General features: G+C 40.3%; 6 protein-coding genes across 6 annotated transcripts; 3 read left to right on the top strand and 3 right to left on the bottom strand.

Moving 5' to 3' along the window:
- The first annotated feature begins 18 nt into the window (after nucleotides 1–18).
- Nucleotides 19–13845, top strand: LOC117487185. The gene is made up of 17 exons (XM_034135842.1): nucleotides 19–177; nucleotides 679–847; nucleotides 1205–1371; nucleotides 1783–1913; nucleotides 2292–2458; nucleotides 3617–3702; nucleotides 4009–4089; nucleotides 5038–5152; nucleotides 7869–8044; nucleotides 8700–8921; nucleotides 9784–9986; nucleotides 10417–10539; nucleotides 10855–10992; nucleotides 11183–11417; nucleotides 11817–12018; nucleotides 12908–13146; nucleotides 13724–13845. The coding sequence occupies exons 1-17, from the start codon at nucleotides 19–21 to the stop codon at nucleotides 13763–13765; spliced, it is 2655 nt and encodes an 884-aa protein (XP_033991733.1). The 3' UTR covers nucleotides 13766–13845.
- A 3722-nt stretch (nucleotides 13846–17567) lies between these two features.
- wdr92 (WD repeat domain 92) lies at nucleotides 17568–24046 on the bottom strand. Its single transcript, XM_034135865.1, has 8 exons — nucleotides 23763–24046; nucleotides 22774–22874; nucleotides 22402–22532; nucleotides 21925–22026; nucleotides 21684–21799; nucleotides 20240–20374; nucleotides 18533–18630; nucleotides 17568–18120 (listed from the first exon to the last, which is right to left on the bottom strand). Exons 1-8 carry the CDS (start codon nucleotides 23946–23948, stop codon nucleotides 17913–17915), a joined length of 1077 nt encoding a protein of 358 aa, XP_033991756.1. The 5' UTR covers nucleotides 23949–24046; the 3' UTR covers nucleotides 17568–17912.
- A 221-nt stretch (nucleotides 24047–24267) lies between these two features.
- Nucleotides 24268–27538, top strand: pno1 (partner of NOB1 homolog). Its single transcript, XM_034135864.1, has 7 exons — nucleotides 24268–24562; nucleotides 25328–25474; nucleotides 25591–25674; nucleotides 25824–25884; nucleotides 26005–26122; nucleotides 27050–27120; nucleotides 27249–27538. Exons 1-7 carry the CDS (start codon nucleotides 24365–24367, stop codon nucleotides 27314–27316), a joined length of 747 nt encoding a protein of 248 aa, XP_033991755.1. The 5' UTR covers nucleotides 24268–24364; the 3' UTR covers nucleotides 27317–27538.
- A 396-nt stretch (nucleotides 27539–27934) lies between these two features.
- Nucleotides 27935–59213, bottom strand: LOC117487201 (calcineurin subunit B type 1-like). The gene is made up of 6 exons (XM_034135863.1): nucleotides 58982–59213; nucleotides 48277–48316; nucleotides 37138–37314; nucleotides 33736–33795; nucleotides 32099–32283; nucleotides 27935–30575 (listed from the first exon to the last, which is right to left on the bottom strand). Exons 1-6 carry the CDS (start codon nucleotides 58982–58984, stop codon nucleotides 30528–30530), a joined length of 513 nt encoding a protein of 170 aa, XP_033991754.1. The 5' UTR covers nucleotides 58985–59213; the 3' UTR covers nucleotides 27935–30527.
- Nucleotides 59214–62141: 2928 nt separating this feature from the next.
- cnrip1b (cannabinoid receptor interacting protein 1b) lies at nucleotides 62142–65393 on the bottom strand. Its single transcript, XM_034135931.1, has 3 exons — nucleotides 65215–65393; nucleotides 63554–63698; nucleotides 62142–62555 (listed from the first exon to the last, which is right to left on the bottom strand). Exons 1-3 carry the CDS (start codon nucleotides 65391–65393, stop codon nucleotides 62391–62393), a joined length of 489 nt encoding a protein of 162 aa, XP_033991822.1. The 3' UTR covers nucleotides 62142–62390.
- Nucleotides 65394–67626: 2233 nt separating this feature from the next.
- On the top strand, nucleotides 67627–142960 carry LOC117487191 (potassium voltage-gated channel subfamily KQT member 5-like; the record flags this gene model as incomplete). The annotated part of the gene is given in 6 exon segments (XM_034135850.1): nucleotides 67627–68364; nucleotides 137594–137684; nucleotides 138941–139067; nucleotides 140059–140231; nucleotides 141341–141466; nucleotides 142850–142960. Coding segments are annotated over 6 exon segments (969 nt in total), but the record flags the coding sequence as incomplete, so codon positions are not given.
- Between the last annotated feature and the right edge of the window lie 1219 nt (nucleotides 142961–144179).

Here is a 144179-nt window from a genome sequence, read left to right as displayed (position 1 = left end):
AAAAAAGAGGCTTGAGACATGGACAACTGTGATTTGGAGAAGTTATCTGTGTCTGTTGGGAAGCTCCTTCCTGCTTTCACACCACAAGTCACAGACTACAGAGTGACGGTGGAGAGCAATGTGAACAAAGTGAGTCTGAAGCTGATCACCAGTGACTGTGGAGCTTCATACAATATTGTGAGTACTGTCCTGTCAATATGTTTTTATACTTATAATATTGTATGATTGAAAATACAATATAGTACCAATACATTACTGTAAAAATACTTAATTACAAGTAAAGAACCTACATTAAAAAAGTAAAAGTACAGGTGTTATCTGCAAAATGCAGCTTATTTAAAGTTTAAAAAGTAATAACTGTGCAGAAAAATTGCCATTATGTGTGTATATAATTATATTTATGTGACATTTCTAGATGATATTGTTGCATCAAGTAGCATTTTATTTTACGATAAAGTTCTGATTGACTTATTAGCTGGCTCTAATTTGACTCTTTTGTCACTTAAGAGTTAGTCCACTTGTTTAATTTATAAGAAGGGATAGGGTTAGGGTTAGTTATTTCATTATTTCTCTTTTAAATAGACGTATACAGTAGCATAATCACCTCAAAATTGTAATTAAGTGTAGTACTTGACTAAAAGTAACTTCCCACCTCTGAATATAACCAATTTTGTACAGCTTTGTGGAGATGGTTCCAGCACCATTAACCTGAATGATGGGTTAACCAGAGTGGACATCGAGGTGATAGCAGAGGATGGCACCGTTAAGAAATACTGTGTGGAAATCACCAAGCTGTCTGCAAAGATCGCAGCACTCAGTGATCTGGCTGTGGATGGAGATATTCCACGTAATCCTGCATTCTGTACCAAAATCTATGGATACAACAGTGAGTACAGCCTTCATGTGAAACTATGAAAAAGCCAGTTAAAGTACCAGAATGTTGGGACATTATTACATATTTTTATTAAGAAATACATATTATTTGCAACAAAAACATATTTGGAAAAAGTCAAACATGTACAGTAATAGCATGTACTGTATATGAATAATGATACAAAAATAATGAAATATAGTATTTGAGGTGTATATACATTATATTGTCTTTGTTATAAGTATCTGGTGGTAACATGTCCATATAAGATACCTTTGTATCTTGGTATTTTTTGTCTCTTTCGCCATCAACTTTAACCTCTTTTTCCTGCAGGTCTTGTTCCATTTCATTGTAACGCGGTGACCCTGCTTCCCAAGGTGCCGGACCGAAACATAAAAGTTGCAGTGAATCGGGGAGAGAGCTCACAGCCAGTCCCTCTGAATTATGGAGACTCTGTGGTGGAGATCTCAGTCCGTTCAGCAGATGGCAGCAATTCACAGGTACGAGACATAAGAGAGGAGGGCTGTGTGTTTCAGCACACTGACTTGTTGACATTATATTTAAAAAATGACGATCATCTTCATGGGTTCACCACCTCATCCTCACCTACAGTACAAAATGGTAACCTGTAGATTTTGGAGCACCACCCACACTGTTAGTTGCTCCATGTTCCGATATCACAGAATGTGAGAAGGCGTTCAAGAGGACAGTTTTCTGGGGTCATTTTAGGTTACATAATGATTACAACATTTTTAAGATTCAAGGCTTTATTGTCATGTGCACATTAGCTACAGTGTAGATATGGCAATGAAAAACTTAAGTCACAGGCTCCTCCAACAGTGCAACATGAATATATATAGGACATAAAACAGATAAAAATAGTGCTGTTTCCCTGTGTTGTTGTCCCTCAGGTGTACACACTGCTGGTGACTCGAGAGCTGATTCCCATGGCTGTGACCTTCACTGATGGGAAGCAGCAGCTGGACTACGAATGTCCAGTATCTCTGACTGCCTTTTATAGACCCATATCTATCAAGCACAGGTAAAACCTGAATAGAAAGACACTTAATAAGAGAAAATATTAGCAGTTCTAACTGCACCTACCCACTTCATCATATTGCTAAACCAAGTGTTTTAGAGTTAATGCAATAGTCAAATCATAATTATAAAAATAAATCAAGTAAAATAAATTGAACCAGTGATCACATCTCAGTTTGCCAATTGGAAAACACATTTGTAATTCCCTAATTTGAAACTTGTAATTGTTTAAGTTTGAATAATCATAGCCATTGTGCTTGATCATTTTCATATTTGTTATCATTTGAAATATAAACAAAAATAACTACATTTATATGCACATACTAATTTCTGTATTGGTTAAAGAAATGCAGCCAATGTTGGTTCTCCTGTTGATTTGCAGTGACCCAAAGCACATCTTCTCAAGGCCTTATATTGAGATGCTGGCACGCAGATCAAAAGTCGACCCACTTAGCGACAGTCCGCTGGGAGACGGCTGGAAGGTTGTTGAAATGGACCTCGACAAGAAGATGTCGGATGCTCTGGTCAAGTGCTTTTTTAATTACAGAGGTGAATATTGGAGTCTTAGATCCTTTAATAGATTTTTCCAAAGCAGAGCTGCTGTGGAGGCAAAGCTATTACTCAGTGGGTTAAAGGTCAGTGGAGTGAAGCATCAAACCACCATTATTCAGGCAAACAAATAAAATTGTATTGTAAAGAAGGAAGGTAACAGCTTGCCAACTTCCTACCTTGTATCATTCATCAAATAATAAAAAATGGTACGAAATTGACCTACAATCAGAATAACAGATTATTTGACTTAATTGAGATTTTAGATCAGTTTAATTATTTCTGTCTCCATAGCAGATTTACCTACAGACCTACTTCCGTAATGTGCCAGGCACGCTCTTGTCTTACCTTTTGACAGTCCTGATTACACTCCCTGAACTATCATGTAACATGCTGTCACTGTAGACAACTATTTAGTTACTGTAATGAGGCGGATACTATTACTTAACTAAGACCTTGTGATCTATCTGTTTCAGATCCAAGGCTGCATTTTGTATCAGGCCTCATTTGAGCTTTCCCCTGCCTAGTTAGTCACATGAGTGATTGGTCTCTGGACAACTAAGACCTCTTTCTAATTGACTTATTTGAGGTTCTGGATAATTACACAGTGCAGAAAATGCCACCATGACAACATCTAATAGACTACAGTAGTTAGACACATGTGTTATGACTCAATTTAAAAGACTAAAATGCTATCAGTAGCTCCTCTTATTCTGTACAAAAAAGAGGCAATCCTTGATAATAATAATAATAATAGCTTGGATTTATATAGCGCCTTTCATGAGACCCAAGGTCGCTTAAAGTTGATTAAAGAGTTAATTGAAGTGTTTTCTGTTACACTTTTCAGTAGTTTAGGTCAACACTATCCATTCTAGTGTGTGATACACATGGTTGGGAGGGTTACTTTAAGAATGTATTCCATTACAATGACTAGTTACCCTATGAAGAATATATATTTAGTTGGAAAAATGTGTCTTCTTAAATTGTAGTAAATGCCGACAGAATTGTATCATTTAAAATGCTGATAACACATTTCTTTATGTAACGGTATAGGAGTAAAAGATGTTTGTCTCCTGAAAACGTAATCCCATAACTTGTGATCTGTTACTCCCCAAGCCTGGTGACATATTGTGGCTCTGATGTGTTTTTCTAACAAAGGATGTATCAGTGAGATGAAGCTGAGTGAGCTGGGGTCACACTCCCTGGACTGTCCACACAGGCCCACAGGGGAGCTGGATGCAAAGGTCAGAGTGAAAGATTAAACATCGCTCTGCAGAGCCAGAATCACTGCCATCGACCTCTGCTCATCCTTTATTTACCAGTCAGCGCTCACTTCACAGTGACTAAGTGCTGGTTTGAGTTCCACAGTAAAAGTATCTCATGTGTTTGTGTGCAGTGCATGTGAGGATATGATGCAGAGGTGTGCCAGTCTTTTCACATTTCAGTATGTTGTTATTCAACCTTGAATAGGAATGCCAAGCTCTTTATATTAAATAGTTTGCTGGATCAGTTTTTATCTAAAATCTGGTTTACACATCTCTCATTTTCAGGATGTCACAGAGACTGATTGGTACAAGAAGCATTTTGCATCATCCAGTTGTTTGGAGATCGACACTATACACACTTTGGAGGTAATAAATGTATTTTACTATGCTCACCATTTAATTAGATTTCTAAAGGGCTATTTCCCTTAATGTTTATTCATTCTTGTTTGTTAAACCTTATATTTTACAAGTTTTGCCATTTTGAAGAGTAGAGATCAAATTGAGGGCCGTGTGCAGACTCAAAGTTCCTGTAATTATTTTTTGGTTCATGATTTTTGTTAGTGATTATGATATTGTTACATTGACACATCCACAGTTCTATTGGTAAATAAAAGTTGATGAACTATGATTTCAGTTATGAATAATTTGTCTTTAGTTCCTTTGTCTTTTTTAGACAAAGGAACTATGTCTAAACATAGTTCCTTTTAAAAGCCACAATCCTTATATACAGGGTGTCCGCGGGGTCTTAAAAAGTATTAAAAGTTGATAAATCAATTTAGCGAAAATGAAGGCTATTAAAAAGTATTAAATGGCATTTTCCAAGGTATTACATTTTGTAGCTTGTTTTCAATAAGTATATAAATTGTCCAAAGAGGTTGTATTCTACAGTGTGCCTGAATGTAATCATTGCGTAGGTGTGTAGTGTGATTCTGTGTAGTTTATTTATGGCATCCCGTTGGATTTGACGTCATCTGAACAGGACATCGCACGCTCACAGCTTGATAGCGCGCGAAGGTCCGTTTACGCCGGTTGTTAAACAACATCGTTATGGGGAAATGCAAGTCTGCGTCCAAATGGTTGGAAGATAAGGAGGAAGGACAATCAATACTGTATATAGTAAATGTGAGGTAAAGTGTGTCGCCAATGCAACCGGTTAAAACTCAAAGTGGCGATGAGGTCTTAAAATGTATGGAAAGGGTCTTAAAAAAGGTCTTAAAAGGTATTACATTTGACTTCAGGATTCCTGCATATACCCTGTATATAACTCACAAATAGATGATGGATGAACAGATGATTGTATTCTGTGTACTGCAGGTGCGTAACTGGGAGAAAAGACTACAAATTACAGAAGGAGAAGACAGTGTGGAGGAACTGTGTGCCTCGGCCCAGGATCACCTGAAACTCTACCGCCAACGCCTGCCTAAACCCGGTATGAACTGAAGCACTTTCCAAACCAAGAGTTAAGGATCAGAAATGAAAGGGAAGACAAGTGATCTACCAAAGTCTGTTTAAGCAACGAGTATCAATTACAGTGAGGGCTTAAGTCGCCCAAGCAACGGCCAGTTTGCCCTCTTTGGCAAATAAGCAGTTGCTACAACAAAAAGTACAGGTAACCCATATACCAAATGAATTTACCCTACCATCCAAACCTTTAATACTATTTAAAATAGAAAAAGCAATGCCAATGTTATTTGTTAAACACTTGACAGAGTATTTTCTTTTTACGTTTGTTGGATTAAAATGCTTGATTGAAGCCTAAAAAAATCCTCCACCTAAAATCTGATACGTATCCAGATACAAATAGTTATATGCCTGTACATTTTTTTAATTTAATCACAAGTATATACAACTTATCTGTATATATCTTACTCCATACCATATCTGCACTAAAACCCACTCTTGATGTACTTTGAACTTATCGTTTTTTCTAAATGACAAACCCTTCAACAGAGAGTTTCTGTTATATCATTTCCCTTGCCACTCCTTGGCACAGCTCAGCCATTAAAAAAACATTGAAATGAGTTGGCAGTTGAAGCTTCCTCCTCTTTCTAGCGTGCCAGTTACTCATGTTACTGCTCGTCTTTTCTCAGCTACTTGTACCGCGCTAATTGTTTGATGACTCTGAGAAGAGACATTCGAGACAGATCCCAGAGGACTGAATGAAAGTCATTGGACCCGAACAGAGACATAACACCAGAGGGAGAGAGAGAGAGAGTTGGAATGATAAAGGAAGCAATAGAAACAGCTAATCTTCACCTCTTAACAAATATAAAAGTGTTTTCTGTTGTACGAGATCAGGCTCAATCTGACCTCAAAACACAAAGATCATGTTGTATCAATTATGTAGAATTGTATCAAGGCTGAGGGACCCTTCAATAATTTATTTTTAATATTAAGAGACTATATACTATAATATGTAACATTTCAACATTAGCTGCATGCTATCCTATATGTGCATGGCCCACAGAACATTTACTTTAGTGGACTTTTTAAAAATCTGATTATATATATTGGTTAATATTGTATTATTTGCATCAGCGGCAGATTGGGTTTGATGGATATGTTTTGTAATATTCTCTGGTAATATAAAAACTGTGACATCAGTGCAGTGTGACAGATAAGAGATCATGCCAAGGGAAGCTGCACTCTCTGAATATTTCATGCAAAGGACGCATGCAATCATTCTTAAGGGAAATAGAGAAGGCGGCCAAACGGGAGATCCTTTTATTACTCATTATCCGGTGTACTGTGAAGTGTTTGTGTTCCAACATTAGTGGAAGAGTTTCATTTCAGAATGAGACTGTAAGACTTATCTTCCACAACATCAGTCATTTGGCATCTGTAACTTAATTGAGTTAGTCATATTTTTCTTTATTATTTTTGTATTCAATCTTTGTGTCTTAAAGGTGGGGTAGGTAATTTTGGAGAAACCAGCTCGAGTGCGGTAGAATTTGAAAATGCACTGCCGGAAAAAATCTGCCACTTCCTTACAGAGCCCCTCCTCCAACACACACAAACGCACACATGACCAATGAGGGCACGAGATAAGTTTGTGCACAGATGGAAGGCTGACAGGCAGGTAGGCCATCCAGTTATTTTAGCCGGGCCGGCTCAGATGATTGGTTGTGCTTTTTACAGCGCCACAGCTTCCACAGATGACATTTTTTTATGGATTTTTTGTCAAAGCACTTAAGATATTCATTGCTATCGGGATGTTAAGAGCATTCCATGGAATATAACAAAAAGTGTATCTCGAGCCGGTTTCTCAAACGTACCTACCCCACCTTTAAAGGTAGGGTAGGTAAGAATGGAGAAACCAGCTCGAGTGCGCTAGAATTTGAAAGTACGCAACCGAAAAAAATCTGCCCCTTCCTTCAGACTTTGTTACAGAGCCCCTCCTCCAACACACACAAACGCACACATGACCAATGAGGGCACGAGATAAGTGTGTGCACAAGATGGAAGGCTGACAGGCAGGTAGGCCATCCAGTTATTTTAGCCGGGCCGGCTCAGATGATTGGTCGTGCTTTTTACAGCGCCACGGCTTCCACAGATGATATTTTTTACATCTATTTATTGTCAAAGCATTTAATGTATTCATTGCTATCGGGATGTTAAGAGCATTCCATGGAATATAACAAAAAGTGTTTCTGAAGTGAATTACCTACCCCACCTTTAAGTTACTCTTATCCTTTTGTAGCACATAGTAGCACAGTATCAAGATTTGAAACAGTTATACTGTAAAATGAATACACTTAGAAAACACTCAATAAGTAGTTTGTTGCCAGCTTCTTAGTCGGTGTGTTTTTGAGCAAAACCTCCCCTTACGCTCTCCACAGTGTTTCACAGTGGTTTCACAATCACCATTAATACGTGTTGTAACAGTTATACAAAACATTATGGCTCTTGATTTTTACGTATACATTTAATTAATTACAGGCATGATAACTATATAAAAGGTTTTAATCATTTAAAGTATACTGAAACCTTTACTGTAATACACAGCAGGTAATACTGTTACTGTGAAATGATATTTTTCAGGTCTGTATTAATGCAAATGATCTCACAAATAGATGCAAATACTTATGGGCCCTTTTGTCTGATGTGTGCATATACTACAGTGTTTGTTCCTGATATTTCAACAGGGGATGTGTTGCAGTATGAGGATGGACAGTCTCCTCTGTACAGCCTGGAGCAGGCGGCTGTCCTCCATGCATCAGCCATCAGACTCAGCTCCAGAGAGGCCAGACTCCACTTCCTGCTGGGCCTCTCTCTGGAGGAGCAGCACTATGCCACCGAGATGTACGGCCTCCGCAGGAAGGTAGTTCTAGGCAAAAATAAGTGATGAAATGTGAGCTTTTAATAACTAGATGTACCAACACAAGAGGACATTTTGTAAATTACAATTCTCCTTTAGCACTGACACTGGTACACACATTCACACAGGGCATTTGCTCAAGAACAAGTTTCCCCTAAAGGTGGCCTTCAAGCACCCTGCAATGTTTTGTTATGTACTTAGCTCAAGGGCATTCCCACATTTTTCCAGTTACTCTTTGCTGTGTACCACCATGAAAGGGATCATGTGGCGCAGTGGGTTGTGCATTGGTGTTCGGATCAGGGGGTCACAGGTTCAAACCCCACTGCAGTCAGCATGTCGTTGTGTCCCTGGGCAAGACACTTCACCCCAAATTGCTCCTGTGGTGATTATCCACAGTATTGAGTATATAAGTCACTTTGGATAAAAGCGTCTAACAAGTAACATGTAATGAAATGTCCTGAAAAAACCCATTAAAATGTATAAATGTGACGCATGTGGAGGTTAAGGAATTTATAAAGTATGAAAAAGTTTTAAAGAAATACTTGAATAGTTTATTTTGAAAGTTTATAACTAATCATATTATAGGTGAAAATGTTTCTCCTATTTGAGAACATCCAAAATCAGCCCACCTCTCACCTTTGAATCCATTCTTCTCCAGGCTGAAAGAGGCAGAGATGAACTGAGCGATGCCAAGTCGACGGCCCGTCAGGACGACATCCTGGCGGTGTGTAAGCTCCATGGATTCCTCGGCAGGCCCACGGTGGAGAACCAGCTGCAGGCCCTGGATAAAGAGTATCAGCAGCTCAGAGACCAGGGCCAGTCTGGCAGAGCAGACTACGTTCAGACGCTCTATATCTGGCTCTCTAAGAAATCTGGCAAGGTAACTGTGTCATAAGCAGTTTACTTCACTTGCTGTATGACTTACAACATGACTGACTTGATAGGATGAGCAGCCATGTTAACCTTTTTATTATTTGCTTATCCTGTTCAGGGTCTAAGGTAGATTTACAGTCGCTGTTTACAGAGTAATACAGTAATAATAATCTACTTCTCTGACATCATGGTATACAGCCAATACTATTTAGTCACTTTCAGAATCAGAATCAGAATACCTTTATTAGTCCCACAGAAGGGAAATGTACAGTGTTACAGCAGAAAAGAGCAAAAGACAGCTTAATGTTACCTAAGAAGCATGCATACACAATTTATTAAAGATAAGAAAATACACATTTGTATCATCTTACTTTTGTTTTTTAAAGCGTATAATGGGATTTCCTTTTGGTAGATTAAGAAAAGTATCCTCTTTCATTATTACAGACCAGAAGCAAGCAATACGGAATTGATTCTGGCGTTATGCATTTGTATGTATGTTTTGTAGTGATACAGACTGAAATAACACATACTTATTCATCTATAAATCTGGTTAGATAAAGGCACCCAGATGAAGTTGATCTATATATTCTTTGCCGAATGATTTAAAGGGCTGTAAGAAAATGTGTATGTTTAAGAAAATGTATAAAGAAAGCGTAATTAGACAGCATGAAGTTGACTTTTGATTGTGTTCTGGTTTTATGTTTCAGTATTTGTAAGCAACTGTGAGGGGCAGGCAAAATAAGATTTTCTTGTCCCTGCTCCTTTCCACCATGCGCTATAAAAAAAAGTGTACATGTTTTGTTTTAAAATAACTGCCATGTGTGGAATAAACAAATAAATAAATAATTCTCTCTCCCCTCTTGTTGCAGGACAGCAGTGCAGCGGTGCGGGATGAAGGGAGTGGTCTGCACCGCGCCCTGATGAAGTACCTGGACGCCTGGTCTCTGAGTCCTGACAGCTGGGAGTTCAGCCTCCACACAGGGAGGCTGCTGCTGCTGCAGGGGAGGGGGGGCGAGGCCCTGCAGCACCTCCAGAGCGGCCTGGCCCTGCGCCCGCTGCACCCTGCTCTCAGGTCAGGACATACAGGAAGCACAACATCGTATTTACCTGACATGTTTATTCAAAGCAACTTACATAAACTTCAATACCGTTGACGGTGATAAGAGTAACACAGATTAAGTGATCATCATTCATGTATTTCAACTCCTAAAAGCAACCCTTTGTTCAAACTGGAGCTTGGGTATTGACTTGTTGCTTTAGCTGGAATTAAGTATAAAGAGGTGAATGCATGCAGATCCTTTCCTTTCACTGTTACACAAGAGCAGCTTTGACTAACCTGTCAACCTGCTTTACAAATGATCATACAGATGGTTGAGTAAGAAAAACAGAAGTAGTGTAGTCACACGTGTGAGACGAAGCCCCACAGTTCAACAGGGTCCTGCCTAATGTTCAACAGTTAGTTTTATTTTCAACATTTGTTTTGTGTTGCCTTCTGTTCTCAGATTCTTCACCGGGCTGGCTCTGCTGCACCAGGAGCAGAAAGCCTCTGAGGACACAGAGAAGGAGGCTGCTCTGCTCTTACACCAGGGACTGGAGCACTTTGTCCGACAGCGCTGCAGCAAGAGGTTTGCATTATTTTGTGTGTGGTTTGGAGGGAGATAGTGTGAGGGCAGGACAGTTATAGTAATGTGAACAAGGATGCTGGACATCATCATAATAACCCACTATCGTTGTCAGTTACTGGAACCAGAAAGTCATACCTGTGCAAAACACAATTAAATGTTATGTGTAGAAAGTTTGGGTGGCTAGTTAGTATTTTGAAAATGTGCCGGTTAATTTGGATAAACCACCAAGTATCTTCTGCTGTCGTATTTTATTTTATGTTGTAAGGTTGTCTTGGTCATCATGGTTGTTTTTCATGCCTAATGTTCTGTCTACAGCAGGGTGGAGCAGGACCCATCGGACCCTCTCTCTAGCCGCAGCACTCAGTTCCTGCGAGGCCTTCTCACTCTGGGTCAGCTGCAGCAGAAACACACTCTGTCTTTGCAGGCCATGAGCGCGGAGCAGGTCTATCACATGTATGTTACAAATCAGAAGTTTCCTAAAGTAAAACATTGCCCAATATTGGCTTTTTACCCAGTGCTTGTGGTGGATCTCAGCTCATATTAGAGCATGTGATTCAAGGGAAAACTCCCATCGTTTACATCTGTTTAAAACGTGTTTAAGCACTGAATGAAATCCCTGTCTCTGTGCTGGAATGCCTCTCAGTGTAGCAGTGCTGTCTGCCCAGAGTGTGAGTCAGTGTGTGTGTCGTGGCGAGGCGGTGGTGCAGCTGGAGTGGGTGCTGCTGGATGCTCATTTCGCCCTGCTGCAGAGGCTGATCCAGGATCAGGCTGGCATGGAGAGGCAGTCCCTGGTGGCCAAGAGATGCCAGGCCCTCACTGCACTCATACGCCTCGCCTCCATCGCCCCCTGTCAGGAGCTGCTGGACATGCAGGAGAGGGTAAGCTAGGCGAGCAAACGTATTTTATTCGTCTGTTTTAGTTTATGAAGTTGACACATCCTCAGAAATCTGTCAGTGTTTTGAGTTACGATGCGTTCATTCACTATAGTTGGTCCACTGCCTTTGACTATAACAACTATACCACTACTTATGTGCAATAAACACTTCATTTATATGGCATTACTTGTTTCTTCAATACTTTTATATGTTCACTTACTTTGTATAATGCTGCTATTACTATTTTTTACCAAGGACCTTTGCAGTTGTGACCCTATACTGTATGTCCCGCTGTAGGATGAATAAAAGATTTCTGATTCATAATAATTGACTTTGTTTCCAGTACCGAATATGGCAGATAAATAAAAACTCTTCTGCTAACCTCCATGGCTCTGTGCACAGGTATGTCAGCTGGCAGTGTTGACGACCCCGAGGGACAGCCCCGCCCTCTGTCTCCTGGGCCGGGCACAGCTGGCTCAATACGACAACAACCCAAATTCAGAAAGGTCAAAGGAAGCCTTACGTGACGCCTGCCTCAGCTTCCAGGCCAGCATTGAGCTGGAACACAAGACGCTGAGCGGAGAGCCACTGGAGCAGCTGACCAGTGAGTCTACATGGTCTCAGTCTAGCAGATACATATACTAATAATAATAATACATTTCATTTTTATAGCGCTTTTCCTGGTGCTCAAAGACGCTTAAAATATGTAAAGATGCACCTAACCTTACGTTAATGGAAAATGAAATGCTGGGCCCTTATGACAAAACAGACTACAAATGATCAAAAAGTTGAGAGGAGACAAGGAGACAAGGGGAGACAAAAGGAGATGGGGGAGTTGAGAGGAAACTGGGAAACAAGGGGAGATTATAGGAGACAAGGGGAGATGGGGGAGTTGAGAGGAAACAAGGAGACAAGGGGAGATTATAGGGGAGATGGGGGAGTTGAGAGGAAACAAGGAGACATTATAGGAGACAAGGGGAGATGGGGGAGTTGAGAGGAAACAAGGGGAGATGGGGGAGTCAAGAGGAGACTGGGGGAGTTGAGAGGAAACAAGGAGAGACTATCGGAGACAAAAGAAGATGGGGGAGTTGAGAGGAAACAAGGAGACAAGGGGAGATGGGGGAGTTGAGAGGAAACAAGGAGAGATTATAGGAGACAAAGGGAGATGGGGGAGTTGAGAGGAAACAAGGAGAGATTATAGGGAACAAAAGGAGATGGGGGTGTTGAGAGGAAACAAGGAGACAAGGGGAGATGGGGGGGGAGTTGAGAGGAAACAAGGAGACTGGGGGAGTTGAGAGGAAACAAGGAGAGATGATAGGAGACAAAAGGAGATGGGGGGGAGTTGAGAGGAAACAAGGAGACTGGGGGAGTTGAGAGGAAACAAGGAGAGATTATAGGAGATTAACTGCTGCGCAATAAACACTTTAAATTAAAGTTATGAAATCCTTTTGCCACATCCTCCTCTCCCATATTAACCGAGCCTGTTTGTTCAGAACAAAAGTGGTGGCAGGAGCGGCAGGAAGCTGCGAAGCCCTCGATCAGCCAACCAGGGGGGGTGAAGGGACCCTCTGACACCGGGGGGGCCAGGAGAGGAGCAAAGCAGAGCAGGGGGGGGCCCGGTCAGAGGCGGGGGGCAGGAGCTGGGACCAAAGCTCCTGCCCCCCCCGGCCCCCCCAGCCCCCATCAGGGGAGGGAGAGCCGCCCAGCCTGCAGCCAGAGCCCCTGCAGCCAGGTGAGGCTCGCTAGCAGGGTTTCACTGACCTTTAATGTGGCTGTCTGCAGATGTTTGTTAGCATTTAGAACCAAAGAACGAACAAAAGAACATCCATAACATTCATCTGTTTGCAACTTATATATATATATCAATATTCCAATTACTCTGCACTATTTTTATTCTATTTTATTTTATTTACTTGCACTATTATCTGTGTTATTGTGTTGCACTGTTGGAGGAGCCTGTGACCTAAGCTTTTCATTGTCATAACTACACTGTAGCTGCTGCACACGTGACAATAAAAGCCTTGAATCTTGAATTTAGGAATGTGGCTATATATGTATTTTCTCACACTTCTTATTCATGTCAACCACAATCTTTTACTTTTTGTCAGATTGGGAAGTGTCACTGGATTTTCTGTGTGTTATATATACACAAAAAAGTAAAACAAATCCTGACCACATGGCATCAACATTAAGAGAAATGTGTTACTTTGAATACAATACGTCATGTATGAACACAAAGTAAATGTATGGTGTGTCTTTCATTTTGAAATCCACTTCAAAGCTGATGTATTTGACTGTCCCTCCTGTAGGGGGAGAGCTGGAGCAGCAGCCAAGCCAGACAGATCAGCTAAACCCTCCACCAGCATCACTAAACCTCAGCTCCCCACCAGCAGCTCTCAGCAGGAAGGTCAATCAAATAGTGTTAAAGCAGCAGAGGGTAAGGCATGACAAATATATTAAGAGTGACATCCATACACATGTGAAAGCCTTCTTCTCCAAAGTATATTACAAGTGTATATATAGTTACATATGGTACAAATTAAGAAATACTCCAGTTGTTATTGGAACAACAATTGAATTATTGTAAAACCTCATACCTGGGATATGAAATCAGCAACATCAGTATCAGACGTCTTTCAGCATCTTTTTCCTGCTGAGTTTGTTAAAAGAGTTATATTTCCTGAGTTTGTCAAAAGAGTTATATTTTCTGAGTTTGTCAAAAGAGTTATATTTCCTGTGTGTTCAGAGCCTGCTGTGGACGACACAGTGATCGCGTCCGGTCCGATGAACCGCAGCTCTCATGTCTCGCGGCTGGGTTTAGCCCGCGCTCTGACCCGCTCTGCAGACACACAGGAACGGGCCAGGCAGCTCTACCAGGAGGTCATCGCCATGGCACCAGGGGTCAGTTTGGTTCTGCTACATTTATATTATCTGTTCTTATTTGTTCTATGTCCTATATATATGTTGCACTGTTGGAGGAGCCTGTGACCTACGATTTTCATTGCCATATCTACACTGTAGCTAATGTGCAAATGACAATAAAACCTTGAGTTATTATGCTCCAAATATCTGGAACAAACTCCCAGAAACCTGCAGGTTCGCTGCAACTCTGACTACTTTAAAATCCAGGCTGAAGACTTTGCTTTTTGCCGCTGCTTTTAATTGAACTATTCATATCTTGCACTACATTCATGTATTTTGTCTTTTAATGTTTATTTTATTATCTTTGCTTTTAAATGCCATTTTCTTAATGTCTTTCATTTTTGTAAAGCACTTTGAATTGCCTTGTGTTGAAAGGTGCTATATAAATAAACTTGCCTTGCCTTGAAACTTGAAATATTTTGTTTGCATGCATGTTTGTAGCACGTACAGTTCTGTTATTTTCTTTTACCTCAATTGATGTTATTCAAGTAAGACGTAATTCATGAATCCACTTTTCTGTGTAGGTCCATGATGCCTACATTGAGCTGGTGCAGCTGCTGGAGGAGTGCGACCCTCAGGCTGCGGTGGAGGTGTACTGCAGGTTCCCTCTGAAGCCTGTAGCAGAGCAGAGCTTCGAGGACGCCTTCATCACAGGAGAGATCGTCCGCTTGCTGATGGCGCTGGAGCTGTACGACCACCTGCTGCTGGGCCCCAGCCTGGTGGCGTACGGCAAAGTCATGGGCCTAAGTAATCTCCTTTACCATTATGAAAATCTTATTGTTAGAACCAGTCAAAAATAATCATAGTAGTGAAGTGAATGCAAACAGATAGTTACTTTAAAGCTCACCTATTATGCAAAATCCACTTGTTCATGTCTTTTATACATCAACATGTGTCCCCTCTGTGTAAAGAGATTCTGAAAGTTTCAGGAAAAAAGATTCGCTCACTTTTTGTCCTGATCCATTTATATAATAACCTGTGTGAAAATGAGCTGATCAGATTTTGGCCACTTTATGATGTCATAACGATTTTTTGGCTTGTGTAACCATTAGCCAATCAGCAACCAAGGTATTATAGCAGCTATCGGATGGAATCAATACATGGGCTGCACAGGTTGTCATGTCCGACTATCACAAGTAGAATCATAATGAAAAATACGCCGGTAAAAAGTGCCTGTAGAAAACGGCTTAGCAAGTAGTCAGTTTAGCTTCGGTTGCTATGCTAACATCACCCATGTTATACCAGAGAAACTTTCATAACAGCGTTGTGATGCCAAACAGCGTCAATTCAGACTGACACACATTCACTTAAGGGGAACTGGGGATATGTGGACGCAGTCCCCCGTTGTTGTTGTTGTGAGCGCCGTTGGGGAGCAAATCAGCGATGTAAACGGTGACGTCATGAGGCAGCAGCGGCAGCACCATCCCGGCTCTGAGTGGTGTGAACAAAGCGGGAGCAGAAAAGGGAAACCGGAGCTGAACCAGAAAAGCTCTAGCTCGGAGCTAGAAAGGGAAAAGCGCTGGTGTGAAAGCCGCACTAGAGCACCATTGTGTTCTTTTTAACCAAATATCTCTCAGAGGGGTGTGGGGAGGGGCTCCTTATTTTCATCTAAAGTAACAGACAGAGAATCAGCACTTTTGAAACAGGGCTGAAACAGAGGGGATTATGGGATGCTGCAATGATCTGTTTGGTATTTCAGCCAATCAGAGACAGGTTCTGTATATATCTGAGACCTGTAATATATTGATGAAAAACAGTATAATAGGGGACCTTTAAAGGGCTGTTTACTTTGAATAAATACACTTTTAAATTATAATCTGTCATGACATGCAGCATCATGTCAGATAGTAACTGACTATGCATAATGCAAATCAGGTTAGTGATTATTTTAGTATGTTAACATATATAAAGAATTTAAATATGAATTTGGTTATGTGTGTTTGTAGGTTGCCTAGAGAAATACATTGACATCTTGGATGATAAGTCCATGACCAAGCTGCTGATGAGTGTGTACGCCAAGATCAACGACCGACCGGAGGACGATCAGGAAATGCTGGACTTCTTCAAGTTCAAATGCTGGATATGATGATGCTTATAACACTGTAACAGATACCTGTATTTATCTGTTTGCTTCCTGAAGTGACCTACATACAACTGATGTTATTAATAAACGGTTCTTATTAGACAGAGGATACTGAGAAATGTTTTATCCTTTTCTGTTTATTTTGAAAACTCAGAGTTCTCCACAAAAAGAGCAAAGACTTAAATAGACAAAACAGGAGAAAACTTTTGCCAATAGTGCAACAAAATAACGGGGATTTCAGTGAGCATACTACAAAAATGGAAACAAAAATGAAAGCTTGATATCCAAATTCTTTCAAATCAAACCTATATTACCTATAGGCTTTTAATAACAGGGTCATTCCTAGCATTCGGTGCCATTTAGGTCCCCAACACATTATATCATATATTTTGAATTTAAAAGGTCTAATGCTTATTTTTTAAAAGCTTGGTTTTAAATGTTTATCCTCCTCTACCATAAAACAATAATGTTATTTACCCAGGATATTCAAAATTCTAAATAATTACTCTGATTTTAGCACAAGTAGGCCAAATTGCTGTGTCCCAAATCATGTTTGCTCAACTTCTGTAACAGATATAAAAAAAGAAATCAAAGAAATACAAACTGTTGCATAACCCTTTTGCTAATATTCCTCACCAAATTTGTTGTCAATACATTTTTTAAACCCCCCTACTCTGATTTGAATCCCTCTGGACACGCCCCTTTACTATTCTACTATTTGTATGACTCAAGGATACATTTTGAGTGGGAAAATCATCTTCAAGAAGCAGAGTGTATGCATTCTTCCTTCAACATTTTTCTAACGTTTTTTAAAGAACTTAACTGTTGCGGTAAAGCATAAATGTTATGCTCATTTTTAGTGGAAACTGATAATTTGTTTTACATTTAGAAAATATGGCAAATATATCTATCAAATATATGTTTCTGTTGTCACCAAGTGCTAGCTTGATTATCATCACACATGTAGCAATAGCCAAGTTTCGCATAAAATGTCCACCCTGTTACTATTTTTCACAGTAACAGGGTGGACACACAGTAACTGGGGATGTTACAAAAAAAAACGTTTAAAGCATAATATCCTGAGCTTGACCAAAATATGTTTCTTATACTTTAACAAGCCATCATTCAGATTAAATAAAAAAAACATGGAAAATTATGTTTTTTATTTTGGATTAACCTAGCTGAAATGGCACCGAATGCTAGGAATGACTCAACAAGGAAAGCAAAGCACTGCACATTTCTTTAGGGGATAGCATGAGACAGAGCAGCTGAACACAAACCAAGAAGTTAATTTGACTTAAATAGTTTTATGACAAGATGATTGTTAATTGTACAACATTGAGATTTACAGCTGACAGAACTCCCAGTAGAAAAAAAAAACCATTCATCCTCACAAACAGGCAGAGATGTATTGTAAAAGTATCTCTGCAGTTGTGTCTCATTTTGCATCCGGCTGCACAGATCTTCCCCTTCAGTCTCTGGTCTACTTCTTTTTACACCTGGCTGAGTTTGGTGACGATGAGCACGCGCACAGTCTGGTCGAAGCCGGAGCACACACACAGGCCCTTCTTGTCGGGGCTCCAGTCCAGGCTGGCGATTGGCTGCGTGGACAGCGTGGCGTTCTGTAACAGCGTGACGGAGCCAGCTACGCCCACGGCCAAGTCGTCTGAGTCTGTCTTGCTTCTCTGAGAGGGATACTCACTGGAAAAAACAAACATTTGATGGATTAGCTTATTTCATTTCATTTGTATTTGTCATGGTATGCACAACTTAATGTATAACAATTATTTACAAAACATGTCTCTATAAACACACCATAACCGGAAAGGAGCAGGGAGAAGAAAATAATCTTATATGACCTGCACCTTTCTAAAAAAAAACATGTTCTTATTCACAGCCAATCATAACAGTATCGTAGGAAAAGGAGAGAAACACAAAAACGTACAAACAAAAACACTTGGTTCCCACTTGACAGTTAACGGACAGAAACAAAACAAAAAAACACCAAGACATCACTTATAGTAAAGCATGGAAATTGTTTCTCATAAATAAAACAATCATGACGAGTCCTTTAAATTAGATATATTATAATAGTTAATGCTGGGTTACTTACTATTTCCAAAGATGTAGGTTGCCTGCCCCCCCGGTAGTCATGAAGATGTCTCTGTTTTGAGGCAAGTGCTTCACCTGCCAGATGGTCGACTTGTGAGCCTAAAACGAACAACAGGTATCATTTACTTCCCGAAACAATTCATTTAGTAAGGGCAACATTAATTCCCAGCCCCTTTCAAGGCCAATGCTTTTTTTAGAACAGCTGTAAATCACTTTAATCAGCTGAGGTTTAAATAATGTTGCATCGCTGACGTGTCATTCTGCCCAAAGTGTTTCCACTTTTCTTTCCGTATTGTCTTAAATTCTAAAGACTGTTTTTGACACAGTAGTTTTCATCCCTACTATAGTCTCTGCTATCAGGCCTCTTTCCTTTAACCACACTTTTCAACTGTCAACTGGCCAAACTGCTTTAAGATACGCGGAACAGTTATAATTAGTTATTTGACATCACTGAGTCTGGTTTCAACGTTCAATGTGGTTATTAATCACATAACTATGATGCCATGGAAAAGAGACAATAATAAAACAACTATATCCTACTTTAACTCAAACTTATAGCATACATCAGGGTATATGCAGGAATCCTGAAGTCAGATGTAATACCTTTTAAGACCTTTTTAAAGGCCCTTTCCATACATTTTAAGACCTCATCGCCACTTGGAGTTTTAACCGGTTACATTGGCGACACACTTTACCTCACATTTACTATATACAGTATTGATTGTCCTTCCTCCTTATCTTCCAACCATTTGGACGCAAACTTGCATTTCCCCATAACGATGTTGTTTAACAACCGGCGTAAACGGAGCATCGCACGCTATCAAGCAGTGAGCGTGCGATGTCCTGTTCAGATGACGTCAAACCCAACGGGATGCCATAAATAAACTACACAGAATCACACTACACACCTACGCAATGATTACATTCAGGCAGACTGTAGAATACAACCTCTTTGGACAATTTATATACTTATTGAAAACAAGCTACAAAATGTAATACCTTGGGAAATGCCGTTTAATACTTTTTAATAGCCTTCATTTTCGCTAAATTGATTTATCAACTTTTAATCATTTTTAAGACCCCGCGGACACCCTGTAATAATAAAACAACTATATCCTACTTTAACTCAAACTTATAGCATACATACCAGCTTCAGAATCCACTTGCCAGTTTATTCTACTGTTTTAAGGTGTTTCGCATAATGATAGAAACAATATCAGAGCTTTGTGTGACTGTAGACTAGAGCTACGCAGATATCTTTTTTTAGATCAAAATATCTGGTGGATGTATAGACTGTATATATAAAGGGTGGATGCTAATGACTCATGGTATTAATGTGCAGACTGCTGATCGCTTAAAAAAAAAACGGGACAAATATTTATAAAGCTGAGGCCTCTGATCTCTCAGACCTAGCAAACACTTGGCTGGGCTGTGAACTAATCCCAGTTTAAGTGTGTTTTTCTAACATTTTCTAACAAAAAGCCCCACTTCTCTCTGCTGACCGGCCCGGTGTCATTTTTGGCCGGTGTCACAAAGCCCCAGAGAATATTAGACAAACACAACCCCAAACACTTTCAGCTGTGAAAACGGCCAAAACGATTTTCCCCTCTGTACCACACAAATGTAAAAATAATAATAATTATAATAACCATTTGACATTTTTCCCATTCGGGTGAGCCAAACATCCGTCTGCGCCCGGGTCAATTACCTTTTCTGAGACGGAGCTGAAGCCCTTGGTGGGGTGTTGGGTCCTCATGTCAAAGACGTGGAATTTTCCCTCCAGTGACGTGGCAACCAGTTTATTCATGTTGATGTCTTTCCTGTCAAACTCCACGCAGCATACCTGGCCATGATGTAAGAAAACACAACAGTCACTCGCTGGACATTCACCAAAAACTATTATCCTTACAACAGAATGTGTGTTGAAATGGACGTAAAAAAAACCTGGTGAGTTCATGGAGGTGATGAATGAGAGAAGGCTTTCTGTCCCCAGAGTAAAAGCTAACATGGTGAAGCAGTGTTCAGTTATTATGCTCCATATATCTGGGAAAAACTCTCCAAATACTGCAGGTCCGCTTCATCTCTCACTTCTTTTGAATCAAGGCTGAAAAGATTCATTTTTGCTTCTGCGTTTTTTAAAGCAAATCATTATTAATATCTTTAACTGCACTGTAACTTTTATTCTTGTATTTTATACCTATCTTATTTTTATTTTAGCTTGCATTAAATGTAACTATCTTGATTTGTAAATGAATGTTTTTAAATGGATTGAAGTGTGAAGTTTATGATTTGTTTTTCTTGCACTTTTAATGTTTATTTTTGTAAAGCACTCTGATTGCTATATCAATGAACATGCCTTGCCTTAAAAGGTAGGGTAGGTAAGAATGGAGAAACCAGCTCGAGTGCGCTAGAATTTGAAAGTACACAACCGGAAAAAATCTGCCTCTTCCTTCAGACTTCCTTACAGAGCCCCTCCTCCAACACACACGAACGCACACATGACCAATGAGGGCACGAGATAAGTTTGTGCACGAGATGGAAGGCTGACAGGCAGGTAGGCCATCCAGTTATTTTAGCCGGGCCGGCTCAGATGATTGGTCGTGCTTTTTACAGCGCCACGGCTTCCACAGATGAATTTTTTTTATGTATTTATTGTCAAAGCATTTAATATATTCATTGCTATCGGGATGTTAAGAGCATTCCATGGAATATAACAAAAAGTGTTTCTGAAGTGAATTACCTACCCCACCTTTAACTTGCCTCATGAAATCAGTGCAGTGCTTTGTATACGGTGTGTGAGGGTAACATGCATACAGACTTCCTCTGTGGTTTTATGAGCAGGGAAGTCATTTTAAGCTCTGTCTCCAAATCTGTCTGTGTGTGTCTATGATTCAATCAGGTAGCAGTGCAAAAGAAAACATTTATGTTTACACGGTTTGTCCGAATAGAAACATGAGTATTCATACGAGGACTACTCTCAGCGCTCACTGAGTCACTTTGTTCCCCTTTTCTTCAGATGTGGTTGTAATTTTCTTGCCGTGGAGCCACGCTGTCTGACTTTAAGAAATCGAGAGGAAAATGTTCTCCTGAAGTGTTAAACATCAACACCCACACACCACTTATTAGAACATGTTTTCTTATGTTCACCTCACCCCGTTTTTAATGTTGGTTTCCCACCGTAGAGACATGTTTCTCAAGTCAAAGAGTTTGATGTCGCCGTTGTCGTAGCCAGCACACACACAGCGGTCCTGATCATTAAAGGCATGACCTGTGATGAAAGGGTCAAAGGAACAATTAACAGTGCTTTCGTTCATAATGGTTAAAGAACACTTAACCAGAAGTTTGAAACAGGACTGGTCTTTTGGAGAGCTGAAATGTTTTTATTTCACACACCTAATGCAACCGTCCAGCAGTCCCTCTTAGTTTCTCCTTCCCCGGGCTCCATGTTGGCTACAGGTGAATCCTTCTGTCGGGTATCCCACACCTTTACTGTCCCTGTAACACCATAGAGGGTTTTACATTAAGCTCTCTTTGTTCTTGATCCAAGATTCAAGGCTTTTATTGTCACGTGTGCATAGCTACAGTGTAGTTATGACAATGAAAATCTTAGGTCACAGGCTCCTCCAACAGTGTAACACAATAAAACAGATAATAGTGCAAATAAATAAAATAATATAATAGAAGTAGTGCAGAATAGTCTACAAGTAATTGGAATATTGATTTACATAAGTTGCAAACAGATGAATTTTATGGATGTTCTTTCAAAAGTTCAGGTGTTTAACAGTCTTATGAATGGGACGAAACTGTCTCTTGCGATTGCTTTGAAAAGTTGTATTCATAAACTACATTCAACTTTGTTATCGCTCTTACCGTCTCTGCTTCCAGTGACTATCTCGGGTGCGCCATCACCGATCCCCAGGCCGCCGACACCATCAATACTATTAATGATCTCTTTGTGGGCCTTAACACTGAACACCGGAGTACCAGACACCTCCAGGTTCCTGTGGACAACAGAAGCATCCACAGTGAAGGAAACAGTCAACTTAAAAACAGGGTCAGTGTGACCTCACTTTCAATTCAGTCAGACAGTGATGTATCTTTCACATATTCCATAACTAATTGTCCATTTGAACATCTTCAAATGGACAACCAGCTTTAGCACACAATGGTTTTCTTTCATCATATCACTTTAATACTGGCAATAAACAGATGGTGTGATAAAGGTGGATGTGGATTAAATACCATATATTGAGATTTCCACCAAAATCCCCAGTTGCTAAGTGTCTTTGTTGAAGAGATGTGGCCCCGAATGTCCCGCACTTGATTGGTTTAGGAAATTCTTGCTGAAACATATGAGAGGTGAAGTTTAAACTACACATATATATAATGTGACATTGAACCAATTGCCCAAAAAGCATTATTTCAAATGATTAAGAACAGAGTCTCATCCACCCTAACCCTGATACAGATACATAACATTATTAATCATTATTTTCACGCCTTCTCTACACTGTTGATGTTCTTATGTTGACACACACACACTGCTGTACATTGATGTCTGTTGTAGGGCTGGTATTTAGTACTTGAAGGACAGGTGCACTTCAGGTCAAATTGTCCTTCAACATTAAAGTAATGACAACATTTCACATACCAATTTATCCTTAAGTAATATGACATATAGTATTCTGAAATGGGCCATTCTGCATAGTGAGTACTTTCACTTTTGATACTTTAAGTGACTCTTAACACTTTACTTAACAAAAAAAGTGGTATGGCTTAAGTACTTCCTCTACCACACACACACACACACACACACACACACACACACACACACACACACACACACACACACACACACACACACACACCACACACACACACACACACACACACACACACACACACACACACACACACACACACACACACACACACACACACACACACACACACACACACACACACACACACACACACACACACACACACACAATGTATAAAAAGGTATATACATTTTATAAAGCCCACGAGGAAAAAGATGCCTGAACTATTACTACTAAATGTCCTTGGCTGTCTTTCTTAACATTGCCTGTTGCTATGGAGACAGTAACCTAGCAAGACTTTTCTGGCTAACTAAGCTAACCCCAACACAAGCGGGGTTCATAGCGCTTTTCCTGAGTAAAATATAGGACGAAGGCAAACAAAAAGTAAAAGGTTGACTTGTTCTGTACCTCCTTGATAAGCTGAGCCTCTCCTTGCTGTACTTCATATATCTGCATTACTCCAGTTCCTCTCGCATAGTTCCCCAGGCAGACGAACTTCGCGCTGCAAGGAATCCATTTACTGTCAAACACCGTGTAGTTCAAACTCTTCTGAAAATGCGAAATAATCTGAGGCTTATCTAGTGGCGATGACATCTTGGCTGTTTGGTTGATAATATGTTAAAAGTAGATTTTTCTTGTAAAAGTATCAAGAAACCCGACGTCAGATGCAGCTCGCTGCCAAAACAAATGACGTTGAGAATGTCCTACAGCTGAGCGTATGGGTGTCTAAATATATGCCTGACAAATATGTTAAATGTAAGTAAATATTGTACGTATTTTAAACACACAAAATATTTACCCATTCACTCAACTGCCTTACAATAAATAATAGGACTCAAACGTGAGATATTTGTCTGTTACTATTCGAACATTTACAATTTTCTATCTACAGGCGTCAATGTTGTATCTGTTTGGGTCCTTTTCGTTACACGAGGACATCCACATGCCTCTGTATCCACAGTCTGCCTGAATATTTGACTGTTTAATTGGATTTTATATCAGTTTAAGATATGGACACTGAAACAATTCCAACCCCAGACGCTGGCGTTGCCATGGAGAGTAAAGAAGACACAGAGGCTTTCACAATGGTGAAGTCGAAAAAGACTCAGAAGCGAAAACGTGAACAAGATGGAGCTGACATGGACACAGAGGCGCCCGTGGCGAGCAAGAGACCGCAGTTTCCACCTATTTCAAGCGACAAATTAAAGGTAAATAAAGAGTAAACTGTCTCTATACATGTGTTATGTATGTGTTCTTCAATATCAACAGAAATACGTGTTTTTTGAAGTTATTAGTCTCCTTCACAAAGTAGCAAGTAACTAGTTTTGCGCTTGCGCAGTATGGTCTTGTTACTGCACTAAATAAAGCCACTGTATGTTATAAATGGCACAACACTGGTGGAAGAAGTAATCCGATCACTTGATTAAATACAATCTATTTTACAACAACGTAAACTACTCTATTACTAGTACTGGTCAGTGGTCATGCATTGGAAATAATAAGTCATAGTATGTAGGTATTATTAGCAAAATGTACTTTAAGTATTATAAATAATGTATTGATTGTACAGTACAGTACAGTACAGTACAGTACAGTATCAGTGTTTAACTATAATCTATCTATGATGTTGTTGGCCATCAACCTGCTCTGATTTTTCCTATTTTTGCTGCATTGCTAAAGTGCTTTTTATGCCCAAATCTTTTGTTTCTGTAACAATTTTGTTTATTTACTTAAGTTTATCACAGGCATTCAAAATCACAACACACACAGCAGTAAAAGGCCTAATGAGAGCACCCACAATTTAAAAATGAGCATTGCACATTAATGGATCAGTAATGAAATGTAGAAAAAGCACAATCAAACACACAAGTGACAAGTGCGCTTTAATTGTTAATACCAAAGTACATGGTAATGGTAATACTTGTTGTTAATGTTGTGTCAGTAAGATGAGGATTGTTATGTGTGTGTTTCAGGGCGCAGATGAGATGCGCAAAGTCGCTGTCCCGGCTCACAGATACACCCCCCTGAAGGAAAACTGGATGAAGATATTCACCCCCATCGTAGAGAACCTACAGCTTCAAGTTAGATTCAACCTCAAGACTAGGCATGTTGAAATCAAAGTAAGTTTACCCTTTAAATATAGGCGAAGTTGACTTTACTGGCCCTTTTTACAATGATTCCTTTCTGGTACCCACACGTTTGTCCACATTCTAATAACATGCCTTCTTTCTTCCAGACGTGCAAAGACACAAAGGACATCGGCTCGCTCACAAAAGCTTCAGATTTTGTTAGAGCGTTTATTCTGGGATTCAATGTTGAAGTAAGTGAACTAATGGAAGGTTTTGATAAGATGTATATGTTTTCATGTCATGGCTCTGGCATGGCTAACATATTCAACATACAAAGCTGCCAGTGGTTAAGATCATTTTGGACTGAAATCAAGATTAAAACGTCCTCTTTTCTCCCCAGGACTCCCTCGCTCTCCTCAGATTAGATGAGCTTTTCCTTGAAAGCTTTGATGTTACAGACGGTAAGATGTCATGATACATATTTGCCTCTTTAAAACGTTATGTCCCCTGCTACGAAATGAACTGAATGTCTTAAATCGTGGTGAGTATTTAATTGTTCCTCATGGTGTCTTTCTTTGCAGTGAAACCTCTGAAGGGAGATCACTTATCCAGAGCCATCGGAAGGATAGCAGGGAAGGGAGGAAAAACCAAGTTCACCATTGAAAACGTCACGAAGACTCGCATTGTGCTCGCAGAGACGTGAGTACTCTTCATTATTTCAGATCATTTTACCAATACAATACATAATATGCAAAAGAGCAAGAGCAGCACACACAGATTTGCTGCCGATATTACGTAATTTCGGATGGCGGCCCCACAGAAAGTTGCTATCAGAAACAATGCCTGACGTGTTTTGGACGTAATCTCGTCTTTGTTTACATTAGCAAGCCTCGCTAACACTCAGAGCTAACCTGTACTGGAGAGCACATGTGTTTTAAAAAGCAGGAAATAAAAAAAGGAACTCACCTTGTGATAAACCCGCAAGAGATAAAACATTTGAGCTCCATACTGTTTCAGAAATAATCCTTGAAGTGGTTTAGAACAGGATGGCGTTTTATCACAGCAGAATTGAACTTTGTCTCCGGTAGAATTCTGATCAGGCATTAGCTCCGCCTCCTCTTATTTTTTCAAGCTAAAGACCCAAAATCAGCATTTCTCTAACAGGGCTGCAAAAGAGGGGTATGAGCAGTATGAGGCATGGCTACAATGGGTGATCTGTTTGGTATTTTAAGCAATATAGGTATGGCCCTACAATATATTTTCCCAATATAGCATAATAGGTCCACTTTAAGTTCTTTAAAAATAAATGTTTTGCTTTCCGTAACTGTGACAAATGTTACATTGTATTAACTATTTTTATTATATTATATATTTGTAAAATTCTAATTCAACACGTCACCTTTGCCGGGTTTTTTCCCCGGGTTTTTGTTAAATGCCGAAAAAAACATTTTGATATAATTATTTAATGGCAATTGTGAATTCTTAGCTTGTTTTTTCCTTGAATGCATGCATTATATATGAACTTTTTTAGCTTTCAAATTAACTTGTTGGTGTACAAAATATAGAGAAATGTCTATCTCTTGTTTCTCTTAACTGATGAACACTCCTTCTTCTGTGTCTCAACAGAAAAGTTCACATTTTAGGGTCTTTCCAGAACATCAAGATGGCCCGGACAGCGATTTGTAACTTAATCTTAGGTAAGAAAGATGTTTATATGTGGAAAAATCAGTACAAGATTTTGGTTGATGTCGTATTTGGTTAAGAGCTCTTTGTACCCACATGCAGTGCTGAGAAGTGACCTTTAAACCCCTTTTTGCCCCTACAGGAAGCCCACCTTCAAAGGTCTACGGTAACATCAGGGTGGTGGCTAGCCGGACTGCAGAGAGATTCTGATTGGCTGATGTGTGTGTTTCACTGTCCCCCATTGGCTGGTGTGATTCCCTCGTTGATCTGGGACTTTTTTTCTTGGACTGCCACCTCAGGCTTCTCTTTTATGGCCCCGTGAATTAAGCTGAAACCTTTTTGGATCAGTTGAACCAAAGCATGAGGATAAATGGATACACAGAGTTCAAGTATCGGTTGTTTGTGTAAATAAATAATTTCAATCCCCACTAACGAATGAGTCACTGAAGTGTATCAAATGTAGAAATCATCAGGGTTTCCACAGGTCTTTGAAACTTTGTACTTTAGGAAAAAGTATAAAATCCTTAAAGGGTTTTTGAAAATACACATAAAAAGACACGAGTCATTAAAAGTGCTTGAATGTGTTTAAAATTGAAGTTATTTAGATTTTTTTCAAATTAAAATACAACAAAGTCTGCATGCATTTCTCCCGCAGTTGTGTCAGTTTTACACACTTCCTGCTTAGAGAAATGTAATAACCTTAAAGTGTGTCTCCCACTATGCAATGTTTGGTCCTTGAATTTGAGGAAACTATGCCTGGAAAGTCCTTGAAATAAAATATTAGAGCATGAGGAAATCTGGTCAATAACATCCCAAAGGAAAAATCTAAAACTTTCAACATTTCAAAGTTTATTTAAATGTATTTAATTTCATACAGTATCAAGTTTCCAACAGTCCCACAGCATAAGATGCAGCATGCAGAAAAAAGGAAAAACTTCAGATATCCCCACACAAACTAAAAAGAACCCGAGTCCCTCTGAGAAAAACAGCACTTACAACCTAAAGCGCGGTCTGAACTATACAGAGAACAGAGAGCCAGAACTGCATTTAACAAATACTTATATACAAAAGAAAGAAAAACATAAAAATATCCCCTTTAAGCTGAGTACAGTGTGTGGCAGTTTGAGACAGGATCAGATATGCAACCTTTACTGGAATAGAAGCATCTGGCTGACCCGGTTAAATACAAAACATGTAGTTCAGTTCATTTGGATTACCTCTCATAGTATGTGTATATTTACCAACGTTTGGCAAAATCCATATTGTATACCATTACATTCTTAAATATATTAACATCACCATCCATGTGTAAACAAGAGGATTATTTAAAAAAAAAAAATGGATCTACATGCACAACCAAAAAATATATATTTCCATGTCATGCAAGCACAGGGAGACCCAGGCGATGCAGAGCTTTTGGAAAACTGCTGATCAAACCTGAAGCTGGCCTCAGAAGCAAAATTATGTTTATAATAGGAAGCATATTCCTATAATAAATACAAAATGTGGTTGAATTTCTCCATGTTTGTCTTACTGGGTGTGAGGGGAGAAAAAGACAGAACAAAGAAGTGGGAGAGGAAGCCATCTTTCCAAATGGACACGTTCCAAAAAAACAAAAGTATACAGCCCATCCCTTTACACACTGATGCCAACGTGGTAAGAATTGAAGTGTTGACCCGTCCACTGAGAACATATTCAGAAGAGCTCCAATTGCTGTAATAGATGAGCGCGCATTGATAATATACACATAATGGTTATAAAACGCTGCCTGCAGATAACGGTAGGGTAGGTAAGAATGGAGAAACCAGCTCGAGTGCGCTAGAATTTGAAAGTACACAACCGGAAAAAATCTGCCCCTTCCTTCAGACTTCCTTATAGAGCCCCTCCTCCAACACACACGAACGCGCACATGACCAATGAGGGCACGAGATAAGTTTGTGCACAGATGGAAGGCTGACAGGCAGGTAGGCCATCCAGTTATTTTAGCCGGGCCGGCTCAGATGATTGGTCGTGCTTTTTACAGTACTACGGCTTCCACAGATGAATTTTTTTAATGTATTTATTGTCAAAGCATTTAATATATTCATTGCTATCGGGATGTTAAGAGCATTCCATGGAATATAACAAAAAGTGTTTCTGAAGTGAATTACCTACCCACCTTTAACTTGCCTCATGAAATCAGTGCAGTGCTTTATGAATGGTGTGTGAGGGTAACATGCATACAGACTTCCTCTGTGGTTTTATGAGCAGGGAAGTCATTTTAAGCTGTCTCCAAATCTGTCTGTGTGTGTGTCTATGATTCAATCAGGTAGCAGTACAACATTTTATGTTTACACGGTTTGTCCGAATAGAAACATGAGTATTAATATGAGGACTACTCTCAGCGGAAAAAGTGTTTCAGAAGTGAATTACCTACCCCACCTTTAAGTTGTTATGTACTCACTCTATTCACACTATATCTTCCAGTTCTTAGCCAAGTCAATCCAGCCTCTTGTCATTAAATACAAATCTCAGTGTGAACGCAGAGCCTTTCTTTACTTTGGAGATTGTCTTATGGATGCACACTGCTAAATGAGAGAGTAAACCAGTTTGCAGCCACAAATAATTTTTCTGGAAAGACATTTTCTTGGCATTAATATATCTACCTATGATTTCATGACAGGAAAACAAGGATAACCTCCAACAATATAAACACATTCTTAAGTATGATTAAAACTAGCTTCTCGCAGACAAAGACAAACATGGATTGCTTTACTGGTCTAATCAAAACAGAGGAAGGAAAATCTGAAATGTAGTTTGCATGTAATATGACTGGAGGGAGTGCCGGTCTGCGGGACATGAATGATGAAAGGTAATAACTTGAACTGGTTTCTGGATATGTTCTGGTTGGCACTTCATACCCTACTTTATTGTTGTACTGTAAGTCAAGTGTTCATAATATGCTATACACTTCCCCTTCAAGAGACAACCGTAGATATACTTGTGTTTCTTTATAAAAGACAAGAACAAAAACATAAATATCAAAAATAACAATTAACAAAAAAGAAAAAGAAAGGATGAATTATGAACAAGCCAACGAGCCCCTTTCCTTTCTCCCCCCCCCATCCAAAAATGGAGTTGCTCTCCAAAAATGACAGTTATAAGTCCTTCAGTCTCTTAAAGTGCTACGACCTGGTTATTGAGAGGATTACAGTTCAATAACACTTCAGTGTGGCTTCACAAGGCCTGTGGTTTCTGACAGAATGAGTGGCTTCAGAGAGAGAGAGAGGGAGAGAGAGAGAGAGAGAGAGAGAGAGAGAGAATACTTCCATTGAGTTACACAGAGAGCGCTTTGCCGGACGTCTGGAGCACATCTTCAGAGATGGTGGAGAAAGCGAGTGTTGAGGAGGAGGGGGGGGGGGGGTCGACGAGCAGGGAGCGCTCACACGTCCACCACCATCTTTTTGTGTATATCGAGACCGCCGACCACCTGGAGGGAGGAGAGGGAGGGAGGCAAAAGATAATACATTTATTATTCTAGTCAGATCATCAGAATCCTGGTTCTCTGTCTACCTTGTGTTTTTTGTGGGTGAAGCAGGCTTCAAACGACACATGCGGAAAGTATTTTTAAACGTTTTCAGGTTTAAATTATATCTTATAGATGTCTACTTTAAAGGGGACCGATCATGCAAAATGCACTTTTTGATGTCTTTCATACATAAACATGTGTCCCCGGTGTGTCAGGGAACTCACGCAGCGTCAGAAAATAAAACCCTCTCTCTTTTCCTCCGTACCCAAATCTCTAAAAACGGGGCTACAACGGAGCTGATCCAGATTTGCGGCCGATATGACGTAATATCGGAAATGTAGGCTGGCTTTACACCCACGGCCCTATCAGAAACGTTGCTATCAGAAACAATGCCCGACTGTTTTGGACGTAATATGGTCGGTGCATGTTTACATTAGCATCGCTAACACTCAGAGCTAACCTGTACTGGAGAGCATGTGTGTGAAGAAGCAGGAAATAAAAAGGAACTCACCTTGTGGTATAACCGGCAAGAGAGAAAGCCTTTGAGCTCCATACTGTTTCAGAAATAATCCTTGATAATCCATGATATGGCGTTTCATCACGGCAGTATTTAGTTTAGACAGTAGCTGCCGGGTCCCGCATGAGCTCAGCCGCCTTTTTTTGTTTTTGTTATCAATCTTTAATTTTTTTAAAGCTTTATACCCCAAATCAGCACTTTTGAAACAGGAAGTGAAATAGAGGGATATGAGGCATGGCTAGAATGGGTGATCTGTTTGGTATTTTGAGCAAAACACTTCATAGACATATTTTTATATATCTGAGACCTATGCTATTGCCTAAAAATAACATGATAGGTGACCTTTAAAGTCCCTTTGGAAAGCATATCCTCATTTTATCTGAAATGAATTTATTAATGTTTTAATGTCTTGTTTACTATTTAAATGTTGCCCTTCATGTAATTCATCATTCATGAAGAATTAATACTTTTTAAAATATTTGATCTGTGATGCACTTTGTACTTAAAACTTATAAATACAGTTTAATATTATTATTATTATACCTTTTTTAATCAATATGTATTATTAGTTTGGACTACATCAATATACTGTGATTCTTTTTGCTATTAATCTTCAAAATGGTCCCGGTTTGGCTTTTGACAGGACTGTATGACTATGAATATAAATATACGTTTATCTTACAGTTGTAATCTTTGAAAATATTGTTACACTAGCTTCAACTGGATGCCCTAAATGTAGAATAGATAATATAATTGATTTGTGGCTTGTTAGTGCCAAATCGTATGTATCAGGCTATATTTTCAGCCTTTACACCATATTTCAAGTATGAGACTAAAAACCCAGAGCTGTTGAGCATAAGCAAAAAGCTGTTTTGGTTTCCAGAGTTTTTTGCCCACCATAACATGCTTCATCAGCAGAAATCCCACCGCCCCACTCCCATAAAACCCCACTCTGTCTCAGACTTACTAAACAGAACTCTTCGAAGGATATCTTGCCGTCTCCGTCTCTGTCTGCGTTGATGATGGTTTTGTCCACGATCTGCTGCAGCTGCGTGTCCTTCAGGTTGCTGCCCACCATCATCTTCAGCACCTGGAAGAGCTCGCCGTTGGAGATGTAGCCGTCCTTGTCCATGTCGTAGATCCTGAAAGCGACTGTGAGCGCGGGGTGTGGCGTGAGGGAGGGGAGGAACAGATGAAGAGGGAGAGAAAAGAGAGTAAATCATTAACACAGCAACAGCTACCAAGCACCAAATGTAAGGAGGTATTGTCTCATTGTTCATTTGTTCTTTGCTCCATAGCGTCTCTTGATAACTGGACTTAAACTCCCACTGTACATTTTACATATTCAATTTAATATTTATTACATTTTTTTAACTTCTTAATGCTATTTTATTTCTATTTCTGAAATATTTTGGACTGTTTATTTCTAGTGTCTCAATTTCTCTTATGTACATTGCCTTGTTTTTTATGCTGCTGCAACGCAAACATTTCCCAAATTGGGATCAATAAAGTACTATCTATCTATCTATCTATCTATCTATCTATCTGTCTGTCTGTCTATCCATCTATCTATCCATCTATCTATCCATCTATCTATCCATCTATCTATCCATCTATCCATGTATCTATCTATCTATCTATCTATCTATCTATCCATCCATCCATCTATCTATCTATCTATGTATCTATCTATCTATCCATGTATCTATCTATCTATCCATGTATCTATCTATCTATCTATCTATCTATCTATCTATCTATCTATCTATCTATGTATCTATCCATCTATCTATCCATCTATCCATGTATCTATCTATCTATCTATCTATCTATCCATCTATCCATCTATCTATCTATCTATCTATCCATCCATCCATCTATCTATCTATCTATGTATCTATCTATCTATCCATGTATCTATCTATCTATCCATGTATCTATCTATCTATCTATCTATCTATCTATCTATGTATCTATCTATCCATGTATCTATCTATCTATCCATGTATCTATCTATCTATCCATGTATCTATCTATCCATGTATCTATCCATGTATCTATCTATCCATGTATCTATCCATGTATCTATCTATCTATCTATCTATCTATCTATCTATCTATCTATCCATCTATCCATCTATCCATCTATCCATCTATCTCTCTTAATCTGTGAGAGTCAACTACCAGACTGACAGTGAGGGTTCAGACTCTGTTACAAGTTCAACTTATTACCCTTATTAAACATTGTCCCCCATGATAAACTTTTGAGCAAACCAAAACAACAATCCCTGGTTAAACAGGAGTCTAAAAGTTTTCCAAACCTGTTTGTTTTGAGAGGTTTGTCTAACTTTAAGCATGTTGAGACAGAACAGCAATGAAAAGCTAATAGAAACCCTCAGGTGGTGGACAGAAAAGTAATTTTCAAACACTGCTCAACATTTTTTCCCAGAGGAGTTTATTTGTAATAGCAGTGGTGAGACACACAGAACCGAGACACACTGGTTTTAGTCCCAAAGCAGCAAATCAGGCAGGTATATTTGGGGATAAGAGACTTTGAAACCGTAGTGCTACCATCAGTTTGAATGAAGAAACAGCTTTACTTACACCGGAGCTTCTGCTCTTTGTCCCCCTTGACGCTGAACTGTGAGACTCCCTCAATGAACTCTGGGAGAGGAAAGAACAATCAGAGATTTGGGTATTAACAGGCTGATGATAACATTATGGCAGTATTGTAATATATTGATAGTGGCTGTACAAGGCCTATGATAGAGCTAAGGCAGGGGTGTCCAAACTACGGCCTGGAGGCCAAACCCGGCCCCATTTTTCCCCCAGCTAATAAAAAAAGTATAATGAAATATGGCCCACAAATGAAACTTGTGCTTGTCATAGATCGTACTTCTGAAATATATGTGTACAAATATATGACACAGTATTCATGTGTTAATGAGCCCACTTTTCAAATAAATTCAGTCAATTAAAGTTGGAAACATTTTCAAACAAATCTTAGTTGATCAAAAAAAAGCCCAATAACTTAATTACATTACAAGCTTGAAATCTACCCTTTATATTTCTGCTTTTTAAAAGCAATCTGAGGCTTCTGTTTTAAGGAATGAGCTGCCAACAAAAGAAATGAAACCCTGTGGAAGCTGTGATGGAGGCTGTTGTGTTTCTTAACCAGTTCAGCCCTGAGCCTGTTTTTCAGGTCTCAGGCTCGAAAATGACATTCCCAGAACAAATGACTATAACTTCACTTCTAAAAGGGGTAAATTAATAATCTTTTTTCTCAAAGCAATGATAAACCTGTGAGTTGGATGTAGAAGAGTCAGAATCAATATAGATGTTTTTTATTTTAAAGTAAATTCAGATTGAACATAGTAAAAAAATGTAAATTATAGTGTCCGTCCAAAAAAAAACATTACTTATAGTGAAAACCACCCTTGAATGATGGGTTAGTAGACTAAAAGCTTTTGGAATCCAAACTATAACATATAATAAGTACCCTGTATCAAGATTGACTCAAAACAAGTGACATTTGACTTTTTTAGAGAGATTTAGAAAAAAAAAAACACTTCTGGGGTCATTTGGGTGGATTTTCCATATCTCTGGCCCCCCTCGGTCGATTTTGATGATTGACACCTCTTTTTAACCGTTAGAGCCAATAGAATCGAGGGGTAGTTCCTAAATCCATCTAAACATTACCCATTGGTAAATGAGTGATGCGTAGCATGCCCAAAACCGGAAGCTCTCATACACTCTCGTAGCTCTCATAGCAACTATATATGAAAACTCAGTTTTTGACATAAACGTTAATGATGGATTATCAGTAATAATTTTTAAGTGACAGACATATTGGATTAACCTATGGATTAACCTATGGATTAACCTATGGATTAACCTATGGATTAACCTTCAGCAGCGTTTTAATGCCATTGAACACAACTTTTGATCAGAAAACAGCAAAGGTAAGACGCATTTGCCGTTTTGGCCCCGTAAAGCTAAGTTGTGTGTTGTCTGGTTTCGCCTTCGCTGGTCGCACAGTGATGATACTTATACCATTGGAATCTGTGGAATCTCAGCTTTCATATGATATATTGTTTGTGCAGTCAATCAATGAAGTATAACATATTTCTACCATAAGTTATGTGCTAAGTGCGTTAGCCCTCTTTCGCTTAGTGCTAATTCAGAGGCTTGGCGTTAGACTTGTGTTTTGTTTCGGTAAAAATGGTTCATATTGTCTGAGTCACATTCATAGTTTGTTAAATGTTAAGAAGCCCTCAGACGCTGTTTCTTACAAGATGTTGCCGGTACCGGGGGCATGGGGCTTGCATTTTCTAGTATCAAGCATGATTTACCTACATTTGATTGATTTTGCTAACTTATAACTTAACTTATGAGGCGATATACCTCATCTCTAGTGAGTGGCCCAGCCCTTTGTATGTTTTTCTGTATGTGGCCCTCACTGAAAAAAGTTTGGGTACCCCTGAGCTAAGGAATATCACACAAAACAAACTTAACAATCCAAGAATATTGAATAATATATCAGTGTATTTGAACTCTTTCCCCAATCTTTATTCAATGATTAACATTATTTAATTAGCATATGATTCCCTGCTTTCCATTTTGGACCGATCACAAACCAGGTCTCTAGTGAAGGTAATTCTTGTTTGTTTGCTCTGGATGATGACTGTTGTCTTGCACACAGTCCTTTTACAGTATTCCTATGTGACTAACTTGCGTGATGGGAGACTCAACCGGACTTCTGTCAAATAATATATGTCAGGTAGTTACCATCACATTTCCTCCACACAGTTCACATTCAGCTGAAACATATTTGGTGTCTTCTGAATCTGAGGCAGCTGTTCTGTTATTTTAAGGACGTACTGAGCTTGATGTATGCTTGCAAGGCGTGACTCGATTAGAGCCTAGATGCCAAATACCAACTCAATTCACATAGTAAGTCCATTTATGGGAGAGAGCTGGCTGAATTTAAAATATGAATAGGCCTTCAGATCAAATTAAAGCAATTACTGAGGCCTAATTTGTTAAACCTCTTGGTGCTCTGCTAAAGTCACAACAACATATAGGGCTAAACTGGGAAAGTGGCACTTCAGAGTTTAAAACCTAAGATGAGTGTAGAGCAATTTAGAGTTTTTCTGAAATATGATTACATCTTGCAGTGTTTTTGTGTGTTTAAATCAGCTCACAAACATAACAGACATAGTGCAGAATAAAGCTGTAAAACTGTTGTTTCCAGAGTTTATATTTCAGGGTATATGCAGGAATCCTGAAGTCAAATGTAATACCTTTTAAGACCTTTTTTAAGACCCTTTCCACACATTTTAAGACCTCATCGCCACTTCGAGTTTTAACCGGTTACATTGGCGACACACTTTACCTCACATTTACTATATACAGTATTGATTGTCCTTCCTCCTTAGCTTCCAACCATTTGAACGCAAACTTGCATTTCCCCATAACGATGTTGTTTAACAACCGGCGTAAACGGACCTCCGCGCGCTATCAAGCAGTGAGCGTGCGATGTCCTGTTCAGATGACGTCTAATCCAACGGGATGCCATAAATAAACTACACAGAATCACACTACACACCTACGCAATGATTACATTCAGGCAGACTGTAGAATACAACCTCTTTGGACAATTTATATACTTATTGAAAACAAGCTACAAAATGTAATACCTTGGGAAATGCCGTTTAATATTTTTAATAGCCTTCATTTTCGCTAAATTGATTTATCAACTTGTAATACTTTTTAAGACCCCGCGGACACCCTGTATATACCTGGCTGCTAAATCCTCAGAACCGTTACAGGATGTGTATTTTGTAACTTTCTTTATTTTTTTTATTATAATTGTTTATCTTTATTACTTTTGTATGCATGCTTCTTAGGTAACATCGTCTTTGGCTCTTTTCTGCTGTAACAATGCACATTTCCCCTCTGTGGAACTAATAAAGGTATTGTGATTCTGATTCTGATATGGCCTACCTTTGAAGTCCACCTCTCCGTTCCCGTCCGTGTCGAAGATGTCGATGACCCTCTGCACCAGCGGGTTCTGCTGCAGCTCGGGCAGCGACATGAACTCCTCCACGCTCAGAGAGCCCGAGTTATCCAGGTCGAGTTTCTTAAACCTCTTCCCTAGCCTCTTAATCTCATCAGCATCGACTGCACAAAGACGCAAAGAGAGAGAGAGGGAAATAGATGAGACATTTTCCTTGCAGACATTTAAATAATGTTCTAAGCAATTGTCAGAATAAGAATTCAGTAAGTGTGCAGGGGTCAGACAGATGGTGCCCTGATAGCACTCAAAACTCAGCCTTAAAAGGAACGGAAAGAACATGGAATGAAAACAAGATTTAGGTCGAAATGACAGGAAAATGAGACACAGCACAATGCACCTGCAAATATGAATATCCTACTAACACCTGCATGAACAGTATACTCATACATTGAAGTAGCCAACACTTGCATCTAGGTCAAGGACACCACTTCCGGCCCGCACAGGACGGAGCTCCGAGCAGACCCACAGAAACCACAGTACATTTTGTTCTGCCTCCTCCACAGAGACCTCAACTGGGTACAACTATTGAAAAAGCTAGTACAGATGAACACATTTGACCTTAAACCAATCCCCGGTAGAAGTGATTAGAGTAAGAATGATCAGAAAGACAAACACATAGATCTTGCAAACTTACAGCCTTTGTTGTCTACTGGTGCTTTCTTAATATTGAATTTCAGTTGCCCTGCCATCAGAAACAGCTCCGCAGCCGGTGTAATGCACAATGGCAAGGAGTAATCCAGAAGCATTAATAGCGCCAGTTAATAATTACTATATAAGCTTATTCACACCTTGTCACCTGATCCTGTCGGCCAATCACAAACTACTAGAGCTGGGATCCTATATGACAGGAGCTATCTATTAATCTACAAGAGAGAAGGAAAGGTGCGACTTAACGAGGCAAAGACTTTATTCATATCAGATTTATTAACCTCCACAAGGACAGGGAAAGATAACAGTGAATGTTTGATGTTCACAAAAGCCAATATAAACCTGATTCAAAAGCAACTCTTACCCATGCTCTTTTAATCATACACTGCATTCAAGAGGATTATTGTGCTCATCTTCAGGTTATATTTTGTGTCTCTCCTGGGACATGTCTCCATGCTTTAATGTTCAAAAAGCTCTTTATTTTTCTCATACTGCCTGTGCTGCAGCACCTCTTTTCACCCTCTGTCTGAAACCAGAGCCCAGTCTGCTGATTGGTTAGCTGGCCGGCTCTGCACCTGGTCAATTGAATTAGTGATACAAAAGCCACTGCAGCCTGGTAATTAATACAGTTTGCCCTGTGAACCGATGCAAACAAACAGCCCTCAGTGTACAATGGATGCCTCTAATACTGTGTTTCATTTCCATAATTTTTGCACACATTAGGTGGATGTATTCTGAATGAGCAGCCGCTGGTTTACTGCTTTGTTTGAATGTATCTGAATACTACTGATACACGTTGAATCTGCACACAAACAGGTACAAGCAGATACAAGCAGCCATGTTTCTGTGTCCCACTGTGTGTGAGTTATCGGAGCAGAGCACGCGGCTGTCCTCTCACACAAAACACTTCCTTATCAGCAGCCTCCCATTTCCTGTTCACGGCAGATGACACCAGCTTAGTCACAGCTACAGATAATCATTAAAGGGTAGGACTTGTATCAAGGGAGCTGCCCTGAGGCAATACTTTTTTAATTTGCAGTGTGGTAATAAATGTATTTTTGCTTTAGGGTTCAGCCTTTTCCTGACACACACACCTCACATTCTGCATGTTGGTGCAAAACCAACGGCACAGAACAACTGAGATAGCATCTGTTACTTTAGTCCAGCAATAACTTTATAATTAAGTGTAAAGTGTGGACATTTCAACTTGAATTTAAACTGCTCTACGGTTCTGTGTATCTCAAAATGTTGAAAGTGGTATTATTTCTGTGTAAATCAACAGATTGAGACTTCCAGGGTTTAGGGTTTTATTCCCACTCTGGCCAAAGGTCTTAATGTGCAAACATTAAGACCTATAGTAACCCTATATTTGGGCTTATTGTGTACGAAATAATAGGATGATGTAACCTCAATAGTTGTATGTTGTTTTTTTATTTGTGTGTAGTGCTAAAAATCTATTTTTCATTTAAGTCATTTTTAAGCTATTTTTTACAAAAATAACAAGTCACCAGCCCCTTCAAAAAGCATGTATTTGCTGTTTTTAAATTGTAAACTTCAACATTTGTGGGTCTCTGATTATTGGTCAGACACATCATGACATCTGAACATATCCCACTAGGCTCTTGGAAGTTGTTATGGGAATAGTATAGCATGTTATAGACCAGATGATTCATCAAATAATAGGCAGATTCATCAACAATGACATTAATCAATCTTAAGTCCTATAGATATGTATACACCTGACACTCTGTGAAGTAGAACCATGTTGATGTTAACCTTTTAACCGGCCCCCTTTTGTTGCTTTACAGTCAGGTGAGTGGCATAAAAAGGATCCCAGATGAAAAAGCCCTCTGACATTTACTAAACGTGGTGCTGTGGCTGCGTGGGGAACATCTGAACACCGAGCACATGATCCCTTCCTGCCCCCAGCTGCACAGTGAGTAGCTGCGGCTATTATTCATGCTTTCACACAGTCTGAGTCCCCTTCCTGGTCTCGACCCAACAAGCTCCTCGTCTGCCAGAAACCCAGACAGACTCCCAGAGGAGCCAAAGAAAACTCATGACTAAGACCATGATGCAGCACTTTTACTACAGCATCCAGTTTCACTTACTTATTTGACATTTGTCTCCTTCTGAAAACTGTTAGCAAGTCCTGCAGCACAGTGGGAGGTTTACGGCTTTACAGAAGACACTGAATACTAATGGGGATCTCTGATTTAACTATTGCCTCATGCAAACGCTTTACAGTGAGTGCAGTGAAAAAGGCTTAAATGTCCTCGAGCTTCACAAGCACCGACTGCCAACATCTCCAAACCTGGTGCGATGACAGGTATCGAATAACTGTCCAACAAATGAACTGCTCGGCAGCCTTGGTTTGCTCACAGTAGGAAGAGCAGAACCAAATAAAACGCTGGAACAAAGGGTCGCAGGTGTGGGAACAAATAGGAGAGCCAGGGACGAAAAGGATGAGATGTTCTTCATTTTTTCAATCCAAACACCTGCACATGCAATTACAGACGGGAGGGGGAGTTGCTCTTGCAGAAAGAGTGATGGAGAACACATGGAATATTTAACATTCTGTGTGTAGTTCATCTCTTCATTACTATGTTTAACGAAACAGCTTGTTGTGAAGGGATTTGAAGTGAGTAGGTGGGATAAAACTGTAAAATGGACCCTGTTCTTGCTGATAAGTAGCCTCCTCTACAGAGGAGGAGGAGACGGATGTTTTTAAACCCAGCGCAGGCCTTACTTTGCATGTTTCAGCCTCTGGCGGGAGAGACAGCTGCGATGATGTGGGCGATGTTGAAAACTGACACTCGAATGCACATCTTTGTCCCGTGGGGATAGTTAGAATATGGATACAGGCTGCAGGTGGTACATGATGGTTAAATCACATTTAAACCTATGATCACATTTGGTGCAGGAAATTAGATTTTTGATATACCTTTTAGGGCAAAAGATTCATTTTTACATTCACCAAGAGGATGAAAAGATGATATGTTGATTTAATACGTAAGATATATGTCCATTCATTTGGTTTAAACAATAATATAGAGGCAAAATGGAAGATTTAGGAGAAAATGATAATGTTTTATGTGACAGGAGCAGCTCTCTCTGCGGGAGCTCCTCACACTGCGGTGCTAATGATCGTCTCTGAGGGAGACCCGATGTAACTGTGAGATGATTATGATAATCTCATATACTCCGACACAGAGGACACACACTTTCATAAGCGCTGTATGCACCCTCAACTGTGTTACTAGGCAACTGGAACCTGTTAGCCCCACGAAGACACACACACACACACACACACACACACACACACACACACACACACACACACACACACACACACACACACACACACACACACACACACACACACACACACACACACACACACACACACACACACACACACACACACACACACACACACACACACACACACACACACACACACACACACACACACACACACACACACACACACACACACACACACACACACACACACACACACACACACACATCATTTCAACAATTGCTCATGAGGTGAACGCTTGAAAACACATGCATATGTAGAAGTCATCAGCTTCAGGCTCACACTCTGTCTGTCACACACACACGAGCATCGATTCACATGAATAATACTGCAGTGTTTGTCCAAATGTCCTCGTTCTGCTGGATGTTGTCTTGCATGTCTTAATGTACTGCTTGTGCCGTTCTAGCTGTAGTTCTGTGTGTCGAATTAGGGCTGGGAAATTACTCAAAAACTCAAATCAAATTAGGATTTCGGCTACCAGGCATTATGAGACAAGATAATTGTTTTAAATACAGAACACCTGCGCCTTTTCTTTACAGCAGTTTTCACTGAGTTTCTCACTGGACTATGTTTAAAGGTGGGGTAGGTAATTTTGGAGAAACCAGCTCGAGTGTGCTAGAATTTGAAAATACACAGCCGGAAAAAATATGCCACTTCCTTACAGAGCCCCTCCTCCAACACACACGAACGCGCACATGACCAATGAGGGCACGAGATAAGTTTGTGCACAGATGGAAGGCTGACAGGCAGGTAGGCCATCCAGTTATGTTAGCAGGGCCGGCTCAGATGATTGGTCGTGCTTTTTACAGTACTACGGCTTCCACAGATGACATTTTTTTATGGATTTTTTGTCAAAGCACTTCAGATATTCATTGCTATCGGGATGTTAAGAGCATTCCATGGAATATAACAAAAAGTGTATCTCGAGCCGGTTTCTCAAACTTACCTACCCCACCTTTAAGGTAGTTTACCAAAATGTTGTAACAAATGTTTGTGTTAGTGTGTGCCACATTTTATCTAAAATATTTTGGCCTTTAATATATCTAGTGGTGTTCAGTAGATTCAAGTTGTATAAGTGCAATGACTTTACGACAAAGTTGACCTTTTTTTTGTATGGAAGGTATTTTATGTGTTGATCAGTATTCTTTTCTAATTTATGTAATTTCTTTAAATACATGTATTTTTGTCTGAGTTTTTTAAATTATATTTTATAAATTAAATCCACCGTTAAAAAAGGAAAATGTTTTATCTTAAAGTGGACCTATCATGCTATATTTGAATAATATAGTGTAGGACCATACCTATATAAGGCATATTTATACTTTTTTTTTCTTCAAAATACCAAACAGATCATGCATTTTAGCCATGCCTCATTTTGCTCAATTTGAAAAATGTTAGCTCTGTTTTTGCAAGGGCAGATTCTGTGAGAACAGCACCATCTACTGGCATGGCTTATGTACTACAGCGTCTCCAGCGCTTTCGAACGGCAATGGCCGTGGCTGTCTCCTCCTGATTGGTGGAGTTGGCCCAATAGCCGTAGCGCCACCGTCCTGACGTCAGGACAGTGTTCAGGGGCCTCATTTATAACGCCTTGCGTAGGATTGACGTAGGAAGGTTGCTTACGTAGTACAAAGCACAAAAATAGGTACATAAATTTTCCGCCATTTTCCAATTCACAAAACATTGCGTACCGGCGAGGGAAGTGCGTACGGCACTCCCTACGCCTGTTTCCCTTGATAAATCACAATCGACTCGTAACGCCCATATTTGCCTATACATAGTCAAAGAAACGCCCATTCATTCATTCATTTTGACTGACTGCATGAAGAAGATCGCAGGAAATGACGATAGAACAGCTAAAAAAGACATCTCACACCGTGTCAGATTTTGGTTATTGTGGGGAGGTCGAGATAAATCATATTGTTTGGTGGATGCAGTTTGAACCAGAGTAGCAGCATGGAGGTCGGATCGTCACCAAAATAAATAAATAAGTGGTCCGAAAAAAGTTAATGACAAAAAAAATACACATAACTTTCCTCAGGCAGTGTGTTTGTCCCGGGGACAGGAGACACCCCCTTGATGAGAAACTGTAAGAAATGATCGGGGAATCCCTCCGGAGTGGAGTCATGACGACTGGATCTGAATTATTTTTGTTGTATTTGGTGGTTTGTGTTCCAGCTGTCGATCAGCAACTATATATACATAATCCACCAGTTAAAGGAAATACAACTAATGGATTGTGTTATATTAGCTGTACAATTTACCACATATGGTGTTCTTAGTTTCCATACCTCCTGTGTTTTACGAGCTACTTATCAAGTCTTGGCAAACGGCATAAAACACGATTAAACGTGATAGTATATAAAACCATGCTCGTATCTACAACCTATAGAAATGCAAAACGGCGTCAGTTTAGACGTAATTCTGTCCTCCTGCTTACCGCATAATTTATGAGAAAACATTTCATAACATTAACACAACATATTCGAGGTGGTTTTAAATAGCATATCCGTATTTATTTATTTCTCCAAGTTATGTTTTTGTGTGCACTGAGGAGTCTCAAACAGGCGTTTGTTTAATCATTTAAAGATTGGCTTTAATCAATGTTTGAAAATGAATTCTTCATATTTGATAAATGAGAGGTAACATTTTATTTATGGTATTATTTCCACATATTTCTCTCCATTCTTCCTTCTGCCAACGGTGTCGCAGTTTCTCGTCTCTCCCGTTTGTGTGCTTAGTGCGTACGCATGGGTTAGAGTTTGCGTGGAGGACAGCACATTTTCTCGTCAAGTTAGTATTTTATAAATCGCAAACATTGCGTAGAAACTGGCGTACGCCATTTTTTGAGCGTATATCCCTTTATAAATGAGGCCCCAGATCTGGATCAGTTTTTATCAGATCCGTTGCAGCCCCTTTTTTAGAGATTTGGGTATGGAGGAAAATAGAGAGGGTTGTATTTTCTGACACTTGGTGAGTTCCCTGGAACACCGGGGACACATATTCATGTATAAAAGACGTACAAAAGTGCATTTTGCATGATAGGTCCCCTTTAATTTCAATAAATGCATGAAATTCTGAAATACAATAAGTAGTCATGTTTAGTAATGATTAGCCTAATATTGATCATGATGATGATTAAAGCAGCCCTATGTGAAAACTGAACTTCCATCAATAGGCTGCATATTATGAAGCACAAAGTGTATCAATATGTGTTTTCACGTTATTGCAATACAGATTATGATTCAACAAAAGACAATCATTGTTTATTAGATTTAGCATTTGCAAGTTCAATATCAAAATCAATACCAGTGTTTTCGTAATTGATGCAATCTTCTTTTTGGGAAGCCTCTCTGATGGCACATCACACGTTCTTCCCGCCCATCATTACTGCAACCACAGCTAACAGCTAGCTGAAGCTAAGCAATAAACAGAGTGCTTCTGGCATTCCCTCCCCATTTGTGTTCAATTATAAAACACAATGTTCCCAAAATGTCATTAATGAATTTGCTCTCATAAGCGCGCTGGAGTCATGTGACTGAATTAACTCTGAGAGGGAGGAAGTGATACACAGAGAGAGATTCAGCCGACATGTTACTGATAGTTACAGCGAGACCCTCCGCTCTATATAGCTCCCCCAACACACAAGATAAGGTGTGAAGGGGGGGAAACATGAGAAGGTTACATGCACAGCTCAGTAATTACACACACATGAGACACATGACACTGTGCATGTTACTATGGAGACAGATACAGACAGATACTATGATAAAGCCACAGATTGCCATCATCAAAGAGGAACTCCTAAATCAGTTTACCAGAACTGCTTTGCGTGAGACAACGTTTGCTTTCAATTTGACTTAATTTAAAGTTTTCAAATCAACTTTATCATCAAGGCTACAGCTTAGTTTGTGGCAATGAACATGTTAAGTCCCAGGCTCCTTCAGCAAATTAAAAAAAAATACAATTAAGGCAAAATAAAAGAAATAAAATAGTGCTTCTGCAGCCCTCAAGGGTTTGAAGAAAATAACCAGGTGAAGAATGAAAGGTCAGCATGGGTCTAGGGACAGAAATATGTTTTATGGAAGTACAATACTAAATGTGTCTCGTGGGAAAATTGGCATTTCATAATAGCTGAGTAAATATATGTAAGCAACACTTGTGTACATGGTTTTGCAAGAGTAGCACAAGTATGACAACAAGATATAATAGGGAATATTCTTTGCTTTTTTCATTCTAACAAACTGACTGATTTTCTGATTTCTATGAATCGTGTCAGTACTCTAAGCTGCACAAACGTTTCCCCTTGTGTATTTTCTTAGTTAAACAAATGCAGGAGCGTTACCATTTGGAAAAGTCATAGAATTTTTTTTTACTTCCTCTCTTTCAGTCCCTCATTCTCAGTTTCATTTAGGCGGCCGATAAGAGGCGTCCATAAAGTAGCCGCAGTGTGTGTGTGTGTAGCACAGAGTGTGTGTGCCACAGAGTGTGTAGCACAGAGTGTGTGTGCCACAGAGTGTGCGCCACAGAGTGTGTGTGTCACAGAGTGTGTGTGCCACAGAGTGTGTGTGCCACAGAGTGTGTGTGCCACAGAGTGGAGCTGCAGGACTCTGAGCATTAGCTGATTGCTCTGATAATGTACAGCTCGCCCGGCATGGACTCACTGAGGGCGAGGCGGGGCAGCACACTGACGCTGTGTATTTATAGCTGTGCTGTCATCAGAAAACCCCTAACTCACCCCGCCACCTCCACCAGCCGAGGCTCCCGCCCTCAGGGAAACCCCCACCAACAAGGAACTCCAGCGAGCCGCCCGCCGTTTATTTTGGGCGGCAGCGGACGAGCCTGAGAAGCTTTCAGGCTGCGATCCTCTCTGAGAGCATGAGGGGGTGAGGCATGTGTGTGAATAGAGTGGCAGAGCAGAGTGGGCGGGTGCATGCACTCGAGAAATATGTGTAGTTTATAAAAGTGTGTGTTTCAATGTGGTTTGTGTGCCAAATCCGACAAGTAGGCCATTACATTTTGCCTGATCTAAACTCGGGAGAGCCAACTGTTGTGAAACACTGAAGATACAGGCCTTTTAAAAATTGATTTTACTCCATCAACTCATATTTTTGGGAAGTTTTATATGTATTTGTCTAATGGCAAAATGGTTTGCATTACATTATATAATAGTTAAAGAGGCCCTATTGTGCTTTTTGGGGTTTCCCCTTACCTGTAGAGTGTTATATAGGTTTTGTGCATGTAAATGGTCTGCAAAGGCTAAAATCACCCCCCCTTAAATGCCTCCATTGTAGTCCTTTGTTTAGTTTTGTAACATAAGTGACATCACAATATAAGACTTGCGCTTCTATTGGCTAGCGCTCCAACACATTGTACATGATAGGCTAAGCGGGACACCTCTAAGCGGTTGACCAATCACAACAGAGAAGACAGGGCTCTAGTTTCAGACAGAGGGTGAAGAGAGACATAATCTGACAACACATTTTATTTGAAAGACTTTTTCTGAATTAGAAAATGTGTTTCAATACACTATAGTGCACAAAGTCATACATCGGTGTATGTGTTGTGTTCTTAATAATGAAAATGCAGCACTGCTCTATACCGTACTTTGTAATCCCTTTTATTGAGACAATCTCCTTGTGTTTATCTTCCGCACATCAACAAAGAGGTCATAATTGTGTGATGACAGGTACAGGTGAGCGGGTGTTGGACTGTCTTACTGAGGGCAGCGAGGTTGCAGCGGGTTAATCTTTCGGACATGAACGCCACAGCTAATTTCCTCACAGCCAATGAGAGACTGTCCGAGCGCTTGAGGAGCTGAACAGCTGCTCAGTGGGAGAAGGGAGAGAGAGATCGAGGGGGAGGGAGAGAGAGAGAGGAAAATACATCTAAGAAAGAGAAACTCAGAGACAGAGGAGCGCAAAAAGAATAGCATAATAACAAATATAAATGTTATGGTATAAAACATCTTATAATAATCCATGAGGAAGTAAGTCATCCTTGCATAAATGCTAATATGCCTGCAGTCAGGGTGGAGCAATAATCTGGTTTTCAGCATTGATATCAATATTCATATTATAATATATAGTTTATATGCATATTTCACTATTAGTATTTTTACTTCCTTGTTATTGTTATTATTATTATTTTTGTATTTTATTGTATTCATAAATAAAGCAACTGTTACTAAACGCAATGTTCCCATGGCATAAACAAAGTATTTACCTGTTGCACTATTAGTCTAGCATTTTGTCAGAAGTGTGTCTATTTAAATAGTTAATTATAAGGGATATTATAAAAAAATAAGTTTGTCTTAATCTGATTATAATAAAGTTATTTGATGTTGTTACATTTCTGATAAGAGCTTTTATGTGATGCTTGAATAGCAATTTTTTACTGAAAAGAAAGAAAGCAGGACAGTCAAGGAGAAGAGATAAACAGATAGACTTGAATATGGAAAGAGAGATGCTAGGAAAATCACAGACTGAAAGCAGAGGTCCTTGCAGGGTTCAGTTCAGGGTCACACATCACCCAAATCCTCCTCCCCTCACCAGGGTTGCACATCCTGGGGGAGGAACGCCCGAAAGGCAGACCGAGGTCCTCCATGACGTTACAGTAGAGCAAGCCAAGTACGTAGAGGCCACACTGTGCTCACAACTGTAACAGGAAGTCATTTTAAATATGTTTGTGTTTGTATGCATGTGTTGGTTGGACAGGCCTCAGATGATCCCAAAGTGACACATCATGCTTCAGAGTTTAAGCATTAAACAAGTACTGTAAGTCCTCTGTTGTTGCGCTCCAGCATGCATCAATTATTGAGAGAAACATTTAAATGTAAGTGCATGTTTTTTAGAGCATTTCATGCACTGCTTATAAAAAGATCAGAGTTGCAGAAAAAACAAATATAGTCATTAAGCAACCTTTCTCCAATCCTCTTCTACTCTGTCTTTTTATTTAAACTGCTGCACTTTTGGGTCAAGATTACAGCTTATAATATTCCTCGCTTTTGCAAAATAAATATATTTGACTGCCTGTCTCTTACAGAAGAGGATATGATACGAAAATTGAGCAGGACAATATTCAAAATACTTACAATGCGTGCACATCTCCAGGGGGAAACTGCCTTCATTTCCCTAAAGAAAACAGAGGAACAGAGGTGTCAAAAAAGCACAGGAACAACTTCATATTATGTTCAATATTTGGAGTTAAACACTCTGGGACGTTTCTGTTATAACTCAAATATAACAATAGGATACATTCTTGATATGATCTAAAATAGCATATTATTTGCATTTGTACACGTCATTATGTAAATTGTTTCCCCATGTTGAAATCTTTTTAATCATCACGCTTTTTTGCCGTTTTCTACAGAGCTCACGGTTGTTTCTTTGTTCTTCAAAAGAACAATGGCCCCTGCTGGAAACAATGAACGGGTGAGCGGGCGCTGAATTCATTTTCATACCACAGGTTTCTCAACAACAGAAACACTGCAGACAATGGAGCAATTCAGCTGTGTGCACCTGAACATTCAGATATGTGATCATGAGGCAGAGATGCCGGTTTAACGGCTAAGACTCTGGACCCTGTACTGTTAAATAAAAAGATGGATTGTAACTTCAGACAGTATTGTTTAGTACGATGGGTATTGATGTAGAATTGTGCATTCCTGTGGGTGCGAATGTGCAAAGAGTGAAGCTGTGTTGGTATTACTGAAACGCTCCGGCTGAATCGAGCATTAAGACTTTCTGAGATATTGTTTTTATCAGAACATCAATCTTTCAACGCGAGGCTTCAGTGCTTTCAAAGTGAAATGTCATTGTGTCTAGACGATGGATGTGCATTCCTCAGATAGCCTGTGTGCAAAGGTATTTACCGCAGATCACGAGGCAGGACAGATGAGAACTTTATGTTTAAATGATAATATTTTTGCACAGTTTTGTGCTTACATTGGTTACGAACAACCTTTTAGATTTTGGGATAGATTGTTGCATATTTTTAATGGTCACTCTAAATGATACGTTTAAAAACTGTGGATGACATTCTCTTTTTTCAAAATGATTGAAGTTAAAATGAGAAAGCGCTGAGTGTATTTTGGCATTAACCTGTAAAAGAACACTTTTTAAAAAGGCTGAAAAGACCCCAAAAAAACACAAATACACAGAGCAAGTTACCAATATTGATATATCGGTTTGAATTACACTTGTGTTGAAGTTGAGGGATGTTAAATCCTGATGTTTACTGAGATTAGGGTGAACTCTTGTCTGGTAAAGGAAGTAACTAAAGATCGCATGCAAGACTAACACAAGCCACTTACAGTAAAAAACTATTCTGGGAACATTAGCAAGTAACGTTTCCCTCAAACCCCTCGAGACAACTCCCCATTTGCATGTGTGTGTGTGTGTGTGTGTGTGTGTTCTGGCTCATGTCCAGCAGTCACATCCGCATCACAACACTGCAGTGTTCACTGAGTCTGATTGCTGGCAGAGAGGCTGAACGCTCAGAGAGCAGAGAGGAGTTCCTGTGTGGGCGAGGGGATCCTACAGGAGGGAGGGAGAGAGGGAGAGGGAGAGGGAGAGGGAGAGGGAGAGGGAGAGGGAGAGGGAGAGGGAGAGAGAGAGAGAGAGAGAGACTTCAAGCCAGCAAGCTATCAACCCCAACTGCAGCTCCATTGAGGAACACCAAACAGGATGTATTATCATTATTATTATTATTATTTTGTATATATTGATTGTTGTGCTTTTATTTAGGTCTTAATGTGTGCATATGTATAAATGTGTCTTTTGATTGTGTGTCTGTCTATATATATATATATATATATATATATATATATATATATATATATATATATATATATATATATACACATATATACATATTTGCATCCATATTTTTATATATATTTGTTTTTGTATTCGGGATTGTGTGAAACGGTATTTCGATCTCTCTGTCTGTACACACAAACTGAAAGATTGTCAATAAAGTTGACTTTGATAACTGGATATACATACAGAGTTCATGACCCCCCTACTGACTGTAGCTTCTGGTCAAGGAAGTTGGTTTGAAAAGCTCTTAAAGCGACACACAGCTCCACTATACACGCTGAACTTGTCACAAAAAGCCAGTGCTAGTTATGTCATGTAGCTTATCTCCGTGTTGCCGTACACAAGCAGACTTACCTCAGAGAGGTTGTGGTATTTTAAGAACAGTGAGGAGAAAGAGCTGACACAGGATTAGCCAGGATAGTGTCAGGAGAGCACAGTGATCAGATGTTGACATGTACATGGGTTTCCTGCGTGGAACCATTTGTTGGCTGTTGCTGGGCTTCTATTCCAGTGAACAGAGTATTACCCCAGCTTTACTGGGGCTGGGTCTCCCATTGCAGGTGTGGCTCTGAAGGTAATTCGGACAATGTGATACTTTATTGATCCCTGTAGGAAAAGGTCCCTTTGTTTGCTTCACTACACTGAGCTAGCTGAAGGACACTAGACCAGGATTTTGGATTGAAGGCCTTGAAGCAGTGTCCTCACATTCATGAGACTTAAGTCGTTGTTCACACCTTTATTTTTGTTTTCTGGGTCAAGAATCAGGATTAAAGAAACGATATTCATTGATGCCTTTAGAGCACAGGTCAGTGCTTCATATTCAGCACAGTTGCTATGTGTGAAGACTTTCTTTATCTTGGCTGGTGGCTAGGAGGAGGTCATGCAGAAATAGCAGGTGTTTCATGTCATGAGTCTAGACTGCACCTTTACTTCAGCTGTCATAAAATATGTAGCACGTATAGAAGTCGCCTAGATAAGCAAACAAACTGGGAACATCTGTTTGATCATGTGTGTCTAAGCTTGTCATAAATACACAGCACCAGAAATCGCCTCAGGGTAGACCTGTGCTGTCCAAAAAGAGTTGAAATTAAAGTGATTCCCAAATCAAAACATGGTTCCCTGACAAATAATGTCCACCAGATTATTTAAACACCAAACAAAGATTCACACAGCAAGTTTTTTGAAGTTTCATTCAAGTGCATTTCTGTTTTGGTGGTTTGAAGAACAAATCCATGGCCACACACACACACACACACACACACACACACACACACACACACACACACACACACACACATCACACACACACACACACACACACACACACACACACACACACACACACACACACACACACACACACACACACACACACACACACACACACACACACACACACCACACACACACACACACACACACACACACACACACACACACACACACACACACACACACACACACACACACACACACACACACACACAACACACACACACACACACACACACACACACACACACACACACACACACACACACACACACACACACACACACACACACACACACACACACACACACACACACACACACACACACACACACACACACACACACACACACACACACACACACACACACACACACACACACACACACACACACACACACACACACACACACACACACACACTTTTGACCGGTATTTTGGTTTTGTGTAAAGAAGAAAGGCCGGTGAGGGTGGAGCTTCTGAACAGGAGTTATGTGAACGTTCTTTATAAAAGGGGCTTAAGACAAATAACAAACTACTTGTTGTAATACGTTTACTTCAAAAGAACAAGTAATTTATTTGTTGAAGAATGCAAAGAAAGAGAAAGCAGATGTAGAAATCTATTTATGCATCCATGGGATTTAGGGTTAAGCATTTCAAAATGTTTGCTTTCGGTATTGACCTTTTAAATAATATCCTTTGATAAATATATCTACGGTGAATAAAGAAATACCTAAACAATATGATGGACAAGTGTTGGGTTTGCCTGTTCATTCATGCCCAGTAAGCGCCGTCTGTAGGCCCCTGGAGGTAAATAGGGTAACAGCAAAGCAGATTTGGTGTTGAGGATTACAGGTTTACTAAGCAGGGCCTTAGGTCACTGCTGTGGTCAACCCTGGGTCAGGAGTAACTCTCTCATGCTCTCTGTGGCAAACCACTTCATACCGTTCTTGCTTAGCTGGCCCTTTTACATAAATGCTAATGGCTCAAATCAGATGGGATTATTGTAAAAAAAAAACACACTGAATAGGAAGTGAACAAAGTGAAAAAGCATTTTGCATGCACTGACAGGAATAGAGAGCAGAAAGAGAGGCTCGTGTTGGCTCATCAATAATGCATGCTTCATTCAGAATCAATTAGGCCGTAGCACACAAAACACATTTTGCTTAATGAAGAGTCTGGCTGGTTCAGCAGCAACGCGACGGCCGACCCAAAAAGCCGGCTAATTTTAGACCCAGTCATAACATGAAAGACTAGAGGACATGGGGCAGCTGACTTGGAGGGCTTTTCTGAGCCATCTCTGACAGTCTCACAATAAGCTAAATCAAATGGCAGCGAATTAACATTTGGTTTGTAAGAGAGCCTTTTATCATGACTTGCTCACTGTACTCTAGTACAAACTTTAAATCCTTATATATTTTAATTTGCTGTCCTTCAAATATGAAGTTTAAGTTATAAATTATAGTTTATTATATGTTGCAATACAACTGAACACTGTTTGCAAAACTAGTTATTTCATATTCAATCCTTATTTATCCAAGGCACCAATACTGGAGGCTGCCTTATCTGCAGTTGGGTTGTTTAGTTCTTTATTTAGTCAAGGGTATATCAGTGGCATGAGGTAGTGGCAATCAGTCACTTCCTCAGCCATAAGTGTTGATCTAACACCAGCTTAATAAAAAGCCTGCTTTGCTAACTTCTCAGCTACTGCACACTTTACAGACACATATCAGAATGACATAAAACCTGACTTGTGGCACTCAAAATGTTGCATATAATATAGATATTTACACTGTGCAGCCCTCTGATTGTCGTCAGTGCATCCTAGAGCTTGCAGGAATTAAGCAATGACTTGCAAAGATCCTATAAAATGTATAATCGTGCATTATTACAATTAGCATAAAGTGAAAATGCTAAGCAGTGGTAGCATCATTTCCTGAAACCCATCTGTGTTGACTGACACATTGTGCATAATGGATGAAATGACAGAAACACTAAACTGCTCCGTATCATTTAAAAACCTGTGTGTACTGATATGTTTTGTTCTATGACCCAAGTTTGTTAGAAATGTGTCTCTGTACCATTGCCAACAAGTCAAGTCTGTATGTTTATGGTAAGAGAGCTTTAGGCCCCGGCTCCACGAGGACGAAAACGGGTTGAATCCGCATATTTCTCATGCGTATAGCCCTCTAAGCTCCACGAGGCCGTAAGGGAAACGTAGAAACAGACCCCGCAAACGACAACGGGTCCAAAGGCAGATAGATCTGGGAACGGAGCGCTCTGGGGGGTCCAACGGGGCCGTGGAGTCGCCTATACGGTCATTCGTTTTCATAGCCCCGCCTCTCCCCCGCAGGGTTGCTATCGTGCTCCAGTCGCTACTGACCATGCTACAGTTCTTTGTGCAACATCTACAGGAGCTCCTCCTTGAATTCAGATTATTTATCTTTATCTCGATATGGACATAAACGCGAGTGAAGTCTAATCTGACAGGACGGAGACACGCAGCTCCTCCCGCTGTGATGCAGCGGGAGCAAAACACACACTTCAAGTCAGATCATCACCCGTAGCTATTTTTAATTACCTCTCAAACTAAACTAGTTATAAATATGTTCATTTTTACTGTCGGGTCACTCATTACAGGATCAGCTGCTGCATGAGACAGACACTGACGCTGTGAGAAGAGAGGAAAAAGAGACAGGCTCTGTGTATTTGATGATTATATATCATGATATCGTCGTTATTCATTTGTTTTAAAGCTCAATAAATAACAATGAAGACCTTTGACCGGCACTTTTATAATTTTGTCCGGAAGATTTAAACTTTAACACACGCTGACCGGCGAAAAACTCTGCCCGGTTCTGTCGGCCCCCACCGCGGAGAATACACAGAAGTGCAGCCATGACAACCATTCTTCTTCGCTGCTTTTGTGGAGGAAGTTGCTGCTTTTGTGGAGGAAGTTACAGCGCCACGTACAGGTTCGGCATATGTACTGCAGCTTTTCCAGCGGTTGGATGTAAACGGAGCTGTCTCGTGGAGCTTGACACAATCCGGTGTATATTGCGTGGGGACGGAAGGTTTTTTGCGGTTGCATTTGCGTTACTCCGATGCGTTTTGCCGTATTTGTCCTCGTGGAGCCGGGGCCTAAAACTACATCTGTGTGTTTGACAGAAGTTTGCTGAACAAACACAGCAGAGGCTTTCAGTTTGCAATGCTGCTGTCCTATGAACATCCCTCAAAACAATTCTAACCTTAAATAGGTGACACATTATGGGCCACTTCAGACAAAATGCCTCATTCAGTATCCAAAATAGGACTTAAATCACCATCATGCCATTGAGTTCATTATTATAACAGATCTCAGCAATAACTACAGGAAATCTCAGAAAGTGTGTACAGTATGATCAGTACTAGCTGATCTACACATACAAGACACAAACTCAGTATTTTTCCTTAGGAATTCGGTTTGCATAATTTTCTGTTTCCAGCTTCTTAAATCTGAAGGTCGCTGCCTTTTCTCGTTTTGTTTTGTGTCATTGTGAATTGAATACGTTATATAATGGTCTGTTAAATGGATGAAAACATGCAAATTGATGTTGTGTTCTAGGAACTTGAGATAAGCAAATATGACTGGCCACAAAAAGACAATATTCCGGTAAATGTGGGGGATGTATTCAAAATGTCTGTCTAGCTTGGCATGTTTAAGTTAGCATGTTATTGACACATTATTTTTGAACTGAAAAGTGTGTTGCGTGTGCCTTTTCTTCCTACTTTGCTTGCTTGCATGATTCGTTCAGGGATCACCAGAGTCTCAGTCACACAGACGTGTCTGCAAGTATCAAGCTTATCATATGATAAACATTCTCAACCCTCCAGAGTCGCATTCACATGCATAGCTGAGCTTTCAGATTGGTCTTTAAATAGAGCTTTCATTTTTCACCCTAACTTTGTACAGCATACAAAGCCCAGGCCAATAACCAGCTGACGAAAGATCACAGATAACCACTGTATGACACAACTGAGAAGCCATGGACGATATGTGGAAGAATTTGGATGAGCAAGCTTATCTGTCGTCTTTCACACATATAGATTTTACTCTCCTTTGTTCCTCAAGGCATCATCTCTCACCTGCATTTCTTGTTTTGAAATATTGCATGTTGTGGAGGTGTTTTCTTTGTCTTCCCTTCTACTGTATGTGTGTGTTTTTCCTTTGTGAATAATACAAGAAGGTGAGATGTCAATGTGAGGCCAATGTTTCAACTCAGTAGCTGTTCACTTCAGATCATGTGTGGACATTTTGAGCTGTCAGACGTGTGTGTGAAGGATCTGTGCCAGATTTGGAAGTCAAGAGCAAATATGAAAATAATTACCAAAATCTTAGCTGCCTTAAGCCTTCACTAGGGCTAATCCTCCCAGCCATTTCTATCCCTGACTTAGGCTTACTTATAAAGGGTTTTGAAGGCCTCATGCTATGTAAACTAACAATGCCTAAATCTTCTTATGCATTTACCTAGTGGTGATTTCCTAAATGCTGAAAACATGAGAGAAAAAGTGTTTTTGTTAATGGTAATGGTGCAGGGCCGCAATCCAGTGACTTAAGGAGGAAGGAGCAAAGAGTCAAATTCCTTCATTAATTGTTTACTGGTTGGAGAACTTGGACAACTGTCTATCTCCTTGTTTTGTCTGTACTTATATTTCAACAGAAACCAACACTATTGTTATTTGGATTTATGCAAAACGTCACAGCTGCAGATGAATGTGTTGAAACAGCAGCTTCAATAACAGCATAACATCAACGCTTGTCTATTCCAGCAGAGGTGTCAAATTAGGGACACAATGATATTAAAAATCATGTTTCTTACATCACTAGATGCATCAGTATAATGACAATAAAAACCCTATTTTCAACTGTTTTTTACTCATACTTTTATATAAAAACTCATTAATTTTACTCTATAGGAAGTGGTTGTCTGATAGTAGACATTAAAGCTGTCAGTAAAGGAAAGCCCTGTGTTGTTGGTTCCAATTCTTCCACTGAAAGTTTGCAACATGTAGGGTCTCAACATGTAGGGTCTCAACATGTAGAGTCTCAAATATAGAGATTTTTAACAGTAAACAACAGATCTGTAATAGTTTTTCCAGACAGAATCATGCAAAATAACCTCTTTAAATCTAATAATAACGTGTTATTAGGTTTCTTGGAAATATGGATACAATACTAAAACAATTACTAATCGACAACAGAAATATTGGTCAACTAAGACAGAAATTACCACAACCTGACTTATCGAAGAGGTTATTTAGGCAGCACATTTGAGGTCTTAAATGCGGATAAGGCAGACATAGAAAGTGATTTTGTTATTTAAATCAGCCATATAATACCAATTAGTCAAAGATTCTGCTTCTAGCAAACAGGTGAAGTATTTAACCTATTGTTCAACCCTAGTAGGTGTATGTAACTTCCCCCCATCCTACATTATGTCAGTGGCATATTGTGGCGTATGTGTTGCATGTGTGTACTTCAATTTTTTTGTTTAACCTATGAGCACATCCAAACAGTCTCTAATGCCTTATTTCCCCCAATTACCTTGTTATAACGTGTCATTTTAACATTAAAAAATGAATGTTTTAACTTGTCAAAGATGCTAAAAACACCAGAAAAATAGATTTCAAATGACAATCCTGTGTCCTGTGCTGGTGACTGCTGGACACAGTGCAAGCGTAGCACTGCAGCAATGCCATAACAAATGAGGAGAATAAATCCAGATTGAGTGGGCTGCTGGGGAGTGCACTGTGGATCACGTCGTGTTGATCATCACTTGTGCTGGTGGTTCGCTGTGGCTTTTATCTCTTTTACATTAGCTCCGGCTCGATCCTTATGTGGGTGGCGCGTGATTGCTAGGCAGCATATGGTCTCCTTAGCATCAGATCATTCCACTACATGCTTAAGAGACTGAGAGTCCCTGCCCCCAACCCCCCCCTTTCAGCAGAGAAGAATACACTTCAACTGGACGTAAGTTACTATCTGTACAACATGCCTGCCCTGAGTCTCTACCCTCTGGCACAGAGTTAAGAGTGCTGCAGGGTAAATATAACAAGGTGTCCTGATCATTTTAAGCTCACCTATCTCTGGTTAATTCATTTAGTATAGGACAGAAAAGAAGCCACTGGTACTGTTCGTTCATTTGAATGCTGTCAAGAACAGAACATGCTGCTCTTTGGCCTTCACGTGTTAAAATAACCCTAATATTTGTATATTTTGTACTTACACTGTTCCTCATTGCATTTTTACCGGCAGTCTTGTATAATGAACATAATTTCCTTTGTTTATATTTTGCAAGTAGTAGGTTGGTCTAATATACATCTTACATTTTGATTTATTCGCCCAGCTCAAGTTTTTAAACTTAATGACAGCTTATTTGCTCAAGTCAATATTTACAGACATCTAAATCTAACAGTCACCAAAAGGTCAGAGCGACCCAGATCCAGAAAACCCCAAACAAATAAAGGCTTCTTAATATATAATAAAGCAAATACAGTGGAATAAGAAATACAATGAGGCTTTTTTTCCTGTCCACCCAGGACAATTTGTATCAGTGAACAACAGCCTGCTGCTGCCAATGTTGTGCTATAAGAACATCAATAACTGATCAGAAAATGGATGGATGGATCCATGTGTGTGATCATGTTTGGAAGGAGGAATTGGAGGGAAAGTGACAGCAGGTACAAAGGTGGTTTAAATCGTGTACAAATAACCCACAATTCCTGGACACCTCCTTGTCAAATGTAATCCTCTGCTAAGTTAAATATGGATCCAGCCCTGGTCAAACTCCTATTGGTCACGACATGGATGCCTTACGGTTACTAGGCAACTCAACATCATATCATGTAGATTATACATTGTATAGGCCCCTGACCAATTAAAAAAGGAACATAACACAGCTCTCCACTTTGAATATAGTATTTGTCATAGTTTCTATCATATTTATATTTGTGTAAATATCGTCTTTATTTTGTATTTGTTGTCTTTAAAATAGACTATAAAACGTATTCTTATTTCTGTGTCTTTGTATGCACCATTTACACTAAAGTAAATTCCTCGTTTGTGTAAAGCTACTACAGATTCTGATTCTGAAAGCACTGTGGCCTGCTATGCCAGTAGAACCGCTGTAAATACATACAAAGTGTAACCTCAGTCTATGTATTAAAGCTCACATGTAACACTGTTGCAACTATCAACACAGCGCCATGCTTCCCCGAAAACTCATTGAGATAAAAAACAGACATGCATTCACTTTTCATGCAGGCAGGGTGAGTGCGAAAGCAAAGCAAAACTTAGGTGACATTTTCCTGGCTGCGGTGCACACAACTGTGCCACAATTAGTCGCCAAGCAAAGGCCATTTACGAGTGTATTTTTTGCCACGAAAACTAATTTGCACGGGCCCTTGTTGCTAATAAGAGTGAAGGCTATACTGAGAGGAGATAAGACATACTGTATATGGGCCACAAGCTTTAGGCTACTGTCAGCCCCGGGGTGTTGCACAAAGTGGGCGAGGAAAGCGTTTCCTTCTCAACAGAGCTCTACGTTTTTTAACTTTACGCACAAAAACAACAACAACAACCTGTCAAAAAGCCACATTTATCGACACAGGCCTGCAAACTGGTGTGTTTACAAGTCGTCGGAGGGGTGGAAATTAAGTGCTTACCATCTTGCAGGTCGGATGATGAAATCCAGGCGGAAAAGAGGTCCAACAGGGGAGAGAGAGAGGGAGGGGGAGTTGGTAGGTCGCCGAGATGTGGCGAGAAGTACTACAAAATATTTATGGTTGTGGTACTATCTGAGGTCTCTCGTCCTGGCTTTAAAACCCAGCTTCAGGCTCCTTCACCAAGGCTTTCTGTGCTGTAGCAAAGGGAGGCAGACCCGCTGGGAGGGGACGGAGGAGGAGGCTCGGCTTGACAAGCAGGCGGTGGCGGAGGGGAGGAGAGAGGAGGGGGAGGTGCTGCTGGAGGCACCTCATAACTGTACATCCGGGAACTACAGGTTCACTACAGGCTGCTTGTGCTCGGGCTCTCTCCACTGGAGCTATGGCTGTACTGCAGGAATACCCGACACCTTAGGCCAGGGGTGTCAAACTAAATTTCATCCCGGGCCACATCAGCATTATGGTTGCACTCAAAGGGCCGGTTGTAATTTATATAAATATACATATGTAAATATATAATATATAGTAAATAATGTATTATATTACATTGTTGGCCCTGCATTGGATTATTATCAGATCTGGTAATATCTTCCTAAATAACTACGTCTGAAAGCAGAAGTCTAGGGCAAATAATTGAAAGTAAATATTCAACAATTACACCAATTGTATTGTATATTATATTCTTTGCAAGCTCTTGCGGGCCACATAAAATTAGGTCGCGGGCCGGATTTGGCCCCCGGGCCTTGAGTTTGACACCCCTGCCTTAGGCCATTATGCACTGTGTACAGTGGTGGAGAGTTACTAAGTACATTTAGTATAGTGCTGTACTAATGTACAATTTTGAGGTACTTATTTTGAGTATTTCTTTCAATTATGTTTTATAGCCAGACAGATTTTTTTTTAATATACAGCCCAAAATGTCCTACCAAAATGGGGATTTGAACCCATGTATCACAGAGATCAGAATATGGTGTGCCTGTATGAACCTCTGAGCTAGATAGCAGTTTGAACAGGCATGATTTATTTGAAATCACATGACCTTTTTTTTCGTCACTTGGAGTTGGGGGGTGTCCCCTTTAGGCTGGCAAGAACAAAAAGATCTCTCAAAACATGAAAACTCACAAAGATAATGATGGAAAGGAAAACATAAAAAGTCCTGCACCTTTGTGTGTGTTTCTTTCTTAAAGCAGGGAGGGGGGAGGCAGGAGCTCCAACAAGGCGTGTAGGACAGAGAGTGCATATACATATTATACAGAGATGCTGTATGAGAAACCAATGTGATTTTGAAACATTGAACAATGTAAATCTATTCTAGTAGACCTCAACAATGGAATTATGATCAGTAGAAATGGCCATGACATGGGACCTTTAAAACGATTTTGGTCGTTTTTGTGATATCTTACAGATTTGACTCGAGCATCGGCTACCCAAGTATACCTCTTTAATGTAGTCTAAACCGTATTCCTACTTTATCATGCTTTCAAGCTGAACCTTTTTATAAACAGTCTATGAGCTGAACAGTCAATACCATAGCACCAAACAATCATAATGTTCAATTTATGGTTTAGGTGTTTTTGCCTTCTCCTCCTCTCTCTCTCTCTCTCTCTCTCTCTCTCTCTCTCTCTCTCTCTCTCTCTCTCTCTCTCTCTCTCTCTCTCTCTCTCTCTCTCTCCTGTGCAGTGTGGTGATCGTTAGAAGGCGCAGCTGGTTCACACTGAGGAGCACCTGTTCTCATCTAATCAACTCCTCCATAAAACCCTGGTCATGTTCACACTCCAGTGCCAGATATTTCCGTCTCACTCGGTAGAGCTGAACGTTGTAGTATCCTAGCTTAGTGTGATTTTCTTTTGCTGTTTTTGTTGAAGAGTAACCTTTTCCTCTGTTCTTCCCAGTGTCTGCTCGAGCCAGCCTGAGTCCTGCCGCCGCCACCAGCGTGAACTGTCCACCTTCATTTTGTGGATTGTTTTTTAGTTGCTCCTTTTTTCCTTTATTAAACTTTGTTAAAAGACTGCATCCATCTGGTCTCTGCCATTGTAGGTCCTGAACTTTTGACCCAGCCCTAACAGTTCAGCTTCTGTTAGCTAAACTGCTCATTTAGTTGTTTTGAGTTTTCAGAACATGTCATGATAATAGTTTTGTCAGTGCGATTAACGTCTAATTGCTAACTATAACTGCTGTGATTGACCTTTATCAACATGCTTTATGGGACTTTTCCCCTCCTGTCAAGTTGCATTAACTAAGCCATTTACATAGTTTTCATTTGTTGTAGTGGTTTACAATACTTGTTTCTTGAGTTGTAAGTACCTGTGTTCCTGATCTAAATCTGATTTACAGTAGGTTTATGATGAATCAGTCCAAATAAATACATTTTCCACACAAAAGATTTTCAATTTTACTGATAACATTATAAACAACAATTTCACAAAAAGGTCAGAGTAACATTTAATTTTCACCACTATTGGACCATTTCATCATGTCTGTTGCTCTGGTTTCTTGCATAGGTCATTTCAATATTTTAAAGAAAATAATTTTGTTATTTTTTTACCAACTAGAAACAATAATATGAAAACACTTTTAAATATTTCACTGTACAAAATACTTTTTTCCAAAATATAAGTAACGACTAAAAATATATATTCTGAAATGTCATGTTACGTTTTGAGTATTCCAAATAAATTATTTAGCTTGAATAAACAATTCATTATTATGGCTAGGTCCTTCAGAAGAGGTAGAGAAAACAACACACTGTAAATAGGAGCACGACTTCACCCAAATACAACATTCCTACATCCGACACTGCATCATACAGTACACAAAATAGTACCACAAGAGAATACTCATACACACAGCTGCAGAGGGTTTCATTCCAAAACACTATGGTCCCTTTTTTGATTAATCCATGTGCAGTCAGTGGCAAAGGTGAACACTTCTGGATCTCTTTGGAAAGTGATTTTGGAATGAATCTCTTACACGTAAAAGTACATTAACCTGTACAAGCACCGTCTTGTTACACACACGTATTGTAGCTAAACACACAGGCACACGTGCACTGACCCACATACAGTTCTGCACATTTGAACACACCTCAGGATAACCACATGCCATAACTGGAACGGCATATACAAATATTTTTCTTAAAATATAATTTAGTCTTCCAAAACGGAATTAAAAGTGTAGGTAGTTGAGAATTGCTACATGTTTCATTTTTAATAAGAGACTTAATGTGCCAAATTTGATTAACCAGCATAAACATACAAAAACACCTGTGGAAAGACTGCATTTGATATTTACGGCACAAAGGGAGAGTGGTTGCATTTATTTTTAAGGTAAGACAATACCTCATCATGACATTAAGGATAATAACGTTTTTGTTTTTGCAGAGTAACATTAAACATTTGAAGCTCTTCCTCCGTCAGACAAACATCTCCTTGTTGATCCACATGAGCGTGCGCGTGTCGTTGGGTTTGCATTCGTACTCGATGCTGTTGAAGCTGTTTCCCCACTGGCAGTGGTCCCTCTTGTTGTAGTTATAGTACTTCACCTGCCACACCGTCTCAAACAGACCCGCCTCTGTGAACTGGAGGAGAAACACATGCACAGATGAGTAAAGACACACACACACATATGCATATTTTCAGCATCTTAGTGGCCTCATTTGATGCTCTAATGACAAGACATACTGTACAGAGTGGACAGATGGGAACACACACACACATAAACAAACACACAGACTTGCAGTATATCATCATGTGAAGGGGAAATGAAGAGGAGACACACACACACACACACACACACACACACACACACACACACACACACACACACACACACACACACACACACACACACACACACACACACACACACACACACACACACACACACACACACACACACACACACACACACACACACACACACACACACACACACACACACAGTATTATCTCAGAGGCCCTAGGGTGTAAACTGGACATATGGAGTATACAGAAAGTCATGTAACTTTAAACAAGGTCAAGCAATAATTTGTTGTAACTAAGAATGATCCTGTCGTTATGCTACTAAGAAACATTACTGAAGCTTAAAGCATCTGTTAATTGCTGCATGCTAGCTGAGGAGACTTGAACACTAAAAACAAGAATATATTTGTTTTCTTTTTAGTGTGTACATCTCTAAAAGACGAGCGGATCTCAGGTTGAAATGTCCCCATACAGCATTGGTTTGTACTGAGTACTGATCCAACACCAGTGTTTCATTCCAGTAAATCTATCCGTATTTTTATTGTTAATTATTAGACTATTGAATTGTACACCAACAACTTGGTAAAAAAATTACTTCTATATATTTGTACTACTACTAGTGTTATCCTTTTCAATGCAGGAACACATTGGTTAAGCCTTTAACAGGAAGTACATTTCAGTGTACTGTATATTATATGCAATATACAAACATGAGTTTGAAATGAATAGGTAGGTCTCATTGTCGCCATAACCAATCCAGCTATTTGAGTGAGTATCGACCCGAATAAAGGTGCATCCCTAGTAGTTTGGTGCACTGTGTACAGTATATCCATACCTGTATGTTTATCTGAACTGGTTGCCTCTCTCCACTCTTAGTATGTGTCACCCCTTCTGTTTCGTACTGGCCGCTATAGACGACGGACTGCGGGTCTTTAGACTGTTGCTCTAGAGGGAAGGTCACCGCACCGATACTCATCGAGCTGCAGGTACACAACACATCAGACTAATCTTTAAATTAAAGGTTCATGTGAGGCCGTGCACAGAAGATGGATCCTCAAAACAAGTGAGTCAATGTTAATACATTCAAAAATACTGCACATATTTATTCTCAGAGTAACTTGTTATGTTCTTTTTGTACTTTTTTATTTGTGTGTATTTATATTTCTTGTAAACATTAATTTTTTTGGTTTTCACCCAATCAAATGTCTTGTATGTGAAAACCTACTTGGTTATAAAACCGGATTCTAATTTTAATAAAACAAAGACAAGATGTATTCAAAAATAATTTCATTGATTGGATGTATTAAGAAATTACACATGCAATTTTAAAGCACTAACTGATAAATACTTCAAGCTTCATACTTACTGATGCAATTTTGTTCCAGATTTAATACTGATAAATCCTTTTAGTGAGCTATGTCTGCAGCTGTGTTTTATGAGCATGCTCCAAATATTCTTGCATCATTGCACGTGTGACCTATTTTTACACCGTAGTGTTCAAGCAGTTTCACAGCATGTTAACAATAATCCTGCTTTGGAGATGGAAATACAACAACCATTACATAATCATGAACTGTAGTCAAATCACAAGAGGACGTTTTACACAATCAAAACCCAAACCCCGGAATCCTAATCTGTGTGGATTTGACGTGCAGCCAATTGGTTTTATGTTGCCTTCATGTGCACCGTGTAAAATCCTACTTTCGATCGCTACACATGGAAAAAGGACTTGTTGAGCGTTCAAGTGCATGGCTTTTAGTCAGACAATATATCGCAAAGATATTTTACTGTTATACGTACAAAATGTACAAGTGGTGTTTTGAGGGGTTTTGTGTTTTTTTTATGTAGCTTAAAAATCACGAAAACCTCTTTCTTACACTTTATATGTGGTAGAGAGGTAAGGGCTATATATCCCAATGTCCATGGTGCCTTTAACTTTACACTTGCGTTCTGTTAAAGTCACCACTGAGATTCCATGGAAGGAAATCCTCATTTTAAGCTTTTCTCGAAATTACCATTAACTAGTAGAATGTAAAATAGACTCTGTGTTATTAAGCAGAATACTTTAAGTGTTAATTGTCAGGAAATGAAGCAGACATATGCTTTCCTTTGTAAAGGAAATTATATGACAAAAACAGATACATGGTAGGAAACTCAAACGTTTTTAAAATACCCCCTTAGGCTATAATACCGTCATTTAATTCCATTCCACGCTATAATATTAAGGGGACAATAGGTGGCTGCAACATGCAACAACATTCTCTATTTTCGGAAGGTTCATGGGAAAACTGCAATCTCCTAATTGACTGTAAACGTTTCTTTGGCACTCCTAGGTGCCTTGAATAATCACTGTGGCTTTTTCTCAGAAGAGATTTGTAAAGTAAAAATACCATGATGTTTGTTCCCTTAAATGAATAGATGTAACATGGCAGTTTGGTCCATGCCCATGTCATGATGATCCACGCCTGAAACAGACAGAATAGGAGCGCTACCTACGTGGCCTGGACCGCTCCTGGTTTAACGACCACCTCGATTTTGTATTTGGATCCGGTTAGCAGCTTGATGGTCCGGGTCTGTCCGAACCGGGCACCGTCGGATTTGAAGTGCACCGCCGTGTTGTTAGGGAGCATCTTCATATTAATCCCAATTTTGACGAGTTGAGGGATGTCGGCCATGTTTCCATACAGCTTGTTTATCCCCAGAATCAGAAAGGTGTTCAGGCAGAGAAATGCCGTGCAGAGATTTCCATAGCAGAGCGAGCAACTCAGGGAAATACTCAGCGAGCCGTAATCCCGTGTAACCTGCACGAGCCTAATCCCACCCCTCTCTCTCGCTCTTTCTCTCCCTCTTTCTCTATCTCTCTCTCCCCCCCTCTCTCTCTTGCCATTAACTCCCCTTTCTAATTCTTAATTAAAGTGTTAGTTCGGATCACTTGAATTTAAATCTATTTAGCAGTGCTGAAATTCTGACAATTAAGGTTGTGGATTAGGCCTAAATTAATTGACACTGGGGAGGGGATTATAGTAAAGCAGGTGGTAGTACTAATATAAATAATAATAGGCAATAACAATTACAAGTTATGGTAATCCAAAAGGATTTGTGATAAAGAACCTTTGTGACCCTATTGTTTATACTATTTTTAATTTTATAATATAATTATAATAATGAAATGAAACAAGAGAATTATGATACTGTAGTAAAGTAAGCAGTATCATCAGTTTAAATTCAAATTATATATAAACAAATTATCTACCTAATTGCATCCGAAAAGGCGTGGGAAGGAGTTTTCACGTATTTAATCCCACCCCTTCTCCCAAAAACTAAATTAACATTTTTGTTTTCTTTAACAAAATATACATAAATGTATGTCTACATATATATATCTGAATATTGGGGGACACACATCCCCCCCAATATTCAGATAAACTCAAAATGTCCCCCCCAATATATAGCCTAACTGATATAATTTTTTTTAAATAAGATTGCTATTCTATGACTTTTTTATTTTGACTATTTGTATACTTGAAAATCTTTATTTTCTGTTATTGTGAACTTCACCAAAATGATATATTCTTTTCATATGTAAATTGGTTCCGCCTTTGTTTGTTTATGCATACCTTTATTTTGTACCCGGGGGTGTATTTCGCTGTCGCACGTCGGTCCGAGCAGCTTCAGTTAGCGTTGATGCTCCAAGCAGGTCAGTCATGTTTTAATTTGCCCTCCATCAGTTCTGGTATCTTCAAATTTTGATTTAATTTTTGGTCCCCCCCAATGTTGACTCCATGGTTACGGCCTTGCTTAATATACTGCTGGTAAATTATCACTTCAGATCGTTAGTGAATATTAAGTTTGTATTATTATTTTTGTTGTGCCATGTTTTAATTTATATTGCTGTTTTCTATGATCAAAGTTACAGTTTAGTTATCTACAAATTGAATCCAGATTGTTGTCCCATGGGCTCTTCGTGTAATGCCTATGTTTGCCCACTAGATGTCACGCTTTGATCACAGTTTTATTTACAGTCTTAAATTCCAACAGGGAGAAAAAAACATGTCTTGCTCATATTGGCCATGTGATGGGCTCATATTTACAAAAAGAAAACGGCATATGAGGGCTTCATATTGCTGACGCCATCTCGAGTGTTGGGTGGATAAAGTCGGAAAGTCCAAATAAAAAATGTAAAATTCTCTTCAACAAATTCTCTCAGTTGCACGACGCCAACACAATGGGAATATTTGCATAAAAACAAATCTGTTCTTAGGTATTTGATTGAAAAAGACTAAACTGAGCCTTAAGATCACAACTGTTTATATATATAACATATGTCTTAACTATTGTCAAAGAAATCAGTCATAGACATTGAAAAAAACAACTCATTAAAGCTTTAAGAATAGACATGCATCAAGCTGTACATTTTAGAGCAGGATATTTCGTGTGGTAGGCCTATTCAGTAACACCGTGAAAAGACATTGCCTCAGAAGACAAGTCAAAGTAGCCCGTGCTTTCCATGGGTCACATGATCGGTGGACAGTGACGCAGCAGTTAATATTTATAAAGCCGGTTCGGTTCCGTTTGATTCTCTGAATATATTCTCGAGTTGATGATGCATTTTCAACCGATTTAGAGATTAAGTTGAATTGACAGTTAAGTCTGACTTAATAAAATGCTAAAATAACACAGTTAGAAGTTTTTCAAAGTATGACAGATGAATGCGCCGTTGATGTTTTATAAAATAAATAAATCAATATCACGCTGGTTGTTTAGGACATAGGGAAATGTTGTCTGCGTAAAACCTGCGTCATCGGTGCACTTTTGTCTTTTGACGTTTTTTCAATTCATGTGTTATTCAAAAAGGACATTTATAGATAAAGCCGCAACTTTGGATGTGGAGATCACCTAACGTTGTGTTTCTGGTGGTGTTGTCTGAGCTGTGGCTTTCTCTGCCCGATGCGTAAAAGCGAGAATGGTCCGGGGCAGCACCGGCACCGGCAGCCTCAACACACTTTGACAGAAAGAAGCAAGACGGAGAGTGAGGGTAAGAAAGAGAGTGAGGGAGGGTGGGAGAGAGCCCTCCCCCAGCCAAGTGTTTCCAATGGATCCACTCCTTCATAACCCCACTCTTCTCCAGCTTTTCGCAGATGGCCAAAGTTCCCAAACAGCACGGTGGATCTGCTCACAGGATGACAGGATGAGAGCAGCTAGTTAACTCTTTAACCACTGCTTTGTTTTACTTGCTGTATAGTGAAAGTAGTCAAACACCCTCTGGCGCACGAGGCTACATGTGTTTGCGTGCGCTGGTGATGCCATGCCGCGCAGTCACACCGGAGACGAGAGCAGCGGCACTGGGCTCTGGCTGAAGACCTCGACTGGAAGCAGGGCGCAGGACAACGCACTGAAAGATGTGGAGTCTGGGCGCAGGGCAATGAATAACGCGGGGCGAGTAGGTGACGGTCTCCTGTCTCCCTCCACGGCAGGTGCGTTGGGGTCGGAGAGGAAGCAGGGAGCCCGGCTCAGCCTGCTCGGGAAGCCGCTGATCTACAGCGCGCAGAGCGGCCGCAGGAACGCGCGATACCGGCGGCTCCAGAATTACCTCTACAACGTGTTGGAGAGACCGAGGGAATGGGCGTTCGTCTACCATGCGTTTGTGTGAGTACTCGCACTTTAAATCCTTATATAGCAGTTTGCTTCAACACTTTATTCCCCCTGTTCATTCTTTCAAATTAATAGGTTTTTAGTTATTATTACCTGATTTTCCCTTGATGGTAATAACCAGCTTGGGCCACACACATGATGGTATACACTTTTTTGTGGACTCTCTTTTCACTCACACATGCATATCCATGTCTATCCACCCCAATACACAAACACATTCAGCATAAAACACATTTTCTGACTGGTTTACTTTTATCTTTCCTATACCATTATTTAGATGTTGCCGGTTAAGATGTCCTGGCTATGAGGATAATTGACCTTTCATATATATCTAATATCTGATATCTGATATCTGTGGATTGAAGTATTGGCTACACCTCTGCATGTCAGTGCGATTTATTTTGGATGTGATCATCTGTTGCTCCAGCTACAGTGCATAAAACACTGGAGACACAGACCTGAATTATTTAGAGTTGAATGACTATGAATGCACTACAGGTGTGTGTACTGGGCTCACATGTGAAGGTGTTCATTTGCAATGCACATACTGTATGTGTGTATTGCAGACTCAATTGCAACAATGGAGTCAGTAAATGAGACACTATATAATGGCCAATCTCTTCCAAATTGTTACGCAACACTAGAAGCTAAAACAGATTTGGGGTTCTTGGAGAAGGCCAACAAGCTGTCAACGAGGGTGAATGTACAGTAACATCCACTTCTGCATTATTTTGAGTCTTTCATCACTGGTTTAGACATTGGCTTTAAAAAGAGTGGCTCTGGGAAAAGCCCTGGAGGGACACTTTTAAAGCTATATTCAGTTTAAGTTACTGATTTAAAAACTGCCTTCAGTTTACCACAGCTAGGTTTCTCTGGTGTGAAATTGCCAACATTTGATTTTAATTCTCCTTTTTAGTTTCCTCTCTTTCATCCAGATTCATTAACTCATTTGCAGATTATTGCAAAAATGTGAGATGAGCTTTTCTGGTTCGTGTCCGTCTAAACAAACACCTTTTTGCTCTTCTGCCTGGTGCTGTTTTGGTCCCAAGGGGATTGTCAACATGACACACAAGCTTTCTGTAGACTATATTGATCCACAACTGTTTGTATCTTGGCTGTGCTCGAATCTTTAGAGATAGTGTCTTGTTCTTTGGAATACACTGGTCATCTGCAAGATCCTTTTCTGTTTTGCACTGTTTGCTGTGCTGTTTCTGCACTGCACATCCAAGAGATCACCTGTCAATCAAACGCAGTAGACAATGCTGAGATTTGATTGAGTCTGCTCAGTGTTGGAAGCAGTCGATGCTCATGTTAAGTTGTTTTTCAGTTTATTTGAAACACCTGGCAATATAAATCACATCATATCCTGTGTGACTTTGTTTTTATAATAACAATTATTTATATGAACATGTGGCAGATTGTTGGACAGGGAGTTGGTTCATGGGAAAGCAGGCTCTGTTCTTTTAACAGAATACACACTGTATGTCCTGTTTCTCGCTGTCTGCTTTTATATCACTGCATGTACAGTATATAGACAACAAATACATTATGCATGGGTCTATGTATCTGTTTCACACACTTGCTCCACAACGCCTACCCACCGCCACATGGTAAGGGTGGTGGAACCCCACATCCCTTCCCGTGAGAAGGAGGAAGTGGAACTGTCAGAGGAGGGGCTGCGAGGCCGGATGTTGACCTTTTATTTGCTCAGACGGGACAGCTGAGGTCGCAGGGGTTAAGTCGTTACATCTGCTCACAACCACGGCCTTAAATAAACCATTTAAGTGAGATAAAGAAACATCAGTGAGATTAGGAATATAATCCCAAATCGAGAGCACATTGGCAGGAGGCTTTGAGGAAAAGGCATTTAAGGATTCAGATGATAATCAAAGCTGTGTTTTGTTTTCAGTTTGATATGCAGACATATTCTTCTCTTTAGCTATTATGTATTGAATGATATTGACTTTATAATAGATGTTTTCTTGCATTAAATTAATCATTTGGATATGGTATACCAGCTCTAGTGTCGGTAGTGATAAATGCAACACCGTAATAAATTTGAACTCCCAAAAAATAATGTTTGCAAAGGGAGAGTTTTAATTGAGTTATTTTGGAGATGACTACAAATGACATCATTAGCCAAACATCGACTTCATGTAAGTAAAGCAGATGTAAAAGAAAGATTATTTTCAACAGTCACAGTGAATGTCTGGGATTTAGATTTGAAGAGCAGTTTGTGTTGTTGCAGTCATCTTCATGTACACTTACACTTTAGACCTGGTGATTCATAGATAAAGGAATTGTTTTTAAAGGAGTGCAGATTGTTTGCTAATCACAGAACATTTGTACTTGTTTTGCTGTGTTTGTTTTATGGGCATTGACATCTCAGATGTTACAATGCCAAAAATAATTTGCAAAAACAGTTTCAACAAGGGACAATTTTAGTGTCCAAGTGGACTGTTGTAATAGTATCTACTTACGTGAGTGAACATGTACGCTTTTAGTTTGTCGAAGGATAAATTACGTCCATTAAATGCAACAGGGGTTCTCTGCACTTCCTTTTGAGGGCAAATTCTATTGAGTGATGTCTGACCCGTGTGGTAGACGGACTCCAACATAAACTCACTGCAACAGAGCAATGATCGCTATGCATTCAACTAATTGTGTTTTAATAGTTTATGTCCAAGCAAACAATTTCTTTGTACACATTCAAAACAAGCAGAGAAATGTAAGCATCTCAATCAAATCTGCTAACTCGAAAAACATGGAGGTCTAAATGCGTTTTGGTGCCATTTCACACTGGACTCAATGTGTTGGGGGGAACAGTTTATATTCCTCTTGATTCAGTCAAATGAAATTCAGTCTCTTTTGTTGCGTGAAAAATGTATTTAGCAATCATTTCACCATCTGTTAAATCTTTAATTGATTTCTGGTGTGGGATTTATAGAGAAACTTTTCCTCATTTGTGGAGTTTCTTTGAAGTCGTCATTTCTGTTTGCTTGAAGTCAACTTTAAGACCTACGGGCAACTGGTATCTAAAGTCACTGATCCTAATACATTCTGCTGAACTCATTAAATACATTTAATGTGCTGCTTTAATGAAACTTTGAAGTTTGAATTTAATTGGTATAAATAACAAGTCACATCTCGTATGCAATCACTTTTAATGTGGATAGTTGTGGATATATCAGGTGAAAGCTAGTCAGTGAATGCAGCATTGCATTGCAATGTCTTCACAGTGAAAACACACTCGTTATGGCTGTTTTGTCCTGCATTGATTTACAGTCATTTCAGTCTGTCACATGTCATTTAACTGAATTGATGTCATAGTGGTCCCTCTCCTTCAGTCACTGCAGTGTGTGTTGTTGCTAGGTAGCAGCAGGGAGTAGTATGTAACCACACATATACACACATACTTGTACTGTTGCTTACACACAAGCACATGTAAGCCTGTGTATACAAAAGTCAAAGTCGATACAGAAACATGCAAAAAACAAAGATGTATGGGCAATAAATACAATCACTAATAGACATTTTAAAATGATTAGGGTTGTCCTTCAATAAAATATATTATTGTGATTAATATTATGATTCATAGGTAATGATGAATCTGTTTGAAATGTATCATAGAATAGACCCTCCAGAAAAACGCGGGCTAAAATCCTTGATTATGCGGGCTAAAATCCTTGATTATGCGGGCTAAAATCCTTGATTATGCGGGCTAAAATCCTTGATTATGCGATTAAACATGCGGGGTTTTTATGTGAAATATGCGGAGAAGTTGCGAAATATGCGGAAATATGCGAAAAGTTGCGAAATATGCGGGAGGCGGAAAAAAGGTGATTCTTTTCCCACACCCTGTTACTAGGCTACTACTGAATGAAAGGAAGCCCTTTTAAAGAGTTCCTATGATACACACACACACACACACACACACCTCCGCCTCATTCTGTTTTCATTTACCCGTTCGTTATCTGACCAGCTTCAATCTTGTATGTTCCAACACACAGTTGCACGGGGTGCAGAATAGTTTCCCCCCACTTTCGTGCAAGACATCTGCGTACTGCTTTGCCCGGTCTTTAGCAGAAATGTTCGTAGGCAAATGGGATGGATTCGATTTGTTCATCTTGGTCAGAGCCGTATAATAGTATAATTATAATAGTATATAATAATAATAGTATAATAGTAGGCTATATAATAATCTATGTGGCGCTGATCTTGTTGCTTTTCTCTCTCGTGTGAGTTCCACACATTCACTCTACGGTGTTGTTTACCTGCGCGAGCTGATGACATCACTACTTCACGTTAACTTTTTTTTCCCTCAATTTTGTGTGGAAAAATGCGGGGATTATGCGACCTTTTAAGAAATATGCGGCCTTTTAAAAATATGCGCTATTTTGTTGATTATGCGGTAGATTATGCGATCGCATAATCGCGTTTTTCTGGAGGGTCTAATAGAAGACGTTTATTTAAGTATTTAAAGGGGCCCCTTTATTATTTTTGGGGTTTTCCCTTATCTGTAGTCTGTGAGGTTTGTGTGCATATAAATGGTCTGCAGAGGCTAAAATCCCAAAGTTCCCTCTAACACTCTGTTGGCTCTGTGGAGGACTTTTCTGCAATGCTCCAGCTCCGTTTATGAGAGTTAAGTTGTTAAATCTATCCTTCCATGAGAAGATACATTAACAACAGCTAACAATACATATCTTCACTTCTGCGATTTGTGTCCACAATGTGCAATCTTTGCTTCCGGAGAAGAAATGGTGGTGTTAAATAGAATTTGGATAAGATGTTATTATCGTGTTAACCTTAATAGCCATAAAATAATACACACAAACTCACTTATATCAACAAATATACTGAGCATGTAAAAACACAATGCACATACAGTCACATTTATAAACCGAAACACTTCCACACGTGGTAGGAGACGAACAAACAGGAAGAAAAGTTTCCTTTGATGGTTTCATTAGTAAGCAGTTGTGTAGGAACAGATGCTGCTTTGTGTGTTTGTGTATTTAGATCCATGCTGTGAAAATGTGTGAAAAAGAACAGCTTGATGGTGCATGTGTATTACTCTGTGTACTCTCTAGGAATTTCTGATGGTCTGCAGTATTAACCGAGACATTGATAGGCATCTGGCCTTACTTCTGGCCAAATAGTGCTCCCACTGCTGGCATTCAAATTCATTCTCTTAATGAGATGGCGTGTGTTGGCCTCATTACATTTTCGGAAATGGGTTCCAGCCACAGTCCAATTTAGGTGCTAAACTGTGAAGATGACCCCCTTCTGTTTTTGTGTGTATAACAATATTTAATACAGTTTCTTTTAACTGTTTGCTCAATTGTTGAGGTTTTTCTGCACAAGATGTGGCACCTGACCGTGCCTTGATGTGTGTATGTGTTGGTCCATGATGTTTCTGTGTCTTGAAAGTGAGTAAGAGTGTGTATACAACACTCCTCTGAGAGATTGATTACGTTACACGGTGTGAGTGCGTCATTCATTAATCCCAGGGCGTTCTGGACCATCGACAGGTAACAGTTCAACCCAGCCTGAGGCAATGCCATGAGGAAAACACACACACTTTGTCCAGTGATCAACCTATATCCAGTTTATCCTTTAACCACAAAAAGCATTCAATGTAATTACTCTAAACTCCAGTTTACTCTTTAAAGGTCCCATGTCATGGCCATTTCTTCTGATCATAATTCCATTGTTGAGATATACTAAAATAGATTTATATTGTGCAATTTTACAAACTCAAATTGGTTTCTCATACAGCATCTCTGTATAGTATGTGTATTCACTCTCTGTCCTAAACGGCTTGTTGGAGCTCCTGCCCCCCCTTCCTGTGAGCCCAGTGGCCGTCTGCGAGACAGCGAGACACAGCGAAACCCAGCCCGAAACCCAGCCCGAAACCAGCCCGAAACCAGCCCGAGCACACACACACACCCGCAGCCTGGCCGGGAGTTTGTGTGTGTGCTCAGGCTGAGTTCCGCGGTGTCTCGCTGTCTCGCTGACCCCACACCAGTAAGCCAGCTCACACTGTCCGCTCCTCGCAGCAGCGAGCCTCGCAACGTCCCGCCAAGTGTGTGTGTGTTAGGGATGCCAGAAACTGACCATGATCAAAATCGAAAATCGGACAGCCCTGGCGAATATTAATCGATTATTCGACACCCCCCGTAACGTAACATCACTATACCCACTAAGGAGATACCACCCTGCAATGGCCTAAATACGTCACTATACCCAAATACGTCACTATACCCAAGAAGAAAACAATGGAAAAAGAGAAATCTCCAACGAGGCGTTCTGGGGCAGCATAGACTGGTCTTTTCTGTGTTAGAGTTTTACTCGCTACAGGGTGTACTTTGAGGGTTTGTGACTCTGCAGACCGTTTGCATGCAGAAAAAGCTACATAACACACAAGGGGACGGGTAATAACCGGAAAAGCATGACATGGGACCTTTAAAGGAAAAGACTACAGTATTTATTTCTATATGAACAGCCACATAGCAATAACACTGAGGATTGGTTATTACAAAACCTACCTAAAGTAACATCTTGTGGTTCACGGAATAATTTCCTCATAGAAGTAAAAAAGATGTGAATAGCCTGACAGTGTTGTAGCGCATCAAACATCTGAGGGCAGGGGAAAGGAGCAGCAGATATGCCTTTTGACAACTCCAATGGTTTATTTATGTTGTGTCTTTTTAGCTAGGTTGCAAAGAAACCAGTATCTCAGTAACAAGTCGACGACGTAACGACGTAACGGTACCAATTTTCCTACAGTATACTGCAGCTACCATAGGTACCAAGGATTAAGGATGAGACTAACGGCATGAACCTAGCACTTGATGAAGGGGGATTTTTTCTCTTCCATGATTAGAATGCACATTTAAAAATGAAATTACAGTCGCTGATTGTTTGAGTCTTACATTGTTTACACTCAGCGCAGCACTTTTGCTCTTTAAAATAAGTCAGTAATGAGAGTTTAAGCGTGCATAAGTTTATTAAATATAAAACCTTAGACAGGGCTGTTGCACAGAGGTTATTAAACTGCAGGTGCATTGATCCCTTCCCCTAAAAATGTGAAATGCACTCAGACCTGAAGGAGATAAAAGGCATCCTAAAGAGACTGCACTTTGTTTCCTGAGAACATGACATTTGAGACACCTGAGCACATAAAAGAGTCTCTGTGTTTAGGTTCAGAGGCTCTTCCAGGTAGAAAGGAGGATGTTGGCTAGCCCCCAATGGAAAATGCTGGAAAATGCTAAGGACCCATTAGATAGGATGAAAAGAAAGAGATGCGTGTGTGTGTATGCATGTATAAATACTGTCATAATGTGTTCCGGTGTTTGCATGAATGGGTACAGAGTAGGTACCTATTAAAGGTAATGTGTGTTTTATTTTCTGTCTTCACTGGAGCGTGTAACACAACACAGACGGTGTGTGTGTCCCAGGTCACCCGTTGGTACAAAGTCATTCAGGGCAAAACTGAGGGATGGATGGAGAGGAAGCAAGAGCAATGAAAACATTGAGAGATTCAAATGTGTTGAGAGAAACAGAATGTTAAAGTGTGTGTATTCCATGTGTTCTGGAAAAAAGGCAACATCTGCTTGTGTGATTTTAATTGAAGAAAAAGGCACTTTTAGTTGTCAAAAGTATTTCACAGACAGCTCTGCATGTAACATACTGTATACAAGCACGCACTGACAGGTGTATCAAAAATGCAAGAGCACGTCAACACCAGGACGTTTTATACTTTTTATCTTCTGCAATAATAAAGTTAAAGCACATACGGTATATATATATATATATATATATGTATTTATTTATAGAAGGACCATGCATACAAAAACATTAATCTCAGCAAAGAGAAGAGATGCAGTATGCCAGATTATAGCTAATAGCTAATTTCCATCTGTGGTCCTCAGGCAGGTTCATAACAATCAATTTCTTTTTAGGATTAACACCCAGAAGCAGCTTAAGGAAAGCTTCTTAATTTCTATTAAAATACATAGAGGTTCAGTAATTAGGAAAACCTTCCCTATAGGAATTATGATTCTAGCAAATTGTGGTTCTTACTTACTTAAACCTTTTTAAAGATAGGAACCCATCAGATTGGACTTTTAAGTTCTGTTATCATTATGTGGTTATACAGCGGAGAGTTGGTTTGTCTTTTTAATTTGCATTCAATGACACTCCAACATCATCCCAATGTGTCCTCCCACTAACGCCTCAGCAGTCAGTTGAGAAGCTTTTTGCGAGGAGGACGTTTTATTTATCAATCAAACTGATGATTAATGCATAAATCAGTGCATCACTCTGCAAACACCCTAGAGTGTACCAGGAATGCTTAGGATGGTTTCATGACACCCACTACATTATTCTCCTCAATACTGCTGTGTCAAGCGCACTTTCAAATGTGTAAAGCTAATTATCATGCATCAGTGGAGAGATTTGATCGCATCAACTTGTCGTTTCATCAGAGAACCAGTCGCCAGCATCAGTCAGAGCTCAGTGGTGAGGAGGTGCGAGATTGGAGAAGGGAGTGCAGTGACAAATGTACTGTGACTTCCTGTGCAGGTCACACAGGAAGTGTGTAGGTTGTAGGTCTGTGTGTCTCGAGTTGTTCGAGCAGATACTTGCATGTGAATGAGTGTGTAGTGAAAGTCTGAAGAGAAAGTAAGAATGCAAGGTGTGTGTGTGTGTGTGTGTGTGTGTGTGTGTGTGTGTGTGTGTGTGTGTGTGTGTGTGTGTGTGTGTGTGTGTGTGTGTGTGTGGTGTGTGTGTGTGTGTGTGTGTGTGTGTGTGTGTGTGTGTGTGTGTGTGTGTGTGTGTGTGTGTGTGTGTGTTTGTGTGTGTGTGTGTGTGTGTGTGTGTGCGCGCATCAGTCATCCGGCAGTCCTCGTGTATCAGCGGAGGTGCCAGTTTGTTGAGCAGTCCCGAGAGCTGATGGATGGAGACAGGCTGAGATCAACGGTCCTTCCGCCCACACTGAGTGCACCGCTGCTGGGTACACGTCACACCAGTGTCCCCTGCTCCACCATACATGTCACATAGTTCAAAAGACTCAAAGAAATCCCTTTTACACACACACACACACACACACACACACACACACACACACACACACACACACACACACACACACACACACACACACACAAACAGGGCAGAGATACACACATGCATTCTCAGGGACATTCTCTTCCCTATTGCCTCATTCCCTCTCACACACAAACATCAGTCGGTCCATTTTTGTACAAGCTCTGGTTGCTAGGGCCAACACGTATTTTCGGGGGAAAACATATTTTTTGGGCAGGCACACACACACACACACACACATACACACACGTGCGCGCACACGCACCCGCACACACACACACGCTTTGTATAGTTAGCTTTGCTCTATAGTTTTATCACCATTAAAACTCATTGTGTCTGGTTCACACATGGCATGCTTTTCCCTTATAGTTCATTTCCTGAGGGCTGTCTGCATGGATTTTAATCCTCGGAGCTTGTTAAAAGTTATTTCATAGAAACCTGGAAAGTCTTAGACCTTGCCAATAAGCTTTACTTCCATTTTGTTGAAGTACTTTACATAATTGAGGGGAGTAGAACGCAGCCATGTGCGTCTGTTTCACAGCGTCATCATAAAGGTTGCAACTGTTTGTTGGCAGGTCGTCGTTCTCACACGTCGCAGCACCTTGTACTTTCATTGGTTGCCTGGCAACAACGCTTCAGTGGTCCTAAAAGTCTTTTGACACCTTAAAATCCAAAAAGTAAGCATTTTCTGGAAGTTTCTCCCTGCTTCCTGTCTTTAGGTCTCTGTAATGAGCATATTTCACAGGGCAACAACTGTTTAGGGAAATCGACTAATTTTCCTTAAATATAATGTTTAACTATAGTGGAGTAAATTGGACAGTATTCACCTCTGACATGTTCTTGAATATTGTAACAGTATTAATCAGGAATATTTCTACACTGTCTATACTCAAGCATTTCCATTTTATCCTAAGTAGAAGATTACAATTTTAGCACAACATACTGTGGTATTAAAATTGAAGTTTTCATACCGTGTATATTTGCTTATACACAGTATTAAAGAAACTGACATAAGAGTAAACATACATTGTCAATAATCACAAGACATCATTTAAAAGCTCTTAGAGGCTATTTTTCATTCAGAATTTACCTTAACATGCTATAGTGCTGCTAACATGCTTTGTTTTAAAGTTTTGTAATTCTGGTTTACAATTGTGCTTTTTATAATCTGTCATTTCTTTAAGAGTCACGGCCCGTCCACACAGCGGCGTGCGTTGAAAGCTTCACCATTCACTTTGAATGGGGTGACGTCACTTTTCGCCGAACTGCATTGTGGGAAGCGAAGCGGAGCTTTGCTGGTGTGGCTCGCTGCAAAAGTTGAGCAATGTTCAACTTTTGAAGCCTCGGCAGAAGCGTCAGCCAATCGAATCATATGCCAGTACAAGCTCTAGCCAATCAAACCGCTGCTTGTGTGTCAGGGGCGGGAGATTCATGTGATTGGTTGTTGGTCGAGTTTCAGACACGCCCGCCGGCAAGCTTCAACGCACACCGCTGTGTGGACGGGCCGTCACTGCAACTGATAGGAATAAATAACTCTTTATAGGATCACACACACACACACACACACACACACACACACACACACACGCACACGCACACACACACACGTCCATGCATTCCTCTGACTCACTCTTTGCTCCAAACCCTTCAGAAATGAGATACAGATACATCAAGAATGCTGTACAGCTTTACAGTGTGAATATTTCACACATGCACATTGATATATCGTGGCAAAAACATACAATCCAGCTCAGCCCGACACATCTTGTGAATAATTTATTTGGGTATATCAATCACATTTTCCTGGGTGAAACACTGACTCATGCTGAACAACATCAGCTCACCCACGCTGGCACTTCCTCAGACGGAGTGAGACAGAGCACCGTGCGGCCAGGTGGCGGCTTCGTTTGACATGTTTTCTCCCACTGCTAGAATAATTGGAATAGGAGAAATGAAATGCAGAAGACAAGAGGTATTGAGAGGAAAAGAGACTGACAGGATGTGTGAGAAAAGAAGAGGTGACGAGAGAAGTGTTTACGAAGAAGGGCAATGTTCTTTTTTTGAAGTGATATCTCTGCACTGCTGTAAGATACCTGACAGTCCACCATGTGGTTGAATTACCCCTTCAACACACAATAAAGCCAAATTCAATCTTTCTGCATGTCCTCTAAGGTCCGCTTTGTTCCTTTTGAGGCACATTTCCTATATAGTGACATTCATTTTTAAAGGTCACCTATTATGCAAAATCCACTTGTTCACGTCTCTTCTACATCAACATGTGTCCCCTCTGTGTAAAGAGATTCTGAAAGTTTCAGGGAAAAAGATTCTCTCTCTTTTTGTCCTGATTCATTTATATAAAAACCTGTCTGAAAATGAGCTGATCAGATTTTGGCCACTTTATGTCATAACGATGTTTTGGCTTGGTAACCATTAGCCAATCACCAACCAAGGTAACCCCCCCCCCCCCCCCCCCCCCCCCACCTTATCACCTGAATCTCCTCCTAGAGCACCATTGAGTTCTTTTTAACCAAATATCTCTCAGAGGGGCGTGGGGAGGGGCTCCTTATTTTCATCTAAAGTAACAGACAGAGAATCAGCACTTTGGAAACAGGGCTGAAACAGAGGGGATTATGGGATGCTGCAATGATCTGTTTGGTGTTTCAGACAAACACTTCAGAGACAAGTTCTGTATATATCTGAGACCTGTAATATATTGATGAAAAACAGTATAATAGGGGACCTTTAAAGAGAATACAATAACAGGAAAATAAGGTTGAACTTCTTGCAAACAACGTAAATGGAACGGAGTGTGGATGGGTAACTGTATGCGTGGAACACCAGTGTGACGCAAATTCTTAATAACCCATCAATGGAACAGCGTGCACATCCACCCAATAACAACATTGACATTTTACCTGATGGGAAATGAGACCGTGAAGCATGGCTGCCTCCAACCTCAGGTTCTCCAGATTAGCAGGTCTCTCCTTTTGATTGAGGCAAAGCAAAAGTGATAAATATCGTCAGTGAATATGAAAAGTTTGCCATTCCTGAGTTGACAATATGATTTGGGATGTGTCACTTCAGCACAGAGTGGTCCAACATTGAAAACAATGTGCCAGATTAATGCTAAATATATCGGTACAACTTCCATTTCTCTGTGTCGCACTGTGATGAGGTACATGCATGAGTTTATGTCCTTACTTTCTTTATTCAGCCTCTGCTTTTGTGCAGTTCATGTTGAACAATATTGAGTGACGACCAGCTGCAGGTAAATGCACCCTACTCGGCAACCATTATCTAACGTGTAGGGGTCATGTGGTATTAATGACATGGAAAAATGGATGAATGTGATTAATTAACCTGCATGTAGGTCTCTATATTAAGACCGTTACACCTTTTTTTCCTACATCTGATTACAGTGTTTTGAAAGTAATATATGTATACATGCATGCGCTATGTAGCAGAACTGGGGACAAAAAAACATTTTAGTATTTATGACATCACGTCTCAGGAAAGTAGAGCTGTCATTGACAACGCTTCAGGCATCAACAGAGACGTACACACTATACTACAGCTTTTATGCAAATTCGACCAATTTAGTGTGTTTCTGGCCTGGAATATAAAGTAAGCGGCACACCCTCTATATCCAACCCAGCAGAGAGGACAATCGGAGAGGACAGTGTTTTAGTGTGTAACAGCAACATTTGTACAAGTTACTGCACGGTATCCTTCATTTACCATTTCATTTAATATTCTGATCCTGTTAATTAGGGCTGTGCAATTAATCGTATATTAATCTCGATTACGATTTTGGCTTGCAACGATTACGAAAACAACGTAATCGAAATAAAACGATTATTATTATTATTTTTTCAATAAATGGATGTTTTCAAAGTAAATGGATAATCGTTTTTAATAATCGTGATATCAATTATTGACCAAAAATAATCGTGATTATGATTTTTGCCATAATCGCACAGCCCTACTGTTAATGTGGGTAGGCGTTTCAGTCGGCCTTGTCTTACAGCGTGAACTCATTAAAAGGTAGAAACAGCAGGAGCTTTTCTCTGACGGCAGAAGTCAGTCTTGAACAATCTGTTTTTGGTGTTTTGTATCGAACATTTGGCGTATAGAGAAGATGCTTTTAAAGCGGCGAAGGAACACAACTGTTAACAACATTTTCACGTCAGTTTGATTTAAAGATGAACATTTCTCTCTCTGTGTTGTCAAATCTGTTGTGAGTCAATGTTTTTTTATTGCCCTTAAATTGTGTTTTTCGTGCAGGCGTTACACTGCTGTCATGCTTTGAAGTGCTCTGAGTGAAGAATCGTTGGCATATGTGTCAGAGTTTAATGAAACCGAATAACCTAGACAAGCTACGTCTTTCGATCTTTTATTAAAAGCTATCGGGAGCCAGAACATCTCGTTGTTGAGATAAAGTTCCCCGGAGAAGCATGAGTACTGTCCACCAGCTGATCCTCTTTGTTTACTGAGTGGGGTTATTTATTGTCTTGAGATCAAGGCTCCTCATTTAATTGTTGGACTGTCGGATGATTCAAACTGAGAGATGATGCATCACATTGCTAACATCTTTAAGGGACACAAGGCGGCAATTGCTGAGCAGCCACAGATTGCTTTCCCTCCAATACATTGCACAAAAGCACAAAATGGCCAGTTTTACACACGTCTTTTGTGTCAAAGCTCTATTAGAATAGAATAGAATAGAATGGGAGGGATGAGACCCCTCTGTAATGGTCCCACATGCAGAGCACACAGCACACACAGTGAAATGTGTTCTCTGCTTTTAACCCATCCTAGTACCATGAGTCTAGTAGTAGGAGCAGTGAGCAGCTATTGTACAGCACCCGGGGAGCAATGGGAGTGAGGGGGGAAGGGGGTTGTCCGGTGCCTTTCTCAAGGGCACCACAGCAGGGCAGGAGGTGAACTGGGACCTCACCAAGTAGCAGTCCACACTCCCTCTAGGTCTGTTCGGGGACTTGAACCGGCGACCCTACGGCTCACAGTCCAAGCCCCTACTGACTGAGCCACTGCCGGTGAAATTACCCTGCAATTATGTGAAAGCATCTTCCTATACATACAGCTCCTGAGTTCTTAGGTTTCTAAGTGACACTCAATAGAGCCAATTTGACTGAACCAATGTATTGGGAATTGATTATTGAATTGCAGAATATCTACAGAGTTTAAGCACTTTTATTTGTAAAGCTCCTTTCAAATAACATGTTTGAAATAAAAAGTATTTTCACATAACATATATTTGACCTAAACTACATTCCAGGCTAGTTAATGGTTACATTACATGTCACTTGTTAGACGCTTTTATCCAAAGCGACTTACATACTCAATACTGTGGGCAATCCCCACAGGAGCAATTTGGGGTGAAGTGTCTTGCCCAGGGACACAACGACATGCTGACTGCAGTGGGGTTTGAACCTGTGCTCCCTCGATCCGAACACCAACGCTCCCCCCACTGCGCCACACGCCTCCTGGTTACATCCGTTTAAACAAATGTATTTGACTTGGACTTTAGGAGGAAGTCAGATGTCTTTGGATTGATTTTGCTGCTCCTGCTGGGTGCCAGTAGAGATTGATTGAGGTCACGGGTTGACCTGTTTCCTAACATCAGACTCCATCAGATATGGGGTGTTTCTCAATGTCGAGGACGCTTGCTTGGTAGCACATGTCGTCCGAGTCACTTCCTTCAGAAGCGAGGCAAGAATACTTCCTGGCATTCGGAAAACGAAGAGTGGAACAGGCTAGCAAGTGTGCAGGTGTGCGTCATATGAGAGGCCCCGCCTTACATTTTCCGCCACAGATTTTGGGAAATTGGTCCGTGCGCAAAGCATTGTGGGGATTTTAGGACCGCGGAGTCTACACATCGAAATTTCTCGCTACGAAGTACGCCGGGCTCGGTTGAATTCCAAGTATGCTGGACATTGGAACAGTCCTTCGGCGGCACTCGATGACGTAGTATGCTTGAAATAGTGGCTCTGGAGCAGCCTTCCTCGACATTGAGAAACACCCAGTGTCTCATGGGGGTTGCTGTGAAGCGGAGGTGAACGAGATGATGATGTAATGAAGGAAAAGCTGGAAGATTATATTAATTTGTGCCAGAGGAAGAAGAGCAGGTTTTAGGCTGAAGTGTGTGTGTGTAATTGCCAAGTAGGCTTTGTTTCTGTTTCAACATGACCGCTCAAATGTCACTACTGTTTAGGATTTTTCTCCGCAGATATTCAACTATTTATAAAAACGGTTCGGCTCTCTGCGCATAGGAATTAGTTTGTGTACGTGTATGTACACTGAAATTGTGTGTTTCAAATATTTTCCACATACCTGCCCAAAAAATATGTGTTGGCCCTAGCAACCAGAGCTTGTACAAAAATCGACCGACTGATGTGTGTGTGTGAGAGGGAATGAGGCAATAGGGAAGAGAATGTCCCTGAGAATGCATGTGTGTATCTCTGCCCTGTAGAGAGGTGTGTGTGTGTGTGTGTGTGTGTGTGTGTGTGTGTGTGTGTGTGTGTGTGTGTGTGTGTGTGTGTGTGTGTGTGTGTGTGTGTGTGTGTGTGTGTGTGTGTGTGTGTGTGTGTGTGTGTGTGTGTGTGTGTGTGTGTGTGTGTGTGTGTGTGTGTGTGTGTGTGTGTGTGTGTGTGTGTGGGAGAATAGTGCCCAGTCCATTGACAGGAGTCGGTCTAATGTGGAGTGAGTCTCTGTGTTCTCTTAGTAAGCTTCACTAAGGCCAGCAGCCAGCAGAGCAACCAGCCTGACACAACAAAACAGCTGTTTGGATAACATCTCACCGTATGTTTGTGTTTGAGTAAAACAGAGAGAGAGCATTTTAACATTGGATCTTTTGTGATATAATCAGTCACAAAACTGTTATTAAAAGTCATGTATATCCTAAAACCTTTTAATTTTAGAGTTAAGAATGTAGATTCAAGTTTTTAGGGCCTAGTACTTAAATGTTCTCTATTCTTGAAATTCAGAGCAGGGATTGCCTCCACACAACTCTCAACATTGCGACAGCAGTTAGCGGATAGCGATGCTACCAACAAATAAAGCAAACAACTGCAATAGAGATGAAGGAATTTACATTATAATTAATTGGGAGAACTTGTGTGTGGGTTGTTAAACTTCAGTAACAGAGCTATCGGTTGGGACAGCGTTATCAGCGGTAACTGGCGTATGAGAGCAGTGCCAATCAGCGGCCATTAGCTAGCCACACACAGGAACTCAAATGCTTTAACGTGCACTCATGGCCGAATGGGTTTCGCATGCACAAAGGATCACAGCGTAACCGTTTGTAATTATATCTGTTTTGATATTGGTTTGTTCAGAACATGCAGACCAGGATCTTCTTCAAAAATGTATGTACCAAACAAGACAACATCGTTTTGCACATTTATTTATTTGCATATACATTTTGCAGGGTGTTGCAGATCAACAGAAAGCCGGCACACTGTGTTCTTTGCTGATGTGTGGAAAACTATTCAAGCTTTGTTCAGCATGAGATCAGATCACAGTATGGCATGATGGAAAAAAGCCAGCTATTGACTGACTTCTTTATTAAAACAATGTGGGTTTGTTTGGCTGTGCTGTAAACATATAAACCAGCTGCTCTCCTGTTGTATTTCGGACAAAATAGCTGCTCAAGGAGTGTTTGCTGTAGTGTTAAAGTGCACATGCTGATACCAACAGAAGTGGCCACAGGTGCAATAGTTTGGTCAGAGCAATTGACTGACAAAAAACCTGTTTAGGTTATTCAGTTAATCGCCAACAAAAGGCAGTAAAGCCTAACTCAGGGTTTCCCACACATAGACCATATTAACGTCCGCCAAAGTATATTTCGCGACCGCGATCCGTCCGAAAGCACGACGCCATCTGCGATCGATTAACTACCCCTCCTGTACCTGTTCGCTCTGCTATCGCGTGAAGGGTCTGCTTGAAGCGCTCCGCAGTAACTCCGCTGCGGCGAGGCTCCGGCGAAGAGTTCATGAGCGGGCTCCACTAGCACCCCCCCCCTCCCGTTGATGGCCGTGCTCCACTAACACCCCCACCGCCCCACCTCCGTTCTCGTTTACCACCACAAGTATATTTCAGATCTGTGGGAAACACTGTAACTGAAAATGCAGAAAACTGCAATTCATTGAATGGCCAAAAGTGAGTCAATCTCCTTTCACTTCCATGTTAAATTGCCCGAACTCACAGCAGAAATAAACAGACTTACACCCGAAACAAAAAACGGTTATGATCTTTAAATCTAATCACAGAGACTACATTCATATTTGATACAGTCTATCTATGGAGACAGTGTGTGAAGGCATACAGTAACGTTGATGTCTTTTTCATAGAATTTGCACATCACAGTTTCTGTTTGAGAGTTTGTTCACACAAATCTGAAAAGATATGTCCACTCTAAGACAAATAATGAACACACATTGAAAGCAAATTGCGCACATAAACTCAGTCAGGCACAGGTCTGGTTGGAAAGAGAGGGAGAGGGAAAAGGAGTGAGTGAGAGCAGAGATGGGAGATATTTCTTAGCCTGTGTTGTGCTAAATGTCAACCCATCCAATTCTACATTAGGCTGTTTAAAAGGAGAGTAAAGGTTAAAGATAATAGCCTTCACTTATTTCTTTCACTCTCCCTCTCCTCCCTCCTCCTCTTCCTTTGCTCTCTCACACAACAAACTATTTTGCACTGCTCCAAACGCAACTTCCTATAAATCACCACCATGTTGCACGACCTCGCCACCAGCCCTGCTCGATGAAACTGGAAATGTAAAAGACATTACAGTTGAGATAGATGAGTTGTGATACACGGATATGAACGGACAACAGGGCCGGAAACTAATGGATTCATGAATGCACTTTCCAGCTATTATGTTCCATTAGACACTTCCCCTTTTCTGCAGGAAATGTAGACCTCTGTGTCCTCAGTCTGTGCAGGTTAGGAAGCAAATACCATCATTGGAAAAGTGTCAAGCAATTATCCTGCGTCTGTCTGTGTAGGTGTTTTCTGTTACTTACCAGAAGTGGTGCTAATGCATCTCGGCTGTTTAGGCTAATTGATTTCCTGAGAAAATGTAGCTGGAGCAGAGTGGCTCAGACGGAGCGAATATGTGTCCAAAGCCGAGCCATGGTGCTTTGACAAACCTTAATAAAGGGTAGATTTGGTGGGAGTCATTGTAGGTGATATTTTGAGTTCTTCGACTTACGGTTTTAGGATGACAGGAGAGAAAAAGCTAAGTGTGCATCAACTTTTGCCCTAACGATATCTGAAACAACCGATACAGTACGAAAGCCAACAGTGGAGGGGTAAGAAATGGACTGTTCGGCGACAGTGAAAGGAAAATGACTCCATCTTTTTCTGCGAGACCCTCTGCCAGTTTCCAACTGTGGGAAGGGAGTTAAAACACATTTGATGTTTCAAATTGAATGTTTATCTTTCCAATAAACAAAAGCAATATATTATTTCAAAGATTTTCCCAAAAAGGCTTTTATGCCCCTAAAGACCAGAACAAGGGGGAAAGAAAAACAACCGAAAAACAGATTTCTTGAAAGATAATGTCAAAATCTAACCGTTAAGAACATTTAACCAAAACCAATAAAAGAAAAGAGGGACAGAGCTGTGGAAACTGGGCTAATATGCTCAGATAATTTATGTCATTGGACTCGGTTCTAGTTTTTGAAGAAGAGTTACTGTTCCTGGCACTTTGCTGCAGATGCAAAAACCCTCCGTTGTCAAGCCCTCTTTGGAAAGTAAGGGCTTCTATTCTGGTGCAATTTTGTATGAAACTATGATTGAATCACCCTTTACAGCTCGGGGATCCTCATATCTAATGCTAAAGCCTTCATCGAACCCAAGCTGCAGGGATGTTCGAGCAAACAAATATTCAGCTTGGAGAGGCTCATACAGTATCTCATTCACCTCGGAGCTCAATGTGTGAATATGTAAAATACCCAAGCGCACATGAATGCATCACACTGCTTCAAAGAGACACTCGCATATTTGCACTGCAACTGAACTGTGCGCATTCACACACTAGTAGACACACAAAGATTCCTGGCCCCAAATGAGCTCATCTCTAGCTCCCAACCACAATAGATTTTCCATACTTGCAGACCCAGAAACACACAGAAATACAAATACATGTGAACCGTGACTGCAGCTTATCCAACCAGGACAGCCAAGTGACAAACATCTTCTCCCCCCCCCCCCCGCTTCTGTCTCCTGACCTTGTTAAGTAAAGAAAGGAGGGGCGTAGGAGGGGGAACACGTCATGTTTTGTAGATGCCGGCAGATAACTTCTGTCAAGGGTTTCTGAGGTAAATGGTGCATTGAGTGCAGACAGACTCACATTAAAGAAATGAAGACATGCACTGCACACAAGACCTTCTCCAGACCTGGCTCTAATCCAACCAGAGGAGATATCCAAGTCATCTGTTCTGGGCCCTAAATTATCAAAGCATTTGTTGAACAAGTTCTAAATGTGGAACTGTTTGTAATAAAGTTGTTATTTATCAAACATCTCATGCCCACATTCATGCAATAAACAGTGATAACTCTCACTTGCTCTACATCCGTCTACTCATGCCTGAACTGGTTCATTTACATACAGAATGCCAAATATGGTCAACAAAAAAACAGCCTTCAAATGGACTTTAAGGTGAATCGCTTTCCTCAATAAGTCAAATGCAAGCTAATTTGTTTGGAGACATGATAGATAACTCTTAAAACACATCTGTCATTTTTTTATAATTTGTCATTGCCAGAATTTTAAAGGAGGAATCAAGTGTATCAAGTACACTGAGATGAAGGGAGGAGGGACAGGGTAGAGAAGAAAAGATTCAAGGCTTTTATTGTCATTTGTACATAGCTACAGTGTATATATATATATCAATGAAAATCTTAGGTCACAGGCTCCTCCAACAGTGCAACACAATGAAACAGATAAAATAGTTTGCATGTTGCGGACAAGGTTAAAAGCACACGATGAAAAGTAAACAAACACTGAAATAATACGAAAAAATGGCAGAGTTGGAGAGGAGCCAAAGACATCATCACCGGCGCCATCTGAAAAGTGAGCGTTAAACAGGACAACAGCAAAATCAAGTTGGTACACTGTATTTAGATCTTATTTTTCTGTCTTGTTTATAACGAGCAAATGGTGTGATTAGGGTTAGTCAGGATTCCAGTTTCCTCACCATTAAAGGTGTAACGTTCTGCCACGACAGATTTTGCAAAACTGTTGTAAAAGTGATACACAAACACATTCTGCACATGGGACATGACACAACGCCAGATGAACTACACCCACACACTAAACTCAGGAGAACAGCTGGTCCACCTTAATCAGCCCTCCATTAGTTTGAGTTGTTGACGCTGCTAGCTTCGAGGCTAACCAGAGCCCGCTAGTTCCTTTTGGTTTTTCTTCTTGACCGTACATCATTAATAAATTGCTTTCACACAATGTGGGTGTTTCTCAATGTCGAGGACGCTTCCTTGGTAACACTTGTACCTCCGAGTCAGGTCCTTCAGAAGCGAGGCAAGAATCCTTCCTAGCCTCGGAAAAACGAAGAATGGTGGAACAGGCTAACAAGTGTGCAGGTGTGCGTCATGTGCGAGGCCCCGCCTTAAATGGAGCGCGATTTCCGCCAAAGATTTGGAAATTGGTCCGTGCGCAAAGCATTGTGGGGATTTTAAGACCGCGGAGGATACACATGTGCAGCCTCGAAAATTCCCGCAACGAAGGACGCCGGCCTCAGTAGAATTCCAAGCATCCTGGACATTGGAACAGTCCTTCGGCGGGACTCGATGACGTAGCATCCTTGAAATAGTGGCTCTGGAGCATCCTTCCTCGACATTGAGAAACACCCTGTCTCTCCCTATCACTTTTAATTTTGTAAAACAGTGTTCACGTCTACGCAGTACTCCCCAAAATACAGTTAGATTAATCTTAGATCAGGGGTGTCCAAATATTTTTCCCCGAGGGCCACATACTGAAAAATAAACAAAGGGCTGGGCCAGAGGTATATTGCCTCATAAGTTAAATTATAGGTCAGCAAAATGTATCAAATTATGCTTGATACTTGAAAATGCCTAAAGAAAAAAACAGCCTATATCACAGCTCTCCATAGGGTTTCATTTATTTCGTTGGCAGCTCATCCCTCTGATTGGGATACTGGTTTGAATCTGTTGACCTAGGTCCAATTGTCCAAAATTAACTAAAAAGATTTCTACCCTGAATAGAGTTTCAAACTATTCCTCAGCTTCAACAGAGCTGACCTTAACTTCTTATGAAACAAAAACATAGAAATTCCAGTGTATGGGATTGTCACATATTCCGGTTTGTGGTGGAGGAACATTTTAACTGACAACATGCAATCTGCGTTTCAAATGTTTGTTTGAATTTGTATTTATGAGAGATCAAATTGGAAAATGATGGAAGAGGATGGACGATTCAGCATAACTTTCACCACATCAATGAGACGTGTGTGTGTGTGTGTGTGTGTGTGTGTGTGTGTGTGTGTGTGTGTGTGTGTGTGTGTGTGTGTGTGTGTGTGTGTGTGTGTGTGTGTGTGTGTGTGTGTGTGTGTGTGTGTGTGTGTGTGTGTGTGTGTGTGTGTGTGTGTGTGTGTGTGTGTGTGTGTGTGTGTGTGTGTGTGTGTGTGTGTGTGTGTGTGTGTGTGTGTGTGTGTCCTATAATAAGTGCCACAGATGCTGAAGAGCAAAACAATGACACAAGTGTTGGGAAGCAGAAATAAGACAAAACATATTTATCCCATCAATATTAAAATAGTTGCGGAAAAACAACATTTGGCGGCCAAAAAATCTCCTTTTAACTCTGCGTCTCTGGCAGCTCTGTACGTGTGATTGAGTCAGTTTGTCTGCGTGTGAAGTTGTAATGCTTTTTCCATTATGAATCACTTTTATTATTCATAATTAAGAAAAGCAGGGAGCCTAATGCTACAAAACTAAACAAAAACACCCGTTCAGTGATACAGCTGGCCCATAATCCCATTCTTTAATTGGAAGTAGATGACTGGCGGAGATCAAAACACCATATTGATCGGGGGGAGGAGGATGGGAAGGGCCAATACTTTTCGGTATTATAGTTTGTTTTAAACGCGTCCCACTTTTCTAAAATCACCCTGCTGACAATTACGCTATAAGTAGTATATGTTGGGAACGTAATGCTGTACAAGTTTTATATCTGCAACATGTCGCAGTCAATGTAAATATTTGTTTGTCACAAAGCTATTCCTGGCAGTAAAAGCATAAATAACCTTTTTTGTGATATATGTTTAGGCTAGGGCTGCTCGATTATGGTAAAAATCATAATCACGATTATTTTGGTCAATAATTGATATCACGATTATTAAATACGATTATTCATTGACTTTGGAACAAACTGCCTAAATCGTGCACGTCCGCCGAAACACTTCCTATTTTTAAATCCCGACTAAAAACGCACCTATTTGCCGCTGCTTTTAATTGAGCTTCCCATACTCACACTACAGTATGCCTTTTTAGTCATGTATTCTGTACCAGCTGTGTTTATTTATTTATTTTATTGTCATTATCTTTGCCTTTTTAATAATGTATTTATGCTGTATTTGTTCTTAAATGTCTTTTGCTTTTAAAGGTGGGGTAGGTAATTTTGGAGAAACCAGCTCGAGTGCGCTAGAATTTGAAAATACACAGCCGGAAAGAATCTGCCACTTCCTTATAGAGCCCTTCCTCCAACACACACGAACGCGCACATGACCAATGAGGGCACGAGATAAGTTTGTGCACAGATGGAAGGCTGACAGGCAGGTAGGCCATCCAGTTATTTTAGCCGGGCCGGCTCAAATGATTGGTCGTGCTTTTTACAGTACTACAGCTTCCACAGATGACATTTTTTTATGGATTTTTTGTCAAAGCACTTAAGATATTCATTGCTATCGGGATGTTAAGAGCATTCCATGGAATATAACAAAAAGTGTATCTCGAGCCGGTTTCTCAAACTTACCTACCCCACCTTTAATGTGTAAAGCACTTTGAATCGCCACGTGCTGAAAAGTGCTATATAAATCAAATTGCCTTGCCTTGCCTTTGAAAACATCCATTTATTGAACTTTAAAACAAATACAAATAATAATTTGAACAGTATCTTTTTAACTGTTGATTACCCTGAACGTATAATTCAACTGAAAAACCAATACAAAAATAAATGATACATTTATATTTAAATTTAAATAAATAATGTCAAAATAATAAATACCAATAAACAAGATCAACAAATATTTTGGAGTGCACTTCCACAAGCTACTAAACATATATAAATATGATAAATAAAAATAAATTAGACTATCTATCAAATATGTTGCAGTGCACTGTCAACCTAGCAAAGGTTTTTCGATGATGTTGTTTTCGTAATTGTGGCAGGCCAAAATCGTAATTGCGATTAAAATACGATTAATTGCAAAGCCCTAGTTTAGGCAAATCAAAGCGCTCTGATTAGGGAGAGATGGGATTTATTCACTTTTACAATATTTAAACAAAACTTGACTTTTTTCTTGATCTAGACACCATTCTCTCATGTCAAAGTCCTCATGGGATCAACTTTGTCCAACTTCCTGGATTGGAAACATTGACAGTAGGCGTAAAACAGGCAACAACTACATTTCTAAAGTATTGTATTTAACAATATACAAAATTATTTTGTTGAAAACAATTATGGTAATTGCAAGACATATACTTTTTTTTGTCTACAAGTGAAATGAAAATAATTTGATATTATTTGGACGCATAATCCTCAAACAGTTTCCTTACATTTTGTCACGAAATAATTTAAAACCAATGTTCTTGGTTATGCAAATGGTTGTATGATTCATCGTCCTGGCAAAATAACACATTTATCAAATGCACCTTTTGGCAAATAAATGTTTAGTCCCCATGAAAATGGCACCTTTTGTTATGGGAGAGCATTAGGGCCACATTTATTTATTTTTTTCCGATCTGACTGACAGTGAAATGTGAGAGTCAAGTCAGAATTCGGACTGACTAAAAAAAGAAAATGCACATGTGGCCCTAATCCTCTTCCCTACATTTGAGTCCAGAACAAGACCTGATCTGAAATGCACATTAAAACACTGTTTAGAAAATGGGTCGACACAAACACTACAGTATAATAGGCGTACTAGCCTCTGCCCTTAATGTTTTCATGCTGTATTAATCCTAATGATGGGGAGTGAACCTCCATCATGATCGCTGCTGTGGCTAATTACACATGCTGATTGCTCTCCTGTGAACAGTTATTGTAAATAATCCACTCGGGTGTCTGCTGAAGGCATTACTGACGCTTACTCACTCTCCTGTGCTTTGCCCGTTTCCAAAGCGACTCCAAGCCTTTTTTTAAAACACATACCCTCGCCCTTATTCAAGAAGGAGGAATTGATTACCGCTTGCTGGGTCAGGTCTGTGTGTTTGAAAACACAGCATGCAAATAAACAGATCAATGCACAACCATTTCGTTAGATTCCTGAAACCTGGCTATTTACAATGCACCAAACCTCATAGAGTTTTTCATTTATTAAGTTATAATTGAATATTTAAAGATGTTTAGAGTCTTTGGTTTGGACTCTGTTGTGACAATTGTTTTCCATTTGATAGGAAAACTTTCTGAAAGATCCCAAAACATCTTTTGTTGCTGGTGTGACATTAATGTTTGGTTTAATATGTCTAACATCCGGAAACCCTCTAGTCACACAGTCCAACTTTCCAGCAGTGCTGTTGACACCATCACATCGTCTCTATTTGTTCCTCCTGTATCCCGCTTATGGCAGATGCTTTTGCTCTGTAAGGCAACAAGGGTCGTCAGTTCAGAGCTGTAAAGTCAATAAAAGCAATTAGATATGAAATCACTTCGGAGAGCGGATGATTTCTATCGGAAATCTTCTGATCTGTGCCCTGTCTGAGCTGCCTGGACAAATACAACCACACTGCGGGAAGAGCTCGATTGATCCGAGGAAACGGTGTGAGACAAAGACAATTCTGTGGCAGAGGCAGGCTTATCATCGATTTATGAGGAAACATGAAAAAGATTGTATTTTGTTTCACTCATTTAGAGATTAAAGATGAGTTGAATGTTTGATTTAAATAGTTCTACTTAGTGTAAAATCCTCCTAATTACACTTAAAGGTGGGGTAGGTAAGTTTGAGAAACCGGCACTTTTTGTTATATTCCATGGAATGCTCTTAACATCCCGATAGCAATGAATATCTGAAGTGCTTTGACAAAAAATCCATAAATAAATGTCATCTGTGGAAGCCGTAATACTGTAAAAAGCACGACCAATCATCTGACCCGGCCGGGCTAAAATAACTGGATGGCCTACCTGCCTGTCAGCCTTCCATCTGCGCACAAACTTATCTCGTGCCCTCATTGGTCATGTGCGCGTTCGTGTGTGTTGGAGGAGGGGCTCTGTAAGGAAGTGGCAGATTTTCTCCGGTTGTGTATTTTCAAATTCTAGCGATCTTGAGCCGGTTTCTCAAACTTACCTACCCAACCTTTAAATGTACGTGCTTTAAATTGTGCCTTTTAGGTTTTTGGCTCTAAACAGCCAAAATGACCAAGAGGCATTTCAGTATAACAATCTAAACATTAGCATTATTACACATTACGGCCCGTCCACACAGCGGCGTGCGTTGAAGCTTCAACGCTTCTGCCCATTCACTTTGAATGGGGTGACGTCACGCTTCGCCAAACTGCATTGTGGGAGCGAAGCGTAGAGGTTCGCTGCAAAGGTTGAGCAATGTTCAACTTTTGAAGCTTCGGCGGAAGCGTCAGCCAATCGAATCCTATGCCAGTACAAGCTCTAGCCAATCAAACCGCGTGCTTGTGTGTCCGGGGCGGGAGATTCATGTGATTGGTTGTTGGTCGAGTTTCAGCCCCCCCCGCCGGCAAGCTTCAACGCACGCCGCTGTGTGGACGGGCCATTAGTCCTAGCGTCTGCATTCACGCTATTGTTTCTTTGAGGCTGCAATCAGACACATGCTGATTGTGTTTACCTTGTTGTGCTCTGAAACCATATTGTTTCTTATTTCTTTAGAAGAAAAAAAAGGCAGATCAACCCACCTGCTGAACTTCACCACACAGCTGTGTATTTTATGTTGGATATTTTTTTTTTTATTGTGTCAGATCATTACAGTATGTTGCTTGAACACACAGATAATGAGTCCTCTGTACTCCTCCACTTATTAGGATCTAATCATGTCAGTGTGTGGCCCTGAGGACCGAAGGGAGCTTTTGGTTTCTCGGTTCATAACATGGATTTCCTGCCCTCCGCTGGAAAAAGACTTTGTTACCTTGACACCTTGATCTCTTATGCTCTCGATATCTGAGTCACGCAGGATATGGATGAATAATGTATACTTTATTTCAATCTTGTTCACTTCTGTCAGTAGTGAACACTTTCATTATTAGTGGAAGCCAATTTGTTATTTTGTTTCATTTTAAATAACACATTTTGACCTTATAACAGATTATCTCAAAGTAATCATGTGACTTGCTGACACATTTCTTTTAGTTAATGTAACTTATTCATGTGTTATTGAAGAATTACAGATTTGTTTATATCTATTACATCACATTTAATCTAGTTTCTTGCCTGATAATTTCTGTGAGTCTCTTAGAGCCTTTTTTTATAACTACGCCAGGTTATGAACAATAAATCAAAACCCCTGCAGACCAAACCTAAGTGAAGAGTTTTTCATTGTGTGAAGTGCGGCTATCTGTGTCGTTTTCTTGATTAAAGAGGAACACTTACAACACTACTGTCTTAATGTTGTAAGTGATTTCCTTTTTTGTTCAAATGCATTAGACGGCTTACGGTGTAAAAAGGAAGAAATCAAAATACAGGTCAGGAGAAGGTGCAGACTGTGTTTCGCTTTGTGTCCAACGGCTCTGTTTATTGGATTGGTTTTAACTGACTGTGTGTCTGTTATATACTCACCTATACATCTAGATATACTGTTCATACACAGAGAAATATATCTTTCTCCTTTTCAGAGACACAGAGAGACAGACTCAGAACATTTGAGGTAACTGTGACAAAGACAAACAATACATAAATGACAGCATTTCAATATCTTTATCGTATGGATGTCAGTTGTTGAACTCACTTTTGAGTATAGAGAAATGTCTTCTTCAGTTTTTTCATCTTCTTGGTCATATTAGTTACATTTAAAGGTCCCATGTCATGCTTTTCTGGTTATTACCCGTCCCCTTGTGTGTTATGAAGGTTTTTCTGCATGTAAACGGTCTGCAGAGTCACAAACCCTCAAAGTACACCCTGTAGCGAGTAAAACTCTAACACAGAAAAGACCTGTCTATGCTGCCCCAGAACGCCTCGTTGGAGATTTCTCTTTTTCCATTTGTTTCTTCCGGGAACCGCATGACGTCATGCGGTTCCCGGAACCAAAATGGACCAATCCGCGGAGCTCCTCACACACCAGGACCTTTAGCGTAAATGTTCAACTAACAGGGAGTCCCATTGACTTGCATAGAGCTCCCTGGTTGGTAATACAGTAGACGAGTTGGGATCGCGGAGAAATGCTCTCCGCAGACCCATTCTCACAGCGTTTATAAACCTTTTTCTTACTCAATATCAAGCCACACTTATTGTTTTTACTTCGGCTGTGAGTGTTTGTGTGTGCTCAGGATTGTATCGCCGACCCGGAAACCACACCAGTAAGCCAGCTCACTGAGCAGCGAGCCTCGCAACTTCCCGACCAATCAGAGCACACTGGGCTCACAGGGAGGGGGGGGCAGGAGCTCCAACAAGCCGTTTAGGACAGAGAGTGAATACACATACTATACAGAGATGCTGTATGAGAAACCAATGTGAGTTTGGTAAATTGCACAATTTAAATCTATTCTAGTAGACCTCAACAATGGAATTATGATCAGTAGAAATGACCATGACATGGGACCTTTAAGGTGTAAAAAAAGTCTTAACTTGTTTTTAAGCAGCTCTGTAAGGCACCAACACTTCTTTGAGTTTTCCCTTGCGGCCTAAACGAAAGGTTAACATTTCAAATACATATTCATGAGATCCTAGATGACTGTGATGCACTATTGTAAGCAAAGAAAAAGGTTGAAGATACAATTTAGGTAATAATGAATTAGTGTTTTTGATAGAAGATCCTCACAAGTATAGTTTGACAAACATGTGCTCCTGTCGGTTATTAAATCATCCTCTTGAGGTTCTCTCTGACCTTCACAGTCCCATGATTAAATATTAATTACATATTTCATATCTGCTGCCCTGCTCTGCCTCGTAGCCTCACAGCATGCATAGAATAAACCACCGCCAAGGTATAGCGTCAAGTCTGCATTTATAATCAGACGATATCGGCACAAAGACTCTGGCGAATCAGTCTGAAACACACGCAGAGACCACTTCCTCTTCTCTGCATGTACTCTATAATGAGCCATAGCTGTGAAAATGGAAACTGTTTTTGTGGTCATACAGTACATTTCATCAGATGTTTTGAAATACGCAGCAAAACTTTGTTCAACAATTTTTTATGACAACCTAGACGTGCGGTTTCCCTCTTATTTTTCATTGTGGGGAAGTCACGACATTTCTGAGCTCAAGAGGAACACCATATCTTGTATAATTAAAGCCTGGTTATGAATTTAATCTGATCCAGACTAGGCAAGTATTTCTTGATTGTATTAACCATAGAAAAACACAGGGAAATTATCATTCTTAACTGGTTATAAAACACATGATCCCTTTACCCAGATACACAAATTAAGCCTAGCAGTTACATGTCCATATTCATTGGCATTTGCATCACTAAATTAAAGACAATGCCATGACTAGACTCCAGCACAATGCATCAAACATCGACCCAAAATGTTCCCTTTTTGTTTATTGTTGTCCATTTGTATGCTGATAGTATTGCAGTGTCCTCCTTACCAGAAAGGTTACACCACTACCTGCTGGATAGGTGCTTCAGAAGTAGGAATGTTGAAGTTTGGTTTATTCGAAGAAAATAATTGTTACATTAACGCCTTTCAGCTCTAAGACATTTTGTGTTCTCACTAGCTTTGTAATGATAGACTGGGAACTGTAAGCATGAAGTCACATGGTGTGACTCGCTGCTTAGTGATTGGACAGTTTTATTATCGGTCATCTTGATTATGAACACTACAAATTATATTCCATTTGCTGTCAGCAAGTCATGCAGAACTTTACACCAGCTTACGATGTTTATTTATCTTCAATGCTGTGTACAAAGAGCTACCAAAAAAATACAGATTATGAGTTGTATTAGTTCCACTGATAACTTCAATCATCTTTTTAATTATATATATATATGTATATGAAATACACACTTGTCTCAGCTGGCTTTACACCCTCTATCCTTAGACCCTTGCAGGGCACAAGAATAAACTCCCAAAGAAACTTAAGTCTGCATGACAACTCGCTGTAACAAGCAGATAAACATGAAGAATGTAAAATTGATGGTGCCTTGAGAACTTTAGTACAGCCTTCTGTGACAGTTTTAAATCGAAAAACAAACCATGTTGATTGTTGTACCAACATGTTTCGGGATTATCCAGCTGTGAGCAATAACCACACCATGATTACAAAAAATAACATAATCATTTGTTTGACTGCATCTCCCTCATAGCAGTGTGAGAAAAAGATTTTAGAGAGTACTTGTCCATGGACAAGTGAGTTTGGCAATTTACTTGTCCGAATACATTTTTCATTTGTCCAGAATGGACAAAAATTGGGGCCACTGGAATCTTCTTCTTCGCCAACGTATTTTACTTTTCCCCACGATTTTTACGTCACCGCTAACGTAAGTGAGCGGTAAGATTTTACTGCATCACACCTAGGGTTGGGTATAGTTTGGATTTTAACGATTCCGGTTCTGCTTTTCGATTCCGGTTATTTTCGGTTCTCGATTCCGGTTCTTTGAGAGGGTAAAAATAAGTCCCATGACAAACTGGGAGAAAAACATATTTATGAAAACATTAAGTCAAATCTGTATTCATATTTAGAAATCACTTCATACTGTTTAATTTCTTACGGTTATTGAATACAATTATATAAAAATAATCTCTGCATTGTTTAGTTAGTTCTATGTGGTGCAGTTTGAGAATGTACAATTGGCCCAGTCTCCTCTGATGTTACACTGCAACCTGCCTGTGAGACAGAGTCCAACCACACATGTCCAACACATAGGCCTAATAATAATAATACATTATATTTATAGCCTATAGGCCTAGCGCTTTTCTACAACTCAAAGACGCTTGCATGCTTACACATGTCCTGCAATACACATGCTGCAGCTGCCCAGCTGCTCACTGTTTGTAAAAGTAAATAAATACTATTTTCATTTCAATAATGTATTTTCTATACCCTGCTTCATAAACAATACTGACATCCCTGTGGTCCTCCGAGTCTGGGGGTCGGGGGATGTGAGGACAGCGCGAGGACACAGACAGGGAGGCTGCTTTACTTCATACAGGAAATGGCGTCAATATTAACAACGTAGGAGCTAAAACGCGTAATAACCTTCATTACGTGTTAAAGAAAGAACATAAGAAAGTTTGACAAAGATTAGGCTGTTAAACGGGCAGCGGGTCCGCTGTGTGTAGAAAGAGAGAGGGAGAGAGAGAGACGCTGAACTGCACCGTGCAGCGATCAGATGATCCGGAGCAGAGAGAGAGAGAGCTGCGGTCCGCGGGGCTCGGCCTCCTGTCCTCACAACTCTTATTAATCCCGGTACCGGACAATTGTTATTTGTTCCTACTCGGAACCGAGTTTTGCTTCCCAACCCTGCCACTGTGCTACACGTCCCGCACTGCCCCGACCCCGTCTAACCCCTAGATTCCACCGGGTCCGTCTGCGGCGCGTTACGGGCGCGTTACGGCTGCGCCGCGGTGCTCACGGCGATCGCGGCCACTCTAGTCAATGGGTGCTATTCCACCACACGCGTCGCGTTACGGCTCAGAAGCGTCCCAGAAGCGGCTCGGCGCAGGGCTCCTCTAAAATTAGGATCGAATCCTATTTTTGTCGCGGCGCAGCCGTAACGTAAGGTCGGGCAGGCAAGAAGTGGAACGTTCAGAGCTATATATACACACCTTTATATATATAGTCTATGATACACACACACAAACTAATTTTGTAGACCCTATCCCTCCGTAGTCTTTCAAGTAGGAGGAGAAATGCCAGCGTTCTCCTCCGGTTTACAGGCACTGTGTAAATTATATATATAGAATAATTATGATGATGAATGCATTTTTTTACCACTAAAATACAGCAACACATCTTTGATTCATGTCGTTTATAACTGGAATATTACAGTTATTATTAACTTTGTCTGTACAAAGCAGCCTGTCCAGGAAATATGCCCAAATCAACAAAAACTGCGAGCCGGCAGGCAAGACGCTGCGCTTCTGAAATGCTTCTGAAACGCGCCTGGTAGGGTATGACGCCGGAGGAGGCCGGACCAAAACCGCAACGCGGCGCAGACGGACGTACAGAAAGCGGCGAGATGCATTTCCTTAGGAATCGACAAGCAGAACCGAAACTAACATTTCTAAACGAACAATGGCGGACACGGACAATTTGCGAATGAGTTCTGCATTTTGTAAACTGAGTTTATCAATAATTTGTCAATAAATGAGGGCTAAAAACGTCACTTGTCCGCTGGACAAGTCAATTGAAAGATCTACTTGTCCGACATTGTAAATAACACGTCCCGGGCGGTGGGACGTGTGCTTTTTCGCACACTGGCCTCATAGTCCAGGGAGTCAGTATTACAATATAATCACAGGTCCTCCCCTCATTCTGGTATGACAGGGCGTTTGTGTTGGTGGATTTAGTGTTCTCCTATGTCTTTTATCTGCCTGACATTACAGCTGACCAGTACTGGCTGTGCTCGTACAAATGTCAATGCAGCCTGCGCTCTGTCACTGTGACACTAACAACACGTGGTCCTCCTCTGCTGCTGCCGAGGTGGCTGTGGTAGCAAGAAGATGGTGGAAAAAACAGCACATTTTACATGAAAAATCCCACTTTATTGGATTTGATTTCAAATATTTACAACCGGATAAGGTTGAACAGTTTCTCTGCATAAGATTTGGCTCATTGCTGCAGTCATTTTCTTCTACTCACTTTATATACTAGAACATCTTACAAGATAGCAAGTACTTATGAGTTATGTTCTTTTCGCTACCAACAGGAGTTCAATCAGGAGAGACTTCATTTTGTTTAAAGAACATTTATTGACACATGCCATATGATACATGTTAAGTCTTTGGGGATTAGACCCCGATCCTGAAATGGTATATCTAAAGGGGGAAATGCAGCCGTGAGCATATAGGGAACCCCCCGGGGATCTAGACACTGGTTATGATGCGGAAGATATTGATTTGATGAGGAGATGGGATGAAGAGGGGATGTGATGAGGTCTTTGGATTAACTCTCCTGGCACTGGATATGATGAAAGGAGGTGGATGGGGAGGAGGCGGGCGGCAGCATGAACACCTGAAATCACAGCTGACTGCAGGAGAGAGGAGAACCATTTCAAAATTTGGCTGCAGCACGATGATTGGCTGCTGGAGAATGAGGTGAATGTAATAGGTTAACAGAAAGCCTGTGATGAGCTGATTATATTCAGCTGCGGAGTGATTGTATACCAGTCTTCCTGAAAGAACTTGCGCTGAGCTTCATTAGTTTTAATGGCACTGTCTTGTCATGTTATTTTCAGTTTTCAGTTTTTTTTAAGTATTAATAGTGATGTGTGATAAGTGATTTTAAGTTTCTAGTGCCATATGTTTGCTGTCATTGCTGTGTTACATTACTGCTATTGCATTTAAAATATTTCTGCTGCTTCTGCTATAATTGTGAATAACAAATGCAATATTTAGACTATATTTCAGTTACAAAAGAACAAAATACACAGTAGTTTAGCAATTACACCTGAGAGGCAGCAGGATAACAGAGTGAGTAAAGGTGCCTTATTACCCTCCGTCTCCCTCTCTCCCTCCCCCCCCTTTCTGGGGACTCATTGGTCACTCCTAATGATGCTGTACATATTTCATGCCTCCAGTTGCCCCCTTAATATTGCGGTCGCCAGGGAGAAAGAGCTGACTGATGGAGTCCAGAAATAGTCTTATTGTCTCCATGGGTTTTCTCTCCACCAGCCCTTTTCAACTGCACCGTATGAAGCTCTCGGCCATTGATCAACGCAGTGTGTGTGTGTGTTATTTCCTGCCCCACATATCATTCATGTGCAGCACTCCTGTACCTGTAAATATCACTCCCTCTAGTTTGGTTGCAGTAAACATGATTTAATTTCATTCGCCTCTCGCCTCTTTCTTTCCCACCTGTGTGAGCATGACGCATGTGCGTGGCAGTGTGTGTGTGTTTGCACCCTGCCCATGCATAGGTATACGTAGGATGTTGCGTCATTTCCCTCTGTTTGAGCTTATTCACTTTATTTCATTTACAAGCTTTTTCTTTGTGTATGCTTTTTGTATTTTACATTTTGTACTTTGTCTTTGTTATTCTGTCCTCTGGCATTCCTCACAGTCTGTAAGAAATATTAGTCTTAAATCATTTAATAAATGCTCTTCCCCTTCCTATATTCTTTCCCCTTTTCACAGTCTTGTCTCCCTTTCTGTCTATTTTTGTCTTTTTTTGTCTCTTTCCTTTTTTAAAGTGGAAACTAAATCTGGTCGGAGGTATATTAAAATTCTTAGAGGCTTGTAAAAGTATTTTACGAGAGTTAGAGAGCTCTTCAAACTAACTGCCAACTGTCTAAATCTTGTCGTAACTTGGAATTGTGGGTATTGTAGTGATGATTATTTTAATATGGTGAAAGTAAATTAATGTTTGACAAAAACCCAACATAGACACAAAGTAAATCTGTCACACACAAAAGCTATAAGTAAAACATGTAATGAAAACAAAAGGGAGTATGGCAAAACAGAGGAAGACTGAATAGTGTGGATTGGAGAGACCCCCATTACAACACTTTGTTTGGTTGCAAAAATGAAGTCTAAAGCCACTGTATTGAAGCTAAGTAGCTAACATAATTCAGGGCTTTAATATGCTTATATTCAACAATGCTACCATGTTTATCGTCTTATATTTGTATGTCACCATGCTAACATTTGCTAGTTAGTATAAAACATACTCCTGAGCCTAATGAGGGATAGTGTACACCTTCTGGAGACTATGAATATCTGTACCAGTATCTGTGCCAATCCATGCGGTTGTAATTCAGGTATTTTAGTCTGGACTGACTGACATTGTCACCCCTAGAGCTATGCTGCAAGCTTACATAATATCTTGTAGACGGTTTAGTTAGAAAAGGACATACCTGAATACAATTTCATGTTGTATGTTTAAAAATACATTTGATGACATTGAAAACATAATCTAAGCTAATGTTATCCTTAAACCTATATTCCTTTCTCTGGAAAATGTGTCACTGATCCCCATTTATCACATTTCTCCACATCAAATGACACACACACACACACACACACACACACACACACACACACACACACACACACACACACACACACACACAGAGCAGGTCTCACGGACGGGATTAGTGTGTGTGAAAGGGCCGGGCTCAGTGGTCAGAGCACTGATGGTCAGAGGCTTGTGATTGCAGAGGGATGGACAGAGCTTAATCCCTCAGTAGCTGCATGACATTACCTGTCACATGGCATTACACACACACACACACACACACACACACACACACACACACACACACACACACACACACGCACACGCACACACACGTTTATCCATATCTCGTATAACAATCCCAAACATGCTCAACATTCTTTGGCAGAGGTGAATTGATAGTGGAAAGCAAGGTTTTTAAGTCTTGTATTTAAAACAAGTGCTGTAGTGAAGTCCCCTTTGACCCTGCAAAGACATATTGATGTATGGATGGAAATAATGAGCCGTGATTTACCCAGTTGTTTCAACATCAATGCTCTGAAGCTCAGTGTGGCAGTAAATGTTGAATTGTTGCGATGAGTATAGATCTGCTCGTGGAGGGGAAGTGAATTTCTTTTCCATCACAAAATTGCAGCATTGATCAACAGAAAGCCATCTTCACAGAGCTGACCTTTGAGGAAACACAGAAACAAAATAGACGATGCTATCATTGCCATCTGTTTTAACTGCTCCAGAAAAGTAACAGGTTTACAAACATTTATGAGAGTCAATGGTGGTCAATGTAAAGTTATTTTCCAGTCTGACAGTCATTAACTTGGGAAGCTTCGTTTCCCCTTTAATACATTTTATTTGCAATCTAAAGCCAGAGGGAGTAAACCGTGCAGTACAGAGGAAAGCTTTATTTTCACTTAGCTTTGAATGAAATACGTTGCTTTTTTATCCACTTATGCATTCTTAATATACATATAGTTTTGCTCGTGGAGACTCTGAATGATTCAAGTATGATATAACAAATGTTTTTATGTTTCCATCTTTGGCCCTGAGTTTTGACGCTGAAGTGTAAGACAGCGATACAGAGAAGTGGAGAGATGGATGATGGTGATGAGAGGATAGCGTCTAACAGAGAGGAGGTTGATGTCTATGTCCTGCCTCACTAAGCCTCTCCTAATCCCACCAGGATTACGGCTGTTTAGAGATAGTTCAGACACAAAAAGCCATGTCAGAGTTCAGCCGTTACCTTTGACTGATGTCATTCAGTTGTGTTGGGCAGGCATTGTTCTGATCCAGCAGTCAAACAATGGTCTATCTTTTACTGTGTGTATGTACAGTATGTGTGTAAATCTGTTTATATGCACGCTTGTATTTTTATCCCTCTGGATGTATTTTGAACTTGTTATGTGTGTGTGGTCCCCAGTGTCTGAAACTGGATCACGTAATTAGACTCCCTGCTTAATATATACATTACACCGGGAACCTGTCAGCACTTTATATATATCACAAACACAAAAAGAGATATGCCTAGATACAACACTCACATACAGTATTTATAGACACCATTTCAATTATTTGAAATCAATTAACCATTAATGTACGTAGTCTTGTTTTGGAAGTTTTCATTAGGAATGATCATTCAACAACCAGCCACCTTGACATTTTAGACAAGCTGTTGAGCATTTTCTGCTCAGTTAGAAAACTGATTGCAAAAACACGTCAATCAAAAGGTATAGAAGAGGCTGCTGTGTGTAACTCAATCAGATCTACTATGATTGTCACATCCTGAGCTCCACTCTGACAGGAGACCCGCACCGGTTAAGAATACATCCACGAGGGAAAATCCTCTGTGGGATGAAGAGCAGAGAGAGAGAGGAGGGAAAGCAGGGAAGAGGACAATGGAGAAATACCAGAAAAAGCTCTCTGGGTCCTGTATTCAAAAAGTCTACCCAGTCCAGGATTGTACAAACATTTGATCAGTGGTGACTGATATTGAAAGCTATTTGTAGCAAAAAATGTGGCTGTACAACCCCAAAGATTTTATAGGAAACACAATACAAAAAATTAAAATAAAAAAATCCCAATATTATGTATAACGGCAAGAATAAGGTGTTTTATGTGTATTATGTATATTGGTATAAGGTTCTTCAGCGTACACGTGTGCAGGGTTATTGATGTAATGTATATTTTGTTGTGTGTGTGTGCGCGTTCTAAATAAATAGCTGTTGAAATTCTGAATGGGATTAATGGAGGAAAAGCGGCTCTTTCAATTCACAAAGCATGTGTCGGAGAAAAAAAGGGAAATGACATGTTATTCTACAAATTGATTTACCAAGGGATCGTGTGTGTGTGCGTGTGTGTGTGTGTGTGTGTGTGTGTGTGTGTGTGTGTGTGTGTGTGTGTGTGTGTGTGTGTGTGTGTGTGTGGTGTGTGTGTGTGTGTGTGTGTGTGTGTGTGTGTGTGTGTGTGTGTGTGTGTGTGTGTGTGTGTGTGTGTGTGTGTGTGTGTGCGCGCGTGTGTGTGTGTGTGTGTGTGTGTGTGTGTGTGTGTGTGTGTGTGTGTGTGTATAATCCTACCTTTGTATGCCTTAAGCCTTCAACGTCTCTGAATGCATCTATGTATATTATTTATCTATCTTCGTGTGTGTGTGTGTGTGTCTCAGAGCAGCTGCTGCCATGAATCCTTCGTCATATGTCATGCAGTAGAGAAATGTTCATAGAAGACATATACTTGTGTATATATATATATACAAATGAGTATAAATGGTTGCTCACCATCGATGCTGGCAATAATTAAGTATAATTATCCTTAGTGTATTTGCAATGTCTTGAGATAATGTTTGTATATCTGCATCATTGGGTACAAACAGAGCAAGCTCCACTCACAGTAGGTCAAGATTTGTATTTAATGCTTCTGTAGCTAAGAGGGAAATGACTTTACATTGCAGAAGTACTGCATTACATCACACGGATCAATAAACCTTGGGCCATTCAGTTGTAGTACACTCACACTTAATGAGCATGGAGTAGGACACACTGAGTCATACAACCGCCGCTGTGCTTTTCTTTAAGTATAAATAGTTTTGTCACTTAACTCTTTTTGTACAATGCAAAAAATCTCAGGCCAATTGGTTTGTTTATTTGTTTCTTTAACTACCCAAATCTCTGTGTACAGACTCCTATCTTTCGCTGTTTCTTCCTGATATTCAAGACTTTGAAATTTAGACTGATGTTATTGTTCTTCAGGGAAGCCTTAGGCAATCGTCACATGATATTTTCTCTTCACGGGAGCCGTTAGTTTCCTGTAGAGAGAGCAAAACCTTGCGACAGTCCTACCTTCATGTTGAAGGCCAAATTCAATTAGATCGCCAATCATTTTCTTTTAAACATCAACGTCTTCGTATGTTTATTTTAACTTCTTTGTGTCAACCAGTCTGAGCTTTCTTGAAACACTCCCTTCCAAAGCGTTCATCAAACCTGTGAGCTATGCATTTAATTGGGCATTGCATTTATTGAACCCTTGACATTTCCATGGAAGCTTTTTCTACCATGAACGTGTGCTTGGTAGCAAGCATTGGCATAAGAACTTCCCGAACAGACACTGCACTTGTCAGGCTAATTTGGAAAAAGGTGTGATTGGCTGATCTTCCCCATGAATTTAACAGCTTGATATGAAGTGTCTGCTGGTTGCAGCTCACACACTTAGCATGTGTGAACAGACTGGGAAACGGACAGAACTTCAATTGCAACCCTTCTTGACTGAGAAAGGGAGCAGAACTCACTGCAAGAGGCCTGTGTCCTCTCTGTGTATCAGGATGTAAAGGATAGACGGATATTAATGAATTAATTCTACTATATCGACTCAAATGAGGCCTTAAAACCTGTATCATGACACACTTGCTGGGCAGTAAACTATTCACCACTCTTCTGAACACATGATATACTTATAAAACATTACAGGGATTTACAAAGTAGTTTTTTCCTAATGCCACTTAAGGTCATCATTCTATGTAGTGTCGTTCTGTGTTCAGTAACACACCTCCTGTCACAAAACAGGCACTAATAACAGACAGCAAAACGTTTTTTTTTTTAAAGAGCACCGTGAACAGTGACAAAAAAGCACTTCAATTCCTCTTGAACATTCTGCTAACCCCAGGGATCCCCTCGGCTGGTACCGTTTTGATAAGCTGTGGCACTGCAGGGTAGAACACGTCTTTTTTTTGTGTCGCAGCAGCATACAGTATAATACCAGCGAAAGCATTTGTCTCACAGGAACATCTGATATTTGCTGGCATAAAATGAGTCATTTTGGTTAGTGACTCATATCGCTCCATTAGTTCCAGAAGTTATGAATCGAAGTAGCTTCCCCAGCCATAATAATAATAATCCAGTTCTGAATTGAATATCCTATCCCCATAATCCAAGAGAGGGAATTAAGTTATCCTCAACTCAGATAGCTAATGGATCTCACTGATCAAGTTTGGCTCGTATGCCACAGTAGCCAGGTAACACCCTTGATATCCCAGAATATACCAGTGCTTTGTTGTACATTTTGTACAGGTACATTAGCTGTTATCCAACTCCTTTCAACCCACCTTTAAGCCATGTAGACTGAGTGGTTTTAATGATGATTGTGTCTGTCTCCCACTTTGGTGGAGACTGAAATATCTCAACACTTAATGGATGTATTGCCATGACATTTTGTTCAGACATTCATGGGTCCCAGAGGATAAAGCCTATTGACTTATCCTCTGGATGATATCAAGCTCCAATAGCACGTCAAAGTTGACCAGTAAAGTATTACTAAACCTTCATAAACTAACATTGTATCTACAGACATTCATGGCTCCCAGATATATCCTACTGAATAATTTTTTTTTTTTTCTCTCTGCCACCTTTTTTCACATTTTTGTCATATTTGGGGTGTCATTGATGTTCCCCTAAGGATGAATTCTTACTGAGTAACTGAAGTGATCCCCTGGCTTCTGATCTAGATCCATAACCAGGGAATGGTCTAGGATAATATACCAGAACAATCTAATAGCTCTAATGCTAAACTAGGATGGTTAATCTGATGGTTAATAATTTATTTTTTGCATATTAGCATGCTGATTAGGGCTGCACGATTTGGGGAAATAATCTAATTGCGATTTTTCTGACAGATATTGCGATTCGATTTGCGATATTTGTTTTTAAGCGACCCAACGGAAGTTTATTGTAAAATGCGGCCATATCTCCGGCTAGGAAGGTCGTATCAACGTGCTCCCGTCTCTAGCACCCCCGCAGCCCGAGCTACGAGTGAAAGAACTAAACTTACATGAAACTACGGTTGGGTTGCTTTAAAGTCAAGCTTCAGTTTAAGATTCACCCTGTAATAGATGTAGAACATGTGATGGAGCATTACTAACCTGACTCAGATGGTTTCACCAAACCATCTAGGAAAGCTCCATTGGAAGCCATTTGGAAAAGGGCAGGCACTTTCAAAAATACTTGGCAGGTGATTGGATCAATCTGTCTATCACCTTCTATCATGGACCACTTCTGATTGGTTAACAATGGCTGGTACATGTGGAGCACAGCACTTTTGATTGGTGTGGATGACTGACACACAAGAAGAACAAAAAAAGTTTAAAAAAAAAAAGTTTAAAAAAAAATCGCAGGCTTTGCGATTTGATAATCGCATCATTTCAAATTGCGATTTCGATTTAAAATCAATTAATCATTCAGTCCTAATGCTGATACAGGTTCAGCTGCTTGTTACTTTATTTGTTCATGTTGATGTGAACTCCATACTTGATGTTGGTGTTAATATTGCTAACATTGGCCTGATTTTGATGAATTCTGACAGAATGATGCATTGTGCTCGTTGTGCTACTGAATTAACAGACAGGAGCCAACAACATGTTTATTTGTTATTTCCTGTAATTGAGTAATGAAGACAAATAACAACTTCAACATGTTTTTCTATAAACACACTGCGACTTAAATGGGCTTATGGCATTATGTCATCTCTAGTTATTTCTGTTGGGTGAAAAAAAACGAGCTGTGATTTTTCAGTCTTCCAAAATCAATCATTAAGAACTTGCTCACATATCGTACAAGACGCAAAGGTCAGAACAGTGTGTACCAGAATGTGAAGAAGGCTTTTTTGTCAGATCAGTTACTCTTAAATAATTGACTGCAGCACGGCTTCCTTCCCTGGCAGAATCCCTTGTTCCCTCACTGCTGACGTTAAAGTTTAATGAGCCCAATCTCCAGAAACTGTCCAAACAAACAGCCTTGTTGACAAGACAAAGCTTTGCATTTAGCGCTCCACTTGCCAGAAGGGTTACCTCGAGTTCAGCGAAGACCGCAGCTAGAAATGGAGTGAGTAAAAGACTGGAAATAGAACCATAACAAAGCTCAAACCTCAGCGCTGTGCCCTGGATACAGGTTCAAAACATATTTTCATCAATTTACTACAGTAGAGTAACCTCAAGTGGTCTAGTTGTCTGTGTTTTACATAAACCCACAGTCACACCCTGATAGCTCTGAACGCCTGCTGTTTTCAGGCTTTTGAGACAAACAAATCCATGCTGTTATAAATAGTTTCTTGCGGTTGATCATTTTAACATCTCCGTCCATCCAGTCATAAACTCAACTGCTTCAAAGACTGTAAATTGGCATCTTTTAATAAGCTGTTTTTTTAATGTACTGTCAGCTCTATAAAGGTGATGTTATTTTCGGCAAACTTGCTCTCATTTTGTTGAGAGAAACACATTTCTAAATCAGATTACTGCAGGCTAAAAGTAGTTTTATGGCTTTTATATAGCTCTTTAGGAGAATTATGCCACTCAGATTCAGTGCCTGCCTAAAGATAACTCTCCCATCTTTCATCAGTAGTCAACATACTCCTGAGCCACAACCGTAATCTAACCCATCTTAGTATAAGGAGTGGGCAAACAGGCACCTCTCCAGATACCAGCCCTCAGTCCGCACTTGGTTCTTAAAGGGACTTGAACCAGCGACCCTTCAATTTCCTACGCCCAAGCCGCCCACAGTTGTACTAATCTGTTGTGGTTACAGTAGAGACACTATAAAATTAGCCCTAGATGTAAAATAGAAGTAGCTACTTTACTGATCCCACAGTGGAACATTCCTATCCTGCTGAAACCCCCTACAAGTGTTAAAACACACACTGCGAAACTGAGTCAGTCACACACACACCGAACAGAAGGGATCAGCAGCATGATGAAACATACGGCAAGCAGCAGTAAGTGTAGTCATATGCATGATTTCCCATTGTTGACGCTTGCTGTTTAACTAAACAAACTGATTTAGTGGCTGTGTATCGACTGCAGTCTGTTCCAGTGCATCAAGCCTTTTTCATTTCCCCATGGCAACCATTACCAAAGACTTATGATGTTTACACCACATTACAAGTGCCTTAAAAGTGCTTAACTGTGTGCTAACAAGTATATTGACTTGACTACAAACAGGGTTTGTGGCTTTTTCTGGAGGGATGTAGCTCCACGTCCATTTACATGAAGCTTTATTACCACTCTGTCAGGCCTCATTGGTTACACTAAGCCCCTCTTCTCCTGTGTACTGCTTGGTGGTAGTGTATACTGTAATCCCAGACAAAACATTGGGTACAAAAGATACATTTAAAGTGTATGCCTCATTGACAAAGAGACCTTGCTTTGCCTCGACTTTGCATCAGACTCTGAACACCTGCATATAGAAAACAGGGAGCTCAGTGACCGGCTTCTAACCTGGCTGCCCCTTAGCTCCATCGTGTCGTATTTCTCCCTAATGTATAGCCCCCCCCTCCAGACTTTCTAGCCATTAAGACTGGTAAATAGGGCCACGACCCCAGCCAGGGAGCCCGTTAATGGGTGAGTCTGTGGGGGCACGGCCTGGCCCGGCTGCTACCCCGACGGGGCCTCTCTTCCAGGGGCTCTTAAACGCAGAGAGCTGGGGGCCGTGAGCTCCATAGATGTCCGTGCATCCTGCCGGTGATGGCTCTACCATAAACGGTGGTGAAGTGGGAATATGTTCCAGATGCTGCAGGGAAAACCAGCACACACACACACACACACACACACACACACCAATGAACATGAACATTGAACCATATAGAAAGAAAGACCCCTCACACACACACAGACCTGCAGTGTGAAGTCTCGACCAGTGTGGGCCCCGCGGGGAAGAGGAGCTCTAAGCCTGCATGGAGACGAAAGTTCAAGGGGCAAAGACCACAAGAGATCGTCCGGTCATTACTCATATTCAGACAGCATTGTGCGTGTGTGTGTGTGTGTGTGTGTGTGTGTGTGTGTGTGTGTGTGTGTGTGTGTGTGTGTGTGTGTGTGTGTGTGTGTGTGTGTGTGTGTGTGTGTGTGTGTGTGTGTGTGTGTGTGTGTGTGTGTGTGTGTGTGTGTGTGTGTGTGTGTGTGTGTGTGTGTGTGTGTGTGTGTGTGTGTGTGTGTGCGTGTGTGGAGGGAATGTAGGCCAGTTAAAAAGGGAAGGTGTATCCTTTACACCACCACTCTCTGCCTGTTACACACACTGAGTGGGAAGAGACTGATACTCTACAGCCACGCTGATACAGTTCCTCCAAGTCTGTAGTCTGGGAATACAAGCAGGTGTTTATTACATTTTCCTAACAGGAAACTCACATACTATGGGAGCAAAGAAAGCCGTACACAGCAGTGTTTTTTATAGTTTGACATTTGTGATAAAGAGACCCTCATGTGATCTTTACACCGCGTGGACAGACAGATAAACAGACATCATACACACGCTCTCGTTCTATCTCTCACTCTCTATTTCTCTCACAGACACATTTAATGACTTACAGTGATCACTGAGGAATTCACAGCTGACCTGGATTCACACCACTGCCACCAGACACTGTTTATCGTCTACGTTTATTAACCTTCACTATCTATAGAAGTCACTTCCAGTATCCGTCTGTGTTCTTGGCCCCAAACTACCTCACCATTTATTCATACATGTGGGGTTCGGTTTCTCCTTGTACCTCAGCATGGTTTAAAACAAACTGGCACAAGCTATGGAAATAGTCACGGAAACATCCGTAACATTTGCTGTAATGCATATGCTAAAGAAAAAGTAGTCCAAAGAGTTGAATTAAGGCGGTTTCTTTTGCAAAACAAAACCAAAGACAACTAAAAACATTTCAACCAAAGCCCAATTTCGTTATTAAAAAAGACACAAATATTGCTACATAATGAGTCGTTGTTGATTATTAAGGCTGTAGTTCTGTAATGTAATGTTTACGTGTATGTTTTAGCTGTGCCTGCATGCACATGTGTGTTTGAAATTATGTGTGTGTGACAGAGTCCTCACGGATCATGTTTTAAGGCAAGGTCAGAAAGCTACATTTGACATGTTTTCAATTAGCTGTGTGCGAGCCAAAGAGTGCAGCTACCATGTTTTAACAGTGCTGGCTATAAATCACATTGTCAGTGGTGGAAGTACATTTACCCAAGGCTCGTACTTTAATTCCATTTTGAAGTACTTCTACTCTACTACACATCTAACAGCTGCAGTAACTCTTTTTTTGAAAACAAATGTTCATCTGAGTTTGATATAATACAACACATTGATGTAGATAAACCAGGGCTTTTTTATTTGTGACCATTTACAAAAACGATGATTCTACCTGAGGCTCCCTGCCATGTTTCCCATATAAGCCGCTCCAACAAAAACACATTTCCCCTTTTAAACTTCTCACATGGTTTCAATTCAATTAGGCAGTATAAAGGGAAAAGCGTCCACCAGAAGCCAACTTTCTAAAGATTCAAGATTCAAGGCTTTTATTGTCATTCTTACATAGCTACAGTGTAGTTATGTCGATGAAAATCTTAGGTCCCAGGCTCCTCCAAAAGTGCAACACAATTAAACAGATAAAATAGTGCAAGTAAATACAATGAAATTGAATAGAAAGACACAATTGTACAAATTAAATGAAGCTTTGGGTTTTAACCATGCTAAGATGTAGGAGGGTCTTGAATTGATACGTACATTTGAAATGCAGTATAAGGTTATAGTAGCGCACAGACACCTACTGTAAAAAACGTAATTCTTATTCACTAATATATACCTCGGCATTCACAAAAAAGTTGGACGTCAGCTTACTGTGGTTTGCGTCTGTGCTGTTTTTATTTGTTTACTATTGCTTGTCTTTTTTCTTTCTGCAAATTGACTTTTTTGAACAGTTTCTCCGTATCTGAGACAAGCGTAACAGATTTAACAGATTGTAAAGCCCTCTTGTAGCCAAATGGTAGATTTATATATGACTTTATATACGACTCTCTACTGTGAGGCTGTAAAACACACTTGTATACGGCCACAGTCTCCACTTGGTATCGGTGTGTATGTGTTTTTGTGTGTCTTTGAAGACAAGTGCAAATTGTGTGTAACCCAGACAGTGCAGTTTTGACCACAGCCTGTGATGCTGTCCAGACCACAGGCAACTCGCAGACATCACTACTGTGTGTGTGTGCATGTGGGTGTGTGTGCGCGTGTGTGTGTGTTCCAACGAGAGATGAAACACAGCTACAGTAGTAAGCCAGACACGAGACCCGCTAATATTCCATTACGTAGCGCTCTTTTCCGCAACAAGGCAGCAGGCTGCTCTCAGTCACATCATACAGCCGTGATTAAACATTACTCTGTAGATTAGTCGCCTTCAGGGAGACGGTGATTACATTTGCTTTACATTTTAGGAATTTGACTGACATTCTTTTCCAGAACGACCTGTAGTTACTCCAACAACTTGAAACATGGAGCTAGAGTCTTGGTCATTAACTGAAGTGGTTTATTCAGTGTGTTTTCTTTTGATTTGTTTCATTTGGCGAATAAAGTCGGAACTCAAGAGGCACAAACATTTATTTTCTGAACCCATAACCTCCTTTTTTTCTCATTCTTAAAATGTGGGGGCTTATGGGTAATTCGAGATGTTGACATCTGACATCGCCTCATTCCTGGAAAGCTAAACATAACAGCGGTAACTAAAACTCTTTCCAATAAACAAAGTATATGTAGGAATCCTGTGAGTTTGTTTACAAGCTGTAATTCAATTGTAGGCATGTGTCGAAAAACTGAGCTTCAGTCCGGCTCTCTTTGAGTTATCTGGCTTCAGTGAGCCTGACATCAGCATTTCTGGATAACCTCTGTTAACCCTGGTGATGCTCAACTGGGAAATGAGGTTGTAACAGGAATAAAAGTCACATCAACAATACAACAACAAGAGGAATCTGTTCATATAAGCAAACTCTAGCTTTAAAGAAATAAGGAAATTATGTTTGGTGCAAAAAACTGGAAAAAACGTTAAAATCTTTATTATTTCTCTCTCTCTATCTCTATCTCTATCATGGCTGTACTTTACGTATCCTATCAGTTTGCCTTTCCTTGCCATCATCTATCGGAAACTGAAAAATACGCTTATATTACCACATTTTTATTTGGGATTTTGTAAAAGCGCCTCGGTGACTTCGAGGTGTGAAGATGGCCGGGGTGGCGCAGTGCACTGTGCAATGATTATCAGATCAAGGGGGTCAAACCCGCCGCCGCTGCGTCTGTAAAGCCGTTGTGTCCTTGGGCAAGACACTTCACCTGAACTTGCTCCTGTGGGTATTGTCCACAGTAGACCATTACATGTATGTATGATCTGTATGTGTAATGTGTATCTGTAAAGCGCTTTGAGTCATTGATAAAGCGCTATAATAAATATAAGGATTATTATTATTATTATTATTATTTTAGTTGATGCATCTGAGCTTCAGTTAATGGACGGTGAATCAAACAAATAACCAGTAATGAGTACAGTTTGTAAAATGAGAGCAGTCATTTTCAGTAATAACTAATCATCCCGTTTTACTGAAAATGGTGTGGTAATAGGATGAAAAACATTAGATTTCTTTTGAAAAATACGAAAAACAAAAACACAGTCATGCATTAGTCATTATGAGTGAGAGCAGCTCTGAAATGCATTAACGGAGCTCATGATGCAAGGGCTTACAGTGTCATGCAACAGAAACAGTGTTACATATTTGAATGCTCTGCTAATGGTCATAATTAGTTGTGTAAATCAGCTCCAGAGAGTTTGTTTTGTGGGTTTTTTTATCTTGTGGAAACTCATTAAACCATGGATGTAGCAGTTAAGATGGAACTTTATTTATCCCCATGGGGAAATTCAGGGAAAGTTAGAACAGCAGAACCAGCAAAGTCCTAAATCTGACAGGAAAATGCCCTCAAACACAACTCTGTACCTGTATGAATGTGTAGGTGACATGTTGTGACTGCTGTTATGTTGAACTAATTCCTTCTGCTCTTCTGTTTTCTCGCTCTGTTGCTGTTCGTTCTCCATGTGGGTTCCCTGCTGTGCGATGAGTAGGTGAGTACCTTACAGTGCTTTGTGTGGTTGATCAATTCACAGACAGAACACCAGTCCAACGTGTGAACAAGTAGAGTTATCAGGCGGTCCTTACGCTTTCTCGAGTGTGTGTGTGTGTGTGTGTGTGTGTGTGTGTGTGTGTGTGTGTGTGTGTGTGTGTGTGTGTGTGGTGTGTGTGTGTGTGTGTGTGTGTGTGTGTGTGTGTGTGTGTGTGTGTGTGTGTGTGTGTGTGTGTGTGTGTGTGTGTGTGTGTGTGTGTGTGTGTGTGTGTGTGTGTGTGTGTGTGTGTGTGTGTGTCTGGGAGTGCGTCCACACTAATGGATGGAAAATCTCTTTACACACTTCAACACAAGATCAAATCATCCCTTACTCGCACTCCCATACACAAACACACACCGAGAAGATCTGCCCACGTGCGTAAACACACATCCCACATGGACACAGTGACAATGTTATTCTTCTTCTTCTTCTGATTGTCTTCATCAGCTCAACACACAGACAGACACACCACAGCAGTCTTTTTTCCTTCTCTGTTTCGTGCTTCTTTTGGCAATCAAAAAAAAAACACTGTTATGATCCAAGTCCTGCTATTAAGTTAATTCTAAGCCAAAAGTGCTTCATATTCAAAATGAACTCATGGAGCTGGTGTCGTGGACAATTAGCTTTCAAATTACTGAGCATAAAAGATAGAAGAGTAAAGGCTAGCTAATGTATGACTTGTACTTTATGTTACCATGACATAGCTCTGATGCTAGTCACGCAAGGTAAATGGCTCGTCTTCTCAGTTATTTAAAAATATCTGTATTTACCTTCATGCAGTGTTTCCGCCAGACCAGGGCTGAGAGGGCGTCCACCCCGAGAGCGGGGGGCGTCACGTCGTGTCACGTGACTTGAATTTTGAATTGAGCCGTCCCTTAAGTTATAGATACTATCTCTTTACGTATTAGTGATGGGAATTCCGGCTCTTTTTAGTGAGCCGGATCATTTGGCTCGGCTCACTAAGAAGAGCCGGCTCTTTTCGGCTCCTAAACGGCTCTTCATGTTACCACAGTTTACCACGGAGCCTCAGTTTCGCCGCTGCGAGGCTCCGGCGCTCGCAGTTCACGCGCGTGCTCCACTAGCACCCCCCGTCAAGGCTCGCCGGCAGTACACTTCCCGTCACAGGAACAAGCTTTGCTGGCAGCGAAAATAATCCCACCAGACTCCTTTGCCCCTCCAACAGAGGGATGCAGGGTGTCCGCGGGGTCTTAAAAAGTATTAAAAGTTGATAAATCAATTTAGCGAAAATGAAGGCTATTAAAAAGTATTAAAGGGCATTTTCCAAGGTATTACATTTTGTAGCTTGTTTTCAATAAGTATATAAATTGTCCAACGAGGTTGTATTCTACAGTGTGCCTGAATGTAATCATTGCGTAGGTGTGTAGTGTGATTCTGTGTAGTTTATTTATGGCATCCCGTTGGATTTGACGTCATCTGAACAGGACATCGCACGCTCACTGCTTGATAGTGCGCGAAGCTCCGTTTACGCCGGTTGTTAAACAACATCGTTATGGGGAAATGCAAGTCTGCGTCCAAATGGTTGGAAGATAAGGAGGAAGGACAATCCATACTGTATATAGTCAATGTGAGGTAAAGTGTGTCGCCAATGTAACCGGTTAAAACTCAAAGTGGCGATGAGGTCTTAAAATGTATGGAAAGGGTCTTAAAAAAGGTCTTAAAAGGTATTACATCTGACTTCAGGATTCCTGCATATACCCTGGGATGTCCTTGTCCTTTTTCTTAACTTAACTCACACCTTGCCAAACCTTAGTGTGTCATATTGTAGAGATATTGTACTGCAATAGATGCTTTGAAGATGGAAAATCAAATGAAACATTCTTAAGATTTCAATATCACTTTGAAGCTTTTATAACTCTTTTTTTATTCAATAGCTAAATGATTAAATGTACTTTTGACTGTGAGGCATTGCCCTCAGTTGTGCAATACTACACCATGATAATGTCTACTAGATAAGAGGGGATGGAGACCAACCCGTGTTCATCTGTGGTTACTGCACACGATCATATCAAATGTTTCTCACACACACAGAGAGACATTAGACATTGTACATTAGAGCAACACATAATCCCTTATTATCCCCAAATACATACACACACTCCAGAAAGCGTGTCTGCCACACAGGAGTCAGTATCTAAATGTCAGTCTTTTCTATTATACAGTATGGAAGCACGGAGAAGAGCAGCTGCACTTGCTATCACAACAGACAGCTCAGGAAATAGCTAGCAGTCCTGGACACACACACACACACACACACACACACACACACACACACACACACACACACACACACACACACACACACACACCACACACACACACACACACACACACACACACACACACACACACACACACACACACACAGCTGGCCTTAGTCTTGTCAATGTGCAACAGCTGGGCAAAGAGTGTAAAGGCATGTGGTCTCAAGCCTCTTCAAGGCTCCTGTGTGCGTGTTTCTGAAGACCGCCAGCAACAGTGTCTGGTGAAGATAAAGCAATATGGAGGGCGTGCGGTGCAGTGGGTTGTGCGGTGGTGTTCGGATCAGGGGGTCACAGGTTCAAACCCCACTGCAGTCAGCATGTCGTTGTGTCCCTGGGCAAGACACTTCACCCCAAATTGTTCCTGTGGGGATTGCCCACAGTATTGAGTATGTAAGTCGCTTTGGATAAAAGCGTCTAACAAGTGACATGTAATGTAATATATAGTACATAGGTTGTTTTTTTCATCTTTAAATAATACTCAAAAAGTATTGTAAAAGAGAAAGAGTCTGAACAGAGGCTTTAATGTTGAGACTTTGAGTTAGAGTTACGTTTGAATCAGATGAAATATAGAAAACTGAGACAATGCTGGATTTAAAACAGTGTACTTTTGACGCTACTTTGAGTCAAATAAGTCATCAAACCACATATGCTGAATCACATTAGCTGCAGGACTACAGTCTGTCTGATCGTTAACCTTGTATCCAGTTGATCTTTGGACTGATTGCCGTTTTCTGTCTCGAAACACTGAGCTCTTCCATGACGACTCGACTGACTAAACTGATTCTGTGAACTATTCATCAAACCATCAATGGCTTCTCTCTTCCTTTTTGTTTCCAACTGGTCTTGTTGTTTTAATTTAATGTAAAAACTGTGTACAAAGAAACCCTGCCAATCTCTATGTGGCTCTGTCTGACAGCCCTATTGGTGGATTCAATCTTTCCAAAGGAAAAAGAAAGAAGATTGACAGGAGATGTACTGTAACAATCAAAGAAGCAATGCAACGGAGAAGTTAAAAGGCAGATAAATAGAAACAGCCAGACAAGTAATTGATGGAAAAACATCCTGAAGGCATTGCAGTGTGTAGTTAGTGTTAATCAGGGCGAGGAAGAGCCTCGCAGGTTTCTCTTGATGAGAATTGGCGTTTAATCAGCTGGTATAATGTTTGGGCTTTGACAGAACCCTGTGGTCGTGGATGGGAGGCTTGTGCATCCATGTGTGTGTGTGGCAAGATATTGGGGGGTAGACACCAATCAAAGCAAAGCAGAACACCCAGCAGCCCTTTAAAGGGTCGTCACAAGCAGACAGCAGTGAGAAGTTCAGAGCCACAGTTCTCTCTGTGATCGAGAAAAAAAAGGGGATTTTGTCCGTCAATCTCCACAGTTTTCTAAAGCTTCATCGTCCCCGGCTTATCAGAGGCTTCTTGGCGAGAAACACCTGAAACAGTACAGGATTTTGGGCTCACTTTGAGCATCCTATAGGGGGGGAAAGGCAGGTTTGTCTTTGTACAGCCAGGGAAGTTTTGACATAATGACGAAGTATCTGCTAGTTTGAAAATCCCTTCAAGTTGTTTTCAGTCGGTCAATGTGTATTGTATCTATTCTTACTAAATTAGGGATACATGAATAATTCAATTTATACCTCAGGGCCCTGATCAGGTGCACCATACTGATTTGTTTTGTTGGAGACAGACAGTTTGCTGCATTTATTTTGTGGTGGCAATAACCAAATGAGTGTTAATGTTAGCTTACCACCAACTATAAACTGTACACTACCAATTAGTTGGTTATATTACAACTGTATAAATGAATGGAAACAAATAAACCAAAACTTCAAGTAGCCCACAATATAAACCTCCAGGCCGGCTGTTTTCTATTCAGATCATGAGAAAAGTCATATTGGGTAACGAACAACAGCCACCACATGCGCCCCCTCTCAAATCATTGAGTTAGACCAGGGGAGTCAAACTCAAATACACAGTGGGCCAAAATTAAAAAATGGGTACTAGTCGAGGGCCGGACTGGTTCAATGTTTATTGCAAGACTTATTAAAATGAACTTATTGCACATATTAAACCTGGGACTAACAAAGCTTAAATGATTGCCTATAAAACAACATTAAACATTAAATAATCAGTTGCATTCATTTCTTATGGCTCTATCTCTGTGATGCTAGTTCAAGCCAGATACTTGGCATCTCATCTTGGGTGCAAGTTCATCAATGTTTGGGGTCAGGCTCTGAGCTGAGGAAACCCTCAGGATTGAGTGAAGGTGTGCGTGCAAGATACCGGCGGGCCAGATCTAATAGTAATTACAAATTATCCTGCGGGCCGAAATTAAATCCACCAAGGGCCTGATTTGGCCCCCGGGCCTTGAGTTTGACACATGTGATTTAGACAATGAATGAAAAGCCAATGCAGTCGAAAATATTAAAGTACTTCTTTAAAATGTGTCAGACTTTAGGCATATACAGCATACAGATTCTACATGCTGTTTTGTGAAATAAATCGATAGTTTTTCTCTTCATGGGATCATGCACCTGTTCCTTCCACTTCTAGTTAGTGTGTGAATCCACTAACAGTTGTATATATTGAAGGAAAAGCTGTGAGCTTTCCCAGTATTTCTCATCCATGATGGATGACTTTATTACTTTAGTGCACATCAGCTCCAAACAATCAAAAAGCCCTCACTTTGATTTCCAGTTCCTGGCACTAAAACCCCAGCACGCTGCTACATTGATGTTTTTAATTGAACTTTTCTTCTGTCAAACTGGATTGTAGCTGCAAGAAATATTTCAGCTTGACAGTAATTTGTTTTTGATTGGCCAGATAGCCTCAGAAGTGTGAGAAACCAAGTGATTTTACAAGAGTCAGACCAACCGATCATGATGAACAGCTTAATATATCAAATCAATACCAAAGAACACACAGATGTCCTCACCGCACACAGAGAGGGGATCGAAACAGATGCTGGGTGTTCACTTGCCTTAACCACATAACACAGACACATTTTGCACATCTAATTGATATACGGCTTCAATCATAAACAAAAATGTTACACACATTATACACAAACACTCACACATTAGATTGGCCATCATTTCCCCTCCAATCAGACATCAAACGTGAGTCTGAGGGCTTTGATCTGGGTGTCATTGGGGCACACGTTTCTCCCATCTCCCTACATCAGCAAACAGCTATTTGTCCCTATCGCTGATTATCCGTCTTATCTGGAGGCCATCAGCGCGGCTGATTAGGACATTCCCGACATTCCATCTTTTCCTCGCTTTTGGAATGTCGGCATTTCTGCTGCTCGTTAAAACGCTGGCTCCGACTGCACGCTTTCCACTGTTATTCCTGTTTTCAATTATGTGTTATGGTATTGTTTTCATTTGATTCTATTCACTAATAATAATAATAATAATTACAATGGCCCCTGCACAGTTGTACTTAATGCTTACATGATCAATTACATTGCAATTCATGTGTGAAAAGCTTGGAAATACTGTCTCTTATCACCTGCATCTGCAAACACTGCGTTTTGTTTAATGCCCTGTTACAGTGAGTGTTCCAGCTAATTGGACTTGGACACTTGTTGGTGCTAACACTAATGGTCCTCTGCAGAACAGAGTCACGCAGCCAGCTCGACCTGCCAGACTGTATTTCACCGACTAACCATTAGAAACTAAGATATATGGAGTCCAAACAGAGTCCAGCGTGCGTACTCACAAAGCAGAGGGAAATATTCTCTTCCAATTACACATCATTCTTCTTTTGTCTGCCACTCTCTCCACTAATGGCCACTGCTGCACTGATCCCTCCAGCTCTCGTCCTCATGAGCTTCTCCACTCCATTTTTCTGCAAGTCAGACGAGAATAACTTCTAAAATGTATTTCAAAGAAATGTGCTTTTTTAATATTCTTAAAGCTTACGGTCCTTTATTCTTTGATCTTGTCTGAGTCGCTTGGTTCTCTGACCGTTTATGCATTCGTCATCCATCCTATTTGAAAGTCCTTTTTTATTTGATTTTGAAGCCTGGTTGGTTTCAGTTCAAGTTCAGGAAGTTATTTGAAGAAAAGCCGAATCTCACATTCTTCATTCACATTCAAGAAAACTGACCGAAGTGTTTGGATGCTTTTGAGATTTGACTAAAGCACAAATCTATACTGTATAGTTACAATGCAGTACACCAATGTTGTTATTAAAAAAACAATGATGACACAAGGTAGAAAGAAAACATGACATGCAATTGAATGACTTGCTGGCTGTTTTTATAAATGTTGTTATAAGGTATAGGCATGATAGTTGTCTATAGGGATGGGTACCGAGCCCCCGTATTAAACCCCGGGGCTGAATTATTAAAGACCGTGGTACCGTTAAGCTCCGACGTTATCGGTCTTTTTATCGGTACTGGAGACATGTAAAAAATATATGTCATATGTATTATTGCTACACAAACATTATATTGCAGTTTTAGGGTCGCCAACTCCGTTTAAAAAAGACTGCAAAATGCGTCTATGGTTATTTTTTGTATTTTCGATCTTTCCAATCCAGACGAGAGATCTCTCTCCTCCGCCTGCTTGCGAGGGGGCGGGGCAGTTTACACACACGCAGCTGCTACATGCAGCAACACACACACACACGGAGGAGATGGCGGAGAGAACGCGCTCCGAGGTGTGGACAATGCTCGTTGCCAAAAGTGCAATTAGAGTTTAGCATGTAAGGGCGAGCAATTTGTCGAAACATTTAGCAAAAGTGCACCACCGTTAAAAGACCGGATCGATAAGCGGTATCGATACAAGTAGTAGTACCGTTAAAACCTTAACGATACCCATCCCTAGTTGTCTATGACATTTGGATCAAGTAACGTGTTACATTTTTTGTATGCTTACTGGTCTTACAGTATGTTGCCTTGAACTGAATCATAAAACTGCTGCATGAATCCATGATAGAAGCCATCAATGGAGGATGCATTCAAGTACAAGAGAGAGTTGATTTCCTTTCCATGTCTTAATTGAAGAAGAAATATCATATAAAAATGTCATTTTACATGACATGTCATTTGTTAGACGCTTTTATCCAAAGCGACTTACATACATTCGGTACTGTGGGCAATCCCCACAGGAGCAATTTGGGGTGAAGTGTCTCAGGGACACAACGACATGCTGACTGCAGTGGGACTCGAACTTGCTATCCCCTGATTCGAAGTCCAGCATACTACCCACTGAGCCACAGCCTCCCTCCGTGCCGTGCCGTAAAAACTGTTTGTTTGCTCTTATCCCAAAGGGAAAAAAATCCATTTTGATATGGTTTCTTTAGCTCTCTCAAACTCATATAGCTCTCTTTGTAGCTTTGTGTTTGACCAGAACAAATAGAGGAAAAAGAGAGAAAGAAAAGGGGGACAATACGAGGAGATGAAGCTGATTTCTTTCTAGCCCGCAGGCTGACTGTGCCCTATTTCCACCACACTGGAAATGTGGGGGAATCTCTCCTTTTCTTGGCCTTCTTATAGCTCTGTCTTTCTCTCCTTCCATTTTTCTCCCTACTTATTAAGTCTCCTCTTCTCTTCAGGGTGTTTTGAAGCATCATAACTCTGCCTCCACAAGAGTTCATCCATCAAATTCAGAGCCGGATCTATGCAAAGGCAAAGAGGAAACATTCCTAGAGCCTCCTTGCCACTAAGGGGTTCAAAGCACTGCCTTCATTTAAAAACTACTCTTAATATACATAGGCAGTATTTAATGTAGTCCTCATTTAAAATGTGTATAATTAAAAGAATATAATCTATATCGGATACGGATTATGTGTAGACTTTTGGTACGCACTACAATATAAAGATGTTCCCTTAACATCTCATATGAAGACTATTGCTACTTGTAATGTTTATTATTATGCCCAGCATTGCAGCCTGCGACAACATTATTAAACTTAATAGAGAGGCGAAGTCCCTCCCTTTCCGGGGGAGCTCCATGGGACCTTATTTCGGAAAAAGTATGTATTGAAGTCAATGGCGAGAGAAAGATTATCTTTTGATCCCGTTTGAATTGTGCCACGAATTACACATATGAAGTATGTCCATTTAAAAGATAATTTTGCAAGTCAAATAAATAAAAATGTGTCGTAAAACTGTGAAGTAACACTTTTTTTTGTGTGAAACCGCTCAATGAACTACATCTCCCGTCTCGCAGCACACACCAAGACGGCCGTCACGTTGGCACATTTCACTTCTTTCTTTCAGAATGAGGCGAAAAGTATTAAAAGAGGTGAAAATCACTCCAAGTCTGGGCATGTTGAGAGCTGTACATACACAAAAGGGGAGTTAGTCGGTTCCGTAAGAGCCAGCATGCGGGACCGGGATTCTGGGATTTGTAGTCTTTCTAGTTGCGTATTTTTCATAGTCTTATATTTCAACAGTTTTACGACAAACTGTTACTTTTTTTTAAATGGAAATTATTTTTTAAGATTGACAAACATCATATGTGTAATTCGTGGCACAATTCAAACGGGATCGAAAGACACGTTTTCTCTCCCCATTGACTCGAATACATATTTTTTCCGAAATAAGGTCCCATGGGTCGGAAGTAGATGGGCGGGACTTCGCCTCTCTATATTTTCTTACATTTATGAACAAATTAATACTTTTTGTTTTGCAAATATCAAAATGTGGGATTGAGTGTGTAGTGGCCCCTGAAAAATACAATCTGCCTAGAGTGCAATCCATTTATTTATTTTATTCGGCTGTGGTCTAAATCGATCGTATACAACAACCATTTGCATGAACAAATGTTTTAAATATAGAGTGTATTATTAACTTTGACTAGTATCATTTGTGCTTGATCTCATTGATACTTAAACACACCTTTTTCATAATCTAAAACAAAACAGAGAGAGGTTAGACACAAAAACATTATGAGAGGGTTATTAAGAAAACGTGTATTGACATAACATCCATCATCTTAGACAAATCTTCAATTGCGCTCCTTATGGTTTCTAATTCAAACTAAATGAAATGAAAAACCCATAAAGCAGCTTCCCTGGCTCAATCCTTCTGGAGCTAATGGTGTGTTTTGTGCTGCCAGCCACAGTAACAGCAGCTAGTTGTGAATGAATCATTCCCAAACTTAATTTACTTAACATTGCAGCAAAAAGACTTCAGAGTGCAGGTCACACTGATCGACTAACAATTGAAATGTAGTGCATCAAACAGGTCAGTGACATTTAAAAGCTACTCACTCCACCTTCTTATTCATGGAGATTCCTCCTGATAGATCAAGCTTCAAACAGGCTTCTTTTGTTTGTGTTTCTGATGACTGATAAGTTAGACCTTTACCCACAGACACCCCTTTCTCCTTTCAATATTCACATCTTCTAGACCTCTGAAAAAACATTGAAAACCAACGGATCAGAAAACTATTTAACCTTTAAAATGAATATGCCTTTTCTGCTGAAGAACAGATGGCAACGTGTGGGAGGATGTATGCGCTGACACACTTGACAGCTGCTTGGACTAAGTGTACAATAACCACAAATATGCATATTTATGCACGCGCACTCAGCATTCGAAAATGCAATAAGTAACACGTTCACAGTATTTCAGAAGAGAAACACTTTTTCTGGCGTAAGCCGCGCTTAGTCAGCCTGTCTCCAGACGAGTTGCCCTATCTCGGTGCGAAGGGAACCAGTCAGCCATCTGTCGGTCTAATGAGCTGACTACTCCACCCAAAGCATTTCAACACCTCAGCCCTCACCCCTCCATCCACAGCCCCTCAGTGTGTGTGCACCTCTCATCATCTTCTGCTTTTGCTCAGCACTAGGACTGTAAAAGCAAAAAATGTTACAGAAATCACAAAAAAGTCTAGGGCAACATACTTTAAAAGTCACCTACTGTATTATGCAAAATCTACTTGTCCCCTCTGTGTAAAGAGATTCTGAAAGTTTCAGGAAAAAAAGATTCGCTCACTTTTTGTCCTGATCCATTTCTATAAAAACCTGTCTGAAAATGAGTCGATCAGATTTTGGACACTTTATGATGTTTTGGCTTGTGTAACCATTAGCCAATCACCAACCAAGGTACCCCCCCCCCCCCCCCCCCTTATCACCTGAATCTCCTCCTAGAGCACCATTGTGTTCTTTTTAACCAAATATCTCTCTGAGAGGCGTGGGGAGGGGCTCCTTATTTTCATCTAAAGTAACAGACAGAGAATCAGCACTTTTGAAACAGGGCTGAAACAGAGGGGATTATGGGATGCTGCAATGATCTGTTTGGTGTTTCAGCCAATCAGAGACAGGTTCTGTACATATCTGAGACCTGTAATATATTGATGAAAAACAGTATAATAGGGGACCTTTAAAGGCTATATCATTGTAAAAATACTATTTTTGAATGAAGTATTGTTGGAATGGAGGGCTATCCTCTCCAATATCATGAATCATATTATTGCAATTTAGTGAAAATAATCCTATTTAGTTATTTTTTCAAAATTATGCAGCACACAGTTATTGACATGTTTTGTGCTTTCTATCCGATTTTGCTAGTAGTGGTTAATGTATTATTTTAATTATTCAATTGAAAGGGGTACAATGTCTTGAAATGTATAATAAATGCTAAATACATTAAAAGTGATCGATTTAGATTGAAAAAGAGCCTCAGTTTAACCTCTCCAATTTAAGGGAAGTACCTTCAGAATTTTTTTAATTTGTCAAGTCAATGTGTGAGGCAATTAAAATGTAGAGGGTTACCAACTATGAACTGCAACATCCCTGGTTTTAATCTGGCAGGGGGCGCCGTCTCATTTCCTTTTTAGAGCATAACAACCTAGAAAGAAATTCTCGAAGAAGCAGTCAGACTCTAACACACTGGTTTAAAAAGGTACACCACCAATTTGGGATTGAATCGATGCAACAGAAAAAGGGATAAAACATGTATTTATTCCACATCATTCCTTAGTCTGGTGGCTTCACTTCCCAGAATGCAACAGTTTGTTGAAGACGACTCAACAAGGGAATTTACTTAAGCCTCAAAATGATTCTAGAAACATTTGTAAATCATCAAATCCCTTGAGTCATCGTGAGCAATCGACACATGCTGGATAGATAAAAAAAAAACTGCAAACATGTAGGAAAGGTCATCTTTAATTAAATATTGCTCTGAGGGATACGGTTTTAAAATGTCAAATCTTCAGTATCTTAAATTCCCCCTGTTTCTGCTTAATGGCACTCTGTATTTTAGAGTATATTCAATAAGTAACCTAACACAAATCAAACGTAATAAAACAGAACAGACCTTTAGTTTGCTTCTAAACTGTGGAAACTACACAAGTAATACACCTTAACTAAGTGCACCCAATTTTAAAATAAATCTATAAATATAAGCAAGTAAACGTGCTTTCCAAACTACCTTTTAAAATATGCCTTGTTTGCCAAAATACAGACGAAAGGAAATAGATAGATTCCAAACAAACTATATTGTTGTCTTTGCTGAACCAAGCTAAATTAAACTGCACAGACATTGAACTCTGTGCATTGTTCTGAGTAATGAGCCTTCATCACATGCTGCTATAACTCATATTTAAGTGGCAGTAAATAAAGCTGTCCACTAAACCCGGTGGATTTCCTCAGACACAAAAGGTACATGGCCCTCTGTCATAATGCGAAATATTGCTTGCCCAGCTAAGTGGAAAAATGGCACTGTTTAGTCCACAGATAGAAGAGGGAGGAAAGTGTATCTGCTAAATGTACCAGCAGACGGTTTATTGCAAAATAGATAACTTCAGGTCTACAGCATCTGCAGAGTTGTGCTTCTATAATTCCTTTGGCTCAGAGGTTTGATTTGGATGAGACTGTGTTTATGTGTACTCTGATTTCTCCGAGATCAAATGATAAAAAGCGTTTGATATAAAGTTCAAGGAGAAAGAGATCGGAGCTCAACCCTCTCCCCTTCTGTCGTGACATTTTTGGTAATCTGATGTTTAGTTATTGGTTCAGTTTGTCTCTTTTTAGATGTGTATATTTTCTCTTTCTGTCACGTCTGACATCTGCTGAGCAGCACTCAGAACAGGAGTCTTGGTCTGGTATTAGTGCTGAGATGGGTGCTGATCGGAATCGTGTGTGTGTGTGTGTGTGTGTGTGTGTGTGTGTGTGTGTGTGTGTGTGTGTGTGTGTGTGTGTGTGTGTGTGTGTGTGTGTGTGTGTGTGTGTGTGTGTGTGTGTGTGTGTGTGTGTGTGTGTGTGTGTGTGTGTGTGGTGTGTGTGTGTGTGTGTGTGTGTGTGTGTGTGTGTGTGTGTGTGTGTGTGTGTGTGTGTGTGTGTGTGTGTGTGTGTGTGTGTGTGTCACTGTGTGTGTTTGAGAGCCTTTAAGCCTGTGTTTTTATGAACCCTGTTAGTTGTTGGCCTTCTTTTACAGTACGTCAGTCTGTGTCTAGTTAGTGAGAACACACACACACACACACACACACACACACACGCACACACACACACACACACACACACACACACACACACACACTAAAAGCTTTCCGACTCTTCTCGCACCCGTCACCTATCCTCGGTTCATCCCACATCATGGAAAGTTGGCTCCTGTCCGGCTCTGTCTTTCTTTCTCTCTCCTACACTTCTCTATCTATCTCTCTCTCTCTCGGTCTCTCTTTGCTGCGATCATATGGCTTTGAGCTGATGAATAAGGAAACAAACGGCTGCTTCTTACGCTGGTATATTACTGGTGAGGAGACATGCTCAGACATGTCACCAGGGGTTCAATCCCTCTCTGCTACTCAATGTCGGTAGGTTTTTATTAAGATTTAAAAATATTATGAGGGTACACATTTGCTGTAAAACAAAGACATCTAATGAGTTATATTCCTAATCTCATTCATCACTGGAGCATCATCCAGAGGATCCATATATCCTCCTTCCCTACCATTACCCTCCCTGCATCTGTTCCTTCCATAACTATAACTATTGCTTAAACAACCTTGTACATTTTATACTGATTATAACTTGTTTCAAGTATTGCATGGCGCATGATGGCTCCCCAATGTAACATGCTGGCTTTATCTACACTGTCAAATCAAAAGAAGAAAGCATTGTATATGTATGTATCTGTCTGGACAGAAAACCATTCCTTTACTACGTCTTCTGTCTGATTGAGTTGGCCTCCAAAGATTTGTTTTTTGGAGTTCAGAGTAATCTTAAAGGGGCCCTATTGTGCAAATGTTCAGGTTCATATTAGTTTTTGTGTACCTCTACTGTTTTGACATGCTTTAATGTTCACCATTGTTCTTTATATTGCCTCACACATGCAAAACAAAACGTCAGCCCGTGTTCATGCCTTTGTGTCAACACAGATGCGCCTCTTTTAAAGCTTCTGTAAGCTAGACATTGGATTCCTTCCCGCTCCAGCTGATCCAGCTCCTTGAACTTTCTGAGGTGAATCCGAGAAGTACAAAGCACGACCATTAGTGTTGTTGATCTGTGTTGTGATGGAGTAAGAAACCTCTCAGAAGTGTGCAGAGAAAGCTGGCCCGTGCAGCGCGTGTCCTTGGCCCCGGCTCTGTTTGGTCAAGTAGTTGCTTAGAAATAAAACCGTATGTTTTATCGCTGCCATCATCAGGTAAGATACTGCACTCGACTGGATAAACACAAGGATTAACTAATAGACCGTTGGCAAGGAGGCGTCCTGGCTCCATCCCTCTTCCTCACTCCCTCCCCCCTTTCTCTCATCTTGCCTTTTTCTCTCCTCTCACAGTCAAACCTCCCTCTCCTATCATGTAAGTTTGAAAGTGTGAGAATAAGTAGCAAACTTTACCATGCACTGCGAGAATACTGTAGGCATTGATTAGAATAAAAACATGATCAATGACTCCAACAAGAGACTGAAAGGAAAGAAGAGAGTGACTGTGCTCCCTCTGTCCTCCCAGCTTGTCTTCTCTGTTTTAATATCGCTCTTCTTCTTTGTCTCTCTTGTTTTATTTCTGATGTACAGATCTACCAGTTCCTAGAAGGAGAAATTATATTTATAGCGAAGCTCGATCTTTATCTCCCCATCACAGCCTCTTCTAGCCCTCCTCATCCAGGAGAACATGCTGATCTCACTCCTCCTGTAGTCACTTTAGCCGCTTTCACACCAAGTACTTTGCCGTACTTAGTTCCCAGCACTTAGTTCCCAGCACTTAATTCCCAGCACTTAGTTCCCAGCACTTAGTTCCCAGCACTTAGTTCTAAAGAGCAGATCGCGTTCACACCGGAATAAGTCCCTAAGGGAAGATTACCCAAATGAAGCCGTCACTTCTTCTTCTTCTGCTTTGGGTTTACTGGCAGGCCGCAAACCACTTCACGGTGTATACTGCCACCCGGAGTCCCCGGCCGGAAGTCCCCGGAGTTGGGGACTGGCTTCAGTAGAAGCTGCTGGGACTCCCAGCAGCTTCTACTGAAGCCTTCCGAGTAAATCGCCAGAACGCCGACACCTCCTCATCATTCCACCGCTCCCATGTTTTTTTTTGTGTTGCCATAAGTTAGTCTCTCTCCGTTGATGCGCCGGGCTAATGCTAATAATGCTAATTCCAGCAAATACAATGGCGGCTTCACAAAACTTTTCCAAGTTTTACGGGGCGTGGTTTGCAATTCGCCCAGCCAATCAGAAATTTGAACTTTTTTCTCCCCAGGAAAGTACCACCTCTCTAGCAGGGACTGAAAAGGGGGGGAAAGTTCTCATGAACTAAGTTCTCTTTTTGGTGTGAACGCAAAATCCCAGGAACTATCAGAAGTAAAAGGGAAAAGTGTGAAAGCGCCTTTTGATTCAAGATGTTCTCTTTTTGACATCTCTGCTGCTGTTCTTCTCTAACATGACGCTCCTATCTCCTTTCACATCTATCTTTTTCTTCTGTTACCTTAACATGTGATGAGGCTTTCACTCCTTGGCCTCAACGTCTCCCTCACTTTCTCTTTTCCTCTTTCAATCTTTCGCTCTCTGTTTCCGTTCCCTCCCTCATTCTTGATTGAAAGGGTATGCACGGTTGGCAGAGAAATAAAGAAGGAAATAGATAATGATACCAGACCGTATTGTGTGGAAAAACCTGACCTCGCACATAGCCGATCTGTCACACACACACACACACACACACACACACACACACACACACACACACACACACACACACACACACACACACACACACACACACACGCACACACACATACACATACACACACACACACACACACACACACACGCACTCCTTCCCATTCTCAGATGTTTATTTCATATAAACACATAGAGGAAAACATGTGCTCCCTTTTAAAGTATTCCTCTCCTTTATCATAAACATATTTATTATTTATACGTTCATATTTACATGTGCGTCTATCTTCTTTGACAATACATAGAATAATTTATGCTCTTCGTGATTAACTTGCAACATTGTAGATTTACAGTGACATCTGAAAGTCTGTTAGATGATTTTAAATCTTCTTCCACTTAGATGTGTCGTCTGAGCTGCAATTTATCATCTGTGTAAAAAAAAGTCAGATATTCTCCTCTGAAGTTGTGTGGATGGCGTGTGTGTACAGCATGGTGTACTACTCTCCACTTCATGTATATTTTATTTTATATATTAGTGCAAAACCTTGAATGTAAACAAAGCTTGACATAACTGGGCTCACCCCAACAACCTTCAATATGAAGATGAAGACTTAAGAGGTTGGCAGATGAGTTTCCCTTTTGCTGCGGTCTTTAAACTAAGTGAATACAATTGGCTGCTGGCAATGTCTTCATCTTTAAAAACTAATATAAGAATGGTATGGTGAGTGCATTTTGAAGTATGACTTACAAATCATCAATGCATTTTAAATGTTGGCCATGAGGGTTGTGCAATAGGTCGCCATTGTCAGTATGTGCGTCTGTGTATTGTGTTTGTTCAAACGGTGTATGACTGATGATATGTGTGTGTCTCTTAATGTCCACTATGTTTGTATATGTACATGTATGCGGAACTACAGGACGGAGTCCAGAACAAATGTCCTTACGGGGACAATAAAGTATATCGTATCGTATCGTATATTGTCCTACCGACAAACCAGCGATATACACTTATAAAATATAACTTGGTGGACCATCAGTCGTGGGAACATTCAAACTATTTAATGACAGACATCTTCACAGGAAATTGGAAGTTGATTCAAAATACTGTGGATTGGAAAGTTTAATATTCATCAACGTGCTATTCAATTAAAAAAAAAAAAATTCCCAAACATTATGCGCATAATGAGGCTGCAAATCTCCAAGGACCTGATCTCACACACACTCACCCACCCACACACACTCACCCTCACGCTTTTCAGGCATCTTTAGGAGCTTGCAGAGAAGTTTGAGCTGCACATGGTTTGGTCTTCAGGTCTTCAGGTCTTTCATCAATATAAAGTAGGAGTGCGTTTGTCGGGAACTCTAACACAGCTGCAACTTCTCTGTAGTCCACTGAGGACGTCAAGCACCAGCTTTAACAGATGTTGGTTTGACATCATGACGTCAACACTCAGCTCAGATATTTAATAAAAAAGGAATTGACTGGCATTTAGAGAGGAGCTCCCAAAGCACATGACACGCTCACTTCCACTGTGGAATAATATGACGCACGCCAGTTTTGAGAACGTGATGCACTTCTTGTTATAGTTAGATAAGAAGATCAATACCAAACGTATGTCTTTGGATCTTTTGGATCCAGAGCCAATAGGGGATTAGTTTAGATTAGATTAGCATGAAGATTGGAAGCATGTAGACAGCTTGCGTCTCCGCAAATACTTGCGGACCTATCATGCTATATTTGAATAATATAGTGTAGGACCATACCTATATAAGGCATATTTATACTTATTTTTTTTTCAAAATACCAAACAGATCATGCATTTTAGCCATGCCTCATTTCGCTCAATTTGACATTTTTTAGCTCTGTTTTAGCAAGGGCAGATTCAGTGAGAACAGCACCATCTACAGGCCTGGCATATGTACTACAGCGTCTCCAGCGCTTTCGAACGGCAATGGCCGTGGCTGTCTCCTCCTGATTGGTGGAGTTGGCCCAATAGCCGTAGCGCCACCGTCCTGACGTCAGGACAGTGTTCAAATCTGGATCAGTTTGTATCAGGTCCGTTGCAGCCCCTTTTTTAGAGATTTGGGTATGGAGGAAAATAGAGAGGGTTGTGTTTTCTGACACTTGGTGAGTTCCCTGGAACACCGGGGACACATATTCATGTATAAAAGACGTACAAAGGTGCATTTTGCATGATAGGTCCCCTTTAATAATAATAATAATAATAATGAATACATTAAATATTAAATATTTGTATGTTACGCTTAACTAATAATGTTCTTGTTTCGCATCCATACATAACAGACTTCAGATTTATATTCATCTTCATACATTTGTAAATAATCCTTTAAACTTTGCCACTAGCATGGAAAAGCAGCTGCAATTAGGGAACCTTTTGATAACTGTTCTTAGATATTATTATGGAGCTTTTATATCCCAGTGTTTCGAATTAAAGGCATTCTGTAATTAAGCATAATACTGGATGTACAGCCAACCTGTAATGGTAGACGTTCTTTTAAATGTGAGGTTTGTACGACTGCAGGATGTATTATAACTTCTTTCAAAGAAACATAATGTGCTTCTAAAATGATACATGTAGCTTCTGAATATATTGTAGGCGCAATTCAATTTCATATAATGGTCTTGTTTCTCCCGAAGCTGAAATGAAGGTCTCTGAACAAAGAAACACCGCTCGTCAGTCTCCATATTCAGGCACACTGAACTCTGTTTGGTTTGAATTATTTCACTCTTTTATAAAGCCTTGACGTTCTTTGATGTGAGAACAGAAACAGGACTCAGACCTCGAGAATAAACCTTTCGTTAATGCAATTTCTTGATGTTTAATTTCACAACATTACACTCTTTTACCCTGAGGGATTTCATGTGAAACTGACATTCAACTGAGCGTTTTATTTAACTTTATTATGGGTGAAAGTCAGTGAAATTCAGTTTGCTGCCAAAAAAACGTTGTAACCAATCTTGATGTTTGTGCAGTGAGGCTCACAGTGACAAGGTAGGAAGGTAAAGCCAAATTCAGAGATACTGTATCACCTGTTTACACACTCAGCCATCATTTTACAAGAATCATGAATTCTGTTTTGTTTCTAAGAAGTCACAGCCTTCATTTCAATGGCAGGAAGTATTTTAAACTCTACTTTATAAGTTTAAGTTTCATCACCTGTACCTGCTTTTGTAAGTGCGTTAAAGAGGACATATTATGCTGTGACATGTCTCCATGCTTTAAAGGTGGGGTAGGTAATTCACTTCAGAAACACTTTTTGTTATATTCCATGGAATGCTCTTAACATCCCGATAGCAATGAATACATTAAATGCTTTGACAATGAATACATTAAATGCTTTGACAATAAATACATTAAAAAAATTCATCTGTGGAAGCCGTAATACTGTAAAAAGCACGACCAATCATCTGAGCCGGCCCGGCTAAAATAACTGGATGTCCTACCTGCCTGTCAGCCTTCCATCTCGTGCACAAACTTATCTCGTGCCCTCATTGGTCATGTGCGCGTTCGTGTGTGTTGGAGGAGGGGCTCTGGTTTCTCCATTCTTACCTACCCTACCTTTAATGTTCAAAAAGCTCTGTATTTCTCTCATACTGCCAGCACCTCTTTTCACCCTCTGTCTGAAACCAGAGCCCAGTCTGCTCTGACTGGTTAGCTGGCCGGCTCTGTTGTGATCGGTCAACCGCGTAGAGATGTCCCGCCTCTTGGCCAATCACGTCCAATGTGTTGGCGCGCTAGCAAATATAATGTCCCAATGTTACGGAAGTAAACAAAGGTGTCCAATGGAGGCATTTTCATATCTTCACCATAAATACTGCACAAACCAATCAACATTTGAGCTTGACAGTATATTCTTGATGTTGTAGACATCATTTGACTAAACAATCTTAACACAAGGTCCACAGATTTGGACCTCAGGTATACATTGAAAAGTGAAAAGGCTGCCTTTTACAGTTAAGAGTCATTGGGGATCAGCGGTTAATACCAAAACTGGATGTTGTCTTGGTAAATTTGTCTGTGTGACTGTAAAGAGCTATTAAAGAAGTAAACAGTATCAGATGCAGATGTGGGCTGGATGTTAGAAACCATCATCCTCTGCTGTAACCCAGCGACAGGTACACACACTATTCATACACACACACATATAAGCCTTCTTTTCATATTCTCTTGTGTATCCCATGGAAAAGAAATGATGGCTTCAATCATACACGAGAGAAAGAAAGACAAAGGGATGGAGAAGGGAGGCGAGGAGGAAGGGATGAGAGAGACAGAGCATAAAAGATTCAAGAGAAAATAAGACAGAGGGCTCTGGAGAGGAGAGGGGAACGAGGCACAGAAAACAAACACTCTGCAGAGATGAGAAGACTGTAAATCAGAAAGACAGATGGTTGTGGAGAGGGACCAGCAGGCTAGCAAGTGCATATGTTGCTTGGATCCTGCTTTATGAATTTTAATGTGTATTTGCTCATTAACAAAGTTACCATATGACTCACGGATTGAGCGGTTTCCTCCGAGCAGCAGAGGAGTGTTTGGGGTCAGGCAGGCAATGAGGAGGGCTCTGATTGGACTTCTTTCGAGGCTTAAATAAAGTAAAGATGCAATATGTGTTCGTGAAATTAGAAACAGTATTTAATGGAGCTTTTTTCTTGGGGTATATCAGTGTTTTCACATCTCCAAACTGATGGGAACTTCAGTGTTACTGTCAGAATGATGACTCAGCGTGTATGCAGTTCATTTAAACCTGAATTAGGAAACACTGTTTTGTTTCTCACCTCCTTTGTTTTCCATTGTAGTCTTTGTTGATCGATACTGTGTCTTCAGAGATCAGCTCTGACATGTTTCCATCCTCATCCTGTGGAAGTGGATTGGATTTTTTTTAGTATGGCTCATAGCAATGACAAGTTTCACGTTTCAAATTGTCAACAGTAACGGGTTTTTCTCCAAAGGAGGGACTATTTCCTCAGTAGAAATAACTCCACTAAAGGGCAAGGACATTGTTTCTGGAAAAACGTTTTGCTTTCAAATGTTTTGATGCCATTTTCAATCGTGTGAGAACCACAAATGAAAATCCATTCAACCCTGTTGTGCTCATTATGTTTGTTCATATCTAAAAACCTGGTTAAATCAATAGGAACATATATGCTTACATACTGTAGATACCAGTGTTGCCAAAATAAACCCATCCTTTGTCACAGGTGTTAAAGGTCCCATGTCATGGCCATTTCTACTGATCATAATTCCATTGTTGAGGTCTACTAGAATAGATGTATATTGTGCAATTTTCCAAACTCACATTGGTTTCTCATACAGCATCTCTGTATAGTATGTGTATTCACTCTCTGTCCTAAACGGCTTGTTGGAGCTCCTGCCCCCCCCCCTCCCTGTGAGCCCAGTGTGCTCTGATTGGTCGGGACGTTGCGAGGCTCGCTGCTCAGTGAGCTGGCTTACTGGTGTGGTTTCCGGGTCGGCGGGACAGCGGGACAGCGCGAAACTCATCCTGAGCACACACAAACACTCACAGCCGAAGTAAAAACAATAAGTGTGGCTTGATATTGAGTAAGAAAAAGGTTTATAAACGCTGTGAGAATGGGTCTGCGGAGAGCATTTCTCCGCGATCCCAACTCGTCTATTACCAACCAGGGAGCTCTATGCAAGTCAATGGGACTCCCTGTTAGTTGAAAATGTACGCTAAAGGTCCTGGTGTGTGAGGAGCTCCGCGGATTGGTCCATTTTGGTTCCCGGAAGAAACAAATGGAAAATGAGAAATCTCCAACGAGGCGTTCTGGGGCAGCATAGACAGGTCTTTTCTGTGTTAGAGTTTTACTCGCTACAGGGTTTACTTTGAGGGTTTGTGACTCTGCAGACCGTTTACATGCAGAAAAAGCTACATAACACACAAGGGGACGGGTAATAACCAGAAAAGCATGACATGGGACCTTTAATATCTCAGGAGGAAGAGCAGGTTGGACGGTGTTTGCCTCAAAGTTCTGTGAAAATCTCAAAAACTAAAGGATTCGAACCTGAAAACAGAACCTTTCATTGTTATTCATAGATGTTCACATTTAATTAATTTCTACACTGAAATTTGACTGAGCCCTTTATATTACTATATCAGAGGTTATGTGAAAGTCAAGAAAATATACATGATGATTATATATAAGCTTATTTCTCGTCTACCAAAAAATGTGAGGTTTCTTTGGACAAAATATTTTTGTCAAATGACTGTCATTTATTACAAAATACAGAAGGTAAAGGACACCACGAGCAGTTTGAAAACATCACAACAATGATGACGTTGAGCCAGAAATGCTGCTGAACCACTCGCAAATGACTACTTTAAAAGAATGAATGTTCCTACATTCCTAGTTAATAACTACAATCACCAATTACAAATCAAGCTCACACACACATCATATCGTGCACGAATGTGTCAAGGGCTCGTTCAGCCAGTGTTACTGTGAGAAGGACTTGTTGACCTTCAGTCCATTCATACAGGATGTGAATCAGCTGTGTATAATAAAGCTTGGTGGAGCTTTCTACAGTGCTTATCCTGCTCTTAATAATGTTTGGTACGGTTTAAATCCTGCTTAATGAAGCCTGGAAGAGTGGAAGTAATCACGTCATTTTATAGCTTGCAGGTTCACGCATTCTCTGTGTTAATCACTGCAGATGGGTTCATTACCTGAGCTAACGAGCCAAAACTCCTTAATATGTGGTTAGATTTATTTATTAAGCGCAGCTGATTGTGTGTGTGTGTGTATATGTGTGTGTGTGTTTTTGTCTCCACAGGTTCATCCTGGTGTTTGGGTGTCTGGTTCTCTCTGTGTTTTCCACCATCCCTGCTCACCAGGAATTCTCTGCTCACTGCCTGCTCATCCTGGTAGGACGTACTCACACACAATCACAAACAAATTAATTATTTTGAATGTGTGGAGCTCAGTAATGAGTCTGCATAAGAGATGCTCATTTAGCATTTTCAGCACTATAGTCATATGTAATGATTGGTCCCTTGCCAATGAAGATGCTGTTACAATTCAATTAAAGTCATCAGTCTCTGCCTCAGATGTGATGAAGCAGAAAGACATCAGCAAAAGCAGGTGCGAAAACATAAACTTAGAGGAAGTAAACGTGAAGTAGGGGAGGAACAGACATCTACACACACATTATATAAGTAGAAGTTCACGATAGTTTACAGAAGTTGCGTAAACTTTCCTCTCCTCCAGTCGTACGTAGCCTTGCAGACAGTTTTTATTTCTCCAGGTTATAAAATATCCATCTCTGAAATTCTACTTCCACCCCGATAAAACTGAGGAAATCATTCCATCTATGGTGGTCAAAGCAAAAGAAAATTGTATTTTAAAAATTCAACATCTCGTTCAAAAGACAGTCTCGAAGTTATTGGATAAGCCACAGGATTCAGAGGCACTGTTTCTGAGCATGATGACTTCCCATCCTGCCTACTGGCTGCAGCTTCATGATTAACGGACAGACATGAGAGTGATTTCAACCTTTTCATGTGACTGTTTTATTGTGATTTATGTAGCTAGGTAGGCACGGGTTAGCCTTTCTCACAGCAGACATCTCAAACTGTCATAGCAGGAAAAGCACAGGTGTGACTAATAACAGAAACAATAGGTCTGTTTCTCTGAAGTGTTGCAGTACGTCAGGCCAGTGAGCAGCATGCGTAACGGAAGGGCCTGGAACTGGCACACGCTAATGGAATAAAGCCATTATTAATAATACAAATTAGTCCTGTGCTTTTCCTGCCAGGAAATGTGAACATGTTAAACAAAAAGACTATAAATGACTTTACAACACAGTCATCATTATAATCTGTTTTATTGCAGAACAGGTTTTCACACAAAATGAATTAGCTTTTATCATATTGTTGCATTAAAAGATACAATATATAAAAAAGCAATAATATAGTTCCTAATGAAGGTAAGTAAGTACTTTTTTTCACATTTACTACAAATTGACCTTTTCAGAATATTGAGACTAAACGTGTTTTCTGTTTCATTAGAAAAGCTAACGGTAACCAACTATAGAATCCTTGACCCCTTGATACGTCTGTCTTTTCCGCTGGTGCTTTAAAGGTTTAAATATGTGTGTTTTCTGCTTGTGTGTGTCCTGCAGGAGTTTGTGATGATTGTAGTGTTTGGTCTGGAGTACATCATCAGGATATGGAGTGCCGGATGCTGCTGCCGCTACCGAGGCTGGCAGGGACGCCTCCGCTTCGCCAGGAAACCCTTCTGTGTCATAGGTAGGTGTGTGTGTGTGTGTGTGTGTGTGTGTGTGTGATGTGGTGTGTGTGTGTGTGTGTGTGTGTGTGTGTGTGTGTGTGTGTGTGTGTGTGTGTGTGTGTGTGTGTGGGTGTGTGTGTGTGTGTGTGTGTGTGTGTGTGTGTGTGTGTGGTGTGTGTGTGTGGGTGTGTGTGTGTGTGTGTGGATAGGCTAAGGGGCGGGAAATCTCTAAGCAGTTGACCAATCACAACAGAGATGGCCAGCTAACCAATCAGAGCACCCAATCTGGTTTCAGACAGAGGGTGAAAAGTGAAGTGACTGTTTATTTTGTATATATGGATTGTTGTGCTTTTATGTATGTCCTTAATGTGTGCATAGTAGAAATGTGTCTGTTGATTGTGTGTGTATATAGGTATATACATATTTGTATATATATTTGTATACATATTGTATTTTTGTATTGTGGGAAACGGTATTTCGATCTCTCTGTCCTGTACACACAAACTGGAAGATTGACAATAAAGTTGACTTTGACTTTGAAGAGGTGATGCAGCACAGGCGGTATGAGAAAATAAAGAGCTTTTTGAACCTAATACAAAATGAACCTGAAAGTTAGCGTACTATGTCCTCTATAATAGATAATTATCCGGTACTGATGCTATTGTCTAATACACATTATCGCTGTTCTTGAGTGATCCTCTTCAGTGTCCAGTAAATGTAACGAGTATGAAAAGAGAAGAAAAAAAAACATCCATTTGTCGTCCAGTGGCTCTCGATCCTTCTGAAGTTGCTCCAGCAGGGAGGAGAAGAGCCTGCTGGGAAATAAAAGAGAACAAATGGTGCATTCAAGTGTCTTCGACAGAATGACAGAAGAAGACTGATAGAGACTTGTAGTGAATCAATAGTTGTTTTAAAGGTGATTGATGGATGTAGAAAGTAAGTGAGTCAACCACAGTTCCTGCTACTAATATTGTTTACTCTGTGACCTTTATTTCGTCTTCTACACCTCAGACATCATCGTACTCATCGCCTCGGTTGCTGTGGTTTCGGCCGGTAGTCAGGGCAACATCGTTGCCACCTCTGCGCTGCGAAGCCTGCGTTTCCTGCAGATCCTGCGCATGGTGCGCATGGACCGGAGGGGGGGCACCTGGAAGCTGCTGGGGTCTGTAGTTTTATTGCACATAGTAAGGTAGGGTCATAACAATAGCTTCTTTTCTTCTGAACCTCTATTTTTATGGTTCAGTTATTATAAAATCTGTTAATAAGGCCTTGGATTATTGCATCAATTCCCTTGTATTTTTGACTTGTTTTTATTAACCTAGAAGCACTTTCATTCTTTATTAATCCTGGGTAGGCCTATATTACTACTCATGCTAATTATCCAGTTTTGATAATGTTGCACACAGAGTTTTAGCAAGTATTATACAATTTTAAGGGGACCTACAGTATCAGCAAAATGCACTTTTTGATGTCTTTTATACATAAATATGTGTCCCCAGTGTGTCAGGGAACTCATGCAGCGTCAGAAAATAAAACCCTCTCTCTTTTCGTCCGTACCCAAATCTTTAAAAACGGGGCTACAACGGAGCTGATCCAGATTTGCGTCCGATATGACGTAATATCGGAAATGTAGGCTGGCTTTACACCCACGGCCCTATCAGAAACGTTGCTATCAGAAACAATGCCCGACTGTTTTAGACGTAATATGGTCGGTGTTTACATTAGCATCGCTAACACTCAGAGCTAACCTGTACTGGAGAGCATGTGTGTGAAGAAGCAGGAAATAAAAAGGAACTCACCTTGTGGTATCACTTTGTGGTATAACATCAATTTTTTTTTTTTAAAGCTTTATACACAAAATCAGCACTTTTGAAACAGGGGCAGTGAATAGAGGGATATGTGGCATGGCTAGAATGGGTGATCTGTTTGGTGTTTTGAGCAAAACACTTCATAGACATGTTTTTTATATATTCTTATATATCTGAGACCTATGCTATTGCCTAAAAATAGCATGATAGGTGACCTTTAACATGTATCTATATATTGAAGCAATAACTGAGTGATATTTACAGACAGGTGTTTGCCAGGACTGTTTTAGACACCAAATGTAATTAATTCAGTTTAGTTCAACTGTAAAAAAATACACTTGTTTTATGTCAAAAGAGAATGAAAAACGAAATATTCAATTGGATTGAATTCAAGATTAAAGTATCCAATATAAGACTTCTCTTTCTATCTGAGCAAAGTGCTGTAAAAGCCTTTAATAAATATAATGTTTTTCTGTGTCTAATAGGAGCTGGTGACTGCCTGGTACATTGGGTTCCTGGTGTTAATCTTCTCCTCGTTCTTGGTCTATCTGGTGGAGAAAGAATTCAACCAAGAGTTTGCCACGTACGCCGACGCTCTGTGGTGGGGAACGGTGAGCACACACATGGTTTAATACGCTGCCAACACATCAACATATACAATACATGTTTTTAAACCTGGATACATTTTGTTTGACATGACAGCCGATATAGCTGACATCTAGAAAATGTACTTTGACAAGCAAAAAAAGTTTTGTTGTAAAAATGTTTACTTACCAGACCACAATGAGCATCTCTCTGTCACAGCCAAAAAGAAATGGCGTTGCCTGGTTACAGGGGGTGGTTCCACTTACCCACTGGCTCAACATACCCCCTTCTCCCCTACATGGCATGAACGTAGACCTTTATCCATTGTGTACGAGAATTGTAATCAATCTCTCCCTTTTAGTTCCTTGCAAAAGAAAAATAAACAAAACTGAAATCTGACTGATTCATTTCTATTCACAGTTTCTGTTTGACCTTAATGAAACATGCATTGCAGAAACCACCAGGAACGGCTTGTTGTGTCGCACACGGCTGGCCGTAATGCTCTATTTCCCGCTACATCTGAAACCCACTCAACCTTCATAAAACACACACACAAGAAATGGCCCAATCAATGAATTCAATTTTCTCCTGAATGACACTCAGACGCACAGTGTACCCACGTTCGGGGGTCCGGGACCATCTTTCTCTCTCTGGGTGACAGTAAAAGCTGTTATATCATTCTGGCTGAAAGATTAAGTTTTGTCAGATACTGTATGAGTCAACGCAAGAGCTGACACAAAGAGAAAACTAAGAGCCATTACCACTGGGCAGCCTCCATGGAAATATGCACTTACCATCATTTTCTATAAACTGATTATATATGCCCTTTTCTTTAGTGCATCTTTTCTTATACACACAGTCTTTAATGCCACACAGTGCAACATTCAACTCAGTTATATCACATTTGAATAAATATGCTTGTTTAGAAATGGGTTTTCATTCAATCCAGCACCAACAACAACCTTGTTATCTGTTTTAATTCTATTGTGCAATGGTTAGCAAAACCTTTTGAATGAACACAAGGCTTTGTAAGATTACAGATGTCTTCTTCATACATTTGCAATTTTTCCTTATTACCTCTAAAGTCAAGCATTTTCTACCATGAACTGCAGCAAAACACCAGCTTATGCTCTCAAAAATGTCCATGGAAAATCTAGGAAATAATCCCAAAAGGACAAAAAGCACACCTACTTTATCAATGCTTCTGTTTGCACGTCATAAAGTAATGCACCACTGCAGTTGTAAGTGATGAAGCAGACTGATGATGATTCATAAGTTCCAAAAATCACAATTTTATGCTCATTATTAATTATTCAGAGTCTTTTGTATAGTGAGTAATGAGTGAGCGAGCGTGGTCAGGTTTCAGACAAAGCCCTGATTACCTTTTCTGCTGACCTCTGACCCTTCAGATCACCCTGACAACCATCGGCTACGGTGACAAGACCCCGCAGACGTGGACGGGACGGTTGTTATCCGCCGGGTTTGCTCTGCTGGGGATTTCCTTCTTCGCTCTGCCAGCTGTGAGTCAAACACCACAGTACACACATTATTAAGCCGTGACTGAAGACATTTATTCTATTTCCACATCCCACAGAAAGTGCGTCAGCCGTTTAATCAAATGTTGTCGTGGCCAAATGGTGATTCCACCACATCCATGTTAGTCATGTGAAGCCTTGGGCTAAAAGTAGTTTTCAAATTGACTTACATAGGGAAAGACACATCTATAAATCAGCGTATTTCTATTAGGTAAATCCACTTTCCTGGACGAACCTTGTTATTTAAATCATTAGGGTTTAAAAGTGTGTGCTCTAATAGCTCATTTCACTGAGCCCAGACAAGACAAGATCATTTTTTCATTGTATTTGTAATTGTTCATTCTCTATTACCACTTTTTAAAGTATTGTATTATAAAGTCTGAACACACTTCTGCTTCTGTGATGAAAGAATTTCCCAAATTGGGATCATAAAATATCTATCTATCTATCTATCTATCTATCTATCTAATCTATCTATCTATCTATCTATCTATCTATCTATCTATCTATCTATCTATCTATCGATCTATCTGTATCTATCATACAGTAATCTATCTATCTACAGTAGTATCTATCTATCTATCTATCATCTATCTATCTATCTATCTTCTAGCTATCTATCTATCTATCTATCTATCTATCTATCTATCTATCTATCTACTGTATCTATCTACAGTATCTACTATCGACTGTATCTAATCTACAGTAATCTATCTATCGACAGTATCAATCTATCTATCTATCTATCTATCTATCTATCTATCTATCTATCTATCATCTATCTATCTATCTACAGTATCTACATGCTACAAGTATCTAATCCTATCTTCTATCTATCTACTATCTATCTATCTATCTATCATATATCTATCTATCTATCTATCTATCTATCTATCTATCTATCTATCTATCTATCCTCTTATCTACTGATCATCTACATTAAATCTATCTATCTACAGTAGCTAGTCCATCTATCTATCTATCTACGTCTCTATCTACGTATCTAGCTATCTACTGTAATCTATCTACAGTATCTTATCTATTAACGTATCAATCTAACTATCTACTATCTATTATCTATTCTATCGTATCTATCTATCTATCTATCTATCTATCTATCTATCTATCTACAGTCTACTATCTATCTATCTATCTATCTCTCTATCTATCTATCTATCTAGCTATCTATCTCTCTATCTACTGT

Source organism: Trematomus bernacchii, unplaced genomic scaffold (assembly GCF_902827165.1).
Source record: "Trematomus bernacchii unplaced genomic scaffold, fTreBer1.1, whole genome shotgun sequence".
Taxonomy (NCBI): domain Eukaryota; kingdom Metazoa; phylum Chordata; class Actinopteri; order Perciformes; family Nototheniidae; genus Trematomus; species Trematomus bernacchii.
Note: the sequence above shows the minus strand (reverse complement) of the source record. Positions and strands in the feature narration are given on the sequence as shown.

Bases quoted from the DNA above. Each gene is read 5' to 3' on its own strand.
- pno1 (XM_034135864.1), top strand. From the start codon at position 24,365: ATGGACACTGAAACAATTCCAACCCCAGACGCTGGCGTTGCCATGGAG. The intron at 26,123-27,049 runs GTGAGTACTCTT...GTGTCTCAACAG, and splicing joins CGCATTGTGCTCGCAGAGAC to AAAAGTTCACATTTTAGGGT. The intron at 27,121-27,248 runs GTAAGAAAGATG...TTGCCCCTACAG, and splicing joins GATTTGTAACTTAATCTTAG to GAAGCCCACCTTCAAAGGTC.
- LOC117487185 (XM_034135842.1), top strand. From the start codon at position 19: ATGGACAACTGTGATTTGGAGAAGTTATCTGTGTCTGTTGGGAAGCTC. The intron at 5,153-7,868 runs GTATGAACTGAA...ATATTTCAACAG, and splicing joins CCAACGCCTGCCTAAACCCG to GGGATGTGTTGCAGTATGAG. The intron at 13,147-13,723 runs GTGAGGCTCGCT...TCCCTCCTGTAG, and splicing joins GCCAGAGCCCCTGCAGCCAG to GGGGAGAGCTGGAGCAGCAG.
- cnrip1b (XM_034135931.1), bottom strand. From the start codon at position 65,393: ATGGCCGACATCCCTCAACTCGTCAAAATTGGGATTAATATGAAGATG. The intron at 63,699-65,214 runs GTAGGTAGCGCT...GTGTACCTGCAG, and splicing joins CCAGGAGCGGTCCAGGCCAC to CTCGATGAGTATCGGTGCGG. The intron at 62,556-63,553 runs GTATGGATATAC...TTTCTCCTCCAG, and splicing joins CAGTTCAGATAAACATACAG to TTCACAGAGGCGGGTCTGTT.
- LOC117487201 (XM_034135863.1), bottom strand. The intron at 37,315-48,276 runs GTAAGTATTTTG...GTCTTTGTGCAG, and splicing joins CCTGGAGATGTGCACGCATT to TCGATGCTGATGAGATTAAG. The intron at 32,284-33,735 runs GTAAGTAAAGCT...CCGCGCTCACAG, and splicing joins CAAAGAGCAGAAGCTCCGGT to TCGCTTTCAGGATCTACGAC.
- wdr92 (XM_034135865.1), bottom strand. From the start codon at position 23,948: ATGTCATCGCCACTAGATAAGCCTCAGATTATTTCGCATTTTCAGAAG. The intron at 22,027-22,401 runs GTAAGAGCGATA...ATGGTGTTACAG, and splicing joins AGTCACTGGAAGCAGAGACG to GGACAGTAAAGGTGTGGGAT. The intron at 21,800-21,924 runs GTGTGTGAAATA...CTTTCATCACAG, and splicing joins CTGCTGGACGGTTGCATTAG to GTCATGCCTTTAATGATCAG.